At 42.7% G+C, this 144,179-nt stretch overlaps 1 protein-coding gene and 1 long non-coding RNA gene across 4 annotated transcripts; one reads left to right on the top strand and one right to left on the bottom strand.

The window, feature by feature from the left end:
• Positions 1-11,858: 11,858 nt before the first annotated feature.
• Positions 11,859-20,928, top strand: LOC129696301 (uncharacterized). 2 transcript variants are annotated; one of them, XR_008723303.1, is made up of 4 exons: positions 11,859-12,614; positions 15,551-16,168; positions 19,505-19,604; positions 20,763-20,928. It is a non-coding gene; the product is annotated as an uncharacterized LOC129696301 (long non-coding RNA). The 2 variants fall into 2 exon arrangements; XR_008723302.1 differs by lacking the exon at positions 11,859-12,614 and having other exon boundaries at positions 12,628-16,168.
• Positions 20,929-45,423: 24,495 nt separating this feature from the next.
• atp6v1h (ATPase H+ transporting V1 subunit H) lies at positions 45,424-130,340 on the bottom strand. 2 transcript variants are annotated; one of them, XM_055634065.1, is made up of 14 exons: positions 130,188-130,340; positions 127,294-127,420; positions 123,478-123,577; positions 119,052-119,141; positions 112,443-112,556; positions 89,798-89,902; positions 78,310-78,357; positions 71,169-71,266; positions 68,948-69,140; positions 64,822-65,000; positions 63,070-63,195; positions 62,566-62,667; positions 55,418-55,531; positions 45,424-45,886 (listed from the first exon to the last, which is right to left on the bottom strand). In XM_055634065.1, exons 2-14 carry the CDS (start codon positions 127,395-127,397, stop codon positions 45,826-45,828), a joined length of 1,434 nt encoding a protein of 477 aa, XP_055490040.1. In that variant the 5' UTR covers positions 127,398-127,420; positions 130,188-130,340; the 3' UTR covers positions 45,424-45,825. The 2 variants fall into 2 exon arrangements, with proteins under 2 accessions (XP_055490040.1, XP_055490041.1); XM_055634066.1 differs by lacking the exon at positions 130,188-130,340 and adding an exon at positions 129,766-129,912.
• Positions 130,341-144,179: the final 13,839 nt, after the last annotated feature.

Below are 144,179 nucleotides of genomic sequence, written 5' to 3'. Positions count from 1 at the left end.
ACTTCTCTAACTTCAAGCAACCCTTGCTTATCCTCTCACTCTATTCTCTCCCCTTCCCAGTTCTCCCACCAGTCTTACTGTCTCCAACTCCATGTTATCACTGTACCGCCCACTCCCCTGACATCAGTCTGAAGAAGGGTCTCAACCCAAAACGTCACCCATTCCTTCTCTCCAGAGAAGATGCCTGTACTGCTGAGTTACCAGCATATTGTGTCTACTATATGTTGATGCAGAGATGGACTTTCTTCATTCCTGGCATCTATCCTTATATATTTAGATCACTTTGATGAGATTTGGAGTCAAGTGGTCCTAATTTCATCAATTCTGCATCAAAGAACAGCTTATTAGTGAGTCTGAAGAAGAGTCTCGACACAAAACATCACCCATTCCTTCTATCCAGAGATGCTGTGTGGCCCACTGAGTTTCTCCAACATTTTGTGTCTATTATTAGTGAGCTAATTGGACCATACCAAACACAGCCCTTCCCACCAACAAAACCATCTACGTGACGCATGGAGGATCGGTGAGGGGTCCGAACATTGTTGAAGGAGGGCTGTAGATAGTTATGGGTAATGGATCAAAATTGGGAGGATGGAGTTGGATAGGAGGAAGAGAGAGAAAAAGGATGGGGGAAAAACAGGAATGTTCAGGTTACCTGAAATTGAAAAAATAAAATCAATGTTCATACCGTTCGGTTATGGACTACCCTATAAGGAATATGAGGTGTTGATCCTCTAGTTGAGCTTTGGGCTTCATCTTGGCAGTGGTGAAGTCTAAGAATGAAGAAGGCTGAGGATAAAAAAGTAGGAATGGGAAGGGGAGTTGAAATGGAATGCAACCAGGAAATTTAGTTTTTAATTGCAGCGTAGAAACAAGCCCATCGTCCCACCCAAGTCTGCACCGACCAGCAATCACCCTCTACAGTGAAATTATCCTACACACGAGGGATAATTTTTCACAATTTAACCTACAAATCTGTGTCTTTGGAGTGTGGGAGAAAGCCTAAGCACCTGTAGAAAACCGACATGATCACAGGGAGAACGTACAAACTCCGTATAGACAATATCCGTAGGCAGGATTGAACTAATGTCTCTGGCGCTGTAAAGTAGCAATGTTACAAAATTTCGAGATTTAAAAAATCAAGTCTGTAATTTATCCCATCAGATAAAGCATAAAAATAAGTTTAATTTGACACCTAATTCACTTTCATATCTCAAGTATTTAAAAAGTTATGGCCATTTTCATACTGGGAAATTAGCATCTTGTTCCCTATTGATTTTCTATGGACATAACAAAAAAGCTGTGATCGTGTGCTGTCAAAAGGCCATAACCTTCTTAAAAATTAAGAGAACTGAATGAAATTTTCAGTTATCGTAGATTGAACCATTCTGAAACAAATATAAAATAATCTTACTTGGATGACCTCATATTAAAACATATATTTAGTTAGTTACCCAAGTGTAGCAAATTTCAAACTTAAATTACTATATCTAAACATCTATCCATTTTTTAATAAATGTTTAACATTTTTAAATAGCCCAAGTGTACAAATAATATTCATAAATAATTCACAATAAAACATGATTTTGAAATCTCATTTACATTAATTTATAGGCCAAATGGAAGGAATTTAGTGCTCAATTGCTGTAAATTAAAGTCAATTTAAATCAGCTTTCTAGTGGGTTCCTGTGAACGCGCTGGTTTAGAACGTTCACATTGCGATGTATTTGTGCCCTCAAATGCCCAAAAAAATACTGCGGGATATAAAGAGCCCAAAATTAGCTACTCGCAATAGTAAACTTTGTATAAAGGGTTCTTAAGAAGCCCTTTTTAATGTAAAAATAAGCTACATACCTTCTGTATACAGCTCCATACGGCCCTGTGGTTGCGTGAGGTCGCGGGTTTAGAGAGTGATTTTTAAACTATTATAACTATTATACAAGGCCATAAAAACTAATAATACCTTTTGCGACGGGGTCTTTCAGCGATTTTTCGTTAATGATTTACTAGGCTGAACATCTTCGATTGGAACAGCCTAGTGAAAATCGCGTTTTAAACCCGTCCCCCTCTAAACGGCGCCAAAATCGCGCACACCCGCAGCGACAGATTTTCAGAGACGCTTCAGGTAGGCTTTGCAACGTACCTATGTAAAGGGCCTGTCCCACTTAAGCAATTTGTTAGGCGGCTGCTGGCGACTGTGATAATCATAGCAGGTCACCAAAAAATTGGCGACTGGACCCCCCTACGACGCACATTGGCGTCAAATCCACTCACTGACTGTCGCCGAACATTTTTGAACATTTTGAAAATCCAGCGGCGACCAAAAAGACGCTAACACTCTTTGGGGGACTGAGGAGGCTACTCTCGATCACACAGGCGACACCCCATTGACCATGTAGTGACAGCCTGTGGTCGCCTGTGGTCAGCTAAGAAATCGCCTAAGTGGGACAATGCCACTGTGTCACCCAAATGCTCCTATGATCATTATGGAGAGAGTGCAGGTGATCTGCAAATGGTCACCTAGTCTGCACTTTGTCTTGCCAATGTAGAGTAATGCCTTCTAATCAGTGTCTAGAGGTAACAAGTCTTTAACCTTAACAAGGGGTGAAAGATATTATTCACAGTGGTTTCAGCCAGCATTTACTCACCAACATTAATTGATATTGAGTTAATTATATCAGAACTCTTTGACTCCAAATCTCATCAAATCCTTGGTTTAAACATAAAGGGTGGAATTCCAGTGAAAAAAAGTGTCCATTTCATCCTGAACATAAAATACTGTGGCACCCTGAAACAATGTCCGCATCGTTGCTGCGATGGTCCCAATATTTAATTTGAAGCTTATCTTGGGGTTATTGTGCATAAAATCCACCATGTGCGTGTAGATAGCTATGGGTTAGGGGTCAATTCCAGCCCAATTAGCAACCGTCTGCAAATTGCCCTCAAATTGTCTGTGCATGATTCACCCGAGTATGGTTGGCATTTGTCCCACATCTTTGCATACTTTAGGATGCCATTGCTCATGTTGCGCACATTTCCTGTGATGCTAATAGAAATCGGAGCTTCTGGAGAAAAATCTGTGTCTCTGTTGTTAACACTCAAAAAACCGAGTGAGGGAATAGGATGGCACGTAAAAGCATTAAGCGCGCTTCTCTGTCACATTGAGACCTAGTTTGGAGCTCCTATCACTGACTGTAGCCTGTTACTTAAGGGCCTGTCCCACTTAGCCGTCAATTGTGCGTAATTTACGCGACATCATTTACGCATCACGATGCATGACGCGCGCGTCGTGACACGCACGTGATGCACGCATGGTGCGCATTACGCAAGCATGGTGCACATTACGCGTGCATGGTGCATGATGACATAGGCAGTGACGCGCAAATGACGGCCAAGCGCAAATGACGGCCAAGTTGGACAGGCCCTTCACAGTCATTTGTCATCTGCAAACAAGGAGAACAGGTCCACTGATTTAATCCCTCTTCCATAGTCATAACTCTTCCCTCATCCACATATCCCTGATAACATGGATGTTAATTAGCCAAGTGAATTGTACAGGGAGACCATAGGGAGATCATGGTTGATGGAATTTAATACAGAGAAATGTGAGATGATGCATTTTGCAAAGTATAACATAGTCAGGACCTAAACAGTGAATGGTATGGCTCTGGGTATGTTGTAGAGCAGAGGGATCTTGGAGTGCAGATACATAGTTCCTTGAAGGTAGGTAGGGTGGTCAAAATGCCTTTTGCCCCATTGGCCTTCATCACTCAGAGTATTGAGTATAGAAGTTGGGAGGTAATTTTGCAGTTGTATAAGACGTTGGTGAAGCCACATTTAGAATATTGTGTTCAGTTCTGGGCACCTTGCTATAGGAAAGATGTTGTCAAGCTGGAAAAGGTTCAAAGAAGATTTACGAGGATGTTGCCAGGACTTGAGCGTGTGAGCGATAGGGAGAGATTGAGCAGACGGGGTCTCTATTCCTTGGAGCGCAGAAGGATAAGGGGTGATCTTATTGAGGTGTATAAAATCATGAGAGGAATAGATCAGTTAGAGTCTCTTGCCCAGAATAGAGGAATCGAGAACCAGAAGGCGAAGGGGTTTAAGGTGAAGGGGGAATGCTATTATAGGAATCAGAGGGTTAAAGTTTTCACACAAAGGGTGGTGGATGTATGGAATGAACTGCCGGAGAAGGTAGTTGGGACTATCGCAATGTATAAGAACCAATTAGACAGGTACATGGATAGGAGAGGTATATGGGCCAAATGCTGACAAGTGGGACTAGTGTAAATGAGACATGTTGGTCAGTGTGGGCAAGTTGGGATGAAGGGCCTGTTTCAACATTGTATGACTATGACTATGATCAGATACACAGGAAAATACCACTTTCTCCCTCCTTCATGCCTCCCCACCTCACATTCTCCATTCCCTCCACTTCACTGTGTGTATGCGTGCTTTGTCCGTGATATTTATTTAGTTGTTTATCTTTAATATTTTACCTTGTATGTATCGTTAGCTTTTAGAAATGTTTGAATGCTGCACTGACTGGCTGACATTTTAAATTTCGTTGTACATGGTTCATGTTACAATGACAATAAAGAAACTATACTATACTATACTATACTGCTGTAAAATGTCACCATAGGAGAATTATTTAATTGCTGTTTTGCTTCCTGGGACTGAAGCAGCTGCAGTCTGTGTGCAGAGGATCTAATTGGGACAGCAGAAGTCCTGTTTTACTAAATGCATTTGTGTCCTAAATGCCAAGGCATTTTTCACATATTTTTGGCAGAATTATGATTGTTCTTTTCCAGAGAATAAGACAGTGTATTAGTCCCATTCAGAGTACTCCATGCACCAAAAGTGTGTAGCCCCAATTTTCATGCACTAACATATACTGGTCGATAACCCATGCTGAATGAAAGAAGCTTATTTGTCTAAATCCTGGTCATGCAATGCCCTGTGAAAACAGCTCCAAGATGACAATTTATTTCTTGGAGGAAATGCTTTTACACATTTAAGGGTAAGCAAGATCAAATCAAATATGATAGGTAATATTACATTTCAGATCAAATACAGATGAACATTACATAATTATGAACAAGACCCCTTCACTTATCTGACAAAGTAATGCTGGCTTTGTCTGGAATTGCTGTTTCTGGTTCCTGCACTCAAACATATCTTGCCAGCATGCTGACAACCTATCTTGCTGGCTCTCCACATTGTGGTCCAAACAATGCTTGGCCTTCGGACCGGAATATTATTAGGTATACTCGCACTATCCTACACACTAGGGACAATTTACAATTTTTACTGAACCGGATTAACCTATAAACCTGTATGCTTTTGGAGTGTGGGAGGAAACTAGAGCACAAGGAAAATCTAAGTGGTCATGGGGAGAACATACAAACTCCGTACAGACAGCACCCGTAATCAGGATCGAACTCGAGTCTCTGGCACTGTAAAGCAGCAACTCTACCGCTGCACCACCGTGTTGTCCTGAAGAATATTGTAGGTAATTATAGTGTGCCTTTCTCTCTTGGTTCCCACACCATTGGACCTATTATGAAATTAGTCAAATTGTATGGCTATTAATTGTTTTATGTTTCATAGTTTAATTAGAAAAGAGGAAATGGGCAAAGATAAAGGAAATTATAGTGATTGTAAATGAAAGCTGGTGTATAAATCAAATTGGATCCAAAAGGAGGCTGTAAAAGAAAATAAAACATTTAGAACTTGAGGAACTCATCTCTTAATATTATTCCTTTGTCAGTTTTTGTTCTAAGCAATGTAAATTAAAATAGAAAGGCATAATCTCATGCTCATTTTCTGTTTAAATCCAAATTATTTCTGTCACATACTGAATTCAGAACATCTATATATATATACCAGGAACATTTCCAATATGTAACAGACATGCACAGTTTGTATTAAATCAACCAAGAAGAAAATAAGTGCTATTTAAAGGGCATGATGGTTTTGAAATTAAATGGAATGAAGCTTGTCATTCTGAAAAATTAATTTTCTAAAAAAAATACTTACTGCAGTTACATTTTAGTTTAGTTTAGTTTTGTTTAGAGATACAGTGCACAAAAACAGGCGCTTCGGCCCACTGAGACTGCATCGACCAGCGATCCTTACACATTAACACTATCCTACACACACTAGGGAAAATGTACACATACACCAAGCCAATTAACCTACAAACCTGTACGTTTTTGAAGTGTGGGAGGAAACTGAAGATCTCGGAGAAAGCCCATGCGGTCATGGGGAGAACGTACAAACTCTATAGGGACAGCACCCATAGTCGGGATCAAACCCAGGTATTCGGCGCTACCGTGGCAGCTCCATATTTAACTATTTCACAAACTAGTGGCAGATTATCTTAAAGTTATTTTGATAAAGTTAAAAAGCCACCATAGAGTCATACAGCACAGAAATAGGCCCTATGGCTCGCCATGTGTAAGTTGACCATTAGCCACCCACACAATATCAAACCCATTTGCCAGGATTTGGTCCACATTGCGTTGATTTTATCCATTTCTAAAGGCTCAGTACTGGCCGATAACAATGAGAGGTCACTTCTAACAGGAAAGATTGAAAAGAATGGAGACTTTTTGTCCCAGAAAGCAGCTCATAGGAGGATGGTTCTGGTACAAGTTAACAAAATGATGAAATAGCTGGCTAAGATAGACATAGAAAACTTGTTTACCAATGAGGGATAATATCAGATCCAGGACTACATGATAGTTGCTAATAGATTTAGTGGTATATTCATGAAAAACTTATTTTTCTAAGATGCGTTGGAAGGAGCTGCAGATGTTGGTTATAACAAGGATAGACATAAAATGCTGGAGTAACTCAGCGGGTTAGTCAGCAACTCTGGAGAAAATGAATAAGTGTTGTTTCGGATTGGATTGAGTCTGAAGATGGGTTCCGACCCGAAACGTCATCCTCTTTCTTTTTTCCAGAGATGCTGCCTGGCCCACTGAGTTACTCCAGCATTTTGTGTCTATCTTTATTGTCTAATGATTTAGAATGTTCAGGTCAACACTTCAAGGTGTAAAACACAAGATGCTGGAGTAACTCAACGGGTCAAGCAGCATCTCTGTATGATATGGATTGGTGATATTTTGGCTCGAGATCCTTCTTTAGACTAAAGGAGTAATTGGGTCAACTAATATTTTAGTATATCTTTGAGATGTGACAAATCTGTCCAGAAATTGAATTTCACTACTTTGTAGTGCATCAAATGTCTACTGGATAAACACAATTACAATTATCCAGTCTGATCCCTGTAAAAAGCATGAAATTGGCCAACACCTGGTGCTCTCCCATGTGTGTCCATCCTCTGACGCCATTTGTTCCCCTGCTTGAACCCTGTGCCACAATAATGGCATGGCGGTTATGATCACAGCGATGTGCACTGTGTAAAACGTCTGCAGTCAGTGAGGGTATGAATAGACATGAGGGTTCAGTTACTCTGAACATTGAAAACTAAAGCTGGCAAATGATGTGACGGAGCCATTGATTTCAGAATGGAAACACTTTGATTGACATCTCAGTGCAGACAATGTGTTCTTGTTTCATTTTGTGAAACAAGTGTCCAATGAGGGTCATTTCAAGTGTCCAATGAAGGTCATGCTAACAACCTAGACACTCTAATTTACATTGGCATGGGAGGAAATGGACATTGTGCAATCCTGAAGTCATTAGGTACTCACTTGATATTGGAAAAAATATCAGCCATGCTTACATGCTAGCACAATTTCCCAATAAGCATACTTCACCTCAAAATGGCACATTTAAAATTAATTCTTTATGTAATTTGTGCACAGCAAATGGGCACTAATTTGATCATTGACTAACCCTGGTGTTTTCACTGTACGTGATTGATTGATTGATTGATTGATTGATTGATTGATTGATTGATTGATTGATTGATTGATTGATTGATTGATTGATTGATGGTTGGTTGGATGGTTGGTTGAAGGATACTGCACAGAGACAGGCCCTCTGATCCACCGCATCTACACCAAGCAGTGTTCATCCATTCACACTGCTTCCATGTTATTCCACTTTCTCATTCAATCTTTACACACTAGAGGGAAATTTACAGAGGCAAATTAACCTACAAACCAGCATGTCTTAGGGATGTGGGAGGAACTTAGAGCACTTAAAGGAAACCCACGCTGCCTCAGGGAGAACATACCAACTCCGTACAGACAGCATCCGTAGTCAGGATCTAACCCAGGTGCTGTAAGGCAGCAACTCCACCGCTGCGCCATTCTGCTACCTCGCCATTGAGTCATATGGTATGCCTGTTTTGCAGAAATATAATATCATCACAGACATTAAGACTTCCATTTTATTCAGCCCATCAGTCCCATTTTCCCACTCCTTATTTCTCTGGAGTCCTGCAAATTATTCTCTCTCGGCAGCCACTGCTGTTTAATAAATGAAAGAAGAAAGCTCATGTGGACAATAAACACATAAACACTATAGCTACGGTACAATTGTGAGCAAAAAAACAAACAACAGTGTCCAAATCTTCATAATATACATTCTAGCATTTTATTTTTCAAATTACAGCCTTGTGTCACATAATCAGCTTTTAAAACAGTTACATTTCGTGTGATCAAATCTTCAGGAATAACAAGAGTTCAAAATCAATACATCTGCATGTGAAATTGTTCCCTTGTCTCCTTACAAATGACTTGTTTTGTAACTTCCTTAGGACTATAATGTCAGAATTGTGGAAGTGTATTTTGTGATCTTTTACATAAAATCCTCTCAACCCTTGCTTGGAATGCATAATTTGTTAGATGCCTTAATTTTTCTGCTTGACCTTTTATATAAACCTTATATGTTCACACGGGAGGGCTGGTCGCCCAACGCAATATTCCACCTCTCCACCAATTCCAATATTGGTGGCCAGTGGGGGGGGGGGGGGGCTCCAGAACATTGTGCCATAATGGATTCTTGGGCAGGCAACTCAATCACACAGGCCTGGTGGGCTGGCAGCTCAGTCACGCAGGCCTGGTGGGCTGGTAGCGCAGTCACGCAGGCCTGGTGGACTGGCAGCTCAGAAACTGCCATAAATTCTGCCCCAAACATTGTGGGCCGAATGGATTCTTGGGCAGGCCGCTCAGTCACTCAGGCCTGGTGGACTCGCAGCTCACTCAGGACTGGTGGACTGGCAGCTTAGAAACTGCCATAAAAACTGCCCAAAACAGGTGGGGGACTGTAGGAGAGAAGGGGGAGAGGGTGGAGAATCAATTTTAGATATTTTTCATCTTTTTCTACAGATCACATCAATGAAGGAGGAAATTCTATCCTGGCCTGGATCTCACAGGGAGCCAATGGAGGGAGGGAGAAAAATACTGGGGTGAGGTTTAATACTTGTAGGGGGGGATACCTACAGATGGGCCAAAGGGACCCTTCCTGGGCTAGTACAGGCCTGATGGGTCAAAGGGGCACTTTAAAATAAATCTGAGTGAAATCTCAGTGAAAAACCCCTTTTCTGGACATTTCCTGGCCATTTTGGGCCTTTTGGGCCAAAATGCTCCTCCTGGGCTAATATTGGTATTTTGGGCAAAAGGGACTAATGTGGGCCGAAATTAGTGGTTTCAGGCAGGCCAAACAACTCATTTCAATTTTATTTCCATTTCAATTTCAAGCACATGGCAGGCCAAACAATTCATTTCATTTCCATTTTCATTTCAATTTCAAGCACAGGGCAGGCCAAGCAACTAATTTCATTTTCATTTCATTTTTATTTCCATTACCATAGCAGTTTCAAGCAAAGGGCAGGCCAAGCATCTAATTTCATTTTCATTCCATTTCCATTTCCATTTCCATTGCAGTTTCAAGCACAGGGCAGGCCAAACAATTCATTGCATTTTCATTTCATTTCTATTTCCATTGCAGTTTCAAGCACAGGGCAGGCCAAACAGCTCTTTGCATTTTCATTTCATTTCCATTTCCATTGCAGTTTCAAGCACAGGGCAGGCCAAACAGTTCATTGCATTTTCATTTCATTTCCATTTCCATTGTAGTTTCAAGCACAGGCCAGGCCAAATTCATTGCATTTTCATTTCATTTCCATTTCCATTGCAGTTTCAAGCACAGGGCAGGCCAAACAGTTCATTGCATTTTCATTTCATTTCCATTTCCATTTCCATTGTAGTTTCAAGCACAGGGCAGGCCAAACAGCTCATTGCATTTTCATTACATTTCCATTTCCATTGCCTTCAAGCACAGGGCAAGTCAAACAATTCATTTCATTTTCATTAAGGACTAACAAATCATTTATTGCAAGTACATTGCAGACACACTGTTCAGTTGATTCACAGCTTCGAATCACAGTTGGGGCCTCTCCCTCGCGATCTTCCAGAGTGACTGACTCACGTCCAGGCATCCTGGGGTTTCATAGTCCTGCCCCCCCCCCCCCAGAAGGGGTGTTACCTTCATCGTGGTGATTGACAGGCAAGAGCTGATCTCAAGATTTTTTAAACACTCATAATTTTTTTTTTTCATCGATCGGAAAAATCCTCAGGGCTGCCTCAGTGGAGGAGGACTGTGTGTTAGATGGGAAAAATCATTGCAATATAGGGTAGCGATTGTTCTAAAATCAATATACAGCGCAGACAAGCAGTGGTTAAGATGAGACTTTTAGTCATATAGATATATTAAGTAAATTTGCTTAAATCTAGTCATTTATATTAATGTTTAGTGGTTATTGGATATTTTCATTAACATGAGTACACTCAATATTGTTTAATTCTGAGAAATCCCCCATTTCTATTCACCTTTGGAAACCATGGAAACCAACACATTAAAAAAGCTCAAATTATTATTTGCACAAAATGTCCTTCATGCTGCATGACTCTCAACTGTGCAAAATGTATTAATGTCTCAAACTGCAAGTATTGTTTTCACACAGTTTCTTGTAATCATCAATCTAATTTGTTGGAGAACTTAAAGCAAATGTGTAACATTGTCTAATGCAAACTAGTATGTATCCTCTACATGCGACTCTTAATGCATGTGAAATACAGGTGAGTGGAAGCACAATTTTGATCATTAACATTTAACGTACCATCCCATCATCCGCGTACAAACACACCTGCACATGCACACATGCAAAAGATGACGGGGGTTAATGAGGAAGAGCAGAGAAGATATTCTGTCCTTTTTTTTGCATTTCAGTTTAATTTATTGTCACGTGTACTGAGGTACAGTGAAAAACCATCCTCCTTGACGGCAATGGTGATTATGATGAGATGAGTAGCACCTGGATCAAGACCTAGTCTCTGTTATTCCACGTCAGTCTATTGAATGTCACCCTAAGTTCCTCTCATATCTGTAGACTTTTGGATACATTCATGAGAAGGATGTAGATCCTAAAGGAAAAGTGGAGAGGAGCATGGGTGCAGGTGAAGCATTTTTGCAGGGCATGCTGTGTAAATTATACAGATGGCTACAATGTCAGAGATCTCAGTTCTCTTAGATTCCTGGCTGAGAACCAGATCTGTAGTTATGAGGAATGGAAAGGTGGTACTGCCTGCACAGCTCATAAAACAACTATTTCCACCTTGATATTACCACAGGCACATCAGTAATATTAATTCCTAACATTTTTTTAACTCTCAATCAGTTACCCATCTCATTCCGTAGGTCCCACCGTTTAGGCCAAACTATTGTAAAATAGATTACCATATAACCATATAACCATATAACCATATAACAATTACAGCACGGAAACAGGCCATCTCGGCCCTACAAGTCCATGCCGAACAAATTTTTTTTTTTTCCTTAGTCCCACCTGCCTGCACTCGTATCATACAGAAATTATCTGGTGTTGTTTGGTTTCTCTACCTAACGATGGGTAGGTGTGAATAGAGAGAGTGCTGCAAAGTTTCCCTTATTTGATTCCTGGACTAGTGGGTTTGTTGTGTTTGAACATAGAACATCAAACAGTATAGCACAGGAACAGATCCTTCAACCCACAATGTCTGTGCTGAACATGGTGCCAAGTTGAACTCATTTCATCTGCCTGCACATGATCCATATCCCTCAATTTTATTTTGGAATCACGTGAGTGATTCCGTGAAGAAGCGCCGCCAGTTTGCATGCACGTCATATCGTCGTTCGCATGGCGAAGCACCGGACTGGCAGGGTTCGCTCCTGCCGGCGGTAAGTTGAAACCTACAGGTAAGTTTTTATTACTTACCAGGTTTGATGTTCGTGCAGGAACCTCTCTTCACAGAGGTATTCTGCTGGATTTGGCGAAAGTCCAGCGAGTGAACCAGCTATGGGCTGTGGGGAGACCCCGGTTCTGACCGCGGAAGCGGACAGTCGGGTGATGTCATGTTTTTCACGTTTGGAGCCACTGACAAAGCGGTCAGTGGTTTAAAACCTGCTGTGGTTCCCGGGGATGGGTAAAGCACGCAGGTAGGCGGGGTTACCGCCAGAGTCGCTGACAGTGCGGTCAGCAGTTCACAGAATCGTCGTTCTGTGGGCCCCAGGCATGGTGTGAGATCACAGATAGAATCAAACAGCCCTATTGAACTCGGAGGAGTCTGGCTGAAAGGATTCCCTTCCGGAAATAAGTATGTATTTGTATACATTCTGGGTTTTTTTTTTTTTAACCCTTCACATCCGGAAATAAGTATGTATTTGTATGCATTCTGTTGTTATTTTTTAACCCTTCACGGGCACCAGCATGGGCCTATGGTACATGCCACGCCAGCAGCACCTGGGACAGGGCTGCTTAGTATGTGAGCATGGGCTTAGGGGACAAGCCGCGCCAGCAGCGCCTGGGATAGGGTGCTTAATGTCTCCCTGTTGGTGGGGGAGACTATCATGGGTCAGTATACTACTGACGCCAAATCTGTCACAGCGCCGGTCTACGGCAGAGCCCATGCCAGCAGCACCTAGTAAAGGGCTGCTTAATGTGTGACAGCGCCAGCCTGTAGGAGAAGCCGTGCCAGCAGCGCCTGGGACAGGGCTGCTTCATGTCTCCATTTTGGAGGAGAGCATGCCGGGTCAGTATACTGCTGACGCCGAGTCTGAGGGTATAGCTGCGGAGCATACCCCAAGGGATGAAGGACACGTGTCAGAGGTACCATTTCCTGACAACAAAGTTGCCATCCCAACAGAATGTTCCATCCTGGTATAGGTCCATTGGAAGGGCCGTATCAGCGCAGGTATCCTCTCTGAGGAGGGGAGTGCGAAAGGTCAGATGTAACTGACTCCACATTCTAAAGATGTAGGTGGAACATACTGGAGTACATGAGTGCCGGCAGTGAACAGCGCTATCAGGGGGATATGTGAGTCAGCCGCCAAATCTTCTGTTCAGGTAAGGCCTATTCAACAGGAAAAACCTGGTGGATGAAGCAAAAGCTGTCGGACCAATCAAGGCCAACGGCGGGCAGAGCTTCATCATTTCGGCGACAGCGCACCCCATGCCTACATCGGCAGTGGGCAGTTCACTGAAGCTGGTGGCAGCATGACAGCTGGTCACAGGTTCCACGCACACTACCAGTCCTACTCAACAAGGTGGGTCTGGCACTTCCGAAACATGGGTAAGTGGACCACTCACAAGTTGGTAATATTTACACTTGTTTGTACAGCACACACAGGATAAAAGCATTGTCATCTGCTTAGAGGGCACAATACTAGCATTCCAAGCAAGTTTGGAATTAGGGCCAGAATTGTCGTTTTCAAGACAGGCTCGAAAATCGGGCAGAGTTATCGTGCGAAGCACCCATGGAATGATGGCAGGAGTGGCCTGTTCATTATGAAAAATGGAGAATGTCGTTTAACTGTAGTAATAACAGTAAAACATTGCAAAATGGGATAAACTATATTCCCAGGTTATTTAACTAATTATAAAATCGGTGTTTGGACTCAGAGTTCGAAAACACTTGTTATGTCTTGTCTGGATGATATTCTAATGCTGTATTTTTGTTAAAATCACTGGTTCAGCCTCAAACTATATTTGAGAAATTGGGCTCATCCATCCAGCTAACTTTAAGTTGTTACCAAATAGACTTGTTGGTCATTGGGATTTACCTTGAACTATTGATTAGTTATGACTCCGCCTTATGGCATGAAATTGGAGTTAATAGAAACCTGTTATAAAGCTGAATTCTATTCATCTAGAGTATTGGCAATATAGTAGCTGTGATTCAGCTGTGCAAGCCGGGGAACTGACATTGTGCAAAGTAGCAATCTCTCAAATGACATGTGGGTGATTGTTAACAGGCTTATGCTATGACCAGCTGAAGCTACTGAAGTCACAATGATGAACAAACAGTATTCAGCATTGCTCCAACTAAGTGCTCTAAGATGGAAAATTGCGAATGTCATCTCTGGTTGGAGGAGATTTGCATGAGTTGCCAATTCTTCAGTTGTTGGTATCAACTAGCTATAGATGCTAAACGCATCCCATGGGTAAAGGGCTATTGAGCGAATACATAATCTACAAGCCCAATTTCAAGTTGATACACTACGGTGGTGGCAGATGATAGTCACATGGCAATTAAGTAAAGTATCCTGGAATATTTACTTAATTCCTTGCCACTGGTGTATCATCAAGTTCAGGTTCATGACAACACATAATAAGTGTTGAATCACAAAGTATTTACGAAAATATGGTTCATGCCTTTTCACTGATTGCAAAAATACATTCTCGCCCCAAGAACGAGGAATGTTCTTTTATGCCTTTCTCCATTTTGCCTCATCAATCGGGTCTTGAAATAAAGTCAGCAAGATCTCGCTTTAGTTTTCGTACTGTCTGACTGGCTATGCAATCATGCTTCCCGCTTCCGTTAATAATACAACCATATACGGTTATTCTAAAATCAAAAACTTTGTTAGTTCAAACTGTGGTTCAGGAAGCCAGCCTAATAAAACAATTATTGGCTTACACATTCTGAATGGACTGCCTTACGGGTTGGATTGTCACATCAATCCGTGGATATGCTCACTGCAGAGTGCAGGGATAGCACCGAAAAAGCAGTACATTTCCTATCGAGGAGATTGGAAGCGGTTTGTTTAATGTTAATGTTACATTTAATATGGCACAGATTACTGACGTCTTCCAGTTCAAGGTTAAATGGTTTGTGACAATAATTCAGTTATAGGGCCATTAACTGTGCCCAACGTACCTTCCCATCATATTGGCTGCAGCTTTCAACCCCGGATATCGAGTTTGTAAGAGATATCTTTAACACAAGTTCTCCCAGTCCAAGTATAGGCAGTATTGAATATGTACAGTGTGTTAACAATACTTCACCAGGGGGCTCCAGCTACATCCTTAGTCATATTTCGGCATACCCCACGGACTCACGTCTATGAGTACGGGCACGTTTGCTATATTTTATCAAGGCCACGAGAACCCTAAGAGGTGAGTAATCAGCATTGTTTATTAGCCACAAACAACCACACAAGAAAAGGTCGGTTCAGATTATTTCAAGGTGGCTGAAGAAGTTTCTGGTTTATGCGGGTATTAACACTACCAATTTACATCTCATTCCACCAGGGCGGCATCAATGGTTGTTCCCATCGACCATCTCCTCGCGGCCGCAGGATGGTCAAGGTAATTAATTTTTGAATATTTTTTTTACCATAGGCTGATTGCAGACCCAGGGCTATTTGCCCATTCTGTTTTATGTTCAATTTTTAGCCTCTCCTGAGATAGACGGGTTGCTATTGATTGATTTATTAACATAAACCATTAATACGTTTAAATCAATGTCATGGCTAATGCATTGTTGATTATTCACTCATCCTGAGTCAATCGATGCAGTTAGACACCGGGATTTGAATGTACAGCATGAAATCACAGAGCTTTGAACTCTTCACGGAATCACTCACGTGACTCCGAAATAAAATAGTAAGATTAAACTAGAACTTACCAGTTTGAAGTTTGATTTTTATTTTATGAGGATTGGTGATTACATGCCCTCCACTCCCAACTCTCTCTCACAAAGATCATCTGGTAGTTCTCAAGTTTCTGATCTTACTATGTTATTTCAATTATTTTTACCTATGATTTCATATCACTGCTTTGAAGATTGACACGCATGTGATCTGGCGGGGCTTCTTCACGTAATCACCAACGTAACTCCTCATAAAATAAAGATCAAACTTCAAACTGGTAAGTTCTCATTTAATCTTACTATTATCTGCCTATCCATGTGAACATGGAACATAGAACAGCTCTGCACAGGAACAGGCCCTTCAATGTTTGTGAAAAATATATTGCCTAGTTGAACTGATCTCATCTGCCCACACATGGTCAATATCCGTCTATTTCCTTCACTTCTGTGTGCCTATGTAAACATTTCTTAACGCCATTATCGTATCTGTCTCCACCATCACCTCTGCAATGTTCTACGATGATGGGGAAAATTGCCTTGCACATCTCCATTAAACATTCCCCCTCTCACTTTATAGCTATGCCTCTAGTGTTGTACATTTCCATCCTGGGAAAAATATTCTGGCAATCTAACCTACCTATGCCTTTCGTAAATTTAAATACTTCTAGCAAGATTCTCCTCGACATCTGACATTCCAGAAAAAAAACAATCCAAGTCTATCCAACCTGTCCCTGGAGATACAATTTTCTAATCCAGGCAGTATTCTGGTAAACCTCCTCTGCACCCTCTCCCAAGCTTCCACATCTTTCCTGTAATGGGGTGACCTGTATGCAATACTCCAAATGCAGCCAAACCAAAGTCCTATATAGCTGCATCATGATTTTCTGACTCTTATATTCAATGTCCTTATCAATGAAGGAAAGCATACCACTACCTTCTTTACCACCCTATCCACCTGTGCTGCCAATTTAAGTGAGCCATGAACTTGGCTCCAAGTCTCTCTGCACATCAATTCTGTTAAAGGTCTTACCACTAACTGTATACTTTCACCTTATATTGCACATCCCAAAGTGCAACACCTCTCACTTGCTCGGATTAAATCTCATCTGCCATCTCTCCATCAATTTCTGATCTATATCCTGCTGTATCTTCTGACAGCATTCATCACAGATGGGAACTCCTCCAATTTTGGTGTCATCAGCACACATACTCACCAAGCCATCTACATTTACGTCTAGGTCACTTAGATGAGCCTATTTAAAACCCCTTTTAAAAGTCAGCATTATATCTGCCTCAAACATCACCTCTGACAATGTGTTGCAAGCACCCAGCACACTCTGTATAAAAAAAACCTTTCCCCGCACATCTCCTTTAAACTTTGCCCCTCGCAGCTTAAATGTATGCCCTCTCTGCTTTGACATTTCCACCTTGGAAAAAAGGTAATATATGTCTACTCTAACCTATCTATGCCTCATAAACTGATTCAGTTAGCTTTAGAGAATGAGAGTAATCTCATTGAAATGTAGAAAATGCTTAAAGGGCTTGGCAGTGTAGATGTGGGTTAATGTTTTTTTGCTGACTGGGATGTTTAGAATAAGGGCTCACAATCACAATTCGAGTCCAGAACTAGGGGCTACAGTCTTAGAATAAAGGGGAGGTCATTTAAGACTAAGGTGAGAAAAAACTTTTTCACCCAGAGAGTTGTGAATTTATGGAATTCCCTGCCACAGAGGGCAGTGGAGGCCAAGTCACTGGATGGATTTAAGATAGAGTGAGATAGAGCTCTAGGGGCTAGTGGAGTCAAGGGATATGGGGAGAAGGCAGGCACGGGTTATTGATAGGGGCCGATCAGCCATGATCACAATGAATGGCGGTGCTGGCTCGAAGGGCCGAATTGCCTCCTCCTGCACATATTTTAAAAAATAAAAATTTTAAAATATTTCAAAAATACACAATTGCCTTATGTAAATTGCCCTAGTGTGTAGGGTGCAAAATTGGGATTACATAGAACAAGTGCACGGATGATTAATGGTCGACGTGGGCTTGGTGGGCCGATGGGCCTATTTCTCTGCTGAATCTCTAAACTAAACTAAACTAAACAAAGAAGGGAAAAAAAAGGGTTTCGACCCGAAACCCTTCTATTGTCTATTTCCTTTGCTCCATAGATGCTGCCTCACCCACTGAGTTTCTCCAGCATTTTTATCTACCTTCGAATTTCCAGCAGTTTTAGGTTATAAAAAGCTCAAGAGGTCAAATGTCCACCTCCTCCTTATACTGTGTAAGTAATGTTCACTGCTGCCTGCTGTGTCAATTGTCGACCTTGATATTTATCTTTCATCCTGAATTTGAAAAGAACAGCCAGAATCTGTCACTCACTCAAGCAGCACAGCATACACATCTTGCAATGTCAAATAGGGATTAAAACAACCAATCTCATTAGCAGCTGCAATGCCTGGATGGGCAGAAGTAGCTCCCTAATTGAACAATATCATAGATGACCCTTTGACTTGAAAGGCTCCAGAGCTCCAACATTTTTTATATCTGTTGTGACTTTGATTAAGCCACACGGAGACTGGAGCTACAGTCTTTTATGCCTTCAGATGACAATAACATGTATTTTATTCAGCAAAAGCACACAGGTAGAGGAGACCTAGTGGGAGAATCTCCAGGAAGAAAGTGCACTGAGCTTTTATACTCTTCTATGTACAAAGATAACAGCAGGAAATAAAATAGAGTGTCACTACTTATAATTACATAGTTTAACCAATATTTTTGTGTAGAAAAATAATTCCACAAAATGACACATTCATAATGGGAGCACAACCTAACCGATGAGACCAGCTCTGAATATTTAAACACATTGTCTGAAGAAGGATTCCGACACGAAATGTTGCTGATCCAGAGATGCTGCCTGACTCACTGAGTTCCACCTGCACTTTGTGCTCTACACAAGCTCAAGCTTCTGTGGTTCCTTGTGTCTACATTCAAATGCATTTGTTGGACATCTAGATACACAAGCAGTGCTGGAGTAACACCATCAACAACAGGTCAGGCAGCATCTCGGGAGGACATGGATAGGCAACGTTTTCAGTCAGGGTTCAGGACCCTTCTTCAGATCGTCATTTGTTACCACCATTTGAGGATGACTCTCTGGATACACAAACACCCCAAATATTGATTGAAATATACAATCATGATCATGTACTAAGTGGCAAAATACCCATTCTGGACCTTCCCCATCTTATCCTGATGGTTTCAATGTAGTCTGATCTGCGTAGCCATTTATTTATTGGATTCCCCTGTGCGTGATGCAATAGATGTCCCATGCCTAATGGCTGGTTTCAATGCCCTTACATTATTGACGGAAGTCACATTATTTAACAAATATCTTTATACAAGTTTCTGTTAAGAAATCATTGTGTGTGTTTCCAAAGTTTATCTATTGAATGAACTGTTGCTGTGTAGCCTGCTCTATTCACAGATGCAGTGTTTGTTTATGCAGTTAATTTGAAGACTAATTATTGTCTGTATTAAAGACTATTCCCCCTCAAATGCTGGTAGCTGTTTCCTATCATTAGTATCAGTTTACTATGTTGTGGAATTTTAACTACAAGGAGTGTGCAGGAGGGAACTGCAGATGGTGGATCCGAAGATAGACACAAAAAGCTCGAGTAACTCAGTGGATCAGACAGCATCTCTGGAGAAAAGGAATAGGTAACTTTTCAGGTCAAGACTTGAAGTTAGATAAATCAATACACAAAATGGTGGGTTGTAAGCTGTCCAAGCGAAATATGAGGTGCTGCTCCTCTGATTTGTGTTTGCTCTCCCTCTCCTCTCCCTCTCCCTCCCTCTCCCTCTCCCTCTCCCTCTCCCTCTCCCTCTCCCTCTCCCTCTCCCTCCTCCTCTCCCTCCCTCTCCCTCTCCCTCTCCCTCTCCCTCTCCCTCTCCCCCTCCCCCCCCCCCCCCCCCTCCCTCCATCCCTCTCTCCTTCTCTCCTCCTCCCCTCCCTCTCTCCTTCTCTCCCTCTCTCCCTCCTCCTCCTCCTCCTCCTCCTCCTCCTCCCCTGGCTCCAAATGTAATAGATTAGATTAGATTAGATCCTTTATTTGTCATTCAGACCTTTCGGTAAAAGATACTAAACACTCTTCAAGGACACTGAACATAAATGCTTTGTTTTATTCGTCGGCTATTTCTTTACAACCTGGCAACATGTATCCTCTGACCTTTCTTTCGCTTAGTAACACATGATGCATTTAAACATGATGCCAGTTACCATGACATCCCTCCCTTATCAAACAAATAGGATACGCGCATCACCACATTGTAAACTGAACCTTCCAACACCATTTAGGATATGGCGTTTGTTTCATCGATAAAGCATAATTTTCACATGTCAATACATCTCAGTCCTCACATGTTGTGCCATGAATAATAATATAATCTGAGATGTTTGTAGTTCAGGAAGCCCTTGAATTTTGAATTTCATATTAGTAAATCTCTGGTGCGGCATGGAATCCGAACAACAACCTCTTATATCAGTATAGTCCACAATGTGTGACAAAAGTAGTTTTTTCTTGACTCTTGGTCTAATGCCAAATGATGATAACCCCACTTTAGGTCCAGCTCTGAAAATGCTTTGCCTGTAGAGAGCTATTTTAGGACCTCATTGACAGTAGGTGTGGTTTGTCTCTCATGTTATTGCCTCATTTACTCATCTCATGTCCACGCAAAGACTCTCTCGTTTCGGTATGGGTGTGACTACAACTGGACTGGCCTATGGCGTCGATTCAACAGGTTCAATGAGCTCTTGGATCTTAGCCTCAACCTTTTCTCTTAATCCAAATGAAATTCTTCTCATTGGTTGTGTTGCAGGCTTAATATTTGGGCCTATCTTCAGTTTGACGATGATCACATAATTTTCCAACACCTTCAAATACTGGCTTGAACTGCTGCCCCTTTAAGTCCGCGTATGACTTCAGTGAGTTCATCCTCGTCACCAATGTCAGACACTCACTTGGATCTGAATGTAATAAACGTACTTCAAGGACACTGAACATAAATGCTTTGTTTTATTCGTTTGCCATTACTTTACATCCTGACAACATGACTTTTCTGACATAGTAATACTTGAGAGATTGAAATATGACTTCAATAAGCGAGTTCAGTATTTCAACTGCGCATGCCCAGGTGGTAGGATACTCAAGATAAACATTCTTGGCAGCTGAACTGCTGCATGTGTACAGATCCGCGTTTCATCCGTAAGGATCGAACCCGGGTCTCTGGTGCCGCAAGTGCTGTTGAATTGAATAAGTTAGATAATGTAGAACAAGTGCGAACAGGTGATATCACTACCGTCCCCGTCCCCGTCCTCTCCCGAGTGTCCCATCCCTGTCCGGGGGTTGCTGGAGATGTCCGGGGTGACGGGACACCGACCCGAAGCAGTGGCAGCTCCAGGCTTACTGCCAGCATGGAGCATGGAGAAGAAGCGCTAACTCCTGCTCAACTCTGCTACAACTCCCGAGGAACCTATTCCCTGACGGGCCGGGGACTGACAGCTGCACCTCTCGCCTTATCCAGTGGTGTCAGTTATTATACAGGGGCGAAACACGCACCCATCTCCTGCATAACCCCAGGAGGCAGATTTGTGAGTAAAGTCTCACTACTATCTCCATACCCTCCTGAATATCCCATACCTGTCCGGGGGCGTCCGGAGATGTCCGGAGAGACAGGACCCCGTAGCAGTGGCAGCTGCAGGCTTCCAGCCACTACTAATTCCAGCTCAACTCTGCTCCAACACCCACAGAACCCGTTCCCCGATGGGCCGGGGACTGTGAGCTGCACCTCTTGCCTTATCCAATGGCTGTCGGTTAACCCCCTTGGAGAGAGAGAGAGAGAATGTCCTCCAACACTGCCGGGAGAGGTTCAGCGGAATTTCAGAGGGTGGATTGGTGAAGTGAGATAGAAATAAGATCGAATTAATGTTCATAAAAGAGCGACGTCTGTCTGCTATTGAGTTGACAGAATTCTAGATTAATTAATTGGTAGAATACTTAACAATTTATACACAGTATATACAGCCAGCGCTTTGTTCGCTTTTCCTTTATCACATAGAAACATAGAAACATAGAAAATAGGTGCAGGAGTAGGCCATTCGGCCCTTCGAGCCTGCACTGCCATTCAATATGATCATGGCTGATCATCCAACTCAGTGTATCCTGTTCCTGCCTTTTCTCCATACCCCCTGATCCCTTTAGCCACAAGGGCCACATCTAACTCCCTCTTAAATATAGCCAATGAACTGGCCTCAACTACCTTCTGCGGCAGAGAATTCCAGAGATTCACCACTCTCTGTGTGAAAAAAGTTTTCCTCATCTCGGTCCTAAAAGATTTCCCCCCTTATCCTTAAACTGTGACCCCTTGTTCTGGACTTCCCCAACATCGGGAACAATCTTCCTGCATCTAGCCTGTCCAACCACTTAAGAATTTTGTAAGTTTCTATAAGATCCCCCCTCAATCTTCTAAATTCTAGTGAGTACAAACCGAGTCTATCCAGTCTTTCTTCATATGAAAGTCCTGACATCCCAGGAATCAGTCTGGTGAACCTTCTCTGTACTCACTCTATGGCAAGAATGCCTTTTCTCAGATTAGGAGACCAAAACTGTACGCAATACTCCAGGTGTGGCCTCACCAAGACCCTGTACAACTGCAGTAGAACCTCCCTGCTCCTATACTCAAATCCTTTTGCTATGAATGAATGACTTTTGACAAATCCCATGATTCCTTGCATTTTTTGGAATACCGAATTCACTTATTACTGTGACACTACCCGAGTCATTGTACTAGTTACACTGTCGTCCTGGTAAGTTTAATTGCCTGTAGCTCGATTTCACCTAGGTCTTAGCTTACAATGGTCTGATTCTTTTTTCATTGTTCCTTTTTAGCATATTTCTCATTTGGTTGCTTTATATCTCTCCATATCACTGTCTTTATCTTTCATTTCCCTTTCCTCTGACTCGCAGTCTGACGAAGGGTCCCAAAATGTCACCAACTTTTCTCCATAGATGCTGCCTGACTTGTTGTTTAACTACGACGAGTCCTTTGGAAACATGGTCACATCCTAACAACATGAGAGTATGAAACATTTTTCCTCAGATATGAAACACAAGGGTAAAACTGATATCATGTGGGGTCAGGTGAATATTGCAAAGGTTCTCAACTTGTGCATAATAAAATTGATGGGGAAAAAAACCACAAAAAATCAGGGAATATGTTACGTTTCACTGGAGTTACATTAATTGTATTAAAAAATCACATCAGGTGATGTTACCAGCAGTTTAATTAGTGCAATAGAGTGATGGGACAATATCAGTACAAAATGAAAAAATAATAATGTTGTTACAACATTGGCTTTCCTTGTTATTTTCCACTAAATGAGCACTGCTATCCAGATGCATATGTCTCTTATTGAATTGAAAACCCTTGTGTCCGAATGAATTAAAATTGAGTTATTTTATCTAATGAACCATCGAAACAAGAGGTTAATGCACTCAAGTCAAGTCAAGTTTATTCGTCACATACACATACGAGATATGCAGTGAAATGAAAAGTGGCAATGCTCGCGGACTTTGTGCAAAAAGACAAACAAACAAACAACCAAACAAACTATAAACACAATCATAAACACACACATATTATTTTACATATTACATATTGGAAGGAAAAACGTTCAGTAGAGTTAGTCCCTGGTGAGATTTACAGTCCGAATGGCCTCTGGGAAGAAACTCCTTCTCAACCTCTCCGTTCTCACAGCATGGCAACAGAGGCGTTTGCCTGACCGTAGCAGCTGGAACAGTCCGTTGCATGGGTGGAATGGCCTACTCCTGCACCTAATTTCTATGTTTCTATGTTTCTATCCTCAATGGTGTGTACGTCTTCGGATGATGTGCCCTCCTAAAGTCCACGATCAGCTCCTTCGTTTTTTTGGTGTTCAAGAGGAGGCACCAGAGTGCTAGATCAGCCACCTCCTCCCGGTAGGCCTTCTCGTTGTCTGAGATCAGGCCCACCACTCTTTCTGACTGCTGTGACAATTCTCGGTGAAATATTATGGTCTCTCAATGGACCTTGTAAAATGAATTAGTGCAAGAGTGCCTGAGCCATATGTAAGGAAGTCTCGCACAAGGAATAAAAATACTAAGAGAAAAAATTATTATAATTAAATATCTATTAAAAAGTATCTAACAACTATATTATTCTTATTCAATCATCTACACAAACAACTGCTGCTCTCAAGTGATTTTATATAAAGAATGCATTATGCGTTTTTCTGCAACTGATGTCTTGTCCAGAGCTTTTTTTCCTTTTCTTTATCGTACATGTTCACTCCCTGTAATGCTTTTAAATCTTGGCTTTGCTTTCTGATTTCCTGTCACTTTTTATTTGATTATATATTTCATTCCTTATTCTCCTTTTTCTTTTGATGCTGTGCCACAAAAATACAGCTGACAACGGTATACAATCATTGGAGACCCCAACAAAGATCCTGAACATGTTGTTCTAAGTCTCTTTCATCACCATGGAAATAGTGAATCCAATTATAGAATTGTTGGATCATAGAATTTATGGCCCTGAAGGAAGCCATTCAGTTTCTGCTGGGTGATAAAGAGCGATTTTGTCAATTTAATTTTTTTTTTGGTTTAGCAATACAGCGTGAACCAGGCCCTTTGGCTCACTAGCGATCCCCACACATTAACACTATCCTACACTCACTAGGGACAATTTATACTTATAGCAGGTATACAAACCTACAAATGAACCTACAAACCTGTACGTGTTTGGAGTGAGTGAAGAATCCGAAGATCTCGGAAAAACCCACGCGGTCACGGGGAGAACGTACAAACTCCGTACAGACAGCACCCATAGTCGGAATCGAACCTGCGTCTCTGGCGCTGCAAGCGCTATAAATCAGCAACTCTACCTCTGTGCCACCGTGCCTCCTTATTGCATTCTAATTCTCTTGCTGAGAGCCTTGAACGTTTTTAAGTGCATGTCTTCCGAAATACATAGAGGGCTGCTCCTTCATTCTTTTTGCAATGAGTTCCAGACTCCCCATTACAAAATATTATCCTCATCACCGTTCTAATTCATTTAAATCTTGGCCTGAAATGGTATCTCTGATCATTACCCCAAAGACACTGTCTACCCATGTGAGCTTTGCCAGCACATTCTGATTTTCAGATTACCAGCATTAGCAGTTTTTGCTTCTTCAATGAAATTTAGTTTGATTTGGGAATACAGCGTGGAAACATGCCCTTCGGCCCACTGAATCCATGCCAACCAATGATCACCTGTTTACTAGTTCTATGTTGTCCCATCCTACAAACTAGGAGTAATTTCCAGAGGTCAACTAACCTACAAATCTGCACATTTTGGAATGTGGTAGGAAACCAGAGCACCCGGACAAAACCCACATGATCACAGAACGTACAAACTCTGCACAGACAGCACCCATAGTCAGGATCAAATTTAGGTCTCTGGTGCTGTGAGGCAACAACTCTACCACTCTGCCGCTCTTGACACTCTTTAACACTTGGCTATTGACCTCCCTGCTATGAAGAATATAATCCTCTCCTCCACCTTAGCATTGACATTTATAATTTTATACATCTCAATCAAATCTCCACACAGACATCTCTGTTTCAAACTAAACAACCAAGCTTTATTAATCTTTTATCAAAGACCAAGGGTTGAGATTTTTGATTGGAGAAAGACTAACTTTGAGGAGATGCGAAAGGATTTAAAAGGAGTGAATTGGGACATTTTGTTTTATGGGAAGGATGTAGTAGAGAAATGGAGGATATTTAAAGGGGAAATTTTAAGAGTACAGAATCTTTATGTCCCTGTTCGGTTGAAAGGAAACAGTAAAAATTGGAAAGAGCCATGGTTTTCAAGGGAAATTGGACATTTGGTTTGGAAAAAGCGAGAGATCTACAATAAATATAGGCAGCATGGAGCAAATGAGGTGCTTGAGAAGTATAAGGAATGTAAAAAGAATCTTAAGAAAGAAATTAGAAAAGCTAAAAGAAGATATGAGGTTGCTTTGGCAAGTAAGGTGAAAGTAAATCCAAAGGGTTTCTACAGCTATATTAATAGCAAAAGGATAATGAGGGATAAAATTGGTCCATTAGAGAGTCAGAGTGGACAGCTTTGTGCAGAGCCAAAAGAGATGGGGAGATAGAAACATAGAAACATAGAAAATAGGTGCAGGAATAGGGCATTCGGCCCTTCGAGTCTGCACCGCCATTCAATATGATCATGGCTGATCATCCAACTCAGTATCCTGTACATGCTTTCCCTCCATAAACCCTGATCCCTTTAGCCACAAGGGCCACATCTACTCCCTCTTAAATATAGCCAATGGACTGGCCTCAACTACATTCTGTGGTAGAGAATTCCAGAGATTCACCACTCTCTGTGTAAAAAATGTTTTTCTCATCTCAGTCCAAAAAGTTTTTCCCTATATCCTTAAACTGTGACCCCTTGTTCTGGACTTTCCCAACATTGGGAACAATCTTCCTGCATCTAGCCTGTCCAACCCCTTAAGAATTTTGTAAGTTTCTATAAGATCCCCCCTGAATCTTCTAAATTCTAGCGAGTACAAGCCTAGTCTATCCAGTCTTTCTTCATATGACAGTCCTGACATCCCATGAAAAGATATTGAACAATTTCTTTTCTTCGGTATTCACCAAGGAGAAGGATATTGAATTATGTGAGGTAAGGGAAACAAGTAGGGTAGCTATGGAAACTATGAGGATCAAAGAAGAGGAAGTACTGACACTTTTGAAAAATATAAAGTGGATAAGTGTCCAGGTCCTGACAGGATATTCCCTAGGACATTGAGGGAAGTTAGTGTAGAAATAGCAGGGGCTAAGACAGAAATATTTCAAATGTCATTAGAAACTGGAATGGTGCCGGAGGATTGGCGTACTGCGCATGTTGTTCCATTGTTTAAAAAGGGTTCCAAGAGTAAACCTAGCAATTATAAACCTGTTAGTTTGACATCAGTGGTGTGCAAATTAATGGAAAGGATACTTAGAGATAATATATATAATCATCTAGATAAACAGGGTCTGATTAGGAACAGTCAACATGGATTTGTGCCTGGAAGATCATGTTTGACTAATCTTCTTGAATTTTTTGAAGAGTTTACTAGGGAAATTGATGAGGGTAAAGTGGTGGATGTTGTCTATATGGACTTCAGTAAGGCCTTTGACAAGGTTCCACATGGAAGGTTAGTTAAGAAGGTTCAATTGTTGGGTATTAATAGTGGAGTAGCAAGATGGATTCAACAGTGGCTGAATGGGAGATACCGGACAGTAATGGTGGATAACTGTTTGTCAGGTTGGAGGCCGGTGACTAGTGGGGTGCCTCAGGGATCTGTGTTGGGTCCACTGTTGTTTGTCATATACATCAATGATCTGGATGATGGTGTGGTAAATTGGATTAGTAAGTATGCAGATGATACTAAGATAGGTGGTGTTGTGGATAATGAAGTAGATTTTCAAAGTCTACAGAGAGATTTAGGCCATTTGGAAGAGTGGGCTGGAAGATGGCAGATGGAGTTTAATAAGATGGCAGATGGAGCTGATAAGTGTGAGGTGCTACATCTTGGAAGGACAAATCAAAATAGGACGTACATGGTAAATGGTAGAGAATTGAGGAATGCAGTAGAACAGAGGGATCTAGGAATAACTGTGCATAGTTCCCTGAAGGTGGAATCTCGTGTAGATAGGGTGTAAAGAAAGCTTTTGGTGTGCTGGCCTTTATAAATCAGAGCATTGAGTATAGAAGTTGGGATGTAATGTTAAAATTGTTCAGGGCATTGGTGAGGCCAATTCTGGAATATAGTGTACCATTCTGGTCGCCAAATTATAGGAAAGATGTCAACAAATAGAAAGAGTACAGTGGAGATTTACTAGAATGTTGCCTGGATTTCAGCAACTAAGTTACAGAGAAAGGTTGAACAAGATAGGTCTTTATTCTTTGGAGCGCAGATGGTTAAGGGGGGGCTTGATAGAGGTCTTTAAAATTATGAGAGGGATAGACAGAGTTGACGTGGAGAGTAGGGAAGATCCAAACAAGACGACATGATTTGAGAATTAAGGGACAAAAGTTTAGGGGTAACATGAGGGGGAACTTCTTTACTCAGAAAGTGATAGCTGTGTGGAATGAGCTTCCAATGAAAGTGGTGGAGGCAGGTTTTTAGATTTTATCATTTAAAAATAAATTGGATAGGTATATGGACGGGAAAGGAATGGAGGGTTATGGTCTGAGTGCAGGTAGATGGGACTAGGTGAGACTAAGTGTTTGGCACAGACTAGAAGGGCCGAGATGGTCTGTTTCCGTGCTGTAATTGTTATATGGTTATATGGTTATTATATATATAAAATTTTCCAATCCTGGCAAGTACTTATAAATCCGTTTCTTCCCATTAGGTAGCTATGCGTCTAACCTAGTATCTTCTTGTCATTTGCTCATAGTGTCTTAGTATCATAGAGTCATGGTGAATCTCTGGAACTCCCTGCCACAGAAGGTAGTTGAGGCCAGTTCATTGGCTATATTTAAGAGGGAGTTAGATATGGCCCCTGTGGCTAAAGGGATCATGCGGTATGGAGAGAAGGCAGGTCTTCTCTCCATACCGCATGAGAAGGTAGGATACTGAGTTGGATGATCAGCCATGATCATATTGAATGGCGGCGCAGGCTCGAAGGGCAAATGGCCTACTCCTGCACCTATTTTCTATGTTTCTATGTAGCACAGAAATAGGTCCTTCAGCCCTATTAGAAGAACACTGTAACCTGCCACTGAGACCTTGACCGTTACAGTTCTTTACACAGTTCTTTCTGTGAGTATCCAACCATGGAATTATAATCTTACATCACCTCTGCCCTTGCACGGTTCATCTTGTCCACTCTGTGAAGTTTTGATGTCTTTCTTATTGTGGACTCCTTATAGAATTTATTTTCCAATGCACAACACAGTCAACTTTTGTTTTTTATTGGTCATTTATTTCTTTTTTTTTTGCTGTTCATGTGCCCAATATGGCAACAACTGCACAAGTTCTATCTTTCGCTCTGTATATCACCGCACAACTTCCTGCTGTTAGTTTGGCATTGTGCACCTTTTCTTCTTCCTCCTTAACAATGAGCTCTTATTACATATTCAGAGTATAAAATGTAATACATCTTTTAAAACTGTGGGAGATCTCTACGAGAAGGGAATTTTCCGCTCGTTTCAAGAACTACAGGAGAAATATCATTTGAAAGCAAGCAATCTTTTTTACAAAAGATACAAAACTGATAACATTAGGTTTGTCAGAGGCCTGTTCTAAGTTAACGATATTTCAAAGACATTTCCTTGACTACGGTCAAGTAGGGTATATCTCCATCTTCCTTTTTCTTATTTCTCTTCTTTCCTCTCGCACTTCTTTGGTAGTTTAGGGGTCTTTTCTTTTCTTTCTTTTATTTTTCTTCTTTCTCTTCATTCACTCCTTTCTTCTCTTTTTTTAACGTTAAAAATGAAGCTGTTCGAAAATTGTATAACTGTCATGTCGATTGCTTTATTCTTGTACAATTGCTTCTAATAAAATTAATTTATTTATATATATTTTTTTCTCTTTTTATAAAAGTTCAAAAAAAAAATGTAATACATTAATCAAAACTCCTCTTAATGTAGTTTGCAAACATCAACCAGCAAATTGCAACATTGTCAGCCGTATCCATGACAACGTACTCCCGCAGTGCTCACCGTTCATGGAAGCCCTTCAAAGTCCCCGTACGCACAGTGCGTTCCCTCTCCAGGGACACAAGGGGACAGACATAAGTCCAGACGAGGGGGAGGCAGTAAATTCACATCATCTCGAGAGTTATCATGTTCTAATGTTTCAAACATTCTCTCAGTCTGGTGTCAAAGATCCAATCCCAAATGGAAATTCTTCAAATCAAGCTAAGTTTACCTGACAATTATAATTCCATCAAGAAATTATCAAACTTGTTTATATTGTTCCTGGTTGCTTATTAAGAAGCAGTCACTGTGAAAATGTTTCATTTCTAGACAGGTTGCCATGTGCTTATAATGAACTCAATTTATTCTCCAAGGTCTCACTTGAGACTGTAGTATGGAACAAATGTCTCATTCATCAATCATAAGCAATGAGATAGAATATTAAAATATAAACGTTTCATTCGATTCTCCCTCTTCTTTCAATGTCACTCTCCTGGAAATCTAATGGTTTTATTTGTCCATTGTATTTCTTCTGAATCAATCAGCTTACTATCTCTTGGCAAACTTATTAGCAGGGCATACATGATTGAGATCTGAGGAAAGTTCATGAACAGAGAGACTAAAGGGTCCAAGTCCACAGATCCTTGAAAGTGACAACAATGATCAATAGGGTGGAGAAGAAGCTTCCATTCATTGATCGGGGCATGGAATATATGTCTCGACATTTGGTTGTAGCTTTATAAAACTCTAGTGAGGTCACAAGGAATGCTGTGCATAGTTCTGGTAGGCACATTACATGAAGATTTTTAGTGCGATTGGAGAAATTGCAGAGGAGATTCACCAGTATATTGTCTGGATTGGATGATATTAGTTGGAAAGGTTGCGTTTGTTTTCTTTGGAGCAAAACCTCTCCCTCAATGTCAGCAAGACAAAGGAGATTGGGTAGAAAGGAACTGCAGATATTGGTTTACACCAAAGATCGACACAAAATGTTGGGGGAACTCAGCGGGACTCAAGGATGAAACATACCCCAGTCACTCTCTCTTCTCCCATCATCCATAAGGCAAGAGGAACAAAAGTTTGAAAACGCATACCTCCAAATTCAGGGAGTTTCTTCCCCACTGTTATCAAGAAACTGAACAGCCCTCTCATCAGCTAGAGTGCGATCCTGACCGTGCATCTACCTCTTTGGAGACCTTTCTTTAATCGGATAGGACTTTATCTTGAGCAAAATTACACTGGTCACTGTAGATCCTTTGATTTTAATCAGGTTTTTTTTACTGGATAGCAAGCAAACAAAAGCTTTCCTCCGCTCAGTCCACCTTAACCTATTTCCTGTGGTATGGGTATCTAAACAAGCGGCCATATGTTTAAAGTGAGAGGAAGGAATATCAAAAGGGATCTAAACGTATTTTGCATAGAGAGTGGTTGATATCTGGAACTTGCTGGCAAAGGATGTGGTGAAATCGGATACAATTACTATGTTTAAGAGATTTATACAGACACTTAAATATGCAAGGCATACTCTAAATGTATTTTGCAAGTGTACTGCAAATGGCATTAGTGTAGAACGTTAAAAGGGTTAACGTGGTGTCGGGAATTTTGAAAGTTATTAGGAAGATGTGTAGGTTATAATATGGTTGACCCAAGAGCTCACATAATGGAGAAGCATAATGGGAAACATAGCCAAGAATTTAGTCAGTATAGCTAAAGCTGAAACATTCGGCTGAAAAACAGGCTTTCTTAATTGGAGGAATAGCACCTCATATTCCGTTTGGGGAGTCTACACCCCCGGGGCATGAACATCGAATTCTCCCAATTCTGTTAGTCCTTGCTGTCTCCTCCCCTTCCTCAGCTCCCCTACTATCTCCTCCCACCCTCCAGCCTTCTGGCTACTCCTCCTTTTCCCTTTCTTGTCCCGACCCACCCCCACCCCCGATCAGTCTGAAGAAGGGTTTCGGCCCGAAACGTTGCCTATTTCCTTCGCTCCATAGATGCTGCTGCACCCGCTGAGTTTCTCCAGCTTTTCTGTGTAACCCAGGCTTTCTTATTTAATTGGGGGGGAGTGAAGAATAATCCTTTGTAGTTCTGTCTCGGTTCTTCTCTGTTGCGATCTTGCAATTACAGCTGTTCTTTTCACTGTGTTTAGCAAGCAAGATTCCCAAAGGTTAACGAATGACCTTTTTTAACGAGGGGACCCTATTTAGCGAGTAGAATACATGGGAGAGAGATTTTCTAAACAACAAGAAACGTAAGGTTAAAGTTAACTCTGGGGAAAGACAAAGATGGAAGGACACAGAGACATTGATTACTGCTTTATTTCAACCATAAATATCCATTGTGTCATTAGGATATAAAAATGTTACGGTTACTATAGCGTATGAAGCAGTTTAGGCTTGCTCACACTGTTTGCCGATGTACATCGCTAAGGCCTTTAATAAACTGAATTTTCAATAGACTCACGATCTACGAGCTGTTTTATTTTGTGTCTGTGCCTATCTGATATAGGGTACGGAAAAAGTACAAAATTCCCTCCTACAAGATGGATTTGATGGGTTGAAGGGCCCCTTTCTTTACTGTACAATTCTATGACTGTATCCATGTGGTGAAGCGAGACCTGGCAGGTTGAGTAAAGTAATTTTTATTCACAGAAAAATTGGAACTAAAACTCCGCATGCCTGGCTGAGCGAACAAACACAGCTCCTATCGCTGGGAGGAGCGCTGAATCACTGGCTAAAAGCCTGCGTACAAACCCCCTCGGTCACGTGACCATGCCGACCAATGACGAGGGTTCTGACTTCCCGACCTCACCACTAGGTGATGCGTCCCCCCCCCCCCCCCCCCCCCCCCCCCCAACCAGTGGAAAGTTAACGAGCAGGAATCCGAATCAGGCGGCCAGACTGAGTGGAGACAGGTGGAACTGGCATAACAGGTGCAACAGGCACAACAAATGTAACAGGTACAACAGGCGGAACAGTCAGAACATGCGGAACAGGCACAACAGATGCAACCGGCGAAAGCAGGACAGCCAACAGACGACCTCTAAGCTGGGGTTGGGCCACCATCACCGGGCTTTAGACATCCAGATGGGCAGGCTATGGGCGGGCCAGAGGCGGGCCACTGAAAGGATCAACTCACGACCTTCAACATCCAAAACAAAAGTCGCGACGCCGGGCTACAACACCCGGAAAGGACCCTCATAAGGCGGCTGCAGCGGAGTCCAGTGCGAGTCCCTGCGGATGAAAACAAAAAGGCAGTCCTTGAGCGCAGGCAAAATGTAAGAAGGTGCAACACCATGGCGAGAGGTCAGAACAAGAGCCAGTCCACCCACTTTCTCCCAAAGTTTGCGCCAGCACAGATGAAGTGGATTGACCAGGCACCCTCAGTGGGGCGTCGTACACCAGTTCCACAGAAGACGTGTCCAAATCCGCCTTAGGTGCTGTGCGGATTTCCAGCCAATCCGGGCCCATGAGCCACGCTTCCAACACAGACTTCAAATGGTGGTGAAATCGCTCAACTAAACCATTGGCCTGAGGATGGTAAGCAGTCGTATGATGTGGCTGAGCGCCATACAGCTGAGCATTGGCTGACCAAGGGGAGAGGTGAACTGAACACCACGGTCTGTAGAGATGTCATCGGGAACACCAAAACACGCCATAAAGTGGGCCGCGAGGGCCCGAACACAAGTCGCGGTGGAGGTGTCAGGCAGCGGAATGGCCTCGGGCCACCTCGTGAAACGGTCCACAATCATGAGCAGGTGAATGGCACCTCGGAACATCGGCAGAGGACCCACCAGGTCGACATGAATGTGCTCGAACCGGTATTGAGGGACAACAAAATCCTGGAGCGTGCCGCTGGATCTTGGCAGTATAGCAGGGAACGCAGGCCCTGACCCAGGCCCCAACCTGCTTGCGGAGGCCATGCCAGATGAACTTGGCCACCACCAACGCAGTAGTCGCCCGGATGGAAGGGTGGGCCAGCCCATGAATGGAGTCGAACACATGCCACATGGACGATGGGCCGCAGCTGCCCGGTGGAGACATCACACAGGACCGTTGCACCCGCGGGTCCGAGCGGGACAACGGCCAATACCAACTCCGACACAGCAGTACAAAAGGCCATCATCACATCCCCATCTCGTTGTGCAGCAGCCAGCCCAGAATAATCAATGCCTGGGGCCACAGGCAGCACGTCATGGACCGCAGGACGAGGTAAGGCGTCAGCAACCTGGTTAAGTTTGCCCGCCACGTGCTGGGCATCAGTGGTGTACTCTGAGACAAACGCCAGGTGCCGCTATTGGCGAGCAGACCAGTGGTCGGACACCTTCGTGAAAGCAAATGTTAGGGGGTTGCCCTCCCGGAAATACCAGAAATGCCGACTGTCAAATAAAGAGCCAGATGAGATTCCTCTTAGCAGGTAAAGCAGACCAATTCCAAAAGACGTGGTCTATGTTTCTGGACCTATTACAAGTATGAGGTGCAATAGTAAATTAAATAAATAAATAAACAAATAAATGGTATCAGGACCTGGTAACGGGAGGTAAAACAACAAAAACAGACTTGGTTGGTAGTCCCCTTTCTGCGGAGTTTAATGTTATAATAGAGCGATTGTTCCTATTTTCTTTTTCTTTCTTTTCTAGGGTCTACTTTCTCACTTTACTTCCTTCTCTAACTTCTTTTCTAAGGGGCTTTCTTTTCCCAACACTTGCACTTCACGACTCTTGCGCACTTTCTTTACTTTCCTTACTTCTATCTTTTTCTTAAAGCTCAAAAAAAAAATGAAGCGGTACAAAAAATGTATTAAGATATATGTGTTGTGTAGTATTGTAATTTACCGTACTTCTAATAAAAATAAAATTAAAAAAATAATAAAATAAAATAAAGAGCCAGGAGCTCACTGTCGAACACACTGTGGTTCCGCTCAGGGGGCCGCAGTTGCCGGATGAAAAAGGAAAGCGGCTGCCAGCAACCATCGATAAAATGCTCGAGGACCCCCTGACAGCAGTATCCTAAGTGTCGACAGTGAGGGCGGTTGGGGCAGCAGGTGCATGGTGGCGTTGGCCAGCGCCTCCTTGGCACCGTCAAAAGCGGCCGTCATCGGGGTGGAAGAGGAATCTGGTGGTATCCGCGCACCAGATCCACCTTGGACAAAATGGTAGCCCCGTCCAAATGGGCCGTGAAGTTCAGGATGTGCGGGACAGGGTAGCGGTCAGCAGTCGTGATGGTGTTAAGGCGACGATAGTCCCCACAAGGCCTCCACCCGCTGAACGACTTGGGAACCATATGGAGTGGAGAAGCCCATGGTGTCAGAGCGCTGCACAGTCCCCATGTCCTCCATCCTCTGAAACTCCTCCTTAGCCAAAACACCGCTTGTTGGGCGGGAGCCGGCACACCCGTGCGTGAAGCGGAGGGTCGGCGGTAAGGATGTGATGGACAATCCCTTGCTTAGGGGGCGGCCGAGTGAAACTGAGGGGTCAGGATCTCCGGGAACTCGGCCAGGAGCGGAGCGTATGCCCCACCCGCATCCGACACCGAGCCAAGACGCGGGCCGGAGGAAACCGGGCGTCAACCGGAGTGACACAAGGGCCGGCGCACGGACGTCAACCAGGAGGGAAAAATCCCTTAAAAAATCGACGCCCAGCAGCGGCTGGGAAACATCCGCGATCGTCAATGGCCATGAGTAATGGTGAGAGTCCAAAACGAGGGAAACTTGAACGGGAGAACAAGCTGTGGCTGTGCAAGTACCGTACGTGTGAATGCGGCTGCCATTGACGGCGGTCAGGGCAGGGCCACACTTACCAGCACGAGTATCGACCCCGGACGGATGTAAGATGCTGAGCTCAGCCCCAGTGTCCACAAGAAATGGGAGTCCAGAATGGCAGTACTGGACGTAGAGGCGATGTTTCTGGCCAACCTCGATAACCTCTATTAGCGATCCACTGAGGCATTTCCTCGATACGAGCAGGGGGGTGCGGCATTGGCGGGCCGCTGCACCCCAGCGTTGGTGGCAATAACACCACTGGCGTTTACTGCGATCAACGGCGTTCGGCTGCGGCGCAGTGCTGTCAGCCGAGGGCGGAATGGTCCAGCGAAGGTGCGGACACTCAGCTGATGGAACTATCGTCCTGCTGCTTGGCAAGCCACAGCTTGTTCTCCCGTTCAGCGAGCTGCACGGGAGCAGCGGCCAGACCCGGCGAGGAGCAGGCGGATGTCATTGGGCATCTGTTTCAGGAAAGCCTGCTTGAAAAAAAAGGCAAGGCTGGAGGCCATCCATGAGCGCCAGCATCTCACTGATCAACACTGACGACTTATGATCGCCGAGGCTGTCCATGTGCAAGAGGCAAGCCACGCTATCGCGACGGCTGAGCCAGAAGGTGGGTAGCAGCCGCGCCTTGAGACTCTCATACTTATGAAAGGCGGGTGGATTCTGCAGGTAAGGTAGCAGTCTCCTGCTTGAGCGCACCCACCACGTGGACATAGCGGGTAGAATCCGCGACAATCTGGCGGAGCTCGAACTGGGCCTCGATGTGTGCGAACCGCACCTGAGGTTGAACCGCCCAGAAAATCAGGCAGTTTGAAGGCAACCACATTCTGCTGGGTGGGGTTGGCGTCGAGGTTTTCAGCGGCGTTCATGCTTGTAGATCAGTGCATGTTCCTTTAACCATAGTGACCTCCCCATTACTAACCACTCCCCATTGTCTCCAGTATAATTGTAGTGTCCCCACCTCTAGCTCGCTCTCTAGCTCCAGTGATGACCACGGACAGCTACAGCATAGTGCAAAAGACTTAGTTTAATAAACAGTTACAGTAAAAGACTTGTGTGTGCAGTAAGTCATTTTACAATGCTGAAATCTGAAAAACCTTCGGATCATCGGGGTCGCCACTGAAGCGAGACCAGGCAGGTTGAGTAAAGTAATTTTATTCACAGAAAAAACTGGGAAGAGCACTGAATAACTGGCTAAAGCCCGCGAATGAACCCCCGCGGTCACGTGACCATGCCGACCAATGACGAGGGTTCTGACTTCCCCACCCCACCACTAGGTCGTGGTTTCTTATTGGGGAACAATGATGCCCAGTGTTCAATGTACTGATTATGCCACAGTATACACATTTCATAACTGCCTGCACAAGCACTTCTAATACCATGAGTGGAGATAATTAGATATAGTAGCTAAAACAAATACAATAAATAGACTTTATTAAATAAAATAGCTTAAATTGTCAGGTAACATTTCTTGCTGTGGCTTCCCACACAGTTGCTGATGGACTTTGGAACATTTCTCGCTAAAACATTGTTGCAGCACAGAAAGATATTTCAAACTGCTATGATTGCAATAATATCAAGATTAAATATGCTACAGGTATTATGACAGTAAAGGTCATTCTCTGAGGAACATTGCATGAGGGATTCAAGTTGGTGGCAAAGGCACTATAAACAGCATAACGCTCAGAAACTATCATTAGGTGCAATGCATGCCAGTATGTAAAGTAGAAATTACAAAGGAGGGTTTAGAAAATTAGAACTGAAGAAAACTAGATGGCTACTTTGTTTCTTAATATTAGAAAACCTTGGTTGGCAACCTCTGGTACAATTCCATCAACAAGCAGAGAGAGCAAAGGTTAGGTCATAAGTGATAGGAGTAGAATTAGGCCATTTGACACATCAAGTTTACTCTGTCATTCAATCATGGCTAATCTATCTCTCCCTCTTAACCCCATTCTCCTGTGTTCTTCCCATAACCTCTGACACTTGTACTAATCAAAAATCTATCTATCTCTGCCTTAAAAATATCCATTAGGCCTCCACAGCCTTCTCCACAGATTCACCACCCTCTGACAAAGACATTTCTCCTCATCTCCTTCCTAAAAGAACATCCTTTAATTCTGAGGCTATGACCTCTAGTCCTAGACACTCCCACTAGAGGAAACATCCTCTCCACGTCCACTCTATCCAAGCCTTTCACTATTCTGTATGTTTCAATGAGGTCCCCCCCCCCCCATTTTTTCTAAACTACAGCAACTACAGGCCCAGTGCTGACAAATGCTCATCATAGATTAACCCACCTAGGTTCTAGATTTAGTGAACAAAAATGCCCTTAATGGTTAGTTTCTCTGCCTTAATTAGTGTCATGCTTGTGAATGTCCGACTTGTAGATTTGTAGAATTATTGAAAGAGGCAATTTGACTTGATTGATCTGTGCTGGGTCTTTTCTACGGAAATCCAGTCAGTCCCTGATCTTGCATTACAGCCCAAGAAGTCTATTACATTAAAGCCATAAATTAATCTCTACCCACTGTGCCCAAAGCCAATGCATTCCAGATCATGACTTTGCGGTGTACTCCTCAAGCCAATTAGTTTAAATCTCTGTTCCCTGTCTACTGGAATTTTGCTGCCATGATTGTGGGTTATCCTGCCTTTTCATTGGCCGGATGGATTGATGGAATAACAAAAAAAAAATTGACAAAGGGCCTCTAAACTGAAATCCTGTCAACTGAAATTGGCCCAGAAATGTACAACCTTGGAAAATGTGCTGAAGAAGATATGGGAACATTTCAATCCTACACCTTTTTGAGATAACTGAAACTTAAATGTTCATAACACAAAATCAAAAGAATGGTGAGTCAATCAACCATGACATGCAGTGTTGAACAACTTTTCATTACATTCCATGTATGAATTTCTTCACAGATTGACTCATCATTATGATTGTCTGCTGAAAGGATTCAATTGAAATTACTCAGCCAGATCTTGCATTTGAGACAAATAGCTATTTCAATGGAATGCCAAATGTAAAAAAGCTTTGTTCAACCTAAATGTACATGGGCAGAAAATCTCTTAACAAACGCACAGAGAAAGCGTTTGGAAAATAAACCTGTGGAAATTTGTGCCACGGTGGAACAGTTTGAATGTGGAGTTAAAGCAATGTCCAAATATGAACCAGTTCAAAATGACATACAAAAAATTTTTTTTCACAAGGTACAGGGATGGTTGACAAACAGGGGTTAATGTTTATTTATCATTTTATTTATTATTTATTTATATTTTTTATTTATGTTTTTTGGTTACTTCATACATATTACTTGTATGTGTATATCAGTTGTATGTATATATATGTCTGTATGCATCTCTAAAATTTGTCTAGGGCATTATTATTATTAATTAATTAATTATTAAATATGGAAGAAGGGTTTAGGGAGAAGGGGTGAGATTAAATAAGTTATTCTTCTTCTCACTCCTTTTCGAGCTTGTAAAGAAAAAGTGTTGGACATTTAAATTTTGCTTTATGCTTTTCATTGCTTTGCAAATATTGCCTGGAATGTCCAATTGTTTGACTACTTCGATTTTGTTGTTGTTATTTATTCCTATTTATGTCTTTACTTGTTCGGAACAAATAAACTAATAAAATAAATAAAATAAAATAAATTAAAATGTACTTTATATGAGTTAAGAACAATTAATTGCATGATATAATTTTATCAGGGGAAATATCTCTGATGGGCTTATTTCACTCATTGAATTTTAACAATGTTATGTGAGAATTACCTTCACACCATCTAATCATCTGGCATCAGGATTGTCAAAGGCATGTTGAAATAGAAAATAATACAAGAATCTTGGGTGTGCAACATCAATTAGCAAATTTTTATTTAGGGTATTAAACTACTCCACATGACACCAAAGAGTGTATGCTACTAGAACTTCTCATGAAAAGATGCCTCTAAATACAGTTAAATGTTTGTAGTGTTATAGTCAGTGCAGAATAGATACACTATTATTATAAATGTCATTTTAACAGAGTTTCTAAAGAGAGAATTTTTTAAGTCCACAAATATGTTTGAGTTTTAATTCTTCCTAACAAAATGAATACAGAAAATGGAAATTGGATCTGTTATTGCTGCTTGTTGTCACAAATGATGTCTCATCAAATGACAAACAAGTCAGGAGTCTGTGCAGCCATTCTCTGGTTCTAATGAGCAACAAACATGACCAAGTATAGAGTTTCATTTCGATTTTGAATCAGATTGTACTCCACTAGTTGCAGCAAAAATCTTCAACATCATAGAGTCATATAGCACAGAAATAGGCCCTTCGGCCCAACTTGTCAATGCCAACCAAGATGCCCCATCACCGTTAGTTGCTTCTGCTCACATTTGATCCGTAACCCTCTAAACCTTTCAAATGTCCAAATGTATTTTAAATGTTGTTCAACGTGAATTCTGTGACATGAGGAAGTATCAAAATGAAATTACTAAGCTTCTAACTCAACAAAATCTCTCTTCTACCTTACCTCCTAGGGAAATTCCTGTTTTTGACGGTGATCCTTTGCAGTATGAAGCTTTCATTGTAGCATTTGATGAAGGAGTGGAATGTAAAATTATTGATGAGAGAGATCTGAAAGAGTGGACAGAGTCTCCAGTTTCAATTTCCTGGGCACCCACATCTCAGCAGATCTCAGGTGGTCAACTAACACAAACTTTTTGGTAAAGAAGGCACAACAACGGATTTACTTCCAAAGATCACTCAGGAAAGTCAACTTGCCACAACAGCTGCTGGTGTCATTCTACCGGTGCTACATAGTGTCCTGACACTTGACATCCTGGTGTGGTATGGCAACAGTTCTGCGGCTGACAAGAAGGCTCTGCAGAGAGTCATCAACACACCCAGAAGATCACCAATACACATCCGCCTGCCCTGGAAGAGATCTATAGCTCTCGTTGCCTGTGAAAGGCATCACGCATACTAAAGGACTCATCTCACCCCGCACATCACTTGTTTGCCCTTCTGCCCACAGGCCCATCAAATCACACACAAGATTAACAAACAGTTCCTACCCCAAGGCCGTCACCACTCTGAACTCTGCACTGAATACACACCCCCCATAGCTATAACACTATATTGTGGAATATTGCACATTCTGACTTGACAACGTTTTTCTTGCCGTTTTTCATTATCGTTATTTATTTATCTGATACGTTGGAGCTCTGCTCGGGCAGTGCGCCTTAAATTTCATTGTATGTATTTACAATGATAATTTTTAAGTGTATTACTATTATTATTATGAGATCGCTTACACTTTCTGGAGTAATACAAAGCGGATATTCAAAGCAGCTTGTTCACAGTTGTAGACATTTGTCATCAGTCGCAGGCTATCAAAGGGCAAGATATTTGCTTAAAGAACCTTCTGGTAATGAACAGAAGATTGCAAATGCATACATGAAGAAGGCCTTTGCTTGGTCAGTTATCAAGGCAGAAGATGAGAAGGCATTGCATGAGTTTTCAATGTTTCTTGATGGTAGTTGTAACTCGATGGAAAATCTCAACCATATGGAAGAATTGAATGTTGTTACTAATATGATGACTATATCATTCTAAAACTACCCCGTCATGTTTAGATTAAATTGGAGGGATAGAGGTCAGATAAGTGAAAGCCATAGTGGTGGAGCCAAGTTTCCTGAACTGGTGAATTTCATGGAGAGGGAAGTATGCATAATGTCAGATCCACTTCATGGAAGCATTCAGGATCCTAAACTAATTGCAATTGTCAAAGGTTCTACTTTTGCTAAAACAAGAGGAAGACTAGGACCAAAATAAAGCAGTTTTGTTACTGCTGTAATGCCTGTAGAAACAGCAGTGAAAGGAATTACATCAACAGGTGGAATGAAAAGAAATGCATCTGCCAAAATCATTCAAAGTTATTGTTTGTTCTGTTATAAAGTTGGGCGCACAATAAGGTGGTGTCGAAAGATCAAGCCGAATGGATATAAAGAAAAGATGGACTTCTTAAAGGAGAAGGGAATCTGCTTTGGATGTTCGAAGAAAGGACACATGGTCAAATATTGCAAGAGTTGTATGACTTGTGCAAACAAGATCATCCAGAATAACTTCACATTGAACAGAAGAATACAGAGACAAGGCCAGAGCATACAGAACAGAAGGAGGCCAACTGCGAGTGATGCTGTTACCTCGTCTCAGATAAGTGCGCATATTGGGGCCCGTGTAGAAACCTGTATTTTCTCCATTTTACAGTACAGATAAGGAGATATGCAGTGTTACAAACATATGCATTTTTGGATCATGGCTACCTTTTGCACAGAAAGCTTGATGGGAAGGCTGGATTTTGCAGGACAAAAGACTAAGATTCTCTTGAGTACCATAAATGAAGAGGAATGCTGTGATAGTGATCATATCACAGGTTTGGAAATATCTATTCTGGATAAAGACTATTTTATACAACTATCTGATGTGTTTACACATAAGACAATGCCTGTTTCTCATCTAAACATATCCGAGCAGGAAGACCTGAGACAATGGCTTTACTTGAAGAATATCAAGATTCTTGATATTGAGACCAAATCTGGAGTATGGTGTACAATTTTGGTCGCCCAATTATAGGAAGGATGTCAACAAAATAGAGAGAGTACAGAGGAGATTTACTAGAATGTTGCCTGGGTTTCAACAACTAAGTTACAGAGATAGGTTGAATAAGTTAGGTCTTTATTCTCTGGAGCGCAGAAGGTTAAGGGGGGACCTGATAGAGGTCTTTAAAATGATGAGAGGGATAGACAGAGTTGATGTGGACAAGCTTTTCCCTTTGAGAATAGGTTAGATTCAAACAAGAGGACATGACTTCAGAATTAAGGGACAGAAGTTTAGGGGTAATATGAGGGGGAACTTCTTATCTCAGAGAGTGGTAGCGGTGTGGAATGAGCTTCCAGTGGAAGTGGTGGAGGCAGGCTCATTGGTATCATTTAAAAATAAATTGGATAGGCATAAGGATGAGAAGGGAATGGAGGGTTACGGTATGAGTGCAGGCAGGTGGGACTAAGGGGGAAAAAAAATTTGTTCGGCACGGACTTGTAGGGCGAAGATGGCCTGTTTCCGTGCTGTAATTGTTATATGGTTATATGGTTATTCCTAAAATAGATTCTGGCATCGACATACTCATCGGAACAAATGCTTTGAAGGTATTGGAACCCAGAGAGTTTGTTAACAGTCAACGGGACAGACCATTGGCTGTGAGGACCGTACTCGGATGGGTTACCTATGGTTCCTAGAGAAGGAACAACAAAAGCATGGATAAGAATAACTAACCTGCTGCTGCTGTCAATCGAATATCTACTGTAAATTTAGAGGAGCTACTAATCAAGTAATACAATCACGATTTCAATGAACGAACCAGCAAGGACTCAGAAGAAATGTCCAGAGAAGAAGTAAAGTTCTTGGATATTATGAAGCACTCATTAAAGATGATAGACGAACACTATTGTCTAGACTTACTTTTCAAACAAGAAAGTGTTAGTCTGCCGAATAACCGTTGCATTGCCGATCAGTGCATCAAAACCTGAAACACAGGTTTCGCAAAATACGAAATTTCATGAGGATAATACATCTTTTCTAAAATAAATTATTAACAATGATTAAGCTGAAATGGTACCAGTGGACCAGCTGAATCAAAGTGATGGAGAGCTTTGGTATATCCCACACCATGCAGTATATCACTCAAGGAAAGGAACCTTGAGGGTGGTCTTTGACTGTGGAGCAGTCTTCAAGGGAACATCACAACTGCCAACTGCTACAGGATCCAGACCTTACCAACTCACTCATTGGAGTTCTCATCAGATTCAGATAAGAACCGATTGCTTTGATGGCTGATATGAAAGCAATGCTTCATCATCAAAGTATCAGAAAAACATGTTGACTATTTACGATTCCTATGGTGGCCTGATTGTGATGCACAACAAGATCTTGTTGAATACCGGATGAAGGTACATCTCTTTGGAGCTGTGTCATCACCAAGTTGTGCAAACTTTGCATTAAGGAAGACCACCAAGGACAATGAAGATCACTTTCCAGTAGAAATGACAAATACAGTAAAGGACAACTTCTGTGTGGATGATTGTTTGAAATCCATGTCTTCGGAACAGGTAGCTGATGTACATGGTGTTAAAAGAAGTAGTCATTTGTACAAGCTAGATCCGATACTGGAGGAAGGACTTCTGAATAGACTGGCGGCGATGCCTGAAATGGCTAAGCATCCTATTATTCTTTAGAAGGACTTTTACATTTCTACACCACTGTAACGACATATCCATGAACAGAGTGCACATGGAGGAAGACATTTTATTCTGTCGCAACTTCAAAAAATACATTGGATTATCAAGGCTAACTCTGCTGCAAGAAGGGTCATAACAGATTGTGTAGATGACAGCGTGGTAAAGTTGGAGAACAGAAAATGGCAGAGTTACCTCTGGAGAGGATTCTACCTGATATGCCTCCATTTACAGATGTAGGAATAGATTACTTTGGTCAAGAGAGGACAAAGTCTTGTAAAAAGGTATGGTGTAACCTTCACTTGCATGGAAAACAGAGGAGTACATCTTGAAGTTGCATCTACACTTCACACTACTGCATTCAGGCATTACATAGATTCATCTGTCGACGATAAGTTTCATCATTAAGATCAGATAATGGCACAAATTTTTTCGGAGCGGAGAGTTGAAAGAAGCATTTAGAGGCTTAAATCAGGATAAGATCTAAAATGCTATGCTTCAGCAAGAGATAAGATGGAATTTTAATCTCCCAGCAGGATCAACAATTAATCCACGTTTCGTAATGTGCTGCGCTCTGTTCTTAAACAACAAGTTCTGGACAATGAAGAATTGCAAACTTTATTTTGTGAAGTTGAAACGATTTTAAATAATCGACCCATTACCAGGATCCAAGGGACTTGGAAGCACTAACACCAAACCATCTTCTTCTGTTGAAGACCAATCCAATGGTGGTTGATTCAACTGCACCGAGGTTCCTGGCTAATAGGCAGAATATTGAAGATAATATCAGACGCTAAAGGCTTTGTGCATACTGTACCACTTCAGACTAAAAACAACTAAGAACAGCAAGGCCGTTCGTAGGGGAGGGGGAAGATGAGTGCGGTCGCACCCCCCCTTTTTTTCCAGATCGGTTTCCTCCCACACTCCAAAGACGTACAGGTATGTAGATTAATTTGCTTGGTAAATGTAAAAATTGTCCCTAGTGGGTGGAGGATGCAGGGATCACTGGTCAGCACGGAACTGGTGGGCCAAAGGGCACAGGAGTCTGTGTGAAGTGTAGATGCAACTACAAAACTGTACTGCTCTGCTTTCCTTGCAAGTGAAGACTACACCATACCCTTTCACGTTGTATCTCGAAACTAAACTAAACTGTCCCAGTAGACCCAACGTTTCCGCCTGCTCCTACCTCACTTATCTAATCTACCTTGATTTCATCAGCTTCACCGTGTTCAGTCCCTTCCCACATACATCCGAGACATCTCACACACCGTTCAACTCTTCAATAACTTTCAATTTCTAGGTCCCCGTTGTATCATCTTTGCCATGGATGTAGCCACTCTGAAGAACGGCCCAGATGCGAAACGCCGCCCATCCATGTTCTCCAGAGATGCTGCCTGAAGCGCCGAGTTACTCTAGCACTGTGTCTTTACAACAACTTTCTAATGGGGGCCCTTATGTGGAGAGAGAGTGGGGTGGAGAGGGAGGAGAGAAAGGGGGGGGGGGTGGTGGGGGAGATAATTCATCTTCCTGGTTGGTTATAAAACAAAAGAGTACTTGATGCTTTCGATAGTAGTTATCCAGTTTTTTTTTTTTAATTGCGCATGTGATTAACCAGCTTGAAATGGTTTATAGGGTTTTAAAGATTTACTCATAGAACCACAAGATTATGTTGTCAAGCTAATGATTTCAAGTCCACAGAGGAAAACGATGAATAATTTATTATATTGGAATTTATGATAATCATAAAGATACAGACAGCACTGACCTTTGATACACGGCAGATAATCTACTTATATGGTGTAGTTACTTTTTACTGAAACGTTGCAAAATCATAACAATGAACTAACTCAAGCAACAAATCTTCGGGTTCCTCAAATCACTTACATTCCTGCCAAATACAGTAATATGTTTTATTTGATCAGCATCTACATACTTTTTTCTAAATAAATTACACTTCTAATAAATGTAGCATGTTGATGTATGAAAACAGCATTATCCATTAATATATTATATGCTTAGTCCAACATATCCAGAGAAACAATTTCTTATAGCCTAAACTACCAAAGAAAGCACACTTTCAGCACACTGCAAAGCCATGCTAACATTCAGCTTCTTGTGGTGACAGTTGGGGGTTGTTCTGACTGAAGTTGTTTTCCAAGATACTCCCTGAAAATAATGGAACAAGATTACTATGTTTTAAAAGAACAAACGGTGTTTGTTAAAATGCAAGCCCTTCTATTGCATACTCATTTCCTTCAAAGTACAAGCTAAAAGTAATGAATAATACAAAAATGTAAGTTTGAGAAATTCACCTGCGTCAACACAGATTTGTGGCATTACAACATAATGGACTGTCACACTCCATAAGTCTTATTGTTACCTCTCAAAGATTACAAAAACAATTCAACACAATGTGGCAAGTCAGGAAAAAAAGTAATGATTTTCATTTTCCCACAAGTTCTGCAAATCTGGAACTAAAATTAAAACCCGATTTTTAGAGTATATAATAGCTGTAATAAAAAGGTGTGAGAATTGATTTAGGGACAACAATATAATTGTTATTAACAACTGTGCAGCAGAGGAAGTGAATATATACCCTCCAGTGACTATATCCATTTTAATTGATCATGGAAAAATCTATAGACAATTTAAACACAGAAACTATAAAGTTAAAAGTTTTGCAAAAGTATAAGTGTAACTTCAATGATCTCTGCACAATCATATCATTATTGCTTTAGAAGCTGTGTAGATCAGGATTAAGTAGGTAGCCCTAATTACATTTCATAAATTATATTTTAAGGCAAGAATTAAATGTTATACCCAAAATGCTAACTGATTTAATATTCTACAATAAAACATAATTCAAAAATTCACATAACATAGAACAGTGTAGCACAGGAACAAATCCTTCAGCCCATGATGTTTGTGATTCAAGATTCAAGAGTTTATTGTCATGTGTCCCTGATAGGACAATGAAATTCTTGCTTTGCTTCAGCACAACAGAACATAGTAGGCATGACTACAAAACAGATCAGTGTGTCCATATACCATTATATAAATATATACACACATGAATAAATAAACTGATAAAGTGCAAAAAACAGATAATGGGCTATTCATGTTCAGAGTTATGTCCAAGCCAAGTTTAATAGCCTGATGGCTATGGGGAAGTAGCTATTCCTGAACCTGGTCGTTGCTTCAGGCTCCTGTACCTTCTACCTGAAGGTAGCAGGGAGATAAGTGTGTGGCCAGGATGGTGTGGGTCCTTGATGTTACTGCCAGCCTTTTTGAGGCAGCGTCTGCGATAGATCCCCTCGATGGAAGGGAGGTCAGAGCCGATGATGGCTGGGCAGTGTTTATTACCTTTTGTAGTCTTTTCCTCTCCAGGGCACTCAAGTTGCCGAACCAAGCCACGATGCAACTGGTCAGCATGCTCTCTACTGTGTACCTGTAGAAGTTAGAGAGAGTCTTCCCTGACAAACCGACTCTCCGTAATCTTCTCAGGAAGTAAAGGCTTTCTTAATAATTGCATCAGTGTTCTCGGACCAGGAAAGATCTTCAGAGATGTGCACGCCCAGGAATTTGAAGCTCTTGACCCTTTCAACCATCAACCCGTTGATATAAACGGGACTATGGGTCCCCATCCTACTCCTTCCAAAGTCCACAATCAGTTCCTTGGTTTTGCTGGTGTTGAGGGCCAGGTTATTGTGCTGGCACCATATGGACAGTCGCTCAATCTTTCTTCTATACTCTGACTCGTCCCCATCAGTGATACGTCCCAAAACAATGGTGTTGTCAGCGAACTTGATGATGGAGTTCGCACTATGACCGTCTACGCAGCCATGAGTATAGAGTGAGTACAGCAGAGGGCTGAGCACACAGCCTTGAGGTGCCCCCATGCTGATTGTTATCGAGTCTGACACATTTCCACCAATACGAACAGACTGTGGTCTGTGAATGAGGAAGTCGATCCAATTGCAAAGGAATGCGCAGAGACCCAGTTCTGCGAGTTTGGTAACCAGCTTGGAGGGGATGATTGTATTAAATGGCGAGCTGTAATCAATGAATAACGGCCTGACATATGAGTTTTTGTTGTCCAAGCGGTCTAGAGCGGAGTGGAGGGCCAGCGGGATCACATCCACTGTTGATCTGTTGTGGCAGTAAGTGAACTGCAGTGGGTCCAGGTTTTTGTCGAGGTAGGAGTTTATTTGCGCCATGATCAACCTCTCAAAGCACTTCTATTTCTGCCAACTATTTCTGTCAATTTGAACTCTGCACATGGTCCAAATCGCACAATTTCTGACCTGCTTATGTCTAAATGTTTCTTAATTGTTGCTATTATATCTGCATTTGCCACTTCTCCTGACAGCTTCCCCTCTCGTCCTAAAACTTTGCCCTCTAGTATTTGAGAAATTCCACTTGGGAAAAGACTGATCCTTCTGCCCTTTCTTTGCATCTATAGTTTCATGTACTTCTGCCTTAACCTCAGCAGCTCAAAAGAAAACATTCCAAGTTTGCTCAACCTCTGCTTATAGTAAGTAAGTAAGTTTTATTTATATAGCACGTTTTAAGTCAACTCGCATTGACACCAAAGTGCTTTACATAAATTAAATAATAAGTTCCATTACAAACCATAGCAAAAGGTTAAAAAAAAAAGAATTAAATGGACACAACACATTATAGAGTTCAACACAAACGTCCCCCCACAGCAGAATCAAAACTTTACACTGTGGGGAAAGGCACCAGAAAGTTAAGTCCTCTTCCTCTGTGAAACACCCGAGGTCGGGGCCCGTTTGTGGCCGTGCAGCCAGTCCGATGATTTTCAGGGCCCTCTTGCCGTGAAGATGGAACTTCGGTGTCGGGTGAAACATTCCTCAGCGGCTTGGAAAAGTCTGGAGCGGCTGCCTCCTCCCTGGAGACCGGGGCACTCGTAGTCCTCAGGCTGCACCGGCTGGAGCTCCGACCCCGGTGAACTCGATCCCTGGCTCTGCGGCGCTCCAAATCCAGCGCCGCCCGCGGCCGGACGCCCGCAGCCCCAGCTCTGCGATGTTGGGATCGACGGCCACAACGCTCCGGAGCCTACCGCACGGTGACCCGGCAAGGCATCGCCCGCTCCGTGTTGGCATCCCAGCGCTGCGCCACCGCCACCGCCACCGAAGCTGTAGTCCCGGCTGGTCCTGACAGGAAACACCGCTCCATTCTCGATGGTAGGCCGCGAGGACGGGGCGAAGAAGCAGTTTGGAGGGATGCTGCCTCTCCGACCAGGTAGGTGACTAAGAAATAAAGTTTCCCCCTTCCCCACCCCCACCCCCCACATAGAAGACCTCCACTAACATTTTTTAACAGGACTTAAAATAAAAAAAGGTGTAGAGACGGACTGCGGGCAGGCTGCCATACACAGACGGCGCCCACTCCCGCACATCCGCCATCATTATATCTAAATAGACACAAAATGCTGGAGTAACTCAGCGTGTTAGTCAGTATCTCTGGCCTGCAGAAGGGTTGCGACCCAAAGCTTGACCTACACTTAAAATAGTATTTAAATAATTAATTTTAATCCGTTTTTGCAGGACTGTCGTCAAACAGTTTGCATGTTACGGTTTTGGACAAATCTTGCTCATAACTGTTACTAATGGCAGAACATCAAGAATCTGCCACAAATAGAGATTAAAGTTTGAGAAATAAATGGAATTAGAATGACAACAAAATGAATGGGTGAACCTAATGCCAAATTAAACAGGTGAAGGGCAGAGGAATTCGGAATGAAAAATTAAACCAATTTTCTAATAAAATAATTAGTCCATCTTCAAGAGATCCAGCATTGTACCAGTGCCTAAGAATGCCTCTCCAGCCTGCTTGAATGACTACCGACCAGTGATCCACACCTCGGTAGTCATGAAATGCTTCAGAAGCTGATCAAGAACTACATCTGCGCCTTCCTCCCTCGCACCATGGACCCGCTTCAGTTTGCATACCATCCAAACAGATCCACAGATGATGCGGCCTCCCAGGTTCTGCACACCACTCTCTCTCACCTTTACAGCCAGAAGGGGGGCTGTGTGAGGATGCTGTTCATTGATTTCAGTTCAGCTTTCAACACCATAGTCCCCACCAGACTGGCTGAGAAGCTGCTGGAACTGGGACTGAACACTCCCCTGTGTGCCTGGGTCCTGGACTTTCTCACTGCCAGGCCCCAGGTGGTCAAGATGGGGAGACATACCTCCAACCCCCTCACCCTGAACACGGGACCCCCCAGGGTTGCGTCCTCAGCCCCCTACTACTCCCTGTACACACATGGCTGTGTGGCCAGGTTCAGCTCCAAATCCATCATTAAGTTTGATGACACTGTGGTGGTGGGCCTGATCTCCGATAATGATGAGAAGGCCGACCTGGAGGAGGTGGCTGACCTGGCAAAGATTACTGGTCTTAATGACTACATGCAAAGATTACTGGTCTTAATGACTGCAGGCTTGTCGCACTGACCTCTGTAGTCATGAAGACCCTTGAAAGGCTTGTGCTGGCCAAGCTGAAAATTATCACAAACCCCCTGCTGGACCCTCTGCAGTTTGCATATCGGGCCAATAGATCTGCGGATGACGCAGTCAACCTGGGCCTGCAGTTCATCCTCCAGCACCTAGACCACCAGGGGACCAATGCGAGGATTTTGTTTGTTGATTTTAGCTCTGCGTTCAACACCATTGTGTCAGAGCTACTACACTCCAAACTTTCCGAGTTGACTGTGCCTGAACCCCTCTGTTGGTGGATCACCAGCTTTCTGACAGACAGGAAGCAGCATGCGAGGCTGGGAAAGCACATCTCGGACCCACAAACCCTCCGCATAGGAGCACCGCAAGGCTACATGCTCTCCCCTCTCCTCTACTCTCTCTATACCAATGACTGCACCTCCACTGACTCCTCTGTCAAGCTTCTCAAGTTTGCGGACGACACAACCCTGATTGGACTGTTCCAGGATTGGGAGGAATCTGCCTACAGACAGGAAGTTACACAGCTGGTGTCCTGGTGCCATCGCAAAAACCTGGAGCTCAGTGCTCTTAAGACAGTGGAATTGATTGTAGACTTTAGGAGAGCTCCACCTCCCCTCACCGCACTCACCATCAACAACACCACAGTCACATCTGTGGAGTCTTTTAAGTTCCTGGGAACCATCATCTCAAAGGACCATAAGTGGGGGGCTACCATCGACTCCACAGTCGAAAAGGCCCAACAGAGGATGTACTTCTTGCGGCAGCTGAGGAAGGACAGTCTACCAGGCAATAATGGTCCAATTCTATGCGACCATCGTAGAGTCTGTCCTCACCTTCTCCATCATGGTCTGGTTTGGCTCAGCCACGAAGCACGATACCCAGAGGCTACAGCGAATCGTCCGATCAGCTGAGAACGTTATTGGCTGCAACCTTCCCTCCATTGACGAACTGTACACTGCAAGGGCCAGGAAGCGAGCGGGTAAGATCATCTCTGACCCCTCAACCTGGCCACAAACTCTTTGAATCACTTCCCTCTGGAAGGCGGCTCCGGACTGTCAAAGCTGCCACAGCCAGACATGAAAACACCTTTTTTCCACGAGTAGTAGTTCTACTCAATAACCAAAAATCTGTAGCCTCCGTTTGCTATGGTATTTCATTTAATTCACATGCTTAATCAATAATGTTTTATTATTCGGCCGAACGCACCATGGGAACTACATTCACCCCCCTGCACGACCTATACACCAGGAGGTGCAGATCCAGAGCCAGCAAGATAATGAAGGACCCCTACCACCCCAGCTACACACTGTTCCAGCTGCTATGGTCAGGCAAACGCCTCCGCTGTCACGCTGCAAAAACAGAGAGGATGAGACAGAATTTCTTCCCACAGGCCATCAGGACTGTAAACTCTAATCTCACCAGGGACTAATTTACTGTTGTGTTTAAAAAAAAAATGTAAATACTGGTTCTGTTCTGTTCTGTTGTTTTGCACAATCCCGCAGGTATTGCCACTTTCATTTCACTGTACATCTTGTAAGTACATGTGACAAATAAAGTTGACTTGACTTGACTTGGAAAATACTCCACAGTTATAATTGTTTAGTCTGACGACAGCCAGACATGTTGTTAAGATTAATGGCATTGTTAATTTCAAGATGCAAATTTCTGTGACAGATGCAATGGATAATTAATGTGCAAATACAATAACTTCATGAAAAGCACAGATGGTTAAGAATGTGATGCGATGTAGTGATCTGCAAATCATGGGGGGATTACTCAACAAAGTGGTGGCCTGTTTGCACGTTAATTATTGCTTGCCTAAAATCTGGTGGTTAATTCTGTTAAATTCTTAATTCACAACATTTGGCGAAACTCAAATCTATAACAACAATATTTGCCAGATCAACAATGATGAAATGAAGTACAGGCAAGTGATAGAGAACTTCGTGTCATGGTGTCAGTACAATAACCTAGCCCTTAAGGCAAAAAAGAGTTGGTTGGTGACTTAGAGAAGCAAGGGAGAAAACCATGTCCACATTGATTGAAATGCTGTTGTGATTATCGACCCCCTACTCTTAACTCTAGCTTATTTGGTTATTCCATTCTGGTTCTTGAGTATTTTCTTGTACTATTTGGATTGCATTACATTCTTGCACCATTCTGCATTTGTTGTATTTATTGTTCTGTATTATTACAGTACGTATACTTCTACTCTGAATTTCATGTGAACAATAATTTGATTGCATTCTGGTGCATATGACAAACTAATCCGAATCATATATTGTTGGAAATATAACTCATTCAAGAGGAAAATCTCACATCAGAAATTAAAATGTAAAAATTAAGCAGTCAAGACTGAAGTAATTTTCCAAAGGCATCTAAGCATTTTCAATCTAGGCCTCAAATTATGATAGTCTCCAATAAAATAACTACTTTTAAGATTGATATGGATTACGATGAATATGCCAAAATGGGGATATTCCAGCAGAGAATCAATATTGGAATAACAGAGACTTAAAGCACAAATTTTCTGAATGCAAACACCTAAAGAGATTTTTTTTTTTTTTTAAATTGTCAGGAAATCATTAGTAATATTACTTGGGTTTTGACCAGCTCTGAAGACAACATTGTACATAAAAAGATTGAATTATTTCCAATGTGCCATTATTATCTGCAAAGTAAACTTTTCTTGTTTCAATACAAATCTGAATCAGAAAAAATAGTAAAAGATGTTGATTGATGGCAGTCTTAAATAATTAATTTTAATTGTTAAACTCAATTTAAAATCATGAACGTAATTTTATAGAAACATAGAAACATAGAAATTAGGTGCAGGAGTAGGCCATTCGGCCCTTCGAGCCTGCACCGCCATTTAATATGATCATGGCTGATCATCCAACTCAGTATCCCGTACCTGCCTTTTCTCCATACCCTCTGATCCCCTTGGCCACAAGGGCCACATCTAACTCCCTCTTAAATATAGCCAATGAACTGGCCTCAACTACCCTCTGTGGCAGAGAGTTCCAGAGATTCACCACTCTCTGTGTGAAAAAAGTTCTCCTCATCTCGGTTTTAAAGGATTTCCCCCTTATCCTTAAGCTGTGACCCCTTGTCCTGGACTTCCCCAACATCGGAAACAATCTTCCTGCATCTAGCCTGTCCAACCCCTTAAGAATTTTGTAAGTTTCTATAAGATCCCCTCTCAATCTCCTAAACTCTAGAGAGTATAAACCAAGTCTATCCAGTCTTTCTTCATAAGACAGTCCTGACATCCCAGGAATCAGTCTGGTGAACCTTCTCTGCACTCCCTCTATGGCAATAATGTCCTTCCTCAGATTTGGAGACCAAAACTGCACGCAATACTCCAGGTGTGGTCTCACCAAGACCCTATACAACTGCAGTAGAACCTCCCTGCTCCTATACTCAAATCCTCTTGCTATGAAGGCCAACATGCCATTCGCTTTCTTTACTGCCTGCTGCACCTGCATGCCTACCTTCAATGACTGGTGTACCATGACACCCAGGTCTCGCTGCATCTCCCCGTTTCCCAATCGGCCACCGTTTAGATAATAATCTGCTTTCCCGTTTTTGCCACCAAAATGGATAACCTCACATTTATCCACATTAAACTGCATCTGCCAAACATTTGCCCACTCACCCAGCCTATCCAAGTCACCTTGCAGTCTCCTAGCATCCTCCTCACACCTAACACTGCCCCCCAGCTTAGTGTCATCCGCAAACTTGGAGATATTGCCTTCAATTCCCTCATCCAGATCATTAATATATATTGTAAATAGCTGGGGTCCCAGTACTGAGCCTTGCGGTACCCCACTAGTCACTGCCTGCCATTGTGAAAAGGACCCGTTTACTCCTACTCTTTGCTTCCTGTTTGCCAGCCAGTTCTCTACCACATATTAGTACATAAATTAAATTATTTCTGTGTTATAAATATGATTTCCTGCACCACTGCCCTCATCTCTTCTAATGAATAGAATCAGAAAAGAGCTTCTCTGGTCTCCACCTCCCATCTCAACAATGTACGCATTCAACAGATCTTTCTCCTACCCTCTCCTTTCAACATTTTTTTTATTTTATTAACATTTTTATTAGAAGCAGTGTACAGTAATATAAACCGTGGCATATGACAAAATACATTTATTGTACATCTTCCATTTTTAATTTAACAAAGAAGAAATAGAAAAAAAGAGAAAGAGCAAGAAAGAGAAAGTGAAAGAAATAGTGAATGTGTAAACCCCTAAACTATCAAATAGTGTAGTCAAGGAGTGAATAAGTAAAAACCTAAAAAAGAATAAGAAGACAAAAATGAAAAATAATAGTAATACAAGAAAAAAAAAAGGGACCATGACGTGTTGATATACCAGCTTCATTTCTCACCACACCCACCCTGTCCGTGAATCAGTTTAATTCCAAAATTGTGTTGCACCATGTGTTGCATCTATGGAGCGAAGGAAATAGGCAACGTTTCGGGTCGAAACCCTTCTTCTGAAGGTCTGAAGAAGGGTTTGACCTGAAACGTTACCTATTTCCTTCGCTCCATAGATGCTGCCCCACTGCTGAGTTTCTCCAGCATTTTTTTTATCTACCTTCGATTTTCCAGCATCTGCAGTTCCTTCTTAAACAGTTGTGTTAATTGGCCTGATTTAACAACAAATTCACTTTGTTTGGCCTATATTTGTAATTAAATATATTGCTGAACAGCCACCTTTCTGACTTCATGTTATGAATAGTTCTCAGAAATGGAACCCTGCTTTAATTGGGAAGGACCTATATTTGGAGGCACAGAGATTTGGTAATCAAATTCAGAGAATATTAAAACACACTGGATGGAAAAAGGAATAATGAAATTGTTTTTGAATAATTCAGAAATGTTAGCTGGATGTTTAAGAATGGCACATTGCACATTTATAAAAAATATTCAGAATTTACGGAATACTGGTAAAACTTCCTATAAAAAAACCCTTCATCTAGCTTCTTAATCATTTAACAAAAATCCGAGATATGTATCATAAGAGAGAAAGAAGCATGCTGTTATACCGAAGATTAAATGTGCAAAGTGCATTTTTTCCATCATCATTGGAATCTCATCACAAAACTATCAAGATCTATTACAAATTATGTATTTTTAGCATAGGTTTTTCAAATGGAGCACACAACATGTACCAAATGTAATAACACAGAGATAAATACATACCAGTTGTGGACCATCAGTTTCTGTACTGCCAAAAGTGCATTGTACCGAACTTGCTGATCTTCATGATGCATATGGTTCATTACAAGTTGTTTGCCTCCAAGCTGTTCAATTACACTGGGTGGGAAAATACACATTCACAATGAATACAGAGGGTTTGCAGGTAGACAAAAATGCTGGAGAAACTCAGCGGGTGAGGCAGCATCTATGGAGCGAAGGAAATAGGTAACGTTTCAGGTCGAAACCTTTCTTCAGACTGAAGAAGGGTTTCAACCCAAAACGTTGCCTATTTCTTTCGCTCCATAAATGCTGCCTCACCCGCTAAGTTTCTCCAGCATTTTTGTCTACCTTCGATTTTCCAGCATCTGCAGTTACTTCTTAAACAGAAGGTTTGCTATTTATTTTTGAAAACTTGACTTAATTACTTGTTGCAATTATACTCAAGATTGACAAGTAGAATAAAAATTGAAATAACAGTACTATAATGATGCTCAGGAAGCCAAGGCACACCTAATCAACAAGTTATTTTGCAGTATAATCACTGGATTATAAACAAACACAACATCCAAATGTTACACAATGAACGATGTAAATGTTAAATTAATCTGCTTTGATCATGTTGGCTGTGAGCAAAGACTCCTGACCCGGGGAATTGTAGAGCTGTTGTTCTTTAAGAAAGTGCCAGGTGACACTATTTGGAGTAAGAGCTTTAGTTTAATATCTCATTCAAAGGACAACACTTCTAATAATCCAACACTAACACCATGAACTATAATTATCTCATTCTGAATTAAGCTTGAAATTGCAAGTTACTGACCCACAAATCAGAGGTCTACAATTGAGGTAAAATGACACTGGAGAGCACAAGTGAATGGAAACAAAATACTATCCGTAAAGGTATGGATAAACAAATCAAATCTTGACAAGTTATCACAGAAACATACAAAATAGGTGCAGGAGTAGGCCATTCGGCCCTTCAAGCCTGCACCGCCATTCAATATGATCATGGCTGATCATCCAACTCAGTATCCTGTACCTGCTTTCTCTCCATAAACCCTTTAGCCACAAGGGCCACATCTAACTCCCTCTTAAATATAGCCAATGAACTGGCCTCAACTACATTCTGTGGCAGAGAATTCCAGAGATTCACCACTCTCCGTGTAAAAAATGTTTTTCTCATCTCAGTCCTAAAAGATTTCCCCTTTATCCTTAAACTGTGACCCCTTGTTCTGGACGTCCCCAACATCGGGAACAATCTTCCTGCATCTAGCCTGTCCAACCCCTTAAGAATTTTGTAAGTTTCTATAAGATCTATAAGATCCCCCCCTCAATCTTCTAAATTCTAGCGAGTGCAAGCCGAGTCTATCCAGTCTTTCTTCATATGAAAGTCCTGACATCCCAGGAATCAGTCTGGTGGACCTTCTCTGTTCTCCCTCTATGGCAAGAATGTCCTTCCTCAGATTAGGAAACCAAAACTGTACGCCAGGTGTGGTCTCACCAAGACCCTGTACAACTGCAGTGGAACCTCCCTGCTCCTATACTCAAATCCATTTTGCTATGAATGCTAACATACCATTCGCTTTCTTCACTGCCTGCTGCACCTGCATACGTACTTTCAATGACTGGTGTACCATGACACCCAGGTCTCGTTGCATCTCCCCTTTACCTAATCGGCCACCATTCAGGTATTAGTCTACTTTCCTGTTTTTGCCACCAAAGTGGATAACCTCACATTTATCCACATTATCCACTTTGTCCCATTATTTTCTCTCTTATTTTATACACATTTATAAACACCTGAAATCCACTATGTTATTCTGCTTGGGTACTTATGCTGCTTTCAGTTTTGTCCTGACATTACTTTTTCTTGTTATTATTAATTACTAAACCAAGTGCAGACCTGTCGGGTCTGTTTCCCCAACGCGCGTTTGCGGGGGATGGGGGGAGAGCTGCGGCGTCACACTCACACTAAGAAGGGTGAGGAGAGATGGCAAGGGGAGAGAGGGGGTGGGGGATGGGTGAGAGAGGGTGGGGGGAGGGGGAAAAGTGGGTGGGGAGGGGGAGAGAGGGTGGGGAGGGGAGGATGGGGAGGGAGGGTGGAGAGGGGGGGGGGGGAAGAATGGGAGGAGGGGGGGGGGGGGGGGGAAGAGTGTGGAGGGGGAGAGGGGTAGGGGGGGAGAGAGATGGGGAGGGTTGGGGGATGGGGGTGGAGGAGTGGAAGAGTGTGGGAGGGGTGGGGGAGAGGGAAATGGGATGGGGGTGGGAGGAGGAGGGGGGTGAGGAGAGGGAGATGGAGAGGGGGGGAGGAGAGGGGGTGGGGGAGGGGAGGAGAAAGGGGGAGAGAGGTTTGGGGGAGGGGGGCAGGAGGGAGATGGGGGAGGGGAGAGGGGGGGGGAGAGTGTGGAAGGAGGGGAAAGAGTGGGGAGGGAGAGTGGGAGGGGGAGAGGTAGGGGCAGTCCATCTATTCCCCATTCCCTATCACCGCCAATCCTCTTTCTCTATTCCCACACACGTGATCACGCGCTTCGACACAGGCTGCGGGGGGGGGGGGGGGGGGGGGGGGGGGGGGGGGGCGGCGGGGGCTGGGGCTGGTGCAAAGGCATATGTAAATGAATCCATTCCGATTGGACATCTGTGAGCATTGGGCATTGTGACATCACATGATGGAATGTTCACCAACATTCTATGGGTGAGAGCTGTTTTTTTTAACATTTTGAAATGTTTTTTGGGGGGGGGGGGGGAAGGATTTTATTAAAAATGTGTACATAAACACGACAACATTTAATGAGGATTTGAGAATGTAAAAGTGAAATCTCTACCGAAATGGAAAAAATCTGGGAGAATTTTGGAGTTGTTTTGGCGGAGCCAGGAATCAAAGGCCGAATCTGGCACCCACACACAGAAACACACACACACACAGGTTTAATATATATATAGATAGACATGTTTATGCCTGTCTTTAATACACAACTTTAGTTTCCTCATTACATATTTATAAAGTATTTTTCTTTTAATATTCTCTGCAAGCAGTTTTGATCTATTTGTACATTTTAATTATTTTGTTGCCTTTCATTGCTTTCCAATTATGCATCATCAATGGCAGTGGTGGAAGGTGTCGGGTGGCTGTGAAAGGTCTGTAAGATCACCTCCCATGCCCACGGTAAGCACCCTACAGTTTTGTGGTCAGTTATAGAAGTGGGACATAGTGAACTTGGCACATGGAATTGGAGGGGTGACTGCAGGAGGTTACAAAATGCACGGATGCACCTCGTGGTGTTGGTGGTGGCAGCCGCTGATGACTCGACTGCAGCCCGGTCTGTGAGCAGATGGTGCACAGAATGTAACATGAAAGGTCATGAAAGGATACAACAGCATTCCACTGGGCCAGACCAACCTCTACTTTATCAATCCAGTGTCACTAGGACACCGGGTATTAACAGTGAAAAATTAAGTAATTGCATATCTCCTTACATCAAGATCAGACTTTCACCCTTGAATATTGGAAGATGGCACCAGAACGTGGCAACATTTTACATGCTGTCCCAGAAGAGAGCTTATCACTGTATCAATATATATTAAACTAAAACTATGCTGGGTGCATATTGTCCCTGCATAAATGCAAGCTCTTGATTTTAGTTTAGTGTTACCCCTTACATTTTTTAAATCCCAGACATTTAATTGAACAAGCAAATCCATCAAATAACCTGCTGGTTTTGCATCATTTCAACTACTTTCTTAAATGTTTTCAAACTTTTATCTTTATGTTCATCTATTAACAATACTGCCAACTTTAATGTGATAATTTGACCTCATCCTAACAAAGTTTGCGTTAGATAAATTAAAGATTCTAGAGTCCATGACTCCAATTTAAAATCTTTATTTGGTAATCTTCCCTAGCTCTTCCTAATCTTAAAAAAACTGATCACTATTAGCCTGGATATTACATGATAAAAATATTAGCCAATTCCAGTTTGTAATTTACTATTACATCCAGAATTGCCTGTTTTCATCACTTCCCAAAGCCCATTTTAGAAATCTATATTCTGAATTGATCTAAACGATCCATCTGGAGACAAAAGGAACTGCAGATACTGTTTTACAAAAATATACACTGTGCTGCAGTAACTCAATGGAACAGGCAGCGACCCTTGAGAACACGGACAGGTGATGTTTCGGATCACCTTCCACGGACTTATAGATCCATTAATTTTTACTATTTTAGACATTTTATTTCTCCCAGTCCAACTGAAAACTAGAATTTCCAAAACAAGATTTTCCTTTTGTTATGCTATTCTCTGATCTCCAAGCATACATATCCCACTACTTCCAATACTATGAGTAGATATGTAAGCAACTCCTAACAGTCATTACCTAATTAAAAATTAAGATTGTTTAACTGTCATATGTACCACGATCATATGATAAGGTTCCACATGGTAGGCTGCTCTGGAAGGTTAGATTTGGAGAGCTGAATAGAGAAATGGCTTTGTGGAAGTAAGCAGAGTGCTGATGAAAGGTTGAGACTGGAGGACTGTGAATAGTGATGTGCTTCAGCAATTAGTTCTAGGCCCATTGCTGTATTTGGTTTATATCAACAATTTGGATGAAAATGTACAAGGCATGATTCGTAAGTTTGCAGATTACACTTAAGTAGGTGGTATCGTAGATAGCAAAGATGGCTACCTAAAATTAGAGCAGGATTTGATCAGCTGGGCAAGTGGGCTGAGGAACGTTCAATGGAAATTAATGCAGATAAGCATGAATTGTGGCATTCTTGGGAAGTCAACCCAGAGCAGGACCTTCACAGTGAATGGCAGTGCCTTGGGAAGTGTTAAAGAACTGAGGGATCTCAGAGCCCAGATACATAGTTCCTTGAAGGTTATGTCACAGGTAGATATGGTGGTCAAAAGGCTTTCAGTACATTGGCCTTAATCAGGTGTTGAATCTAGAAATTGGGACGTCGTTACAATTGTACAAGATGATGGTGAGGCCACATATGGAGTATCATGTTTAGTTCTGGTCACTCTGTTATTGGAAGGGTGTCATTAAACTGGAAAGGATGCAACAAGGTTTACATAGATTTTGCCAGGACTTGAGGGCCTGAGGTTTTTGGAGAGGTTGGGCAGGCTAAGACTTTATTCATCGGAGCACAGGAGGCTCAGGGGTAATCTTATCGAAGATCATGAGGGGAATAGATAGGGTGAATTAACAGACCTTATTACCAAGAGTAGAGGCATCGAGAACCAGAGCACATAGGTTTACGGTGCGATGAGAAAGATTTAAATGAAGCCAGAGAGGCAACCTTTTCCACACTGAGAGTGGTGAATATATGAAATGAGCTGCCAGAGGAGGTAGTTGAGGCAGGTATTAAAACAGAAATTTAAAAGACATTTGGACAAGTACATGGTTAGTGAAAGTTTAAGAGGGATATGGATGAAATGAGCGACCAGCATAGATGGGGCATCTTGGTTGAATTGAGCCAAAAGGCCAATTTCCATGCAGTATAGCTCCAAGACTCTTCAACAGAACAATGAAATTCTTGTTTGCTGCAACTGTACTAAATCAGCCACACCAAAACCCTTTTCTATAGTTTCCAAATAGAATTCGACTTTCGACATGGATGATTTACCTAACAAAACAAGCCCAACATAATATTGGGGAAGGATCTCATACATCACTTCCAAACAGAATATGGAATGCATTTGGTGAATGCAACGATCAGCTATCAAATTCATAAATTATTGATAAAATAAATTACTTTTCAAAATAAACGAATTTTCATCGTAAATATAGGGATAGACAGAGTTGACGTGGATAAGCTTTTTCCATTGAGAGTAGGGAAGATTCAAACAAGAGGACAAGTGATTTGAGAATTACGGGACAGAAGTTTAGGGGTAACATGAGGGGGAACTTCTTTACTCAGAGAGTGGTAGCTGTGTGGAATGAGCTTCCAGTGGAAGTGGTGGAGGCAGGTTCGATTTTATCATTTAAAAATAAATTGGATAGGTATATGGACGGGAAAGGAATGGAGGGTTATGGTCTGAGTGCAGGTAATAATAATAATAATACATTTTATTTATTGGGCGCAAGGATACCTTAGGATACCTTACATAGATTAACAGAAATATAAACATATAATCAGGAAATAAATAATAAGGACATTAAAAACAGAATTCAGTCCAAAAACAAAAAATCTAAAACACAATGTGAAGAGAGAGCAGCGGCAGCTAAAGAGCACCAGCGTCCACTCTCCCTTCACGGCAGCCATCTTGGACAAAGACTAACAGACAAAAAAATCATCCCCCCACAATGGATACCACTGTGGGGGAAGGCACAATGTCCAGTCCCCAACCCCAATTTCACCCCAAAGTCAGGCCTATTGAGGCCACCGCTATTGCCTCTACGGAGGCCAGATGTTCCTGGCCGTTCTCACCGGGTGGTCGTGCCCTGGCGTCGGGAGAGTCCTCTCAGCGGCTGGGCCACCTGGAACGGCCGCTTTCTAGCTGGAGAACGTGGCTTCCGAAGCCGACAAGGCCGCGCCGGTTTGGAGCTCCCAGGCTCCCGATGTTGAAATCGGTGCCGCCCGCTCAGCTCCGCAGACCCGCAGCCCGAAGGTGTTGAACACGGCGGTCCAGCTCACCAGAGCTCCAGCGCGTCGATCCAGCACGGCGACCCAGGCAAGGCATCGCCCGCTCCGCTCCACGATAGCGCTCTAGCGCTGTGCCGCCACCGAGGCCGAGGTGCTGGGCGGTCCCCGCCAGGAAACGGCGCTCCAAGCCCGCTGGTAGGCCACGAGGACGGGTCGACGGGCAGCCCGGAGAAAGAGCTGCCTCACCGACCAGGTAGGGACCTAGAAGTAAAATTGACCCCTACCCCCCACATTAATAAGTCCATATCTCCAGACAACACTAAACAGGACTCACTAAAAACTTTAAAAAAAAAGAATTAAAACGGACGGCTGCTGGCTAGCAGCCGTTCCTCAAGATGGCTCCTCCTCGAATAGGTAGATGGGACTAGGTGAGAGTAAGTGTTCGGCACGGACTAGAAGGGCCAAGATGGCCTGTTTCCGTGCTGTAATTGTTATATGGTTATGAATATCTAAAAATTGATGATTATATTTTCTATAATTTTTTAATCAGACAATTTCTTACCGTTTTCCTCGAGGATAATGACGCACATATTCACCCACATCATGTGCAGCGACAGCCAAGACTTGAGGGTCATCAGAGACTTCCAAAAGCCTTGTTAAAATCCTTCACAAGTGAAAATTACAACGCAATATCAGCATGTATTTTTTTCACATTATAATCAATAATTGAGTTACATAAATCCTTCGCAACTTACTCTCTGATGACCTACACAAATTCTAGATATTTGAAGCAACAGTTGAGGATCAATGCTAACTTAAAACAATCAAATGAGTTGACCATATTATCTGCTTTAGATATTGAGCACTTATGCGCTGTGGTGTCAATGAATATCCAATTGCACAGAGCAGATAATTAACGCCATTTCATTGAATTGGCAATGACATTTTGCAAAATGTCATCATTTTTTTATTTTATGCACCGCATCTGGAATGCCAACATGCAGAACTTAGGCTTGAATGCCAATGCATTGTGCCGTAACTACAAAAGTATTGAAATTAAATTTACTTCAGCAATTCATAATTTTTTTCATTCAATCTTGCAGCGTTTTCGCGCCAGAATTTTTCTGATTTGTGAACAGGGCTCCATTCCAGACGTCCTGACTTCAGTTCAGAGCTGTATTCATCAAAGGAACTGAAAGCACATAATTCAGAGTTGTGGTTGGAAGAGAAGGAGAGGACAAGGGAAAATAAAATCAATGCTACATCGATACAAAACAACAAATGCTCTGAAAGTCAGTGAGCAAAAATTTACAGGCCATTGTAGTAGATCATTTGGCAACTTGCACCAAATGTTTGCATTTATGCTCCACATGTGTTTTTCATCTGCACTTCCTAAACTAACTTTCATCAGAGTATCTCCTTCCCCTTTACATTTGTCTCAGCTTCCCTTAGTCGCATTCAGTACGATAATTCTTTGAGCAACATGCGTCATACTCTCACTTGTCTAGATCAAGTTGTATCGTTTATGGTCATTTTATATTTGCTACCTCTATCATGCGGGATGCTTGCTGCAAATTTGTAATTCCATCTTACTTTCACAAAACAAAAATGAAGCAGCCCTTGCCTTCATATAGCAAGACCTGTACACCATTTAAACATTATTCAATAAATGGAAATAAACCTTTATGCCATACCATACCAGGTAATGATCAGGCCTAACTACAAACACCATTTAATGGTATATAGACAAATTTCTCATTACCACTAGCCAGAAAGTTTTCCCTTGAGAGCCAGAGGCTGAGAAGTGACCCGATGGAAATATATCAAATTACGAGACATAGATAGGAGGCATGAACAAATGGATGCACATGACAATTACGTCTCCGATTTAAGCTAACTTTACCAAAAGCTGCTACATTACACCACACCTTCAGTCAGTTAAATACAATACAATACAATTTATTTGTCACTTGAAACTCATTGAGGCTCAAATGAAATGTTGGTTCTGCAGTCATACACACAAGAAAAAAAGACCCAAGACACAACACAATTTACACAGACATCCATCACAGCGCATCTCCTCCTCACTGTGATGGAAGGCAAAAAAACTTATCTTTCCCCTGCACTCCCCATTCCCCTCCTGATGTCAGAGTCAAAGCCCCCGGCGGGCGATGGCAATTGTCCCGCGGACATTAACGCCGCGCCGGGCTATGCAAGGCCGCGCTCCGGGTCTTGTTGTTGGAGCCCCCGGCGGGCACTAGCAAAGTCCCGCAGCCGTTGAAGCCGCGCCCGGCGATGTCAGGCCCCGCTCCAGGTACTCCTCGACCTCGCGACTCGGGCGGGAGAAGTCGCCGTTGCGGAAGCCCCGAAAAACGGTCTCCCAGCAGGGACCCCGCGGGCTCCCGGTGTCACTATCTACCGGACCTGCGGTTGGAGCCTTCGAATCTCCGAGGGTCGGGTCGCAGCAGCGCGCCACCACCGCTCCTCCCGCTCCGGACTCGGCCAGCTCCGCGATGGTGGGTAAGTCCGCAGCTCCGCGACTGAAGCCCCAGGTCGTTCCTGCTGGAGCCCGCTCCACGTTGCAGCCCCGACGACAACGGAGGCCCGACAGGGAAAAGATCGGGTTCTCCGTGCAGGGGAAAGATTTTAAAAGTTCCCCCCCACCCCCCGCCCCCCCACACACACATACCCCATCAAAAAATAAATAAAAACTACATTAAAACGGGACAAAAAATAACAAAAAGACAGACGGACTGCAGAGGCCGCTGCGACGTGAGTCGCGCCGCCCACCGGAATACTAAATACTAACACAACTAACCTAAGATCTTGGACGCTTTCTCCAAGCTTTTCCAAAAGAAATTTGATGTCATCAGCAATGTCTTCATCATCATATTTCTGCTGTTCAAGGTTTTCCAGCTGTTTAAGAACTTTGCACTGAATCATTGCAAGTGCATATTCCTGATGAGTTTCCCTTTCTGCAGATTTCTCCAGAAGATTCTGTTAAAATAACCAAAAGTTCTTTATATTTAAAAAGAATACCTATGAAAAATTAATAGCACACATTTTTTGTTATTGAAATTCCTGGCATTTATCAACGCTCAATTGAAAAACAAAGCATGTGCTGATATACATAAACAATTCCAAGAACAAAATGCTCATTTTCACCCTGTGGTTATAGGGAGAAATGATAATTACACACAGATAACACTGGAGGTCAAGATTGAACCAGGCTGCAGGAGCTGTGAGGTTCAATCCTTTCACAAAATCTCAGGATGTGAACACCATTTGTGGGTCAGCTGTTAAATGAACAATTCTTTTGAGGCTTACAGTAATAAGTGCCCTTTCTACCACCTACCAAAATACAGCCAGCATTACATCCCCCAACACAGAGAGTTACTGCTGAGGCTTAACTGGAACAATGGTGCAACTAGAGATCAATCATAACTGCAGCCTGACCACTGTGGTCATCATTGACCTGGATAGTCTTGATCTCCAACAATCCACATAAGGACTTTCCAAGGAAGATAGAAGGTTCCTTAAATTGAATCACTGTTGCAACTCTGAAAGGAGCACGTGAATTAGCAAAAAATGGTCATAAATAACCTCCAATAACAAGGGATATCCTTTCTTACTCAGATCTGAGGGGCAGTTTGCTCCTCTTCAATTTATACTGGGCTGTGTGCTTCCGTCAAATGAACTAAATGATCTCTTTGGCAAGCCACACAGCGCCACAAGCTGCTCCTATCCAAAAAGTCTCATAATTGCAGACATAGAAACATAGAAAATAGGTGGAGTAGGCCATTCGGCCCTTTGAACCTGCCCCGCCATTCAATATGATCATGGCTGATAATCCAACTCAGTATCCTGTACCTGCCTTCTCTCCATACCCCCTGATCCCTTTAGCCACAAGGGCCACATCTAACTCCCTCTTAAATATAGCCAATGAACTGGCCTCAACTTCCTTCTGTGGCAGAGAATTTCACAGATTCACCACTCTCTGTGTGAAAAATGATTTTCTCATCTCGGTCCTAAAAGACTTCCCCCTTATCCTTAAACTGGGACCCCTTGTTCTGGACTTCCCCTAACATCGAGAACAATCTTCCTGCATCTGACCAACCCCTTAAGAATTTCATACATCGGCGAGACCAAGCGGAGGCTTGGCGATTGGTTCGCCGAACACCTCTGCTCGGTCCGCAATAACCAACCTGACCTCCCGGTGGTTCAGCACTTCAACTCCCCCTCCCATTCCCCATCCGACCTCTCTGTCCTGGGTCTCCTCCATGGCCAGAGTGAGCAACACCGGAAATTGGAGGAACAGCACCTCATGTTCCACTTGGGGAGTCTGCATCCTGCTGGCATGAACATTGAATTCTCCCAGTTAGCCATTGCTGTCTCCTCCCCTTCCTCAGCCTTCGGGCTGTCTCCTCCCATCCCTCAGCCCTCGGGCTCCTCCTCCTTCTTTTTCCTTTCTTCTCCCCCCCCCCCCACCAGTCTGAAGAAGGGTTTTGGCCCGAAACGTTTCCTATTTCCTTCGCTTTATGCTGCTGCACCCGCTGAGTTTCTCCAGCATTTTTGTGTACCTTCGATTTTCCAGCATCTGCAGTTCCTTCTTTAACCCTTAAGAATTTTGTAAGTTTCTATAAGATCCCCCCTCAATCTTCTAAATTCTAGTGAGTACAAGCCGAGAACATGAATATTCCCTTAATGGTACACTCACAGCCCCCTCCTCCCCCAAGGTAAGAATTCAAATTCCAACATTGGAATGGAATACTTTATTGCCCAATGTGACAAGGCACAGTGAAATTATTTGCTTGCGTTACCAAGGTATGCAGATAGAAAACATTGTGGCAGTTTCCAAATAATTATCAGTGTGGGCAATATTCATATGATGGGGCAGTTTGAAATCAAGGAGATGGTGTTGAGGCTCTTGGAGCATAAACATGGATAAATCCTCATGGACTGATGGGGTTCATCTAAGGTTATTGAGGAAAGCAAAAAAGGAGATGGCAAGAGCCCGACAAAGATCTTGGTATTTTCTCTAGCCACAGGAGAAGTCCCAGAGAACAGTAGCCAGGGTTGTCTTGTATGATCATATAAAGCATGAATATTGATTTCTCTATCTTCAAGTAGCCCTTGCATCCCCACTTTCTCCGTGCCTGCCCCACCCTCGTCGTCGTCCTGGTGAGTTTCATTGTCTGTGTAGTAGCCATTTAGCTTAACTCAGTATGTTATAATTATAATCAGTTACCTTTAATTTTATCTGCCTGTAATTACGTGGGCGGGATTTATACGTAGCCTGGGGCGTGGTTCGTGGCTAGGATTCTGGTGCAGACTCCCAAGTAATTAGTTTAGTTTGATGAAGATCAGGGGAGAGACATAGTTTTTGACCATGCATGAGCATGACCACTGGTATGATTGAAATGTACTTATACAAGAAGAAGTTTTGTACTTCAATAAAGAAACTATTACTCAAGAGACTGTTTCTGGAATATTCATCTTTCGACAGCATTAACTCGTTTTCACCAGCCCACAATGGACCGTTTCCTTGATCGTCGCTTTATTGCTTGTTATTCAAATCTTTGTTCTGTATCTCTCCATACCACCATCTAAATCTCTAATTTCCCTTTACCCTAACTCTCAGTCTGAAGAAGGGTCTCGACCCGAAACGTCACCTATTCTTTTCTCCAGAGATGCTGCCTGACCCAAAAACCTCTAGCCATTTATGAAATAGATATAAAAATAGGTGGAAAGGCAGGTAGTGTAGGGAAAGCAGGGACTGTACAGTAGGACTTGGACAGGTTGGGAAAGTGGGCAGATGGAATATAATGTAGTAAAGTGTGGAGTCATGCATTTTGGTAGTTGGAATAAAAGCATAGACTATTTTCTAAATGGAGAGAGAATCCAGAAATCCAGAATTCAGAAAGGGAGAAGTGGCAGATGGAATATAATGTAGTAAAGTGTGGAGTCATGCATTTTGGTAGTTGGAATAAAAGCATAGACTATTTTCTAAATGGAGAGAGAATCCAGAAATCCAGAATTCAGAAAGGGACTTGGGAGTGCTAGTGCAGGATTCCCAAAAGGTTAATCTGCAAGTCGAATCGGAAGTAAAGAAAGCAATCTCAATGCTAGCATTTATTTCAAGAGGGCTTGTATAGAAAAACAGGAGTGTAATGCTGAGGCTCTATAAGGCATTGGTAATATTTGGAATATTGTGAACAATTTTGGGCACCATATCCAAGGAAGGATGTGCTGGCTTTGGAGAGGGTCCAGAGGAAGTTTACTAGAATGATCCCAGGAATGAGTAGGTTAACCTATGATGAGCGTTTGTCGGCATTGGGCCTGTACTCGCTGGACTTTAGAAGAATTAGGGGGACCTCACTGAAACATACAGAATAGTGAAAGCCTTGGATAGAATGGAGGTGGAGAGGATATTTCCACAAGCGGGAGAGTCTAGGACTAGAGGTCATAGCTTCAGAATTAAAGGCCGTTCTTTTAGGAAGATGAGGGGAAATTTCTTTAGTCAGAGGGTGGAATCTGTGGAATTTTTTGCCACAGAAGCCAAGTCCGTGGATATTTTTAAGCCAGAGATAGATACTTGATTAGTACAGGTGTCAAAAGTAATGGGGAGAAGGCAGGACAATGGGGTTTGGAGGGAGAGATAGATCAGCCATGATTGAATGGCAGAGTAGACTTGATGGGCCGAATGGCCTAATTCTTTCCTGTCACATGACCTTATGACCTATTTATGTCCATCTTCCAGCAGAGTTCAAAACCTTACTGATCCTTAAATTCATAAATTTAGCCTCCATGCAGGTTACAATTATGTAAAGGGCCTTAATGAAGGCAGAATAATTTTGAAGCCAACATGATACCAAGTAGATATAGTGGTAATACTTGGAGCTTTTATTTTGCAAGCAGTCCAAGCAACACATGAACATACGTACCCTAAATGTTGCCAGGATGATCCTGGTTACTTTCTCTTTCACAGACTCTTGAAGAATATCGGACAAAGCTGGGACAATGTTCAGTCTGCGTAGATGTTCACATAATTGTGGACTAAAGGCCAATAACCAGAAGGAGAATATCATCTGATACTGTAACTGGAAGCCACATTTATTGTTTATAACAGCTATAATGCTGAAGGGAAAAACAGAATTTAAATAAAAATTAGCATTTTTGTTGCTTACAATTGTATGTTTAAACTAAAATTAATCAAAATAGCAACCAAAAATCTTTCCTTGAAATTAAAAAAAAATAAAAAAATTACATTGACAAAGAAAAATCACGGTTGTGTGTTCCATTGAAAACATTATGATTCACAATGGTCAATGATAAACCCATTTCATTTCTCTAGATATTTTGGCAACTAAACTTTGGTTGTGCAGAATTTTTGTATTGTTAGGCAAGAAGCAATGTTAGTCTGCCGATGCCAAACAATTACCAACTTTATCATGTTACCGTTGTGGAATTTTCTTCTAAAAGAGATATCTATTCTTTTGGGGGTAGATTGCTAAAAAAGTTTAAAAGTATTACTTTTGCCAACTATACATTAACCTGCAAACATTGCATTTTCAACTATAAGAGCAAGATACTGTAATGATTAGAAATAATAAATAATAAATAAAACCAGAATCTTTGGAGAGAACTGGCCCAAATCCTAATTATTATACCTCCTGACCAAATACTTCAGTTTCATTTTCTCTTCCAGTCACTTTCACCCAGCCACCTTCTTTCTGAGTTCCTCATTTGAAAACATTCATCCATGCTCAGCCTTCCCAGTGCTTAATATTCCAAGGTCCTTCTTAAAGCCAATAATCAGTACAAATAAAATGTTGATACCAACCAGTGCTAGTGTTTTCATTTTGCATTTTCGCACATACTTAATGATAAAAAGAACTGTATTTGGTTTGCCAAAGGGTTGGTAAATGTAGGCAATAAATGTAAAATAATGCAGGATATAAAAGGTTAAATTGTGAAAAGCTAGAACTAATGCCAATCAAATGTGTCCTAGAAGAACATGACCAGATTTTCCAAGTTTTTAAAAGTAAAATCACACAAAAATGTTTTAAAATGTTTGAGTTTGTTAACCAAAGTACTAGAATAGGTGACAGAAGTATAACTACAACTGTACAAAGTCTGTCTAGATCAAATCTGAAGTACTGCAAATTGCTTTATGCATCAAACCTCCAGGATATAAACACTTGTTGCTGTGGGAACATGTAACGGTTAGAATTAAATCGATCTCTTTGCAGGAGATATAATTGCTTTTTATTTTAAGTATGTCGGTTCATGTTGCACTTATTCTGCCGAGAGAACTGGTTTTGTTTTTCTTTTAGAAGATAAACGCGAATGGTCTGCATCCTAAATTGACCAGAATGAACTCCAAGAATTAAATTACAAAAATAATACAATAAAAAGGTTCTCGAGAAATTAAAAAGGTTAGATTTAATTTTAAATCCAAGACTGTTAGACCATTATCTAAGGCATTAAGGGATTTGGAAAATATAACCCCTCCCAGATCAGGTTATAGATTAAAAAAAAGACAAAATGTTGGAGTAATTTAGCAAGCCTGCCAGTAATTTAGCAAGCCTGCAGAACTTTGATAAGTGACGTCTTGTGTCAACACTATTCTTCATTCTGATCGTGGGCGTGGGGAGGAAGGAGAAAATAAAGCTGGAAGAAGAAGGGCACGACAAAGCCTGCCAAATGATAGTTGTGAAGGGTTTTGACAGCCAGATGGTCGGACAATGCCAGGAGATGAAGAGACAGAAGGTATAAGACAAAAAGGATTGAGGAGTTGCGAATTGTGAGTGAGAGGAAGGAATATAGGTGGAAGTGATGATGGAGGGGAAAAATAGGGGATAGGTGCGAGTCCGGGTGGGGTTGGTGTGTTTGAAGTTACGTATAATTGGAAACCAGCTTGATATTTTTAAATCAGCACCTGCAGTTCCAAGTTCCTAGGTCATAGATCAAGTATGATTTCACAAAAAAAAACAAGACAGGCGTCATGATTTATAGGTTTAATTCCTGTAGTTATGTAACCGTATGAACATCCAGAGTAATGTATTTTCTTGAAATATTGACTACCATGGAATTTAAAAGCCAGCTTAAAAATTGAGGTTTGACCAATTGTATAGAACAAATGTATGCTCCTAAAATTCTTACCAGTTCACCCCATCAGCCTCTACCCAAGCAAAACGGTATTCGTTAACTCTTAGCATCAGCTGTAGACAACCTGCCACACATTGCACATATTGGGAACTCTGAAATGAAAAACAATTAAAATGAACATTCCAAAATTATGGAATGAACAACATCTCCATTGCTATTTTTGGAAAAAAACGATATCAACTGCCCAGCTTCTAAAGCAGCAAAAAAAAAAAAAAAAAATCGACACAACAGCACAATTTTTTTTAAAACGTATGTTCAATTTTAAAAATAATTTTCAATATTCCAGCTGAAAAAAAAAACTACAATGAATCAGAATGAATCATGAAATAGCTTGTCTTCATTCCAGGGCATCAGCTGTACAAGTTGTGGCATTTCTGTGACAAATATATAGTTTGTATAATTTATTATGTGGGTTCAGCACCACCAAGAATTCCCATAAAGGGCTCCATGTGCTTTACAGAGGAATATACTTTCAAGCAGAAAAGGTAACCAACCGCATGATCCAGAACCAGCAGCAAGAGCTATTGATCTGCATATTGGATTCTCATCTTACAAATTTTTTAAAAATTAATGTTTGCAGCCAAGATCAACTGTAAATTAAAATTGCATCAATTTATTTAAAATTTATAAATAAGCTTGAAACGGAATCAGAGATTTTCCCATTTTGATCACCGCTTTCACTCTGCATGCATTCAGTATTCACTATCTTCTATTTCACTCAAATACATAATAGATACATTATAGGGAAAAGGATAACCCATTACTCAACCAGGTCCAATGATGGCTGATTCATAATGAAGTCAGTTAGGCTTCCTCTGCACAGCATGAATAAAATCAATATCAATTACATACATGGTGTAAAATGCTAGAACATTTCAATCTCCAGCCATAAAGTTGTTTTGATGATGGTCTTCATCTAAACCCAGTAAAAAATTAAAAAATGCCCATATAGCCGTTCAGTTTAACCAATATGGCCTGCAATTTATGACCACACGCCGCTATTTGAACTTGCTACATTGGAAGCAAACCACATCAACCTCAATTTTCACATACACAATTAAATAGATTCATATATTTATGTGACACCGTGCTTTTCCATTGGATTTGCTTACTGTAGACTTCATCAAGACAATACAAATAAAATTAATGATTCAAAAAGGATGTAAATTTATGAACTACTCACTGAAAAATATGAAATACTATGCCTTGTTAAATGAGAAGGGACGGAGTTTTAAATAGCACTGTAAAGCACAATTACTGTCCCTCGCTGCTGAACATACAGCTATAATTGTGACTTTTCATTCATAGAAACATAGAAAATAGGTGCAGGAGTAGACCATTCGGCCCTTCGAGCCTGCACCACCATTCAATATGATCATGGCTTATCATCCAACTCAGTATCCTGGACCTGCCTTCTCTCCATACTAGAATCAGGGGGATCCCTTTAGCCACAAGGGCCACATCTAACTCCCTCTTAAATATAGCCAATGAACTGGCCTCAACTACCTTCTGTGGCAGAGAATTCCAGATTCATCACTCTCCGTGTGAAAAATGTTTTTCTCATCTCGGTCCTAAAAGATTTCCCCCTTATCCCCTCAATTAGTTCAAATTTTCAGATTTTAAAACAATACTTTAAGAAGTTTATCACTTCATTTTCTTCTCCAATCTCTATTGCTTTGGTATTTTGTGCTCTGTAAATATAAAATATTAGAATTATTTACTTTCTGACCATATTTGCCAGTTGTCCGTTGTAATGCTTGCCACCCAGCCATTGGAGGACACACATTTGTTGTTGAATATTATGGTTCCCTAATCACTGACACAAGATTGCAACTTCAGTTGTTAAGGAGAAAATTCATGACAATCAAAATTTCCTTTGCAACTTCAATTCCAGGAGCAAATACAATCACCTCCATTCTCAGTTGTGAATGATATTTTACATAGTCCTGTACCAAAAATGTATTGTACTGGAGGTACTAGAATTTTGTTGTGCCTTAAATACCTGCCTTAAATACCTGCTGGTTTGCTGTGTGGGCCTAGTGTTAACATTTCTATCCCATTAGTTTTATTGAAAGTAAGTTGTTTTTAAGAAAGGTTGTCGTCAACTCACCATTCAGAACCACAAACTAGTTACATATGCTTGCTTTACACAAAATGGTTGTCATATTTATCAACTCAACAGACATTTATTCAAATTCATTAATTGCATACATAGCATTTTGAGACAGCATCAGATGTTAAATATGGGCAGCAAGTCCTTCACCATTGGAGACCATTGGAGTAAAATTGCATAAATTTAAAATTAATCGGCACTGTATTACCTTCAGCAGCATCAATGACTTACTTCACCACAAGACTATACTGCTCCAGTCCATTCCAAAGTAAAAGTATAAAAATGAATGCAATCTGGATTGTGAATAGAACGGCAAAAGTCGCCGTAATGCAGAGACATGGCATAGAGCTCCAGGATGGATTTAATAGATGATATTTCTATTTCCCATTCACAATGGAATGCTTCAACCCATAAGATGCAACATCACACTCACCCAACCTTTCATTAATTCATCAGCTGCTGAAATCCTTATCTACATTACTGTTATTCCAGTTCTGACCATCTTTTTAAACCAACATTCCACAATTCATCTGCCAACAACTGCACTTCAAAACCTTTTCCCATCTCCATCTCACGGAAACCCACTCACCCATGGTTTCTGACCTGCTTTTGCTCCATTTGGTCATCCTTCCATTTTAAAGCACTTGTTCATATTTAACTTCCACCCCCCTTCCCCAGTAACTTCAGTTCCTTTACTAAAGTCAAAGGCTAGCTTTGCCAATAGTGACCTCCGCTCAAGAACAAATACATTTCAAGATGAGCTCATGAAGAGATGCATTTATGATGTTCTCTGGGAAATGTCTATACCATGAACAATTGAATACAAATTTGTTTTTGTCCAACTAGAAACAGAGGATGGTTATCAGAACACAGTGGCACAGCTCGTGGTGCTGCTGCCTCAGAAACCCAGGCTGGAGGGCGCTCAGCATCGCCAAGGACTGCTCTCACCCCAACCATGGACTGTTTACCCTCCTACCATCCGGGAGGCGCTACAGGTCTCTCCGTTGCCGAACCAGCAGGTCGAGGAACAGCTTCTTTCCGGCCGCTGTCACTCTACTAAACAACGTACCTCGGTGACTGCCAATCACCCCCCCCCGGACACTTATTATTTATTATTTTTATTCAAAATCGTTTGCTATGTCGCTCTTCAAGGGAGATGCTAAATGCATTTCGTTGTCTCTGTACTGTACACTGACAATGACAGTTAAAATTGAATCTGAATCTGAATCTCAATCCTGGCCTCGAGTCCTGTGTATGTGGAGTTTGCACATTTCCCTGTGACCACGTGGGTTTCCACCTCATGCTCCAGATTCCTCTTAAAATCAGTGGCAAACATCAAAAATGACAAAATAAACCATTTTAGATTTCCATTTCCATACTGTAGATGTTGAAGGTCATTAGGGATATGCTGCTGAACTTCCTAAGCCTTCTAAGGAAGCAGAGGCATTGGTGTGCTTTCTTGGCCACAGCGCATGGCTGTGAATGCAGCTCAATCCATTGCAACAATCAACCTCCCTGCCAATTATTCTATCAACACTTCTCATTGGCCTCGTAAAGCAGCCAACATAATCAACACCACTTACATCAGTCATTCACTCTTCTCCCTTTCCCTTCCAGCAGAAGATATAAAAGCTTGAATAATAATAATAATAATAATAAATTTTATTTATGGGTGCCTTTCAAGAGTCTCAAGGCCACCTTACAAAAATTTAGCAAGTAGAGGAAAAACATGTATGTGGAATGAAATAAATAGTAGAGACATGACTAGTACACAAATTAAAGACAGAATTCAATTCAAAACACAATATGAGGCAATTCAAGCACAGATGAAAAGGGAGGGGGACGTGGGGCTAAGGATAGGCAGAGGTGAAGAGATGGGTCTTGAGGCGGGACTGGAAGATGGTGAGGGACACGGAATTGCGGATCAGTTGGGGGAGGGAGTTCCAGAGCCTGGGAGCTGCCCTGGAGAAGGCTCTGTCCCCAAAACTGCGGAGGTTGGATTTGTGGATGGAGAGGAGACCAGCTGATGTGGATCTGAGGGACCGTGAGGGTTGGTAGGGGGAGAGGAGGTCAGTGACATATGGGGGGGGCCAGATGGTGGAGGGCTTTGCAGGTGAGGACCAGGATTTTGTAGGTGATCCGGTGGGAGATGGGAAGCCAGTGAAGTTGTTTGAGGACTGGAGTGATGTGATGCCAGGATTTGGTGTGGGTGATGAGTCGGGCGGCTGCGTTCTGGACCAGTTGGAGTCGGTTGATGTAGGTGGAGCTGATGACAAGGAGAAGTGAGTTGCAGTCGTCCAGTCGGGAGGAGATGAAGGCATGGATGAGTCTTTCAGCAGCGGGAGGTGTGAGAGAGGGTCTGATTTTGGCGATGTTGCGCAATTGAAAGAAAGAGGTTTTAATGACATGGCGGATGTGAGGCTCAAGGGAGAGGGTGGAATCAAAGATCACGCCAAGGATTAAATGAATGCATGTACCACCAGATTCTGAAGCAGTTTCTGCCCCACTCATATCAGACTACTGAACGGACCTCTCATAAACCAAGAATGTAGTCCAAATCCTCCCACTGCGGCCTTTCGTGAGAGGTCCGTTCAATAGTAGGTGAGTGATAGAAGCTGTAGGGAGTTAATGAGAAAGTGGGGAGAACAAAATGATTAAATAAATGTAGCATGAGTATAATTGAGCGGCACGGTAACGCAGCGGTAGAGTTGCGCTCTTGAGCCCCGGGTTCGATCCCGACTACGGGTGCTGTCTGGATGGAGTTTGTGCTTTCTTCCCCGGACTGCGTGGGTTTTCTCCGAGATCTTTGGTTGCCACCACACTTCAAAGACGTACAGGATTGTAGGTTAATTAGCTTGGTATAAGTGTCAATTGTCCCTAGTCACTGGTCGGCGCGGACTCGGTGGGCCGAAGGGCCTGTTTCCGCGCTGTATCTTTAAACTAAACTAAATCAATCAACATTTACACTAAACATAGAAAATGAGTGCAGGAGGAGACCATTCAGCCCTTCGAGCCAGCACTGCTACTCATTGTGATCATCCACAATCAGTAACCCGTGCCTGCCCCGAGAGCACTATTTAACTTTCTTTTAAATTCATCCAGTGAATTGGCCTTCTGTGGGAGAGAATTCCACTGCCTTCTGTGGAAGAGAATTCCACAAATTCACAACTCTCTAGGTAAAGGTAGACACAAAATGGTGAAGTAACTCAGCGAGTCAGGCAGCCTCTAGAGAAAAGGAATAGGCGACGTTTCTGGTCAAGACCCTTCTTCAGACTGAGAATCAATATATACGTTTATATAATTGGATCCTCGACTTCCTCACCCACAGACCACAGTCTGTTCGAATTGGCAGAAACACTTCATCCTCAGTAATAATTGGTAAGGGAGCACCTCAAAGCTGCGTGCTCAGCCCCCTGCTCTACTCACTTTATACTCATGACTGTGTAGCCTGACATAGTGCGAACACCATCATCAAGTTTGCCGAAGACACCATGGTTGTCAGACGAATCACAGATGGGGATGGGGATGAGTCAGTGTATAGAAGTGAGATCGACTGACTGACCAAATGGTGCCAGCACAACAACCTGGCTCTCAACATTAGTACGACCAAGGAACTAATTGTGGACTTTTGTAGGGGAAGGATGAAGACTCACAAACCTGTTCACATCAGTGGCGAGAGTCAATAACTTCAAATTCCTGGGCGTGCATATATCCGAAGATCTTTTCTGGACCCAGCACACCGATGCAATTATGAAGAAGGCACATCAGCGATTCTACTTCCTGAGAAGATTACGGAGGTTCAGCATGTCGAAGAGGATTCTCCAAAACTTCTACAGGTGCACGGTAGAGAGCATTCCGACTAGTTGCATCCTGGCCTGGTTCGGCAGCTTGAACGTCCAGGAGCGAAAAAGACGACAAAAAGTTGTGACCACTGCCCAGTCCATCACTGGCTTTCACCTCCCCACCGTCGAAGGGATCTATCATAGTCGCTGCTTCAAAAAGGCAGCCAATATCATCAAAGACCCACACCATCCTGCCCACACACTCATTTCACCATTGCCACCAGGAAGAAGGTACAGGAGCCTGAAAACTGTAACGTCCAGCTTCTTCCCTATAGCCATCAGGCCATTAAACACAACAACGAATAAGCACTGAGCTCTGAACTGCAAAATACTATATTATTATTGCACTATATTTGAAATTTATTGAACTTTTTCTTTATATTCTCTTCCCCCGTTATGTACTATGTTACATATTCACATATTCTGTTGTGCCGCAGCAAGTAAGAATTTCATTGTCCCATCCGGGACATATGACAATAAAACACGCTTGACTCTTCTACATTTCTACTTTTCCAGTCTGAAAAATCCTGACCTGAAATATCACCCGTCTATTCCCTCCACAAATGCTGGCCTGTCCTGCTGAGTTCCTCCAGCACTTTGTGCTTTGTGTACGAACAGCATAATTGGGAAGGCAAGTACTTGGTGGGCTGAAGGCCTGTTTCCAAACTATCACTTTATGACTGCTATGAAAATAACGAGGGATTTCAGGAAAGAATTCAAGGATTATAAAATAAATAACACATTTGATGGAATAAAGAACGTTTGATAGATGCAAACATTTAGAACCGAATGAACACAAAAATTCTAAGAGTTGTGGAACTGTGGGATGTGCATATTAGCAGGGATTAGAATTTAAGCACAATGATGAAACTTTCAAAGTCATGATATTCAAACACTGGGATCCAAGTAGACCAAAATGAATTGTTTCCGATTAAAAACTGCATTTCAGGCTTTTTTAAGGTTTAAATAACTCAAAGAAAACATTATGTGAAACTCAAAAAGTACTTGATTTATTATTGAATTTATAAATCCTAAATGAGATTCCAATCCAATCCATTAACCAAAGGTATCCATATAAAAAAGGTGCCCAGGAATATATGCAATACTCAGCATGGTGCTAAAATACCAGCAAGCTATACACATGCAACTTTCCATTCCCAATTTTTGCACTTCTTCTTACCTCACTGGCAGAAACAGTTCCTGGTTCAGACCCTACAGCACGCAACTTCTAACAAGAAAATAAAAATGACATGTTTTGTATAAATTGGAATCCAACAGAAAATTCATTAAGACTTCAACTGAAAGATGATAAATCCCAATTTTAAAATAAATGAATATATACTGCATTATTGCAGAGATAATCATAGGCTACTTTAATTCATAAGAGTTATAAAATAAAACTTTTGCACCATGCAATAGTCAATGAAATAAATTAATTTAAAACAGCCACACTGGAGCAAGGGAATTTATCAGTGAGTACAACAGATCCACTTGTGGACATTGTCTAAATAGGAAATAATGCATGGAAGTTACAAATGTAATTAGTTAAATTGGAAATTCTTCCCTGAAATGTCAGAACAAGCATTACATTCAAGTCATGAGGCAACAACAAAAAATCACACAAAATCTTGTTGAAATAGGAAAAACTTTGAAACAGTAAAACATTGTTATAATTTTAGCACTGAGCGATTATACAATCATTATCTTACCACTATAATAGTTGCACACTGCTGTTTCAAACTGTTACGGTCAATAAACTGTGACTATACTTAATCTAACTGACTGTGAAAACCTCCTTGGAAATGCATGTCTGGGAAAATGGAACTATGCAGAACAATACAAAGCTATCCTAAAACTAAAGAGGGTTAGAAAAAAGATTTCAACAGGAAATAAATGTACACCAAGGATCTTTAAGGAACATTTTGAAACTTCAACAAGGATGAATACTTGTAATTATGCGATTTTACAAAATAATGTAAGACCAAAAACTCCAAGGACCGCAGGCACAATTAACATCACAAAGCATGGCAAGGACAGCTTTGTTCATACAAGGTAAGCACAGTTCCAAAATCATTTGTATTTGCTCCTTCCAGGAGATTATAGTTTGGTTTAAAAATTCCTTTATCGAACATGAAGTTTAATCTTATTCACTCTCATTTGCAACTAGTAAATGTGACATCAATGCTCGCTGCACGAGTCAGCAAGGATTTCAGGTTTTCCCCAAGTGAAGGATGCGACATGGCTAAATTCACAAATTCCAAACAAGGCAACCTTCATGAAAATGAATCATTCACTCAGCAAACATGGTGCACAATGACAAAAAATGAAACGTACCAGTCGCAATGCTTTCATCATGGTAATCCTGCGTACCACCTGTAAGTGACTTGCCACGTCAACTCAGAGGTTCGTTATGGTCAAAGTGCTATCCACTACCAACTTGGTTCTTTCTTTAGCTTAGAATCCTTGATTTCACATTGTCTCTCATTGCTGTAAGGAAGCAACTCTACCGCTGCCCCACTGTGCTGCCCTGTTTGAATTCTGTTTGGCCAGCATGGGTTAGCTATCACTACAATAACCTCGCTTAGCTGGACAAATTCACGGTCAGATCATGTTCAAGGCCTTTCCAACCTTTTCTCAGCACATTTAATAAGTCTCAAGTCCCACTCTAGAAAGGATTTACATCCACCTTACCCAGGGCCGGATTTACGTATAAGCTTGACAAGCTTAAGCTTAGGGCATCGAGATCCACGGGGGCCTCGCAGAGCCGGATTTACCACTAGGCTTCAGGGGCTGAAGCTTAGGGCCTCAAAATCTAGGGAGCCTCCGGCCAAGGCAGGACACCTGCCGTTCAACTCTGGGCGAGGCCCCCCTCTCTATCTCTCTCTCTCTGTCACTCTCTGTCTCCGCCCGCCATCCGTATCCATGTCTGGGTCTCCATTCGCTCCTCATTCGCCGGCACGGCAGGCTGCCTTGCACATGTGCGCAACCACGGCCAGCACATCATCGGCCGCCCTGCGCATGCGCACGGCAACTGGTCGGCAATGGGCACTTTCTCCCTCGCTTTGAATAGTGGGAGATCTGGCCGCCATTGCTGTCGGGTCACCGCCTCGCCGCAACCGCTGAAAGCCAACACAGAATTACCCCCTGACCCTGGATCTGGAGTAACTCCCTGGAGTAACTCTTGCTTCTGGTTTCCTGGTCCTCCATAAATGTTCTAAATGGAATTTAAACTGGAGGTGGTGGAGGGCTGAACAATAACAGCCTATTGCATTTTATCTGTTTATTTATTGTGTATAGATATGGTCTATGGTTTATAAACACACTGAACTTTTATCTCCTGTTCTGTATTATGTTTACATATTCTGTTGTGCTGCAGCAAGCAAGAATTTCATTGTCCTATCTGGGACACATGACAATAAAACACTCTTGACTCTTGACTTGGACTTAAGCAAAAAAGCATTCTTGGGGAAAAAAGAGCCACCTTAAATTTAGTTGCGTCTGGTTGGGTAACTATGGTAGGGTGATGACTATTCCATGCTTTAATTGTGCGGGGGAACTCCATGGAGCAGCCAGCAACTCTGCATAGAAGAAATTGGGTGACGTTTCAGGTAGAGAGGTGAAGGGGGGGGGGGGGGGGGAAGAGGGGTTGGAGCGGGCGTGCATGAGTCGAGAGAAGAGAGAAGGGCAGAGAGAGAGAGAGAGAGAGAGGCTGGTACAACAACAAAAAAAGCTGGATAAACTCAGTGGGTGCAGCAGCATCTATGCACCGAAGAAAAAGGGCAACGTTTTTGGCCGAAACCCTTCTTCCGGTTTTCGGCCAAAAACGTTGACCATTCAATTCGCTCCATAGATGCTGCCGCACCCGCTGAGTTTATCCAGCTTTTTTTTATGTCTACCTTCGATTTTCCAGCATCTGTAATTCCTTCTTAAAGACAGAGACTGTGCACGGTAAGGGAATGAGGAGGGAGAGGGGGAAGAGTGTGGAGGGAGGGGGGAGAGTGGGATGGGAGAGGGGTGGGGGGGGGAGAGAGGGGAAAGAGTGTGGGTGGGAGAGAAGTGGAAGAGAAGGGAGGGAGGGAGGGAGGGAGGGAGGGAGGGAGGGAGGGAGGGGGGGGTAGCAGGATTGGTGGAAGAGGGACAGGGGGAGTGGTGGAAGAGGGACAGAGGGGTAGGGGACAGAAGGGGTGGGGGGAGAGAGGGGAAGGGCCCCGGGAGACAGGGGTGGAGGAGGGAGAGGGGTGGGGTAAGGGGAGAGAAGTGGGAGAGGGAGGGGTAGGGGGAGTGGTGGAAGAGGGACAGAGGGGAAGGGGGCGGGGGAGAGAGGGGAAGGGGGGGGGGGGTAGAGAGGGAAGGGGTGGGGGAGGAGAGAGAGGATGGGAGATGGGTGAGGAGAGGGAGAGGGGGAGGAGAGAAGGGGGGAGAGAGAAAGTGGAAGAGTGGGGAGGGAGGGAGGGGTAGCGGGAGTGGTGGAAGAGGAACAGAGGGGTAGGGGAAGTGGTGGGGGAGAGAGGAGAGGAAGGGAGGGGGAGACAGGGGTGGAGGAGGGAGAGGGGTGGGGTAAGGGGAGAGGGGGAGAGGGAGGGGTAGGGGGAGTGGTGGAAGAGGGGACAGAGGGGAAGGGGGCGGGGGGGAGAGGGAAGGGGGGGGGGGGTAGAGAGGGATGGGAGACGGGTGAGGAGAGGGAGAGGGGAGGAGGAGAAGGGGGAGAGAAGTGGAAGAGTGGAGAGGGAGGGAGGGGGTAGCAGGAGTGGTGGAAGAGGGAGGGGGGGGATGGTGGAAGAGGGACAGAGGGGTAGGGGAAGGGGTGTGACAGGGAGGGGAAGAAAGAGGGGTGAGGGAGGGAAAGGGGTGGGGTAAGGGGAGAGAAGTGGGAGACTGGGGAGGGAGGGGTAGAGGGACTGGTGGAAGAGGGACAGAGTGGTAGGGGAAGGGGGCGGGGGAGAGAGGGAAGGGGGTGGCGTAGAGAGGGAAGGAGGTGGGGGAGAGAGGCATGGGTAGGAGAGGGAGAGGGGTGAGGGAGAGGGGTGAGGAGAGGGAAACATAGAAATTAAGTGCAGGAGTAGGCCATTCGGCCCTTCTAGCCTGCACCACCATTCAATATGATCGTGGCTGATCATCCAACTCAGTATCCTGTACCTGCCTTCTCTCCATACCCCCTGATCCCTTTAGCCACAAGGGCCACATCTAACTCCCTCTTAAATATAGCCAATGAACTGACCTCAACTACCTTCTGTGGCAGAGAATTCCAGAGATTCACCACTCTCTGTGTGAAAAATGTTTTTCTCATCTCTGTCCTAAAGGATTTCCCCCTTATCCTTAAACTGTGACCCCTTGTTCTGGTCTTCCCCAACATCCGGAACAATCTTCCTGCATCTAGCCTGTCCAACCCCCTTAAGAATTTTGTACGTTTCTATAAGATACCCCCTCAATCTTCTAAAATCTAGCGAGTACAAGGCGAGTCTATCCAGTCTTTCTTCATTTGAAAGTCCTGACATTCCAGGAATCAGCCTGGTGAACCTTCTCTGTACTCCCTCTATGGCAACAATGTATTTGAGCATTGGGCATTGTGACATCACATAATGGAACGTTCACCATGGGCTGGGGCTCCTGCAAAGGCATATGTAAATGAATCCATTCCGATTGGACATCTGTGAGCATCAGGCATTGTGACATCACACGATGGAACGTTCACCAGGGGCTGGGGCTGGGGCTGGTGCTGCGTCTATGGGTGAGAAGCCAGTGTATTTTTGAAATATGGGGGGGGGGGGGGGGGAGGGGGGGAAGATTTGATTAAAAACGTGTACTTAAACACGATGAAATGTAATGAGGAGCAGATACTTAGAAAGAAAAGTGAAATCTTTACCGAAATGGAAAAGATGTCGGCGATTCTGCGTCTGGTTTCGGAGTTGCAGTGAATCAAAGGAAGAAATGCAGCCGGGCAGCCGTCCATGTAAATGGATCCATTCCGATTGGACATCTGCGAGCATTGGGCATTGTGATTGGACATCTGCGAGCATTGGGCATTGTGACCTCGCACGGCGGGAACGAATCGAAAGGCAGGAATGGCCCCGTACGGCAGGCGGTCGGATGGGGCGAGAGTTTTATATATATACTAGACCAAGTGCAGACCCGTTGGGTCTGCTCCCCCAATGGTGTGATCCCCCAACCCAATATTCCACCATGCACCCGTCTCTTCCAATGGAACTGAAGCCGTTCTCAAAAGTAAGATTCCAGCACTGCCCTGCCTCCCTCAGCAGTGGATTTTAAAAAAATCCAATGGCACCTCCCCTGCCTGCTGCAGCAGTGAAAAGTTCAGAGTGTTCCTGTCTTGCAACTTTGTTTCGAAGTGTGTTGGAAGCTGACATGTAAATGGAGAAGCCAGTTTATTTTTGAAATACTTTGGGGTGGGGGGGAGAAGGATTTGATTAAAAACGTGTACTTCAACACGACGAAATGTAATGAGGAGCGGATACTTAGAAAGAAAAGCGAAATCTCTACCGAAATGGAAAAGATCTCGGAGATTGAGCGTCTGGATTGGGCATGGCAATGAATCAAAGGAAGAAATGCAGCCGGCAGCCGTACATGCAAATGGATCCATTCCGATTGGACATCTGCGAGCATCGGCCATTCCGATTGGACATCTGCGAGTATCGGGCACGAATCAAAAGGCAGAAAGGGATCTGGACGACAGCCGGACGGATAGCCTCAGAGTTTTATAGATATACTAGACCAAGTGCAGACCCGTTGGGTCTGCTCCCCCAACCCAATATTCCACCATGCACCCGTCTCCAAAAGTAAGTAAGATTCCAGCACTGCCCTGCCTCCCTCAGCAGTGGATTTTAAAAAAAATCCAATGGCACCTCCCCTGCCTGCTGCAGCAGTGAAAAGTTCAGAGTGTTCCTGTATTGCAACTTTGTTTCGAAGTGTGTTGGAAGCTGACATGTAAATGGAGAAGCCAGTTTATTTTTGAAATACTTGGGGGTGGGGGGGAGAAGGATTTGATTAAGAACGTGTACTTCAACACGACGAAATGTAATGAGGAGCGGATACTTAGAAAGAAAAGCGAAATCTCTACCGAAATGGAAAAGGTCTCGGAGATTGAGCGTGTGGATTGGGCGTGACAATGAATCAAAGGAAGAAATGCAGCCGGCAGCCGTACATGCAAATGGATCCATTCCGATTGGACATCTGCGAGCTTCGGTCATTCCGATTAGACATCTGCGAGTATCGGCCACGAATCAAAAGGCAGAAAGGGAGATAGATAGATAGATAGATAGATAGATAGATAGATAGATAGATAGATAGATAGATAGATAGATATATATATAGATAGATAGATAGATAGATAGATAGATAGATAGATAGATAGAGATAGAGAGAGATAGAGAGAGATATAGAGAGATATATATATAACTATATATATATATATGTGTGTGTGTGTGTGTGTGTATAATATATATACCCACACATACACAATTTCCCTCCTGGGATTAATAAAGTTCTATCGTGTGTGTAGGAAGGAACTGCAGATGCTGGTTTAAACTGAAGATAGACACAAAAAGCTCGAGTGACTCAACAGGTCAGACAGAATCATTGGACAAAAGGAAAATATTATGTTTTGGGTTGGGTCTGAAATAGGTTTTTGCACACCTTTCGAATGTGGAAGGAAACAAGAGCACCCGGAGAAAACCCATGCGATCAAAGGGAAAAGGAGCAAACTCCATACAGATAGCACCCATATTCAGGATCAATTCCGGGTCTCTGGCACTTTTAGGCAACAACTTTATGGCCAATGTACTGCCCCATAGTCTTGAACTTAATTAAAACATACAGTAGCTGTAAAGGAGGACATAGCGTCACTTGGAGATTTAAAACTGAAAATGGATATTTTCATTTTTTTAGTAACCAAAGTTATCAACGAATAATTTTTTGTGTGTTGGAAAAAAATATATAGTGGCACAGCTGGTAGACTTGCTGCCTCACACGCCAGAGATCTGTGTTCGATCCTGTCCTCGGGCACTGTGTTGAATTTGCACATTCTCCCTGCAAGCGTGTGGGTTTCCTCCCACATCGCAAAGACGCATTGGCTTCATAAGTTAACTTGTCTCTGTAAAATTGCCCCTAATGTATAGGGAGTGGGTGAGGAAAGTGGGATACCAGAACTTGTGTGAATGGGTAGACAAAAATGCTGGAGAAACTCAGCAGGTGAGGCAGCATCTATGGAGCGAAGGAAATAGGCGACGTTTCGGGTCGAGACCCTTCTTCAGACTGATGTGAGGGTGGGGGGGACGGGAAGAAGAAAGGAAGAGGCGGAGACAGTGGGCTGAGGGAGAGTTGGGAAGGGGAGGAGAAAGCAGCAATTACCTGAAATTGAAGAAGTCAATGTTCATACCGCTGGGGTGTAAACTGCTCAAGCGAAATATGAGGTGCTGCTCCTCCAATTTACGGTGGGCCTCACTCTGGCCATGGAAGTGGCCCAGGACAGAAAGGTCGGATTTGGAATGGGAGGGGGAGTTGAAGTGCTGAGCCACTAGGAGATCAGGTTGGTTATTGCGGACCAAGCGGAAGTGTTGGGCGAAGCGATCGCCAAGCCTACACTTGGTCTCACCGATGTAGAACAGCTGACACCTAGAGCAGTGGATGCAATAGATGAGGTTGGAGGAGGTGCAGGTGAAACTTTGCCGCACCTGGAAAGACTGCTTGGGTCCTTGAATGGAGTCAAGGGAGGAGGTAAAGCGACAAGTTTAGCATTTCCTGCAGTTGCAAGGGAAAGTGCCAGGAGAGGGGGTGGTTCGGGTAGGACAAATTGACCAGGGAGTTACGGAAAGCCTGCGGAAAGCCAACAGGGGAGGAGATGGGAAGATGTGGCCAGTGGTTAGATCCCATTGGTAGACAAAAAAGCTGGAGAAAATCAGCGGGTATGGCAGCATCTATGGAGCGAAGGAATAGACGACGTTTCCGGTCGAGACCCTTCTTCAGATTGATGGGGTGGACACGAAAAAGAAAGGAAGAGGCGGATAAAGTAGGCTGTGGGAGAGCTTGGAATGGGAGGGGAAGGAGGGAGAAAGCAAGGACTATCTGAAATTAGAGAAGCCAATGGTCATACCGCTGGGATGTAAACTACCCAAGCAAATATGAGGTGCTGCTCCTCCAATATGCGGTGGGCCTCACTCTGGCCATGGAGGAGACCCAGGACAGAATGGTCGGTTTCGGAATGAGAAGGGGAGTTGAAGTGTTGAGCCACCGGGAGATCAGGTTGGTTATTGCGAACTGAGTGGAGGTGTTGTGCGAAGCGATCGCCAAGCCTGCGTTTGGTCTCACCGAGGTTGATCATACACTGAATAATCCAACCACATTTTTGTTTTAAGTGGAAATAAATAATAGAAATTGCATTAATTGCAATGTGTAAAAAGAGTTGAGATACTGTATTATAATTTTGCTGCATGTCATTGTGGTATATATTATGTCTTGATTGGTGAATATGTTCAGTTTGTGACTTTATTTGAAGCAGAAATAATATGTGAATGCTTCATTGAGCATAATTCCGACTGGTAACTACGCATTTCGTCTGAGCACATTATCGCACGCGTCATGGAAGCCGTCTTAAATGGACACCTAAACTGTCATTTGGCAACTTAAAAAGCTGCCAAGGTTGCCCGGATGACAACAGAGAAAACACAACGCACTGTAGTCTCTAAAAAACGCTCCAGTAATTTTCCTTACCCTCCATTTCAGATTAATAGTGCTTTAAGCCAATAACTCGACACTAGCCCTGGCAGTAAATAAATAAATAAATAAAAAGCACGGCTTTCCAGCCCCTTATATCATTGGCCACGCTTGGCTGCAAATCGGTGTCAATCTGGTGGACCATCTTCCTCTAGTCGTGGGGGTGGGGGATTGGGAGGGGCCTCACAAGTGGAACAGCTTAGGGCCTCTCTTCATCTAAATCCGGCCCTGACCTTACCCATAGATTTAGCAGGTGACAACATTTTCAAAGTTATAATGTTTGTAAAAGCATCTGACATTTAAATTAAAAAAAATATATTCACAAATCATACTATGGAAAGACTACAAAAAATTAATTAAAAATACTAAATATCATAAAGCACACAAATTAATTAACCAAAAAGCAAACGACTGCAGATGCTGGAAATTTGAAATTAAAAAAAGGCCGACTGACATGCTATTATAGTTTCAGTGGGGAGAAGATGGTGAAGACATGTTAATCAGTGATGGCGTTAAAATAAATGAATTGGGAACAAAGGGGGGAAGAAAAGAACTGGTTGAGAGAAAGAAACTGTATTTGCTGACAAAAGATTGAAGAGGAAAATATTATTTTTCAAAAAGATCACTAGAAGCAGAAGACCTGAAAGCAGAAAACCATTCACCCTGTGTAGAAAACATATGTAAAAAAAATTAGTAATGCAGGAAAGAGTAGATTATAGTAGGAGATAATTTATCTTCACGTGCTATTTAACAAAACATTTGCTGATAACCCCATTAGCATTTGCTGTCTGCCAGGTAGTTTCAAACTCCTATTTCCATATTTTACGAATTAACAGATCCCAGCTCCACTTCTGAAAAGCCTGGCTCTAATTTGTAATCTGCAACCAGTGGAAATAATTTCTCTCTCAGCTACCTTATCAGATCCTCTTAAAACCTGATCAGTAAACAAAATAATTTTCTAACCCTCCATTCGAGGAAGCCGAGCCCTAGGCAGCATCTCTAGACCCAAAATGTAAATCTTTCCTTCTCTCCAGAGATGCTGCCTAACCCACTGAGTTACTCCAGCATTTTGTGTCTAACCCCGTTTTCATAATCTCTCCACACAAATAACCTTTGTTCTACTCTGGTCAATTATCTCCAAGATTAATGTATTTTTTCTTAAACAATGGCAAACTTAACTACTCACAGTAGTAGACTATGATTAACCAAGGGTTGTGAAGTTGTGCATCGCTTCTACTTCCTCGTTTTTCTATCTTTAGATACAAGGCTTGTATGCCATCCCCATTCTAATTTTTATATTTTACCTATATTTTAATTATAGTCACCCATAATTGTTTGGACCTCTGCTGTTATAGCCTTTGACTGCAAATGAAGCACTTTGTTCCATGCTTTTAAGACGAAAGTAGGTATTACATCTTTATAAAAATTAATTCCCATTGATAGGTCAATCTACTCTGTGTGTTGCTATTCAATTTAGATATTTAACTTTGATTATTGCCTTGTTTGGCTAGTAAAATGTTTCGACCTCACAAACTCTTGCACATTAATTACAATCTGCCAATTAAACTACTTGCTCATCATACCATTCTGTCTTCTCTGTGCAGCCACTTTCTGAACCAGTTTAATAATTGTGTTCAGCTTTAGCTATTAATCTAAAGCTTTAATGCTTTAGCTAATAATAATGCTTTCTACAAGTTCATAAAAAGTTAATCCATAAACATCCCTTTTTTTCAAAAAAAAGAAATTAGATTTGCAAGGCATGACTTAGCCTTTACATCTGAGTTGGCTCGCACATTAAGACCAGTAAATCCTTGACAATGGATTAGACCAATTAATTTTCCAAAAATAAGCTTTCATATTAGATACTGCAAATTTAACATTTATCCAACAATTGTCCTACGTTTTTGTCTTGCATTTTGAACAAATCAGTTTTCTAGAATCAACAATTTCAGAAAAATCTTAAATGAAGCACTTTTGTTGACTAGTTTTTTAAGATCTCAGAATGCAAGCCATTGGCTTAATCAGCCTTCAAACCTGAATAACAATTCACTAATGATCATATTTAATTCCTCCCCAATATTACTCAGTATTAATGGGATTGGTGATAGTATTTTCTACAATAAAGACAAATCCATTCTTCCCCTAACTATTTGCCCAGCCTCATTCTCTAAAGGGACAATGTTCATTTGGACTTCTCTTTTGTATACTTAAAGAAACTTTTCTTGTCCATTTTTATATTCCTTGCCAGTTTGTCTTCAATATATTTTCTTTCACAATTCCATTTATTCCATTTCTTTGTTCTATTCTGAATTTATCACAATCTTTAGATCTATTTCTAACTTTTGTCTCCTTTTCGTGATTTCTCCTTCAATTTCCTTAACTTTCTGGCATGATTGGTTGATCTCTCCCTTACAATCTATCTGCTTTACTGAGATTATTTTTTTGAAGGCTTGCTGAATTACCACTCCTTTCCTGCTAATCTATTGGACCAGACCAGTTTAACCAACCATATCCCCAATCTACTGCAATTTCCTTTACTCAGGTTAAATATGGTCATTTCTGACCTCCAAATATAACATTCTACCATACTCCGGAATATTACGAATCTATTACTGTCAAAGGCAGAACAAGATAAGCTTTATGAAATATGAAATTATCCTACAATGGTTAAGAATGTTATACTCTGCAGAATCTATATGCCTTAGGCAACAAAATTTCGTTCAGACCAAAAAGGTCTGAATAACAAAAATAAAATTCAATTCAATGCTATCTAATTCTCTGATTGTATCAGTAGTATCTTATAGCAGCATTGTCACTCGGTCCACTTAATTAAGCATCTTTAAATTCCGAGTATAATTACACTGGCCTTTCTGCTGCTCACATCATAGATATTATTCCGAAAATGGTTTAATTGAAATGCAGATTTAAAAAAAAAAGGTTACCTGGGAACTCAACTGAGTTTTAATCCAATTGAAATAATAGTTCAGATCACTTCCTTCCATCAATTCACGGCCCCAAGCAGCCAGCTTTGCTATAATTCTTGCTGCCTGTAGATATTAAGAAACAAAATTTCTCTAAAGATATTTGGAATCTCTGCAAATTGTATACTATTTAGGAATTGAAATAGATTAAAATAAATAAATGAATAAAAAAATGTCAGTATCAACATTTGCACAGATAAAAGATAAATGGACGTCCATTCATACTAATAATTGTTTTTGTTCAAATAGGCTGATATAACCCCTATTGTAATTATATTGATACATTTCAATCAACACAGCACCACCAATAGCAGGAAGAAATCTGAAAGCACTTAAACAATTAAAATATTCACACAGAATGAACATTTGCCTCAAAGCAACATTGCCTTAATTAATTTTTTTGAACTACATGAGGAAGTTGATCAGAAATGACAAATGCAATATTTCAAGAAAATGTAAAATTACTTATCCAAAGTTCTTTCTAAGCAACATTCCAGCCTTATATTAAACTTGCACCTTTTTGGATATTCAGAAATGAGTTAACTCCAACTTTCGACACTAACAAAAGGTCCATTGGATATATTCTGAGACTAACACAAGCAAATGATTTTAAATTTGATGTGAACAAATGTAATATTAAGATGTCCTACATTTCAAAGTTACAATCTTTCAAAAAAAAATTATCCGAGAAATAATAAATGAAAGAAGAAATTGCACACAAATTCACAATACAAAAATGTTTAAACAAAAGTAAATGAAGAAAAATAAAAGCTTTCTCGAATGCATGGAAAAAACAGTCATTTGTCACAAAACAATTCAACTATTTAACAACGTGAATTATCTTCAAACTACATAGCAGTGCTTCAATGCTTTTGTTTGGAAAATAAATAAGTTAAGCTCTAACTTTTTTAACAGTGGTCACCATATTGAAAATATATTTGTTATTCAGGCAACACAGCAATGATTTAAAAAAAAGCCACATTTTAGAAACACAATTGATATATAAATTTGACATTGAAGCAGTGCTATATTTCACATCAGGTTTCAAGTGAAAAGATTGGGAGGAAAAAAAAGCCAGCTTTCGGCAGCGGCCCGGAGCTGAGACTGCGGAACTCGGAGCTGTTGCAGCGGGACTCGGAGCTGATGCAGCGGCCCGGAGCTGAGGCAGCAGGACTCGGAGCTGATGCAGCGGCCCGGAGCTGAGGCTGCGGGACTCGGAGCTGGGGCTGCGGGACTCGGAGCTGATGCAGCGGCCCGGAGCTGAGGCAGCAGGACTCGGAGCTGATGCAGCAGCCCGGAGCTGAGGCTGCGGGACTCGGAGCTGGGGCAGCGGGACTCGGAGCTGTTGCAGCGGGACTCGGAGCTGGGGCTGCGGGACTCGGAGCTGTTGCAGTGGGACTCGGAGCTGAGGCTGCAGGACTCGGAGCTGTTGCAGCGGGACACGGAGCTGAGGCTGCGGGACTCGGAGCTGTGGCTGCGGGACTCGGAGCTGATGCAGCGGGACTCGGAGCTGATGCAGCGGGACTCTGAGCGGAGACGGCGTTCCGGCTTTCGGCAGCGGCGACATCACCATGGAGGTCCGCTGGACTGGAGAGCGGCATTTTCGGCCTGGATCGATCGCCTCAGCGCAGAGGGAGAACAAGGAGGGAAGAGACAGAGACTAAGACTTTTGCCTCCATGACAGTGAGGAGGTGCTTGGTGAACTCACTGTGGTGGATGTTAATTTGTGTTTATTGTATGTTTTGTTATTTATTGTTACTGTGTATGACTGCAGGCAACGTAATTTCGTTCAGACCGAAAGGTCTGAATGACAATAAAGGAATCAAATTCAAATGTAATGCCTTCCAGGCACTAGTCATCCTGACTTTGCTCCTCTCATCTTAAAGCAATGCCCTCCCATCCTGGGATAAACAATTCTGACAAGTCTACCCTATCCATGCTTCTTATTATTTTATGTACCGATACTTCTATCAGGTCTCTCCATAATCTCTGGTATTCCAGAGAAAAGCAATAAGGGCTGCAGCTAGCGATGTGCCCAAAGGTCCCTGGCAAGCAATATCATGGGACAGCTAATAATCCGGAGTGGGTTGTAATTTTTGTACTGCAATATTGTAAATACAATCCCAAAGCTTAACCCCCCCCCCCCCCCCCCCCCCCCCCCCCCTTAGTCTAGTTCAGTAAAAAACACTGGCTCAAGCACTGGACCAACTAAACTTTATTTTTGGAACAAACAGCAAATTCCCCTATACGACACCTAAACCAACACGGGTTCGATCCTTGCCTCTGCTTGGCCAAGCCCTTCAGCCTCGTGCAAGCAGACACTGCCCAAAAGGGCACGCAGTCCTAAGCGACCCTTCCAAAAGATCGACACCGATCCAAAATGGGGCTACCTTTTACAGGTCCATGAACCTTGAGGGGCCGAAATACATAGGGGTGGTCCCCTTACAATCCAATCAAATATATCAATTACATTATTGACAGTTCCCCATTCCAATCACAGCGAGTCTATAGAAGCTTCTGGAAGGAAGCAAGTTAACTGAATAATGCAACATTTACCCTGGAACTCAAAACAATTCTGCTAGGGCTTAGTACTTTGGCCTATCAACATACAGCAAGGTAACTGTCTTACAACATTATTTATAATTCCTTTGCAGCAATCCAATCATATTAATGCATTTAAGTATGTTTGCAGAGTTTTTATACATTTTATCAATTAAGGGAAAATGAGGAGAACACCTAGATCTTTCACCATCCTGCATATCAATCTGAGGCTCAGACTAGTCGGCGCCATCCACAGCTTGTAATTTTCCATTGACAAAGGTTAAGCAATTCTGACAAATACAGGGATTCTCTATTATATAGTGTCTTTAATTTGGTCAATATTAACATTCCCCATTTTCATCATTTATGATAACCCTCATCATTAATGATAACCTAAAATACAATAACGATTGCTTCACTCTAACAAATGTCCTAACAAAAAGATGCTGATGTATCTTCCCAGAACTTCATCAAGCTTCCCGTGTTTTCGTGGGTGTAGCTTCATGATTTCCGTCTGATGACTCTTCACCTCCTGATTTTTTGTGGGTGCGAATCCCATCCATCAGTCTTGATAGTTCATCTGTGCTTGATCCATAGTAGAGTACAGGGTTCCTAAGAAAACCTGGGATGAAGTAAGTTAGCAGTCCATACTTCCACTGATACTTTTAGTGATGGAGATGTACTCATTCCTTCCATCCACTTTCACTGCTGTTCGTGTCATTAGGAGAACCTGGTAATGTCCCTCCCAACGAACCTCCAATCACTTTCTCACCTAATTCTTTATAAGGACATAGTCTCCAGGTTTTACTTTAATGGGAGTTTCTAACAAAGGCATCTCACTAAAGGCTGCTCTTACTCTACAATGCGAGTCCCTTAAGGCTTTGGTCAATGCTAGAATGTTGTCGGTCATCTCCGCAGTCTTATGTTAAGAGTTGATTATTTTCATCACACCTAGTAGCCATTAGATTGTCCCCTACTGCCCTTGCACCACAATGGGTTGCACAGTGCATGCACTCTATAGCCCATACTGCCAATGAATCTGTCATGCAGGTCTGCTCTGCTGGAGTGGTCCACAGTCTAGTCATACAATCCAGTATACACCCAAGTTGTCTCCATCGTTGCTTATCTCTGTCAGTAGCCTCCTCCTGTAATTGACCAATTTCTTGGATGGTTGGCATCAGTCTCTCCAAGGGGGACTTGTTAGTTATACTTTTAGTCTGCCTCATCATTTTGGGTACCACCATCTTACGTTCCTATGATACTTTCTCAGCTACTAAATCGCCATTACGATTCCCGGTATCTACTGGAGTCTGTCCTGTGGTGTGTGCGCTATATTTCATAACAGAAATTTGTCTAGGTAGCATTAAGGCCTTTAATAAATCTGTCACCAATTGTTTATTTGAGATTTGGGCTCCTGCAGAAGGTAGAAATCCCCTATTTTTCCATAATTGTCCAAAATCATGCACCACTCCAAATGCATACCGAGAATCAGTGTAAATATTTACTTTTAAATTTTCCCCAATAACACAAGCCCAATTTTCACTTTCTGATTAACAATTGCATACCAGACAATCTCTCACCCCACTGTCCAATAAATACGCTCCCGTCCACATATTATGTCAGAGTCCTCTATGGGTGCATCCCTCAAGTCCTCCCTTATAGATGTTTCCTCCTCTATGACAAATAGACAGTCATGTCCTGCTTCTGATTGCTCTTCTGGGGGTGAAACAAGAAAAGAGGCTGGGTTAATCAATGTACAATGTCTGAATTGAAGTTTTGGGTTGTTCAAAAGATAGATCTCATACTGATTTTGGCAGGCCATTGTTATGTGCTGGGTTTGAAGCTGCCCCAACAATGCCTATAACGAATGTGAGCTGTATAATGCAATCTCCTGCTGGAGGGTCAATTTAGCAGTTGATTGTAAACATTGGTTATATTTAAGAGGGAGGTAGATGTGGCCCTTGTGGCTAGAGGGATCAGGGGGTATGGAGAGAAGGCAGGTACGGGATACTGAGTTGGATGATCAGCCATGATCATATTGAATGGCGGTGCAGGCTTGAAGGGCCGAATGGCCTACTCCTGCACCTATTTTCTATTATATATTGCAGTTACAATTTGAGGGCAAAGTGGATATCCCCTGGCTACCAGATCTAATTTAGAGGAGTAATAAGCGACTGGTCTATGTCTATCCCCATGTTTTTGAGTCAGAACCGAAGTTGCACATTCAGATAAAATGGTGCAAAAGAGCTGGAAAGGTCGATCGTATAATGGTCTTCCCAACGCCGGGGTTTGCATCGGCGATCTTTTTAAGTTTTCAAAGGCCTCTTGTGCTTTCTTTGTTAATTTAAATTCACCCTCCTTGCTGGTATAGGCTGTTAGCTCCTTGGTTTCCAGAGCAGTATCAGGGATCCAAGGTCTACAATAATTGACCATGCCAAGCCATTGCCTCATTTGTTTTGCTTCTTTTGGAATTGGGAATTCGCAGATGGGTTCAAGTCTGCTTTTCTTGATACTGCTTTTGGCTGCCGAAATTATAATCACTAAAAATTTTATTTTCTCCTGGGCCATCAGTACTTTTGACTGGGAGACTACATATCCTAAATCAGCTAGATGGTTTAGTAATTGTGCAGTATCTTTTCGATTACTGGATTTGTTTTTGCTGGCCACTTCTGGGGGTGAAACAAGAAAAGAGGCTGGGTTAATCAATGTACAATGTCTGAATTGAAGTTTTGGGTTGTTCAAAATCATCGACATACTGCATTAATGTTGAATTCATTTTGAATTTTAAAGTATTTAATTGGTCTTGTAGACACCTGGAAAATAAAGTAGGCAAATTGATAAACCCTTGAGGAAATCTGGTCCAGGTGTATTGTTGGCCCCTATATGTGAAAGCAAACAAATATTGGCTGTCTTCGTGAAGAGGCAGAGAAAAGAATGCATGTTGCAAGTCGACTATTGAAAAGATTTTTGCTTCAGCCGGTAATTGGGCAAGGATATGGGCAGGGTTTGGCACAAGGGCATGGAGCGGTTCCACAACAAGAGTTGATTTCCCTCATATCTTGCACAAGTCTATATTGGCCCTCCTATCCTGGTTTTGGAATGGCAAGCATAAGGGTGTTACAAATAGATTGGCACTTCACCAGTATTCCCTGTTCCAGCAAACCCCAAATTAATTTGTCAATGCTGCCGATGGCCTATAATTTTCGTGGATATTGTTGTATTGAAGTAAGTGTTACCCCTTTCTGGAGTGCGACTTGGATGGGACTGATGTTCACGCATCCTACCTGAGCTATGTCCTCCGCCCACACTTGAGGGTCCACATACTCACATACCTCACTCCCTGGATGATGATGTAAGCGGGTAACAACTGTCTTTGGGGCCTGATAAAATTCAACAACATATTGATTAGACAAATTTTGCTTGTGGTAATTATTGGGGTCTGCCATGGTGATTGCCTTCCGTACCATCGTTCCTAGGTATTTGGCTCTTGCTGGGTAGTTCACCTTTAGAGTAATGTGAGGAGCAACACCTGCAGTTATTTTCCATAATTGTGCTGGTACTTTAGTATATTTGGCAGCTCCCTCTTTTCCCTCAACTAGTGCCAACACTTCCACCTCCCAATCCTGTCCTTCATGTGGTTTAAATAAGGCTTCCAGCTCTTCATTCCTCCCACTCCCTTTTTTGGTCTTATATCTAGGATCCTGGCTGTCAATCGGCTTTTGATTAGTGTTTGCAAGGGCCATTAAAACATCTTCTTCTCTTGCACTATTGTCCGCTTTATATTTGCTAGAGCTTCGTGCAGCGGATGTCCTAGAATTGTTAGGAACCTGGTGTGTTTGCTTGGGGTAATTATCTGCTGGATCACAGCCCATAAATCTCGGGATTCTGTGTGATATACATGCATTGTAGTTCTTAGGTGATTTTCTACGATCGGGTATTTGACAAAATGGCCATCATCTCGTTGGGCTTCCATGGGGTATAGACTCCTATTGCATGGGATAATTTGCACTCACTGCATTGACCAGATCAAAAGAAGGATTAGGCATTTCCCCAACAGGGAACCGTCTACAGGTGGTTTGTTTAGATTTTGTACTTTCTGCCATATCAAGATCTATGTCGGTTTCTTTGTTGTCTCATCCCCAGATGTATCTTCCCCCTCACATGGGGGTTCACGGTACTTTCTAAATGACTTCTCTTCTCTCGCTACTCGTTCAACTCGTCTAGGTTTAAGTTCGCAAGAATACCCTGGTTTCTATATCCTTCCTCTACCTTCTTTGTCCGTAACTACTTGAGTTTTCTTTTTCATTGGGCTTCTGGTACTGTGAAATCTCGGACTATCTATTATTAATGGAGCGGTCGGGTTTAAAGAATCCTGTGCTACAGAATTTGATTGTCTATTCCATTCACAAGCTATACATCGTGCATCTGAAGCTCGGGGATCGCAAGAGGAGTAAGGTGGTGGCCGTAGATTTCTATTTTTAATGGCCCTGCCCCACGATGCGAGTTCATTCAAGAGCTCTCCCGAGTTTTTAAAAAAAAAATCAAACTCGTGGTAAGCACGGAGAATGAACGTAGCGGGTACGTCGGAGCTCGGGGACGTCTCTTAGTGGCTCGTAACGCTAACGGCAGGTACTCGGGAAGACTTGCTAATGGCAGGTAAGCTCGGGAAGACTCGTGAAGATTTTTCAACATGTTGAAAAATGTCCACGAGAGCCCCGAGTACCGACGAGCGGCCATTACCGTAAATCTCCTAGTTCGAATCAGGGCAAACTCGGGAGAACTCTTTCAATGAACTCGTACAGTGGGACAGGGCTTTAACATTTTTCCAATCTTCTAAATACTCATCATCATCCCCCTCAAAACTAACCCCAACCATCGGGTCCACAAGCTCGAAATTTACTGGTGCCAGTTTTCCTTTGGAAGATTTCCTTCTGCCCTTATCTCTAATACTTCCATGCTCCTCTCTCAAGATGCCTGGAGGTGGGTACGCTTCAATATCCTCCAATTCTATCCCCGCTTCAGAGTTGCTTCCTTCCAACTTGCCATTCTTTCAGATTCTCTACTCGCATTCTGTTCCTCATAATAATCTTTCCACAATCTAATTAATTCCCTTGCCTCTTCACTATCACTGCATTGCCAGATAATTTGCTCAATGTACTTCAATCCCTTCAATGTATTAAGACCACTCTCGGGCCATAAATCGCTCCCTAATTCTTTATTTAATACCCCGGAAAGGTTTCTCAATCGTTCGGCTCTCTGTGGAAATTCGCTGCATATTAATTGTAAAGGACTTTCAGAATCAGCAGTCATATCTCATTCCACGTGATTCCCCGTTCTTTTGGACAATGGAAGCAACTCCTAAACCACTCACACCTTCTTCACCATTCACCCCTCTCTCTCAATTTCCGAGATTACCAAACTCGCTCCTGAACAATGGTCAGCGGCTCCGAAGCGCCAGCAGTCTCGCTCCTCTTTCAATACAATCGCAATCAATCTTTCCAATCTACTACAGGTGCACAACCTTTTATCCGACAGCCTTGGGACCAGACACTTTTCGTAATTTGGAATTTGTCGGTCTTCGGAATGGAAATTTTTTAGCGTAGATTTTAATGGCTGGCTCAGTGGTAGAGTGCCCGGCTCATATCCGCAAGGTCGCGAGTTTGCGCCTTGATCCCGGCAGTTCCTCGGTCGCGAGTTTCAGTCTTCAGTGTAGTTTTTTTCTTGCAGAATAAATGTCTGTATGAAATGCAGTGTGTTGAATGAATTCCTGAATTTGTAAATGTGACCGCAGCATTGAATCACCTCCCGCACTCATGTCACCCTAGCGGGGCTTCATGCCCTAAGGCGGCCTAAGGCGACATTTTCACACTCTTATATCCGTGTGCAGCCGAGACGCCAAACGTGAGCTTTGGTGTGCAGACGACATCTGGAAAAAAATGTCTGGTTTCTTCCACTAGGCTTTACCCCTCCCGCGCAATATACCTCCACTTCTCTTTTTAGTTCCCCTTTCTTCCAGGACTTTGATCCGAGTGTTTGCGCTGTTACCTCTGCGGGCCTTCTCTTGCACTATTGTCCGCTTTATATTTGCTAGTCTTGGATCGTGCGGTGGATGTCCTAGAATTGTTAGGAACCTGGTGTGTTTGCTTGGGGTAATTATCTGCTGGATCACAGCCCATAAATCTCGGGATGAATGGGATATACATGTTCCCCATTCGTCGAGGACCGACCGGAGGTTTGACGCAGTCACATCATCTCGTTGGGCTTCCATGGGGTCGGTGAACGTCCTGTGGGATTATTGTCCCTGCGATAGCAGGGGGCGATCAAAAAAGGATTAGGCATTACCCCAACAGGGAACCGTCTACAGGTTGTTTGTTTAGATTTTGTACTTTCTGCCATATCAAGATCTATCCGGTTTCTTTGGGTCGCTACGGCCCAGATGTATCTTCCCCCTCACATGGGGGAACACGGTACTTTCTTGCGACTTCTCTTCTCGCTACTACTCGTTCAACTCGTCTGGTTTAAGTTCGCAAGCGGGGGTTTCTATATCCTTCTGGACCTTCTTTGTCCGTAAACTACTTGAGGCTTTTTCTTGGGCTTCTGGTACTGTGAAATCCGTGCTTGCAGTGGGCGGTGGGGGTAAAGAATCCTGTGTACAGATTTGATTGGGGCCACAGCTTGGGCTGTGGGCGAACTGCCACTTGTCGCCGTAGCGGCCCATCGGCCGGAACGGCTTCTAATGGCCCTGACCCCCCCACGATGCCCGATGCTCTCCCGCTAGTGGTAAGCAGTTTTCCTCTGGAGTTGGAACGGGGCTGGGTAACTGCTGGCTGTGGGTCTCTGGGATCTCCGTGCTTGCAGTGGGCTAATGGGGGCCGGTGGGGCCGGGGTCCCGTTGCAGTCCTGACGTCTCCCGTGAGTGGCTGACGTTGCTGACGTGAAGACAGTGCAAAGCCCCCACGCCGGTGCAATGGGCGGGGAGCTGGAGAGGGGAGGGAAGGGGTCACACACATGGCCGGGAAGCAGAGGGGTGTAGGTGGGGTGAAACTGAAGGGAGCGACAATCTGCAGCTCCCTGCCCGCTGAGATAAAAAAGTTCCCACGCCAGACTCACGATACACTGTATCGTGAGTCTACCGTGGGAATTTTTTTAACTCAGCGGGCAGACAGCAGCATATTGTCAATTATTAACCCTCCCGCGCAATATACCCTCACCTTCTCTTTTATGGATGGGGATTTAGTTCCCCTTTCTTCCAGGACCGACCTGAGGTTCCGCTGTCACCTCTGCGGGCCGCCCTCGGTGAACGCTCACTCAACTTTGTCTTGGGATTCGTACTCTCCCGGTCAATGTACCCTCACCTTCTCTTTTATGAATGGGGATTTAGTTCCCCTTTCGTCGAGGACCGACCGGAGGTTCCGCTGTCACCTCTGCGGGCCGCCCTGGGTGAACGTCCTGTTTCCCTGTCCCTGGGATAGCAGGGGGCGATCAAACAGCACAATACCCCCCCTCCCTCTCCCCCCCACCCCCAACTCCAGAGGAATCCGCTCCCCGATGGGCCGCTACGGCGACAAGTGGCAGTTCGCCCACAGCCCGAGCTGCGCGACCTCAAGAACAAGACGCACCTTGCGCACCATCAGTTTCTGCCCCTCTGGAGTTGGAGCGGGGCTGGGCTGGAGTTGCTGATCTGGGATCTCCGTGCTTGCAGTGGGCCTGGGGGTCGGTGTCCCGATGAGGGGACACAGCTCGGGCTGTGGGCGAACTGCCACTTGTCGCCGTAGCGGCCCATCGGGGAGCGGCTCCTGGTGGTCTCGATGTCTCCCGCTAGTTCGCAGTTTTCCTCTGGAGTTGGAACGGGGCTGGGCTGCTGCTGGCTGTGGGTCTCTGGGATCTCCGTGCTTGCAGTGGGCCTGGGGGGTCGGTGTCCCGTTGGTCCTGACGTCTCCGGTGACTGGCATTGCCGACGTGAAGACAGTGCAAAGCCCCCACGCCGGGTGCAATGGGCGGGGAGCTGGAGAGGGGAGGGAAGGGGTCACACACATGGCCGGGAAGCAGAGGGGTGTAGGTGGGGTGAAACTGAAGGGAGCGACAATCTGCAGCTCCCTGCCCGCTGAGTTAAAAAAGTTCCCACGCAAGACTCACGATACACTGTGTATCGTGAGTCTACCGTGGGAACTTTTTTAACTCAGCGGGCAGACAGCAGCATATTGTCAATTATTAACCCTCCCGCGCAATATACCCTCACCTTCTCTTTTATGGATGGGGATTTAGTTCCCCTTTCTTCGAGGACTGACCGGAGGTTCCTCTGTCACCTCTGCGGGCCGCCCTCTGTGAACGTTTTCAAGGACCTTTTTTCAAGGACTGAAAAAATGTCGCTATTCGGAGGTTTTCGTTATTTGGATCTTCGGATAAAAGGTTGTGCACCTGTATTCAAATTCTTCTATTATCTCCCACAAATCCACACGATTTCAACTCTACAATTTTAACAATCCTCAATCATCTAAAGATTAAGGTGCTCCAGGAAACAATCAAACACAATCAAACTCGTTCCCGCAGCCTGTTTCCTACACCCAGAACGAACACATGCAAATGAGCTCCAAACAAGCAAGCAAAACTGTACACAGACAAGAAATTACACCACTTATTATTATCATACACAACCACATTCCTGTATAAACTACAATCATTCGTCCAATATCGCATTCATTACTGTGCAGTTCCAAAAGCAAGCCACAGTATATTTTAATCCCTCCTCGTGGTGTGCTCAGTCAATGGAACAATCCCTCCCACGACACAGTGATCGGAGGGATACGAACCCCTGGCAATCACGAGTCGGACTCCGATTATAACAACAGTCCGGATAAAACTATATTTTTATACAGCCGATTTAAACTATTATTACTACAATGTATCCAACATTTGAAATCTAAATCAAAAGCAATACACAGTAAGCACAATGCAACAACGGCAGTCTTACATGCACTTTGTACACAACTTTTAAGTTTTATTATCATGCACAGATTAATCCGAAAGGAAATGTTAGGCTGTGGGCCGAGGAGCTTTATTCTAGTTTCGTGACCCAAGTCACCAAACTACATGAAATTTTCACATATTGTGTAAAAAAAATTATATAAATCACCCGAAACTCGTCATGAACAAGACTTGCACATTTTTATTAAATTAAGAGTAAAAACGGAAACATTTCGGGTGATTTTTAGTCCAATCAAAGCACGTTTAACATTGATTTGTCTGCCAATTGGCCAATCACGTGCTTTGCTTCAGGTTAGCACACAAAATGGCTGAGGGTGCCTCTACAAATGCCTGTTTTACTGGAGATTCTGATTTGTTGTTCTGTGAAATACATGTCATGGAAACTTGCAGCAAGGTAATTGAATTTAGTGAGAAAAGCATTAAAAAGGCTGAAGAATGTGCTGCTAAGTGGATGGAAGTGTAAGAAAGCCTTGAAAGCAAAGTCGCTGCTGAGGTGCTCCAACACAAAGAAGATAGCCAGGAATCAACTCAAACTGAAAGGTAAGATCTCAAGTCTGAATTTATGAAAATCTATCTGTATGGAGTTCAATTAATTTAATTGCACCCTTTTATAATGTGAATAAATTCATTCATTCACTTACTCATGCATTCATTCATTCATTCATTCATGACATTGAGGGCCTAAACTATATGTTTCCATAACACAGTCAATTAAACATTGTCACTAATGCCAGCTTGTTGTAGAGTAATAAGTCTTTAACAGCTAATCTCGGAGCTGCCAGCGATAAACTTACCGGGAAAAAGTGCTCCGACCGTGGGGCCTATTCTCAATTAAGAAGCGGCCGATTCGCGAATGCGGAGCCGCGGATCATCTCCGATGGCGGGGGGAGGCATGCTGTACATAGGGCCGTCTGTAGCGGCCGTTTTCAGACCCCGACCACGGGAGATAAATGGAGGGATATCGATCGCTATTTATAGGCTTCCATTGCAGTGAGAAATGGTCAGAAATGGTTGATTTTTCTGTAGAAATGAATTGGTGATATGTGAACTTGAACTAGTTTTTCTATGGTAGTAACCTATTGTTATTCTCATTAACATTAAGAAGAGGTTTAAATTTTATGAATTGAAGTCCATGCAGACTTAATGACTATGAGATTTTTTTTTCTGTAGCCTCTACTTAAACTTGAAATAACTTATCAATTGTAGTAAATTACAGTGTAAGTCTCATTGACATTAAATAGAGGTTGACACTTTATGAATTGAAGTCCATGCAGACCTAGGTACTATGAGATGTTTCTTTCTCTAGCTATTCTGCACCCTCTGCTCCTGCACTTGAACTTGAAGTCTTATCTATGGCTGTAAATTACAGTGTCAGTCTCATTGACATTAAGAAGAGATTGACATTTTATGAATCGAAGTCCATGCAGACCTAAGTAATGAGATTATTTTTTTCTGCAGCTTCTGCCCCTCTTCAGAGCATGTCCACATAAAAGTGTTTAGTGTGGACATTCACTGTGCTTTAATGAACACTAATTTGATAATTTGCAGACTTGCCATCCCATCTACCTGGACATGCATACATGTTTAATTTCCTCATTGATATGTCGATATTGTCTTACATAATATAAAACATGAAAAGATGTAAAATACACCCTGACACATATTATCTTCTATTATTAGGAGGCAGCAGTGTATACCCGAATTGTCATGCAGAGTGCTATCGTCACTTCTGCAACATAACAACAATAAATCGAGCAATAGCAAAGTCTAGAAGGAAGAAAGGTAATGATAGGACTCAAACAACAAATCTTTTTACTTATGGTCATATGATGTTACTTTGAAAAATGATAAGATATATTTGAGGATGTTGATTTATTTTAATTTTCATTCCTTTTCTGTTTTCTTTTTCCTCTTTCAATTGAGTTCAAGACGCTGAAAAGCCTGAAGCAGGTGAATCGCCTCAAGAGGCAGTTTCTGATGGTGAAGCAGATGAGCCGGCCCCAAAGAGACTGCTTCGATTCATGACAAGTCATAGTCAACAAACAGCAACTGTTGAGCACACTGACCGCAGGCATGTCCTACCAGCGCATTGCATCATTTGTAAAGGTTCAAAGTACACAAAAGAAATAAAGACGGGAAAAAGAAAAATGGAGAAATTAATGCAATGTGAAACAAAACAAGGTGGTCATTTAATGACTGCTGCAACCATGAAGAAAGATGAGGCATTGCTGTTATACATAAGAGATAGAGACCTTGTAGCACTTGAAGCGAGATACCATAAATCATGCTACCAGAGATACACCAGAGTTGTCATTGATTTTGCACAAGATTGTAAACAAGATAATCAGCAGCAGGTATATGAGAAGTCCTACTCTAGTTTCTGCAAGAGAGTCATCGAGCAGAGAATCATCCACGGCAAAGAAATCTTAAGACTTGCTAAACTTAAGACTTTTCATGTGAGGTTCGAGAAATTGAGGGCTTGAATGCATCATTTCACAAGACAGGCCGCCTGAAGGCAAGGTTGAAGAGATCCCACCCTCTCTTATGTTTCACAAGGCCATTTAGGCAAGTGGAAAGTGAAATTGTATTTGTTGAATCACTTCTTGTTGAAGAGCTGTTTGAAGGTGTTGTGGAAGATAATTCAACTGAGGACAGTGACAGCAGTGTGATTGTCGGTGACAACCAACAAGAAGGATCATCGTCCCATCACCTCAGAGACATGTTTCATGCAGCCCAGATAGTTCATAATAGCATCATCAACTCAACAAACCACATCCAATGGCCCCCGACTTCTGAAGACACTACATTACATACAGCCGAAGATTGTCCCAGATGAACCTTACAACTTTTTGGCATGGACCACTGGAGCAAGCAATGAGCCAAAAGAATCTGGTAAAGTTGATGTGCCTGACGAGATGCATCACCGTCTGCTGTCAATTGCCCAGGATATCATGTACCTGAAATCCGAAGGAAGGATACTCCTTCCAAAACACACAGCCCTCTCCATGGCAGTCAGACATTTAACAGGCTCAGCAAGGTTAATTGGGCTGCTCAATGGATTTGGCCATTGTTCATCAAATTCATTTGCCTTAAAACATGACACTGCACTGGCAAAGAGGCAGATAGAACAGGGGATTGGCCTACTTCCAGCTGAGGCTCAAACAACCTTCACCACGTTTGTATGGGACAACAATGATTTCGGGGAAGAAACAATCAGTGGAAAGGGAACCACACACAATACGAATGGCATTCTTCTTCAGTGGAGCCCATCTACCACCTCTGAATCAACCCAGTCATCGCAGCCTGTGCCCAGTGCTAGAGATAGACAACGATCTGTCCAGCCGCCATCTCCTAACATCAAGAAATATCTTGGGAGCAAAAAAATTGGACCAAAAGCTTAAGGCGATAAGGTTGATCTTGTGGACAGACATTATCGATCAGTCCAAAGTTCTGCAAGAACACTTGACCTGGCTCTTCGTGTGATGAAATTGGTGGATTCATCTGAGAGGATCTTCCCTGGATGGATAGGCTGCAACTCTTCTACAGAATGATATTCCAGGAATGTGTAACATCAGCTATCTACCAATTATAGATGCCAGTCCAACTGAGTATGACACTGTCTTCACCGTTCTTGAGAAGTCTCTTGAAATTGCCCATGCCTTGAAGCAAGAACAGGTGGTTGTAGTGTTTGATCAAGCTGTATACTCTAAAGCACAGCAGATCAGATGGAGTAATGAGAGATTTTCTGATCAGATAGTTCTCCGTCTTGGTGTCTTTCACACTTCTTTAACCATGTTAGCTTGTATCGGTAAACGATTCAGAGATGCAGGTCTTGAGAACTTGGTGATAGAAGCAGGGATCGTGGCACTGGGATCTTTGAATGGCGCAATGAACGGGCATCACTACAATCGAAGGGTCCGCATGCACAAGTGTGTGGTGGAAGCAATGGAACGCGTCTGCTGGCAGAGCTTCCTTGAATCCCTTACAGAAGAGGATAAACGCCAAGCAGAAACATTGATGAGCCGACTGAATGCATCCTTTCCAAAAGAGGCTTTCACAGAACTTGTATCGTCAGATGAATTTCAGATGACTACATTGTATGATGAGTTTGTCAACAGTAGGGCGAATAATCCAACATTCAATGTGTGGTCTTCTTACATTGAAATGGTAGAAGTGATGCTACTGTTCCTCAGAGCAACCAGGGAAGGGAAGTGGGACTTGCATCTCTCAGCGATTAGGTCATTTATTACATGGTTGTTTGCCTACGATCACATGAACTATGCCCGTTACCTGCCAGCCTATTGGCTTGAGATGTGTGATCTCCCATCATCTCATCCTGCTGTCCACCAAGAGTTCATGAAAGGTCATTTTGCTGTACAGAGGCAGGCTGATCAAGTAGCATGTGATCAAGCCATAGAGCAGACCTGCAACCGAGAAACAAAAACAAAAGGAGGCATAGTGGGATTCTCAACTCGCAAAGGAGCTGTCTCAAGATGGATTTTGTCACAGCCCAAAAGAGCCGCTATTTCCAGGAGATGGCACGAAAAGACCAGATGACAAGGGGTCGCAAGGAATTGCAGCAGTCGCGAATAAAGAGAGATGAAGAGGATGTCTGCAAGGTTATATCTGTCCTTGAGTCTATCATTAATCCCTTTGAGGACATCCAAGACCAATTGGTCCACATAGCATCTGGATGCGTTGCTTCCAAGGATGTAACTGAGGCTTACATCATTGCGTGGGAGAAGGGAGATGCAGCTTTCATCACATACTGCAAACATCATCTCCAGGACAGTGAAGATATGTTCAAGCCGCTAAAGAAGGAGAAAACAAAGACTTTCCAGTCAATGAATAAGTCAACTCAATCTAAAATCAAAGGAAAGGAAGTGGAAAGGCTGACAGAATGTTCCACAGACAAGTGATCATTGCTAATGTACGAAAGCTTGATGTCCGTAACATGCTGACATACAATGTGTTCGGAGAGAATATTATGCGGAGGAATTGGGAGTAGGGGATGGAGTCTTTACAGGGGGCAGGGTGGGAAGACGTGTAATCCAGATAGCCATGCGAGTCAGTTGGTTTGTAGTGCATGTCAGTCAGAAGTCTGTCCCCTGCGATGGAGATGGTGAGGTCAAGGAATAGTAGGGAAGTGTCGGAAATGGTCCAGGTGTATTGGAGTGCCGGATGGAAGTTGGTGGTGAAGTGGATGAAGTCAGTCAGTTGTGTGTAGGTGCAGGAGGTGGCCCCAAAGCAGTCGTCAATGTAACGGAGGTAGAGGTCGGGGATGGGGCCCTGGTACGTATTGAACAAGGATTGTTCAACGTACCCGACAAAGAGGCAGGCATAGCTGGGGCCCATGCGTGAGCCCATAGCTACGCCTTGTGTTTGGAGGAAATGGGAGGAGTCAAATGTTGACATACAACTTGGGCCCTCTTCCTCTCTCACTTGCACATCCAGATGGATCACTTAACAATACAACAAAATCATCCTTGCTGCACTACGTTGAATCGCAAGTACAACCATCTCCCCAAGTTGACATTCTGCCAGGGACCATCTGGATTGTAGACGGCATGGCTATGGTGCAAGAACTGTCCTTGAGAAGTATTCCTTCAACATTTGGCAAGCTAGCTGATCACCTTCTGAAACAACTGGTTGAGTTGGCCCTTGGTGTCCATAGTAATGTTATCCACTTAGTTGTTGATACTTACAGGAAAGATAGCATCAAGAATGCTGAGAGAGGGAGATGCTCCGTTGCCAGAAGCTTAATCACCAAAATATACAGTGGAGACCAGCAAGTACCTCACCAATGGAAATAATTTCTTGCATGTGGTGACAACAAATCAGAGCTTATCAGGTTCCTTTTTCAAACTTGGCAGAACAAACCCATCTGCATTCCTGAAGAATGTGAGTGTTTGTTGCTCATGATGGGGAGTGTCACGAGTTGACAGATAACAATGGGCAAATGAGTGCTCGCTTGGTACCATAGTACAACCATGATGGAGTGCAACCATGAAGAAGCAGACACTTGTCTTTTCCTTCATTGTCAGTATGCTACTAGTCATCAACCATCAACTTCAACAGATCCAGCTAGATACCCAATCCTAATCAGGAGTCCTGACACAGATGTGTTTGTGATTGGAGTCGCTGTGTCACAACATATTGGAGCAGACTTATTATTGCACACTGGAAAAGGCAACAATAGAAAGAGTATGAGTCTATCAAAGATTAGCTCATATCTGGGACCAGCTGTCACCAAAGCTTTGATATATTTGCACTGTTTCACAGGCTGCGATTCAGTTAGCTCATTTCATGGAAAATCCAAATCCAATGCCTTCAAGTTGCTTGCAAGTGACACAGCTACCCAGGCCATCTTTCATGAAATGGGAAGCTCATTCAGTCAGTGATGAATTGGTGAAAGGTGTAGAGAAATTTGTTTGCAAGTTATATGGGCAGGGCTGTGAGAAAGTAGATGAAGCTACATACAACCTGTTCCTTATGTTAACAAAATCAGAGGCTCGTCTTCCACCCACTGCAGACTCGCTCAGAAAGCATGTCCTGAGAGCAAATTACCAGGCTGCTATACATTTAAAATGTCTGGAACAGTTTCCACAAATTCCCAGTCCAAAGGGACATGGGTGGAAAATTGTAGGTGGTGAATTGCACATTGACTGGGGTGATCTGCCTCCAGCCCGAAACACCTTGCTAGAATTAACATACTGTTCGTGCAAGAAAACAAACTGTGAGAAATCAAGTGCAGGGAAAGGAAGATGCTCATGTCAACGGCATGGTGTGCCATGTACAGATTTATGTAAGTGTGTTGACTGCAGAAACTCTATTACTGCAAAATCTGACTTTGAATCAGATAAAGAATATTCAGATGAAGATCAGATTTAATGTAAACAAAATAAATTGTGGAAAAAAATGATTATATAAAGTTTTATTTCACTGTTTATTTGGTCAAATTATTTAAACAATGAGTGAATTACTTATGATAATGGTGTGCCGGTGAATGACTGCGACAATCCACCCACCGATCCACACATACACACACACATCCATCCATACGCACACTTCCATGCATGCAAACACACACATACACACACACACACACATAAATCCGCTCACACACATCCACACATCCATTCACACACAGACATACATGTACACATCCATACATACATGCACACATACATCCATCCACACGTACATACACTTACATCCACAGATACACGTTTGAAAGGCACACACAGACACACACACGCAAACTAGAGTTAAACAATGCAACACTTTTAGGGTTATTTTAGGTTAAAGGTAATAGCCCTCATTTGCAAAGGCACCTTGGTGGTCTATAACATAAATATAAGCTCATTGTAGCTTAAAATGAATATTCATTGAGTAAACATCAGAACATTCGATTCTTGGCCAGGATGTGACATTTACATCAGAAATAAGACAGGTCTCTTAAAGGTCTGGCACTGCCCCAGTCCCACTATGGCCGTCACCCCCATTCTCCACACTTTGGCAGTCAGCGGGGTTCATTAAATGGGGAAACCTAGAGGATCTGTCCTAACCCATTAATTAGGCTGGTTCAGGAGCAGGACCTCTGCGACAGTGTCATTAAAAAAACTCACAAATTATATTCATCATATTATTTTTATATATAGGTATAATAATATATAGTTTAAATGGACTACAACACGGAAATAGGCTGTCCATGGTGTAATATGGGTATTGGCCACTAGATGGTGCTTATATTCCCGGTCTCATTTTCTAATTAGTTTAATTAATTAATGTGCAACTTTCGGCAATGAGGAGTTATGACATCCTTCTCAATTATATTTCATCCAAATCTGTGTAAAATTCCATGTAGTTTGGTGACTTGAGTCATGAAATCCTATTTCTAGACACATTTTTGATGCTCGGCCCACAGCCTATGTGCACACTTTAAATTGTCCAGCACCTCAATGTGAGATTCTGAATATTAGTAAATTTGAATCGAAGATTTTCAACTCGCTCTGCTCTAATTATTTTTTGGTGTGTAGATTCGACGTACGCAAATTCGAATTCAAAATTTGCTCGGATATGAAATTCTCAAATTAATTAGAATATTTTCGGCCAATCTATACTCTAATCACTGAGTGCCCAATACGAGACTCCTTTCCCGTCCTTTCAGAGTAGATATCTCACAGAGGCGTGAACTTTAACCGACATAGGCTCAACCTATCAAAAAGGCTTCCTCCTTTCCACCTGCTTGGCACCGGGTGCGTAATCTTTTCATGCTGGCAGTCGATGCGCTTCCAATCTGCTCCCCCAGCAACGACGCAGTACTTTGCCTCTTAGCACTGTTACACCCAGTTCGTCTTTCAATATCCAGTCAATTGGATACCCGATCTGGACAGGGCCTTGAACCTCTAGTTTTTTTTTTAAATGAAATAGTTTTCTTAGCAGCAGCTGCAGCTACTGACTAAGGTTAAGTATTATGGGCCTTTAACCAAAAGGAGAGGACTTGAACCCAACCCTAGAAAGGGGCCTCTAACCCCAAAGGCACGAGTGCCCCCAGTGCTTGCTAAACTCTGTTCTATGGTCTCATTGGGACCCTTTCCCAAGCTCGCGGATGATCGATCTACTCAGACTAACGAAGTGGGGAAAACCAATGCGAAAACCGCAATGTGGCGCCGATTTCTTCACTCGCAATCTGGAACAGCTCAACATACTTAAACGCAAATTTGTGCTTGGGGGGGGGGACTGTTGAGATTCTGGACGAGCCCCCGATGTAAATATGTTCCTAATGCTTATCCTTCCTTAGTGTAGTTCAGTAAAAAAACACTGACTCAAACACTGGACCAACTAAACTTAATTTTTTGAACGAACAACAAATTCCCCTATACGATACCTAAACCACTGCCGGTTCGATCCTTGTCTCTGCCTGGCCAAGCCTTTTAGCCTCATACAAGCAGACACTGCCCAAAAGGTCATGCAGTCCCAAGCTCCCTTCCAGAGGATCGACACCCAAAATGGGACTACCTTTTGTAGATCCACGAACCTTGAGGGCCGAACTACATAGGGGTGGTCCCCTTACAATCCAATCAAACATATCAATTACATCAATACGTTATTGACAGTTCCCTAATCCAATTACAGAGTCTAAAACAATGTTTCTTACAGAAGCTTCTGGAAGGAAGCTAGTTCACTGAATAATGCAACATTTACCCTGGAACTCAAAACAATTCTGCTAGGGCTTATCACTTTGGCCAATAAACAAACAGCAGGGTAACTGTCTTGCAACATTATTTACAATCCCTTTGCAGCAATCCAATCATATCAATGCATTTAAGTTTGTTTGCAGAGTTTTTATACATTTTATCAATTAAGGGTAAATGAGGAGAACACCTGGATTTATCACCATCCTGCATATCAATCCGAGGCTCAGACTGATCGGCGCCATCCACAGCCTGTAATTTTCCACTGACAAAGGTTAAGCAATTCTGACAAATGCAGGGATTCTCCATTTTATAGTACCTTTAATTTGGTCTATATTAACAATATCAGTATTCAGTCCTCCCTAGCTTAGACACACCCTATTTACACACAGCTACGGACAAACCTGAGAGACTGTCAGTATTAGTTTAGTTTAGAGATACAGCGTGGAAAAAGGCCCTTCGGCCCACTGGGTCAGCGCCAACCAGCAATTCCCGCATACACTAGGAACAATTATTACATTTACCAAGCCAATTAACCTACATACCTGTACGTCTCTGGAGTGTGGGTGGAAACCGAAGATCTTGGAGAAAACCTGCGCAGGTCATGGAGAGAACGTACAAACTCCGTACAGACAGCACCCGTAGTCTGGATCGGAACAGGGTAACCGTGCGCTGCGTTCGCTGTAAGGCAGCAACTCTACCGCTGTGGACATTTTCTGCCACTTGGAAACTCAGCTGTTGGGTGCATTTCCAAACCTGGGAATGAACTATAGACTTCTGGGCTCGATTGTCTTAAGTGGGACTTTCCCCCCACCCCCACCCACCCCTCCAACCCCTGAGGAACAAGTACAGAATTTCCTCAAACTGTTTAGAGTAGCAGGTCGTCTTTCCAAAATTATTCTCATAATACACAGCATTTATGGAAATAGTAGACTTAACAATCTGACATACGAGTCACAAACCCATTCTGTCTTGGTTGTTCTTTCCTGACCTACTAGGTATTTACAACATTCTGCTTTCACTTCCAAACTAGAGGTTGAATTTGTCTGTTGTCAAAGTACCGAACTATATTTTTTTAAATTTGCAATGTCTATTTTTAATCGACTATTGTGCAGTCAGTAAAATTGAAGGCATCTATGTATCATTTGATTTACAAATCTAATACTGGTGGAGCAGCTGGATTCCATCATTCCCCTGTGGATAGGACTTTATATTCATTAACTGGCTAATTCACTAATTCCGTTTCTATTCACTTAGAGAAGATTCTTTTCACCATTGGCTAAAATTAAAACTCAGATGCACCAGGATAATTTATCTGCCATGTTTATTGATTCAATTTTTATGTTGGCCATGGCAATAATAATATTTTTTTTCTAAAAAAGAGCCAGAGGGAAATATGAGCAGTTTTCACATCTACCTGCGGAAGATATGAACAGATAGAAGGTGGGTTTTCTATCACTGACTCAAATTAAAAGCTGCAAATGAACAACTCTTACGCTCAGCACAAGTCTACACTGCACATAAAAGCACCATACAGCACCAACAAACTTTAAAAAAGTCATGAACATGTTTAGTACATAATATAAATATCATTCAAACACTATGAAGTTTCTCGTTTGTGTCAAATGTTCAAGTGAAAATTGAGATCTTGTAAAAAGTTCATCTGACACAACACAAGGAGTTAAATAGCTCAATCTAAGCAAATACCTGTGACAGAAGATCAACAAGCAATTTCCAAAACCTTTATGTGACAAATCTTTGCTACCCAAGGTATGCAAAACAAAGAATTTCACCGTGACTTGTCACATGTGACAATAAAGTAATAATTCATATCATTTTGGGAACAACTTTTTCTCAGCAGTTACAATAGAATTCTTACTCACCATATGAACAGTAAATAGATCCTGTCGATTCAACATTGGTAAGAAGTATGACCAAGCAGTGTTCTTAGTTTTTTTGGCATAATCAAAAAAAATGTTGACTCGTTGGTGGTTTTCCTGTTTAAAGTGAACACCATACCATCAATGTCACGAACAGTTAGTTTTAAAGACAAAATTAATATATTTGATAGACAGATTTATTACATTTTGAATATATTCAATATTTTCTGTTGAATCCATTGAATTGATAGAAAGATAATCACATTCAACACAGCTGAAAAAGTTAGTTTGCTGTATATATACAGTGCCCATAATGTTTGGGAAAAAGACCCATCATTTATGTATTTGCCTCTGTACTCCACAATTTGAGATTTGTAATAGAAAAAAGTCACGTGGTTAAAAAGCACAGTCAGATTTTATTAAAGGCCATTTTTATATATTTTGGTTTCACCATGTAGAAATTACAGCTGTGTTTATACATAGTTCTCCCCTTTCAGGGCACCATAATGTGTGTGAGACATGGTTTTACATGCGTTTGTAATTGCTCAGGTATGTTTAATTGCCTCCTTAATGCAAGAGCTCTCAGCACCTAGTCTTTCCTCCAGTCTTTCATTTGGCAACTTTTATTGCTGTTTATCAACACGAGGTGCAAAGTTGTGCCAATGAAAGTCAAATAAGTCATTATGAGACTGAGAAACAAGAATAAAACTGTTAAGAGACCTCAGCCAAACCTTAGGCTTACTAAAATCAAGTGTTTGGAACATCATTAAGAAGAAAGAGAGCACTGGCGAGCTTACTAATCGCAAAGGGACTGGCAGGCCAAGGAAGACCTCCACAGCTGATGACAGAAGAATTCTCTCTATAATAAATAAAATCCCCAAACACCTGTCGAACAGATCAGTTTTTGGTTCGATATTTTCCGCAGATCTTTTCTGACACTTTTACACTCATGGTCGAACCATTTTTCATGGTTGTGTTTTTTGATAACTTTTCTCTTCTGTTTCACAAGGTCAGCTTTGATGGCTGCCTTGTGAAAGATCATATTAATGTCATTTATAGCCACATTTACACCATCTCTAGTAGTCTCATCTTGAATTTCAATATTTTATTTGTGTTTTATTTATATATCAGGTGAATTCAGGGCCATGATGAATTTATCTCCACTATCTGAAGCCCATCTGTAAGTCTGATTTAGTTTATAGAGCTTTTTTTTCGTCTTTAGTTTGCATAGGAAATTTTAGGTACATGTTGCTTTAACTATGGTCTGCAAGAGGGGACTGCTGCCTAACAGTGAGTGCAGGGGTCTATGTCAGTAATTGCGTAGTCTATCACGCTAGACCCAAGAGCTGAGGAATATGTAAACCTTCCCAGCGAGTCCCCTCGGAGCCTACCATTAACTATGTACAGGCCCAAGGCTCTACAGAGATGCCCTACCTCTCCACCACTTTTATTTATTTCACAGCCAAGGTTGTTTCGGTTAATGATAGTTGGTGTGAGATACAAGGGGGTTTGACTAAACACATGGTTGCCCTGTGGGTCTATGGAATCGGGTTCACATCCGATCCTTGCATTCAGGTCTCCACATAGTAGCACATTTCCCTGGGCCTGGAAATGATTGATTTCCATGTGGAAAGTTTCAAATATATCCTCTTCAAAATATGGCGATTCTATTGGGGGTATGTAGGCGGCACATAGATATATATCTTTTCCAATTATTCCTGTTTATTTAATCTTGTTTCAACCATATATGTGATTTCCCCTGTTTTATGGATGTCTAGTTCTCCTTTGAACCACACCAAGACCCCCACCGGAGGTTCTGCCCTTATGTATATCAGTAGTTTTTACTGAGGGCACCTTGACTCCATGGTACCCTGAGGGGCAGGGAATGAACGTATACTTTCGGTACCATGTTTCTGTTAAAATCATTATATCAGTCTCGTCTATTGACTTTAGGAACTCAGGGTTCCCAGTCTTCATCCCGAAGGTTGAAGAGTAGAGACCCTGGATATTCCAGCAGCCTATATGAAATGAACTCATTTATTTTGTATATATATATTTTTTTTTTTAATTAAATAAAACCTATTTTTTGTGGGACAGGTGCGAAAACACTATTTTTTTCTATAATTGGGGAATGTTATTTGGATAACATTCCCCAATTCTCTCTCTCTCTCTCTGTTTGTCTGTCTGACTCTGTTTGTCTGTCTCTCTCTGTTTGTCTGTCTCTCTCTCTCTCTGTCGATACAATTTCAATTTAAAAACTTTATTGACATGATAAAAAAACATTGTTATATTGCCAAAGTATAGAACATGACATACGTTCTTGCAGCTGTAAGCAGTACAACACACGTTCTTGCAGCTGTAAGCAGTACAACACAATAGCAAGTGTAAGCAGTACAACTCAATAGCAAGTCTCCTCTCTCTCTCGCCCCTCTCTCTCCCCTCTCTTTCCCCTTCTCTCCCTCCCCCAATGGGACCCCTCCTCTCAATTCCACACTGATCCCCATTCCTGCCTCTATTCAGTCCTCACTGACATCTCCTGTGCTCCCCTCCCCATCTAACCCCTCTCCCATCTATTCATCCTGCACTGATCTCCCTATCAACCTCACATTGATTCTCCTGCCATCTCCCATCCCCCATCCATCCTGTAGTGACCCACCCATTCATCCTGTAGTGATCCCCCCCCATTCATCCAGCACATACCCTCCGATCCACTGACATCACCATTCATCCTGTACTGATCCCCCCCCCCCCCATCAAGAAGAATGGGGGAATCAGTCTGAAGAAGGGTCTCGACCCGGAACCTTGCCTATTTCCTTCGCTCCATAGATGCTGCCTCAGCTGCTGAGTTTCTCCAGCATTGTTGTCTACCCCATTCATCCTGTACTGATCCCCCCCCATTCATCCTGTACTGATCCCTCCCATCCATCCTGCACATATCCCCCCCCCATCTATACCGTACTGATCCCCCCCCATTCAACCCCACTGACATCCCCCGCGCTCTCCCCTCACAATTTCATCTACTCCAACCAACACGCACTAATTCCCCAGCCTCAATCCATCCATTCCGCACCGATGACCCCCCCCCCCCCCCCCCCCCCCGCCCAATTTGCCAGGAGATATTTCTGTTAAAATTTAACATTAATTCTGAAGTGGGAATGATGGAAACAGCGTTTATCAATAATTTTTTTTAAAATCTGGTGCGTACAAATTGGGTATCTTCATTGCTGTTCATAACACATACATCTAATCTGAATGTCCGGTAATGTGGCGTTTTGACACCTTTAAACATATTACCAAAAGACCATTTGCTGCAGTTATGTCCTTTGACCATCTCTTGTCAGTTAGTGTGATGTTTAACCTGTCAGATGGGTATAGTCGGTTTTAACAACTATTATCATAAAATGTAGTTTTGATATTTTCTTGCAACCTGTATATTTTGTTGTGGATAAATTATGTGGGAAGCGAGAGTGTTTCTGTACCAATCGCAATAATGACCCCATGCTATGGCCATGTCATGATAATTTTTGGTCTTTCACAGAGAGCATGCTTGCATCAATCTGTGGTGTGCATGGTTAAGCATATATGTTACTATGGTTCAGGATTTATTGACATAGGTTGATCATACGCTGAGTAATCCAACCACATTTTTGTTTGGAAGTGGAAAGAAATAATAGAAATTTGCATTAATTGCTACGTGTAAAAAGAGTTGAGATACTGTTTATAATTTTGCTGCATGTCATTGTGGTATATATCATGTCTTGATTGGTGAATATGTTTAGTTTGTGACTTTATTTGAAGCAGAAATAATATGTGAATGCTTCATTGAGCATAATTCCGACTGGTAACTACGCACTTCGTCCGAGCACATTATCGCACGCGTCATACAAGCCGTCTTAAATGACCAAATAAACTGTCATTTGGCAACCTAAAAAGCTGCCTAGGTTGCCCAGCTGGCAACAGGGAAAAAAAGTTAAATGAGAGCCCTGTTCAATATAAAAGATTCCCCTGAATCTTTACTTTCCTATTTAGTACTTTTAAAACACATTTCAACAGGTACATGGATGGGAAAGGTTTAGAGGGATATGGCCCAAACATGGACAGGTGGGACATCTTGATCAACATGGGCAAGGTGGCCCAAAGGGCCCGTTTCCATGTTTTATGACTCTAATTCAGTATGTCTTCAGACATAATTTATCTCCAATAGTTTTCGGACAATGAAAAAAGATTATCAGTTCGGGAAAGAAAGATTGAGCAGAAATAGTGCTAAAATGTGCAATTGTTGAAGGTCCAAATGCAACCACTTAATCATACAGGATTAAGATGCTATAATGGGTTGGTTTGGGGTTAGAAAAAATATTTTTGATTAAAATAGCCACTAATTGGAGAAACAAAACTAATCCCTGCTTTCAAAGGAATGACTGGATGACTGAAAATAGGCAAAACAACTTAGTATACTCTTAATCAACATAAGGGGGAAAACAAATCAAAGTGTTGAGCTGAATGAAATGGAGCTACAGGTGCACAACCTTTTATCCGAAGTTCCAAATAACGAAAAGCTCCGAATAGCGGAATTTTTTTCAGTCCTTGAAGAAAGGTCTTTGAAGACGTTCACCAAGGGCGGCCCGCAGAGGTGACAGCGGAACCTCCGGTCAGTCCTCGAAGAAAGGGGAACTAAATCCCCATTCATAAAAGAGACGGTGAGGGTATATTGCGCGGGAAGGTTAATAATTGACAATCTGCTGCTGCCTGCCCGCTGAGTTAAAAAGTTCCCACGGTAGACTCACGATACACAGTGTATCGTGAATCTTGCGTGGGAACTTTTTAACAGCGGGCAGGCAGCAGCAGATTGTCGCTCCCTTCAGTTTCACCCCACCTACACCCCTCTGCTTCCCGGCCATGTGTGTGACCCCTTCCCTCCCCTCTCCAGCTCCCGCCCATTGCACCGGCGCGGGGGCTTTGCACTGTCTTCACGTCGGAGTTGCCAGCAGGTCAGTGCCAGTCACCGGAGACATCAGGACCAACGGGACACCGGCCCCCAAGCCCACTGCAAGCACGGAGATCCCAGAGACCCACAGCCAGCAGCAGCCCAGCCCCGTTCCAACTCCAGAGGAACACGCTCCCCGTAGGGACAGAAGCTGATGGTGTGCAAGGTACGTCTTGGTCTTGGGGTTGCGGATGAGGGGACGCAGCTCGGGCGGTGACGTCTCTGGCCACCCCTCTGTACAGGAGCTGAGACTGGGAACTGTGGGGTTGTTTGCAGTTGCAGAGGGAGGGGGCAAGGGCAGTACAGTTCCCAGTCTCAGCTCCATTCCAGGGGGGTGGCCGGAGACATCAGGACCAACGGGACACCGACTGCAAGCACGGAGATCCCAGAGACTCACAGCCAGCAGCAACTCTAGCCCAGCCCCGCTCCAACTCCAGAGGAACCCGGGTTGCGGATGAGGGGGCGCAGCTCGGGCTGTGGACGAACTGCCACTTGTCGCTGTAGCGGCGCATCGGGGAGCGGGTTCTTGTTGGTCCTGACATCTCCGGCCATCCCCCTGGACAGGAGCTGAGACGTCAGGACCACCAGAAGCCGCTCCCCGATGGGCCGCTACAGCGACAAGTGGCAGTTCGCCCACAGCCCGAGCTGCGCCCCCTCATCGGGACACCGACCCCCAGGCCCACTGCAAGCACAGAGATCCCAGAGACTCACAGCCAGCAACAACTCTAGCCCAGCCCCACTCCAACTCCAGAGAAACCCCGGTTGCGGATGAGGAGGCGCAGCTCGGACTGTAGGCAAACTGCCACTTGTCGCCGTAGCGGCCCATCGCGGAGCAGATTCCTCTGGAGTTGGAGGGACAGGGAGACACAGCGGCTTTTGAGAATGGTGGGCAATCACTTCCAAAGTTCTGCCCACACAGTCAGTACACCTCTCCTACACTTGTCTCCCGCACTAAGATCATCTCGCAGAGAATGATCCCAGCCTAACCCTCCCTATTCTCTCCTATTCTGCAAGAAAAAACTACATTGAAGACTCAAACTCGCGATCGAGTAACTGCCGGGATCGAGGCGCAAACTCGTGACCTTGCGGATATGAGCCGAGCACTCTACCACTGCGCCAGCCGTTAAAATCTACGCTAAAAATCTTCCATTCCGAAAGCCGAAAAATTCTGAATTACGAAAAGTGTCTGGTCCCAAGGCTTTCGGATAAAAGGTTGTGCACCTGTACAAATGAAGTTGCAAAAATACATCCTTAGAAAGGTTTGAAAAATTGCAATTTTTGTGCTAAATTAATTGGGAATAAAGGTATTTGAAAACAGTAAAATCCTGGATCAGTCCCATTTTATAAATTATGAAATATAATTTAATGCAGGCATTTATTTTGAATTTACCATCCAATAACCTTCCTGAATTAAAGCTGAAGATCTTACGTCAGATCACAGAATTAAAAAGGTTTCCAAAGTGAACTTCTGGTTTTAACAATTCTACCAAATGTTGTACTCTTTTTACATTCAAAACAAATGCTCATCGCTTACATTGGTATTCATCAAATTCATGCCGCAGAAACAAAGACATGATTTAAAATAGATTCAATTTATGCAAAAAATGATCTTGCAATTGTATACGTACCTGCAACATGTCATCAATCAGTGTCAAGATGTACTGCACAGTTTGCTCCTTGGAAATATGTGTCATTAAATTTAAAAAGGTTTTGGCACACTAAAAAATAAAAATACTTTTTTTAAGCATAAAGTACAAAAAATGTTTCAAAAATGAAATTGAAATTGCACATTTGCAAACATTTCAAAATATACAATGCATTAATAATGACAGCATACCACCCAAAACACTTGTCCTAATGACTTTAATGGGCAATGTTATATACCAACTCTGATCAAGTTCTGATCATGTTGTTTCCCCCCCAAATATTTACACAGAGAGACGAAAATCTGTTGAAGAAACAAAAATCAAATACTGATCAGATATATCCAAGGAAACTATGGAAAGCTAGAGATAAAATTGCCAGTGCCCTGGCTGAGATTTACGAATCACCATTAAATACAGGTGAGGTACCGGAAGATTAGAGGGTGGTAAATGTTGTGCCTCTAATCAAAAGGGGTGCAGGGAAAAGGCTGTGGCTTTTTGGAAAGTTACTGGTAGATAGATAGATCCTTTATTGTCATTCAGACCTTACGGTCTGAACAATGGAGCTTCCTATGAATGGAGAGATATACATGCACTTTGATGGATTAGGGATAGTTAGCATGGTTTTGCATGAGGGAGGTCAGGTCTTACGAATCTGAGTTTCTTGAAGGTTGATGAGGGCAGAGCTGTAGACATTGTATAGATGGATTTTAACAAGGCATTCGGCAAGGTTCCTCATGGTAGCTCTGGAAAGTTTCAGTGCAAGGGATCCAAGGGGAGAAAGCTGAATGGATAGAAAATTGGCTCCATGAAAGGAAGCAGAGGGCGATGGTGGAAGGTGTTTTGGACTGGAGGCTTGTAACTAGTGGTGTGCGTCAGGGTGTGGTGCAGGTGATCCATTGCTGTTTGTCATCTATATCAATGATTTGAATGGGAACGTACATGGCATGATTGGCAAATTTGCAGATGACACTTAAGTGGGCGTTTTTGTACATAGTGAAGATAGTTGTCAAAATTTACAGTAGGATCTTGATTGATTGGGCAGGTAGGCCAAGGAATGGTTGATGGAATTTAATACTGATAAATGCAAAGGTTCACAAGTTGAGAATCTAAAGTATTGAACGAAAAAGAGAGATTTTCCAACCATGCTATACAATTCCCTGACAAATATAATATAAAGACACAATTCATATGTTCATAAGTTCCAGGAGCAGAATACGGCCATTCAGCCCATCTGGTCTACTCTGCCATTCAATCATGGCTGATCTATCTTTCCCTCTCAGCTCCATTCTCCTGCCTTTGCCCCAAAATCCCTGACATTTAGTTGCATTTGGGAAAAGTCTAACATGGGCACGACCTACACAGTAAATCAAAATGCTTCACAAAGGGAACAACTCACATAGGGATAGCAATTGAAGATACTGGAGAATGGGAAGAAACCAAAGGTCGGGAGCTCTCTTTACAAACCTGGTGCACTAATCCAGGTACACTGGCCTCATTGCTGATAGTAATAAGTTTTTCCCCATAACCTCAGGGAGTTCATGCAATACAACTGCCCAACATCATTCTTCTCTGTCTTAATTGACAATTTTTGCCTTAAAGGTACAGTGCATTTAGAAAGTTTTCAGACCCCTTCACTTTTTCCACATTTTAACCCCACGTTACCTTAATCTAAAATGGATTAAATTCATTTTTATTATCATCAACCTACACATAATAAAAACGTGAAAACAGGCGTTTTGAAATTTTTGCTAAGTAATTAAAATGAAATAACTGATATATCACATTTACATAAGTATTCAGACCCTTTACTCAGTACTTCGTTTGGCAGTGATTATAGCCTCAAGTCTTCTTGGGTATGACGCTACAAGCTTGGCACAGCTGTATTTGGGTAATTTCCCCCATTCTTCTCTGCGGATCTTCTCAAGCTCTGTCAGGTTGGATGGGGAGCGTCGATGCACAGCTATTTTCAGGTCCCTCCCATGTTCAATCAGGTTCAAGTCCGGGCTCTGGCTGGGCCACTCAAGGACATTCACAGACTTGTCACAAAGCAACTCCTGTGATGTCTTGCTGTGTGCTTAGGGTCGTTGTCCTGTTGGAAGGTGAACCTCTGCCCCAGACCCAGGTCCAGAATGCTCTGGAGCAGGTTTTCATAAAGGTTCTCTCTGTACTTTGCTCCGTTCATCTTTCCCTCGATCCTGACTAGTCTCCCAGTTCCTGCCGCTGAAAAACATCCCCACAGCATGATGCTGCCATCACCATGCTTCATCGTAGGTATGGTATAGGCTAGGTGATAGAAACATAGAAACATAGAAATTAGGTGCAGGAGTAGGCCATTCGGCCCTTCGAGCCTGCACCGCCATTCAATATGATCATGGCTGATCATCCAACTCAGTATCCCGTACCTGCCTTCTCTCCATACCCCCTGATCCCCTTAGCCACAAGGGCCACATCTAACTCCCTCTTAAATACAGCCAATGAACTGGCCTCAACTACCCTCTGTGGCAGAGAGTTCCAGAGATTCACCACTCTCTGCGTGAAAAAAGTTCTTCTCATCTCGGTTTTAAAGGATTTCCCCTTTATCCTTAAGTATGGTATAGGCTAGGTGATGAGCGGTGACTGGTTTCCTCCAGACATGACGCTTGGTATTCAGGCCAAAGAGTTCAATCTTGGTTTCATCAGACCAGAGCACCAGAGAAACCAACCTATTGACAAACTCCAAGCTCGTTGTCATGTGCCTTTTACTGAGGAGTGACATCTGTCCGGCCACTCTACGATAAAGGCCTGATTGGTGGAGTGCCGCAGATATAGTTGTCCTTCGGGAAGGTTGGGAGAACCTTCCGGAAGGACAACTATATCTGCGGTACTCAACCAATTACCCACAGGGGAACTCTGGAGCTCTGTCAGAGTGACCATCGGGTTCTTCGTCAACTCCCTGACCAAGGTCCTACTCCCTCGATTGCTCAGTTTGCCGGGCGGCCAGCTCTATGAAGTGGCCTGGTGCTTCCAAAGTTCTTCCATTTAAGAATGACAGTCCACTGTGCTTTTCGGGACCTGCAATGCTGCAGAAATTGGTTTATACCCTTCCCCAAATCTGTGTCTCGACACAATCCTGTCTCTGAGGTCTACGGACAATTCCTTCATCTTCATGGCTTGGTTTTTGCTCTGAAATGCAGTGTCAACTGTGGGACCTTATATAGACAGATGTGTGTCCTTCCAAATCATGCTCAATCAATTTAATTTACCACTGGTGGACTCCAATCAAGTTGTAGAAACATCTCAAGGATAATCAATGGAAACAGGATGAACCCAAGCTCAATTTTGAGTGTCAAAGCAAAGGGTCTGAATACTTATGCAAATGGAATATTTCAGTTATTTATTTTTAATTACTTTGCAAAAATTTCTAACGTTTTTGCTTCTTCATTCTGGGGTATTTTTGTGAGATTGATGATAAAGAAAATGTTTTAATCCATTTTAAAATAAGGCCGTAACGTTACAAAATGTTGAAAAAATGAAAGGGTCTGAATACTTTCTGAATGCACCGTATTTACAATCTTCCTGTCAGGGATCTTTTTCTTTAAGGATACAGCGTGAAAACAGCCCCTTCGGCCCATCGAGTCCACACCGACCAGCGATCCCTGCATATTAATACTATCCTACATTAGGGACATTTTTTTTACATTTACCAAGCCAATCAACCTACATACCTGTACGTCTTTGGAGTGTGGGAGGAAACCAAAGATCTCGGACAAAACCAACGCAGGTCACGGGGAGAACGTACAAACTCCGTACAGACAAACACCTGTAGTCGGGATCAAACCCGGGTCTCCGGTGCTGCATTTGCTGTAAGGCAGCAACTCTACCGTGCCACCTTCCTCATCTGTAGACTGCAACAACTTTCGACATGGATTATTTCTATCAACAATATCACTACCTTTTGCAAATGGTCACCAGACACAATACGTTCCCGAGATCACTTCCACTCAAATACCTTCCATTGTCACTATTTTAACTAAAAAGGCCTTCTTTCTATTAATTTCAGATTTGTTTACTGCCCTGCTACTCTTTCAAAAACAGCAACATCCCACCCTCATTGGCGATTCAGGGTCTGTAGATTTGGTAGTACTGATGCTTACTAAATGTAGAAACAAAAAGGTAAAGATGTCAACAAACATCCTTTATTGAAGGCAATTAACACAACTAGCAGCAATGGCTGGTACAACAATATATTTAAAGTCTACTTATATTGTACATGCTGTTCTTAAAAGGCACATTATCATTTTTATTTCAATAATATGGAATAAAAATACAAAAATGCATCCCATCCATCAACATGGACTTTTTTAGACCATAATAATTTTCCAAGTTATAATAACAATGAGAAAATAAATGCACAAAGTGCAAATTTTACCTGATGGCCCTCATTATCCAGTATCCGCTGTTTATCTTCTGAACGAGCAGCTTCATACTTTTTAATGAACTCACAATCTTCATTGGAAATCATCTGCCCCCTGAGAAGAGCACAATTATTGGCAGATATATGAATGAATGAATAAGTTTGTTGACCAAGTATTGACATACAAGACATTTGCCTTGGTGTTCCGCCCGCAAGTGATAATATGACATACAGTGATAGTTAGGAATGACACATAAAACATTAAACATTAATAATAAAACATTATCGGTTAAACATGTGAATTAAATAAAATACCAGAGCGAAAGGAGGCTACAGATTTTAGGTTATTGAGTAGTGCTACTACTCTGGAAAAAAGCTGTTTTTATGTCTGGCTGAGGCAGCTTTGGCAGTCCGGAGTCGCCTTCCAGAGGGAAGCGATTCAAAGAGTTTGTGGCCAGGGTGAGAGGGGTCAGAGAAGATCTTAGTCGCTCGCTTCCTGGCCCTTGCCGTGTACAGTTCGCCAATGGAGGGAAGGTTGCAGCCAATAACCTTCTCAGCTGATTGAACGGTTCACTGCAGCCTCCAGATGTCGTGCTTGGTGGCCGAGCCAAAAAGAGAAGGTGAGGACAGACACTGTATAGAATTGGACCATCATTGCCTTCGGCAGATTGTGCTTTCTTAGCTGCCGCAGGAAGTACATCCTCTATTGTACTTTTTTGACTGTGGAGTCGATGGTAGCCCCCCATTTAAGGTCCTTGGAGATGATGGTTCCCAGGAACTTAAAAGACTCCACAGATGCGACTGTGGTGTTGTTGATGGTGAGTGTGGTGAGGGAAGGGGGAGCTCTCCTAAAGTCTACTATTAATTCCACTGTCTTAAGAGCATTGAGCTCCAGGTTGTTGAGATGGCACCAGGACACCAGCTGTGTCACTTCCTGTTTCAATATACATTGAAATGCCAATTGCTATGCTGAAAAGGATATTGAGAGTTCAAATGTGAACAAAATTTATATTTAGATTGATGGAAAAACCAAATGAAAAAAGAGATTGATACAGGTTAATGGCTAGGATCTAGGTTTTCTAGCAGGATGGTGAGGAGGCAAGGTGCAGTGGGGAAGGGCAAGAGAGAGGACAAATAATGGTATTTCCGAAACATTCTTGACATTTCATACATCATCCTGAACAAATTTAGTTTTGTCGCATCAACGTGAAATTTAAAAAAGTCAGTAGTCCAATATATTCCCCGCCACATAGAAATAGAAAACTCACAAAAACATCTTGGCTAGCTTGAACATCGCACAGAACCCCCACCCCCTTTCCTCTCAATACAGGGAAAATTATATCAACAAACATAACTTGTTGATTTAAATTTTTAAATCTTAAAAATGTTCGGGGTACATTTTACAAATGTTATAATTGCTATTGTCTTAGATTTGGATGTTTCTGATTATTTTTAAAGTGTGTTAATAATCTGGTTGGGCCAGGGAGCATGATGGGATTCTCATATAATTGGGATGTCAGCTATCGAATAGATTTCAGCACTTGGCCACTGTAAGTTTGGTTGAATTTTGGCATTTAATTTGAGAACACTATCCTTGCAAACAATGTCTGGCTACAAATCATCACAATGATAATAATGTCAAATTGGTACTTGAAGCAGGAGATGCTCTACCTTTTTCTTCCAATAGTATAACATCCCCAAGTACACTTCCAAGATTCAGTGATGAAAGATTAATCCTCAAAAGTTGAAACACAGTGCATTGTTTTTTTAATGAATCATCAAAAATCATAAACTCAAGCAGGTTATGTGTACAACTTGGAACTACAAAGAATTTCTCATAACAGAAAATACCACCAAACGTAAGAAAACATGAACTTAAGGTGCGGCACGGTGGCGCAGTGGTAAAGTTGCTGCTTTACCGTGCCAGAAACCCAATTTTGATCCTGACTACGGGTACTATCTGTACGAGTTTGTATGTTCTCCCCTTGACCTACATGGGTTTTCTCCAGGTATTCCAGTTTCCTCCCACACTCCAATGACATACAGATTTGGCTTAGTTAGCTTCAATAAAATGGTAAATTGTCCCCAGTGTGTAGGATAGTGTTGGTGTGTGGGGATCATAGGTTGCCGCAGACTCGGTAGGCCAAAAAGCCAGTTTCCGCACAGTATCTCTAAGCGCTACCTGTGTAATAAAAATTTAAGGTTAAGCAGTATTTGTGAAGAGAGAAAGAATTAATGGTTCAAGTTGAAGACTCAGATCAAAGATGCTTAACCTGCTGAGATTTTTCAGTGATTCCTGGTTTTCTTAACTTTCCAGCACCTGCATTTTTTTTTCATTTTTTAGAATAGTGCAATAGCTGACAGTGATGTATTTATGTATTTATTCAAGCTATGCCATTCAAAAACTATGCAAAATCAAAAACCATCGAAATGTCATTCTTGTAGTTTTTGCAGATGAGATCCACAAATACCCAAACAAATGCCAATGTCACATCAGCAATGTCTACTTTACAAACATATTTATATCAATAATTGCAATTATTCGTCTTCAAAATAACTACCGTATTTCCCGGAAATGAAGACGCTATTTTTTATTTAAAAATAAGGCACGAAAATTTGCCTGCGTCTTTGAGGCCGAAGGTTAGATTGTTAGCCAAGAAAGATAGACTTGGCTACCCCTGGTCAGTTGGGGGTGCTGCGAGTCGGCTGCCCTGCCAGCAGCGAGTTCATTACTTCGACTTTTTTTGGTATGTCCGAGTGTTTGTGCTTTTTTGTCTCTCGGTGTTCCTTTCACAGCGTTGGCAAAACGTTGAGAAGGAGGGAGTCGGGGATCATCCCAGCAATTCACTCACAGCTGCTGCGGCGCTCCGGGCGCGGAGCCACCACATTGTGGCCGGGGAGGGAAGTAGCTCGGGTGGCTGCGAGCGGCCATTGACCGCGAAATCAAATTCCACTGCACCTTTATGTGAGGAGACCAGCTCGAGCGCGAAGATCATAGAGCGGAGCGGGTCAGCGGGTGATGAATAACAGGACAGCAGGTGGAGGAGCTTACTCCTGTGTCAGCACGTTTAAGGGACCAATTGAGGTTACTCGCGCTGAAACAGGACTAAACTCCACCGCCCGTTGTTCTGTCACCGGGCGATGGATGACAGAACAACGGGCTATGATCTTTGCTCTTGAAAGACACGGACCGGGCAGTGAATGCCATGCAGTGTCGCGCAGCACGGGAGGCAGTCGGAATTTAAGGATTTGCGGAATGTAGCTGACATGAGCAAGGCTGGAAAGCGGCAGGGGCAGCCACAATGCGGTGGCTCCGCGCCCGGAGCACCGCGGCAGCGGTGAGTGAGTGCTGGCATGATCCTCGAGCCCCTGCTTCTCAACGCTCCTGCCTATGCTGACCCGGGTCAGACTCCCCACACGCTGCGAAAGGAACTCTCCCCCCAATTAGTCCCTTGAACTAGTATTGCCATTCAATAAGATCACAACTGATTCAACATGTCCCGGTATGCTCCTGTTTCCCCACCATCTCTCCACCTGTCGTCACCCTCCACCCCTGCACCCATTCAGAATGGAGGAGATCTGGAACCCTTGGGCAAATTGAATTGAATTAGTCAAATTGAAGATTGCAGTTGCTAGAAAAATTGAAGGTAGACAAAAAAGCTGGAGAAACTCACACGGACAGGCACCCCCACCCCCCCCCCCCCCCCCCCACCACACCACACCACCACCATTCCTTCGCTCCATAGATGTTGCCTCACCCGCTGAGTTTCTCCAGCATTTTTGCCTACCTACAACAGTACACGTGATCACAATTAAATAAAGAATGCTCACTGTAGATAAGATTGCCAGTTGACTTTATTTGCCCGAACTTCAGCAGCTTTTGCAGCAATTATATTTGTAGGAACTGCAGCATCCACAGCACCTCTGATATCCATCTTCTTCAGCTACTGATTGTTGCCTAAAGATAAAAAGATATTTGCTGAGAGTATTCACCATCTTAACAACCAGCAGGGCATCCAGCCACAGTCTCTCTAATGTCTCCATCCTAAAACTTTAAAAGAAACATTACAAATAGTGAAAAATATCTCCTTTTCAAAAATGGTCATACTTTGTCCTATTTGCAAGGAAGAGCACCATACATAATGCATGAATGGTGCTAGTGTAAATTACATCAAATATATTAAAACAACACACGATGCAATTAAAAATCTTAACAATTCTTCATAAGTACATAGGGTATGTATACTACATAATATGCCACATACAGTGCCCTCCATAATATTTGGGGCAACCTAGAATTGATCATTTTTTAACTTTGAAAAAACTCCTTTGTTGCTCTCTCAGTATGTTTGGAATCATTGTCTTGCTGTAGAATGAACCGCCAGCCAATGAGTTTTGAGGCTTTTGTTTGATTCTCAGGGCACATGTTTCAATGTTTGTTCTTATTTGCTTCCTCTAGAGCTTTCTTTCTTATACAACGTATTGGATGCTGTATTATTGGGTTAGGGAAATGTCTATTATGTATGGGGTTAATCGATATCTGTAATGGATTGTTAAGAGACCACCCCCATTTGGTTCGGCCCCTCGAGGTCCCGGGACCTATAAAAGTCCGCTACCACGAGGTCCAGCGTCGATCTTCTGGGAGAGTGCTTGGGACTGCGTGACCTTCTGGAGTGTCTCTGTTTGAGCGAGGCCTAGCGGCCTTGAATAGGTAGATACGAGGATTGAACCCACAGTGGTTAGGTACAGTGGTGGGAACTGTAATTCTGTTTTGTTAAAATAAAGATTAGTTGATCAAGTGCTTGATTCAGTGGTTTTTGACTGAAACTAGACTGGCAGGAAGCTTAAGGGCCTGTCCCACTTTCACGACCTAATTCACAACCTTTTTTACTCGCGGACATTTTTCATCATGCTAGAAAAAACGCCCCAACCTACTTGATGCCATGAGTACCTACAATTAGCATCACGGCCTGCCACGGCCTACCTACGACCTCGAGACGACCATGCTGTGAGTATGAGTCAAGGGCAAACTCGGCAGAGGTTGTGAATTAGGTCATGAAAGTGGGACAGGCCCTTTAGAACGAGCAATTTACACGAACAATGCCTTCATTCCAGCCATGAGTGATGTTGCATCCATTACAAATTAATGAACTTCTTAATGTCTTAATTCACTTAAATAGCAGCTGCCCATCACACGTCAAAGATACTGCTCTATATCTCAGAAATACAACACGTAACTGTCATTATATTTATGCACATAACCACATTTGAATTTCTAACCCATGCCTTGGTTTTAATAAAGTACTTTCAACACAATGATCCACTTTATAAATAGAATGTAAAGCTTTAATTTCTATTGCCAAAGTTTGGAATTCTGGCAGAAATGTTGGGACAAACTGCTAGATTTTTGTTCACAAGTTGAGAATGATCTTTGGACTTCTGATCACACTGATTCACAGGACACACCAGACCTTTCCCTCCCCCAGTTATTGCAATTCTCCCAAATTATGTTTTCCTTCCTAGCTCCTTGTGGAAAGGGAGTATCTCCTCTAACTCCCATGGCAAAACAAACTTGGACACTAATCCTCTTTTACCACCAGGTACAAATAGCAAATGTTCACTGAAAGTCGTTTTTTTTTTCCCCCTCTGGTAAACTGATCTAATTAGTCTGATTGTTTAGGTATTAACAATCTTCATCAGGTAAAACAAGACAGAAATATAATTTCACCAAATATAAACAATGTACACACTGAACTAAAAGGGACAAACTAAAACTTCACATCTAATGAAGTAGTTCTAAAGTGCAGTCACTTTCTTAAAGTATTGAATGCAATTCATTGCAAATCAGCTTGGTCATGGGCGAGTGTTAACCAAATCAAAAATGTAATGATGGATGTGCAAAGATGCAAACTACACCTTGGTTGACTAACAGTTATGAGCTTCGGGACGGCATTGTTGTCAAAACAGACAGGAGACGAGCCGCATCAACAGAGAGCGGGTCAAGACAGGTTGCGATGCCCAGCTCGGAGCTGACATGAGAACTGTGTAGGATGAAGAGTAGAACTTGTTCAAAGTTTCGCTTGGGCAGCTTACAACCCAGCAATATGATTATCGATTTCGCTAACTTCAAGTAACCCTTACTCTCCCGCTCTCTCCATCCCTTTCCCCCATCCTAGTTATCCGACGTTTCACTGTCCTGATTAAATGTTATATTGCATGCTCGTTGTCATCTTCCACTCAGCTAACAATGAACCATTCTACATTTCCGCGAACATGTTTTGTTTTGATCTGTCGTTTACACACCTTATCCTTCCATATCTCCCTCATCCCCCTACTCTCAGTCTGAAGAAGGGTCTCGACCGGAAACGATTCGTCACCTAATCCTTCTCCAGAGATGCTGCCAGTCCCGCTGAGTTACTACAGGATTTTGTGTCTATCATCTGACAGGAGAACTGCTCGATGCTGCTGCATCGCTCGAGTAACGTGGGAGTTGGAGCAGCCGGTGCCCGACGCAGTGACAGCGGGCGGGCGGCGCGGACACCGACTGCGGCCTAGGCCGAGGCCGTGCTCCCAGCTGTGAGGCGGCGGAGGCGGAGGCGGAGGCGGCCTCTGGTCAGGACCCGGCCCAGTCCCAGTCCCAGACCCAGACCCAGACCTCGGCCTCGCGCCGCCGTTACACGTCGCGGCGCGCGCGGCGGTTCGAAAACAGAAAGCTCGAGACTCACCTCGGAACGAATGCAGCCGCGTCACCTTGGAACCCTCGGTGGAGCGCGCGGCAGGATCATGTGAGCTGTCATGTGAGCTGTCACATGATCCGGCGGCTCCTGGATCAGCGGGACCGTGCCGGACAGTCGAGCCTGGTCTGGCGCGGGCTGGTTCACAACCTCCTGTCAACAGGCTGCTGCACCCATCATTATACAAACACATAATGCATCCTTAATAAGGATGAGGGTATAATTATTTAAGAATATTCGATTTACTTGTACTATGGTGGTAGGTTTTGTTTTTGAATTATTTAGTATTGTAAATACTATAAATCTATTTTTTGGTTTAAAAACAAAACACTGCGGCGCTCTATCCTCGCTGTCACCCCTCTCTGTAGCAATGTTACAACATTTTCAGATTCTGCAATTTATCCCATCAGATAAAACATAAAAATAAGTTTAATTTGACACCTAATTCACTTTCATATCTTCAGTATTAAAAAAGTGATGGCCCATTTCATACTCGGAAATTAGCATCTTGTTCCGTACTGCTTTTCCATTGACTTAACACAAAAGCTGTGATCGAGGACAGTCAAAAGCCCATAATTTTATTAAAAAATACGAGAACTGAATGACATTTTCAGTTATTATAGATTGAAGCATTCTGAAACAAATTTGAAACAATCTTACTTGGATGACCTGAAATTAAAACATATAAATAGTTACCTAATTGAGCCAATTTCAAAATGCAATTACTAGATCTAAACATCTATCCATTTCTTAAGAAAAGATTAACATTTTTAAATAGCCTAAGTGTCCAAATAACATTCACACAATCATTCATAATATAACATGATTTTTAAATCTCAGTGTCATGAATTTATAGGCCAAATGGAAGGAATTTAGTGTTTAATTCCTGTAAATTAATGGCCATTTTAATCATCTTGCGAGTGGGATTTTGTGGCACCCGATCGATTGGAACGTTGCGGTTGCAGTGAATTTAAACCCCATATCGGCAGGAAAAACACTGCCGGTTCGTATGGGGCCTAAATCATCTTTTCGCAACATAAAATTTGGATTAAGGTAATCCTAATATAATGATGTAGTCTTAATGATTACAGGCCCGTCGCATTGACCTCTGTAGTCATGAAGACCCTTGAAAGGCTTCTGCTGGCCAAGCTGAAAAATATCACAAACTCCCTGCTCGACCCTCTGCAGTTTGCATATTGGGCTAATAGATCTGTGGATGATGCAGTCAACCTGGGCCTGCACTTCATCCTACAGCACCTAGACCGCCAGGGGATCTATGCGAGGATCCTGTTTGTTGATTTTAGCTCTGCATTCAACACCATTGTGCCAGAGCTACCACACTCCAAACTTTCCGAGTTGACTGTGCCTGAACCTCTCTGTCAGTGGATCACCAACTTTCTGACAGACAGGAAGCAGCATGTGAGGCTGGGAAAGTTAATCTCGGACCCGCAAACACTCAGCATAGGAGCATCGCAAGGCTGCATACTCTCTCCTCTCCTCTACTCTCTCTACACCAATGACTGCACCTCCCTGACAAGCTTCTCAAGTTTGCAGACGACACAACCTTGATTGGACTGATCCAGGATGGGAAGGAGTCTGCCTACAGACAGGAAGTGTTACTGCTGGCGTCCTGGTGCCGTAGCAACAACCTAGAGCTCAATGCGCTTAAGACAGTGGAATTGATTGTAGACTTCAGGAGAGCTCCCCCTCCTCTCACCCTACTCACCATCAACAACACCACAGTGACATCTGTGGAGTCTTTTAAGTTCCTGGGAACCATCATCTCCAAGGACCTTAAGTGGGGGGCTACCATCGACTCCACAGTCAAAAAGGCACAACAGAGAATGTATTTCCTGCCACAGGCAATGATGGTCCAATTCTACATGGCCACCGTAGAGTCTGTTCTCACCTTCTCCATCATGGTCTGGTTTGGCTCAGCCACCAAGCACGACACCTGGAGCGAATCGTCCGATCAACAGAGAAGATTATTGGTTGCAAACTTCCCTCCATTGATGAACAATACATTGCAAGGGCCAGGAAGCGAGCGGGCAAGATCATCTCTGACCCCTCTCGCCCTGGCCACAAACTCTTTGAATCACTTCCCTCTGGAAGGCGACTCCGGACTGTCAAAGCTGCCACAGCCAGACATAAAAACAATTTTTATCCACGAGTAGTTGCTCTACTCAACAGCCAAAAATCTGTAGCCTCCCTTTGATCTGGTATTTTGTTGGTTCACATGCTGATCAATGGTGTTTTATCATGAAAGTTTTATTATTATTAATATTTAGTGTTTTCTGAGTCATTCGTAACTGTCACTGTACGTCATGTTGTTACTTGTGGGTGGAACTCCAAGGCAAATTCCTTGTATGTGAATACTTGGCCAATAAAATTACTTACTTACTAAGAAGCATGTTTATATGTAAAATAAACGGCTTACCTTTAGCTGTCCTGTACGGGAGATCCGTCCCGTTGTCGGCGTTGACTGCATTAGAAGCGGATTTTTATTTTAATCCAACACTGAAATTGTCCCGCGGTTTAAAAAAAAATTCACGGAACGGCAGTCAGAACAATTCTTCAGCATTAGCTAGCAGAGAAAATAAAACTCCGGCAGGCAGGAGAAAAACGCATTTTAACACCCCCCCCCCCCCAAAGGCCTCAAAGGCGCAAAAGTCGTGCACACGGCCAGTGGCAGAACTGCAGCGCCGCTGAAGGTAAGTTTTGTAGCGTGCCTACTCTCTGCTCCCTGGATTGCTCTGGGATTTATTGGCTGCTGTGGCGCAGAGATGAAGGAGGTTTGTTTACTGTCTTGAGAGCCATGTTTAAAATTCAATTATCAACTTTTAAATTTCTCTGAACTTCTTTATCATCGACCTTGAGCATAAACCTTTCAAAGAGACAGTGATGTCGATGGACGTCACTGAAATATTTACTGCCTCTGTTGACAGGATATCCCAGATGAATTGCCAGCTGAAATGAAAGTCACCAAGAAGAACAAAAATTATAGAAACACGTATGTCACTCTGTCAATGCATAGTCGACTTTCAATCATTCTAAAATCCACGTGGATCACATAATACCAAAATACATCACTTGCTGGGGGTGGTGGTGGATGACAATGAACATGCTTCTCTGGTTCTAACAGAATAGTACAGCCCAGCTGTCTAGGCGCGAAAGACAATTCTAGTTTATCTCAATATCTGTATTGGAATATGCTTAATCAATCATATGGTTTAAAGCAGCAGAGTTTAGTTTAGTTTAGAGGTACAGCATGGAAACAGGCCCTTCGGCTCACCGGCTCCACACCGGCCAGCATATTGAAACCATCCTACACACACTAGGGATAATTTTTACATTTACCAAGCCAATTAACCGACAAACCTGTAAGTCTTTGGAGTGTGGGAGGAAACCGAAAATCTCGGAGAAAACCCACAGAGGTCACGGGGAGAACGTACAAACTCCATACAGACAGCACCCGTAGTCGGGATCGAACCCAGGTCTCCGGCGCTGCATTCGCTGGAAGGCAGCAACTCTACCGCTGCGCCACTGCCGAGATAAGGTAATTTTCACCCAAAAATATATTTTGTTTGCAAAACATATAGCTATAAATTATGGGATTCTGCATTGCCTTCATTCTTTGTACCAAGCATATTATAACTGCATGCAAAACTCTCAAACATCACATTGATAAGTTTGACAAATTATATGTCTAGCCCTTCTGTGTCTTGTGATGAAAGGACCTTATGATATGGACTTTACCCGAAGTCGAGTCAAGTCAAGGCAAGTTTTGGGTTTATTGTCATATGTACAAGTATGGTGGGGTAAAGATACAATGAAAATCTTATTTGCAGAAGCATCGTAGCTGGAGCATTGATTGTAGAAAGAGAATTATTTTTGTGTGTGGAGGAATTGGTTGTAGATGAATCATGTACCCATGATCGGGTTAATGTATGAGGCGCATTTGAAGGCTCTGGGCCTGTACTCGCTGGAGTTTAGAAGAATGAGAGGAGATCTCATTCAAACCTAGTGGATAATGAAAGGCCTAGATTGAGTGAACGTGAAAAGGTAATGTGAAAGTCTAGAACTAGAGGGCACAGCCTCAGAATCAAAGTGTATACCTTTAGCATTGAGGCAATGACTCATTTTTTTAGCCGAGGGGGATGAATCTGTGGAATTCATTGCCACAGATGACTATGGAGACCAAGTCATGGGGTATTTTTAAAGCAGGGATTAATAGGTTCCTGATGAGGAAGGGTGTCAAAGGTTATTGGGAGAAGTCAGGAGAATGGGCAGAAAGGAACTGCAAATGGTGGTTTATACCGAAGATAGACAAAAAGTGCTGGAGTAACTCAGCAGGTCAGACAGCAAATTTGGATAAAAAGATGAGTGACGTTTCAGATCAGGAAAACGGAAAGTAGGGGTTTGGGGAGAAGTGAAGAGATGGAGGCGAGAAAAGACCAGGAACAATTAAAGCCTGCCACAAATGACCTCAGGCAGGGCAGTGTCTCAGGAAGGGGTGATCTGTAGGGAAGCATGTCAATCATTTGCAACTCCACCTCCACCTACCTCTGAAGGAATATTTCACTTTTTGAAATATTTTTGAAACAGTGATGTAGCTGTTGATGTTCAAGAATAATAAGAATTATGAGTCACATTTCTGAAATCAGTAAGTTTGTGATTATGATAGAATCATCACTCACAGGCTGGTGTGCATGGCCCCATCGGACGCCAAACATCCTTTGCACCACCTCGCCCAGGACTCACAGCAACTGGGACCTCAATGCCTGTCATCTCGTCGCCCCTTCTCCCGTCACGCAGCGACCCTCTGTGGCTCCTGTTTCAACACACTAGGAGCATGGAGAACCAGCTGGGAACAAACTTCATGACCTCCGCAATTCACTGTTGCACTGAACACCACAGCCCCACCCGGATCGGACGACCCCGCAAAGAGTGGGTCGCCCTGAACCGACTCCGTACAGGGGTCGGCCGGTTCAACGCCAACATGCATAGCGGGGGGCTGCATCCATCAGCAGCCTGCGTGTGTGGAGCAGACCAGCAAACAGCGCAGCACATCAATTTCGACTGCGCTGTCCTTCGCCCCCCCTGGTGGAGGGGTAGACCTCACGACCCTCGAGAACAGCACATTGAACTGGCTACAGCACCTGGAGGGCATTACATAACCTCTGCTGCCTCAAACGCAAGAAGAAGAAGGCACGTCCTAAAACTATAACTCATTATGTGTTAGTCATTATGACCTTTACATAATTATTTGAGAAGCAGCCATTCAATGGTATTTTAGCTTTTACAAAAAGTGGTTAGTATCTCTTTGGAAAAATGGGGAGAATACTAGTGAGAAGAAAATGGATAGGAGTGGAAAGCTAGGAGGTGATTAGTGCCACTGTGCCTCAAAATGGAGGGAATAGGCAGGAAGAATGGGAATAAATCGTGTAATTTGTAAAAAAAGGTAGCTTTCTTTGTTGTAGGTTGTCAAATTTCCTCACATATAGTAAGTGTTAGCATTATAGTTGACCTCGCAGAATAATTAATCCGGTTCATATCATAACATGGACTGACATTTCAGAACACATTATAAAATAGACTGACATTTCAGAATGCAGAACTGTTTCACTGTCTTCTTGAAAGTGGAAGTAATCTACAGTGCTGAATCTCAGGTTTCATTGTTCAAGCCTTCTGTCAGTATTCCACAAGCATTTTATTTATTGCTCCTGCTGCATTGGAAACTGTTGTTTAGATGTAGTTCCACTTGGAAAAGTCCTGAGAAAGATAACAGTAAGTGAAATTTGAGTCCAGCAAGTAAGATGGGACTGGAACCGAAGTATGAAAGGAAAAAGAAAGAGCCAGCATATTGTCAGATATAATTGTAAAAGTATTGCTGGAGAAGTTAATAGCAAGAGGCAGAATGGAGTGATGTTGTGGTGTAATGTCTGAGGTTGTGTGAGAGGTCGGGACAATTTTAGTGCCCAGAAGATTAATCAAGTAAAGAGAGAATAACAAAACGATCATGGGTTTGACTGAAAGGGGCCTGTGACAACAGGACTTAAATGCAATGGACAGCATTGATCATATTTAATCCACCTTATCACATCCCAAATCTCCCTCATTCTACTTTTTCTTCAACCTTACAACATCCTGTTGGTTCAACATACCCATCCTATCTGCCCTCTCCTTTCCATGGCCATAACCTTTTGTCTTCCTCATTTCTAATTACACAATACATTCAACTTCTGCCAACACAGCCATAACGTTCAGAAGAGGAAGCAAACAGACAATCATTGCACCTATCATTTTCATCCATCAGCTCAGGTTCTGGCAGTTCATGAACGCAAGAAGGTAACTTAAAGGCAGGTTCTGCATATGGTGCGTTATTAAGTATGAGAGAACAGTACCCAGGTCAAGATGAAAGTGTAAATAGTGGGTCAGTTCTGCAGGGGGTGAACTCATACAACCGTTCTATCTCAAAGGACAGAGAATGAATAATTTGAGGGTCAGCCTGTGACAAGGATGCACATAGAGAAAGACTGTGCAAGTTGTCAAAGATGATGGACAAATCCAGTACCACTTGGTACATAGTCAGGAACCCATCCATTCCAATGGCAGCCATTTCAATAGCTTTAAAATAAAAACATTTAATTCAATGATTTTTTTGTCATTTTCCTTTTCAGTTCTTTCCAAATATTACTAGTCATCAGACACATTTCAAAACAATAAACTGGTCTTTTGAGAGCACAAGCTAAAGGAATTTTCAGATTGTATCTCCATAATACATACATAGCGGTGTAAAATATTGGTCCCATCGAAAACTCCTCACCCTATGAAGGTTTGAAGACCCTTATATTCTCAATGAAGTCAGGAGTCTACAGGCAATTGTTACAACTGATTTGGACGTGAGAAAGGAATAACATTCAACCTGGAAGACTGCAACCATGAGGCAACTACACTACTGGAAGCACCAGTATAATGGTAAAAAAGAAAGCTTTGGGTCCCAAAGAATTCATATCAGTTGCCAGCAGTAATCACATTCGTCCCATTCACCCTTTTCTTATTTTCCTATCCCATTTAACTTTTTCTTTCCCATCAATGCTAATCAATTCCCTTTGAATCTTTTTGCCATTAACTTATACAAAGGGGGTGGTTTTCAGAAGGCACCTAAGCCACCAGCATATGGTGGGTATGTGGGGGGAAACTGGAGCAAACAGATGAAACAATATGGTGACAAAGAGAACATGCAATCTCCACACAGACAGTACCTGAGGTTAGGATGGAGCTCAGGTTTCTGGAGCGCTAAGACAACAGCATTAACTTGTCTCATCGTGGACACTGACAGAACTAATAATGTTTTGCTTATTTAAATATTTTTAACTTGCAGTTTACTTAAAAACTGGATGCATTCCATCATAGTTTATTCCCTTTTTTTTACTCAGCAAAGTCAGGAGTTAACCACTTCCTCTTGAAATAACTCTTTTTTTGTAGTTACTTGTGCAATAATGATGTAGTAATATGTGGAGGCTGAATAATTCATATTGGACAATTATTTTGTGCTGAAGAAAAGCAGTCCTATATTTCTGTCACCCTAGTTTGTAGTATTATTTTAGTTATTATTCTACAATTGATGACATTTCTATTGATATCACATAAATTGACAACTTGATAAATGGTCAAGAGTTTACCAATGCAATAACTGATGGGTAAATCACACATACTCACAGATCTGGTATAACAATATTTATTGAGTAACATATACAACACACTGCAGCATGTTACTCCTACCATGCAGCAGTACTGATTGGCAGCACATGTCAGGTTGCAATAATATGAATGCTGTGGTAGTAGGCGGAGTTTATAATAATAAAGCACTACATTGGTTAGCAAGTAACAACCTTTCAATGTCTCCATGATCATAAAGTACCAGGAAATGGAAATTTAAATTACAAGGCACAAAACTAAACTTCTCTAATACTAGTGAGAATGTGAATAATGTTCTGAATAACTAAACACTTTCATTTTGAAACTCCAGTTAAGCAATTGTGGATGTTAAACAAATAACCATATAACCATATAACCATATAACAATTACAGCACGGAAACAGGCCATCTCGGCCCTACAAGTCCGTGCCGAACAATTTTTTTTTCCCCTTAGTCCCACCTTGCTGCACTCATACCATAACCCTCCATTCCCTTCTCATCCATATGCCTATCCAATTTATTTTTAAATGATACCAATGAACCTGCCTCCACCACTTCCACTGGAAGCTCATTCCACACCGCTACCACTCTCTGAGTAAAGAAGTTCCCCCTCATATTACCCCTAAACTTCTGTCCCTTAATTCTGAAGTCATGTCCTCTTGTTTGAATCTTCCCTATTCTCAAAGGGAAAAGCTTGTCCACATCAACTCTGTCTATCCCTCTCATCATTTTAAAGACCTCTATCAAGTCCCCCCTTAACCTTCTGCGCTCCAGAGAATAAAGACCTAACTTATTCAACCTATCTTTGTAACTTAGTTGTTGAAATCCAGGCAACATTCTAGTAAATCTCCTCTGCACTCTCTCTATTTTGTTGACATCCTTCCTATAATTGGGCGACCAAAATTGTACACCATACTCCAGATATGGTCTCACCAATGCCTTGTACAATTTTAACATTACATCCCAGCTTCTATACTCAATGCTCTGATTTATAAAGGCTAGCATACCAAAAGCTTTCTTTAGCACCCTATCTATATGAGATTCCACCTTCAAGGAACTATGCACGGTTATACCCAGATCCCTCTGTTCAACTGTATTCTTCAATTCCCTACCATTTACCATGTACGTCCTATTTTGATTTGTCCTGCCAAGGTGTAGCACCTCACATTTATCAGCATTAAACTCCATCTGCCATCTTTCAGCCCATTTTTCCAAATGGCCTAAATCACTCCAAATGGCCACTCCAAATAAGCAATGTAAGAGGTTGTAATTGCAAATTGGAAGCACTGATCAAATGAAATTTTATAAGAATATTATAAAACTTTGCTGCGTTATTACATAAGAGAAGAAAGTTCAACTATAGCAATCATGAACAATGGAGCTTGACATATTTCCAGCTAACGATTATAAATGAAGATTGGCATAAAATCAGCTGCCAATTCAAAGATAACATATTTTCAAATTATATTGCCAAGTGACAGTATGTAGATGAGAAAGGATCCAAACAGGGATCCATGTTGAATACAGGGGTTGATAGTGCAGGAGAAGAGAGAAAACCAGAGGACGTAAGTTTAAGGTGATGGGGGAAAGATTTAATAGGAACCTAAGGTGTAACTTTTTCACGCAAAGAGTAGTGGGTGTGTGGAACGAGCTGCTGGAGGAGGTAGTTGAGACAGGGGCTATTGCAATGTTTAAGAGACATTTATACAGGTTCAGAGGGATTTAGGCTAAACGCAGGCAGGTGGGACTACCGCAGTGACATGTTGACCGGTGTGGGCAAGTTGGGCCGAAGGGCCTGTTCTCACGCTGTAAGACTCCATGATTATGACTTTAAAAGTCATTGCTAGAATGCTTGGCTTTGCTTGAATAAGTAAAGAGGACTCAAACAATGATAGTTTACAGGAAGGATGTGGAGGCTTTGGAGAGGGTGCAGGAGAGGATTACCAGAATATTAGTTATAAGGAAATGATGGAAAAACTTGAATTTTTTTCTCTGGAACTTCAGAGGGTGTGGGAAGATCTGATAAAAGTACATAAAAATATGAGAGGCATAGATAGGATAGGCAGTCAGATCTTTTTTCCCCAGAGTGGAAATGTTAAAGAGTATAAAGCATATATTTAAAGTGAAATGGGAAAAACTTAAAGAAGATGTACAGGGCAAGTTTCTTTTAAACAGTGGTGGTGGCTGCTTGGAACACAGGGCCAGGATTGGTGATGGAGGAAGTTACTATTGTGCCTTTGAGAGGCTTTTAGACAGGAATATCGAAATGCAGGGAAGGGAGGAACGTAGATCACATGCAGACAGAGCAGATTAGTTTAATGTGGCATCATACTCCGCATGGACAGTGTGGGTCAAATGAATGGGTCTGCACTGTACTCTTCTATGTTCTATATAGTTTCATAGACTCAAAAATGGAAGTGTTATTAGATTGATTAGTAGGACTGGATGTTACAATCCACAAGGTTTGTCACTACAATTGACATTTGGTATTCTTGAGGATGACCACTAGGTGATTTTGCTACCAATCAGACACATCTTCAGTTGTGTACCTCAACGTCACTGGATGTTTCGGTCTTCTATCACAAGACACCCTCAGCCGAGGCAGGCCCACCGCAGGGAGATCAGACCTGGGTGTGTGTCTTATGGTTAGCTTCTAGATCACGTGGCAGCCCAGATAAGGATCATGTTATCAATTGAGGTTAAGGAGAGATTTATACTATGATATACAATTATGTTATTTATATTGTGATCACAGTCACAAAACAAGTTATTACTATTTGTAGCAGTTTGATGTCTAAGGGTAGAAATATGATTATAGTTGGCATTGACAAAAATGCCCATAAGTTTTCACGAAGAGTGTTCATGAGCATTGTTTTGAATATTAAGGAATTCACATACAAGTTGACAAAAGCTACACAAAACAGGAAACTAAGAAGAAAATTTGTGTGTAAGAGTTAAATTTAAAGAGTTTTACACCAATGGTGGCAAGTTTCATACCTGAGATTAACTTGGAGAAGATGGGGCAATGGAAGGCATTAATTCAACACCAAAAGTTAGACACAGGATGGGAACCGGAATGAGAGGAACCTTAGCTGAGTTAGCAAAGAATGGTTCCAGTCTTGTATGTGAAAACAAATCTGGTATTCATTTTCAACTCATTTTAGAGGGAAGAAATATGGGTTTTAAGGAGGAGAATACTGATATGGAAGAAGAATCTGCAGTTACCTTTAGTTTAGTTTAATGTAGCACAGAAACAGGCCCTTTGGCCCAATGAGTCCATGCTGACCGGAAATCCCCACACACTAACACTGTCCTACCCACACTAGGGGTAATTTCCAATTTTACCAAGCCAATTAGCCAACAAAACTGTACTTTTTTGGAGTGCGAGAGGAAACTAGAACTCTTGGACAAAACCCACATAGGTCACAGGGAGAATTTACAAATGCCATACAGACAGCACCCAGTCAGGATCGAACCCAGGTCTCTGGCGCTATAAGACAGCAACTCTACCAATGCGCCACCATGCTGCACCATTTTACTAAGATTATTTTGGGCAGGACTAATTTTGGTAGGTGGAATTTAATGTTGTCTGGACAGGTGTATTAATAGATGCCTAAACTACACCTGCTAAGTATGCTCACAATCGTGCTGTTTGGATTCGAGAGCAGGAAGATGAGTTCCATAGGAATGATTAGTTTGGATGATTTAGTTTAGTTTAGAGATACAGCATGGAAACAGGCCCTTCGACTCATCGAGTCCATGCCGACCAGCGATCCCCGCACACTAACACTATCCTACACACACTAGGGACAATTTATATTTATAGTAAGCCAATTAACCTACAAACCTGGAAGTTTTTGGCGTTTAGGAGAAAACCGAAGATCTCGGAGAAAGCCCACGCAGGTCACTGGGAAAACGTACAAACTCCGTACAGACAGCACCCATAGTCAGGATCGAACCCGGGTCTCCAGTACTGCAAGCGCTGTAAGGCAGCAGCTCTACTGCTTGTTGAGGCTGAGCCGGGAGTACGGATATCAGAGGGTAATGTTCAAATAAATCATAAACATTAATGGTGGCATGATGAATGAAAATTCAAAGCCTAGTCATGGGGTTTGAATATTTGTTTAGAAGGATTTCCCTAGCACCGAATACAAAAGGAAAAATACAAATATCCTTGACAGTGATGAAGACCTTTGAAAGTTGGTGATTATTCCAGTATTGTTTTTAATGGTTTGGAGAATTTATGTGAGGCCATAAATGGAGAGTACAAGAGGCAACGGGCTCAGAGGAGAGAGTGTAATGCGAACTGAGATGAATATTGGAATCTTCAAACCTGTGATGTTGAATGAGTGAGACATTGAGTGAAGGAATAAGAGAGAATGGTTCAATGACAGAAATTAACACAACATTCGACAGACAATTGGAAATAAGTATTGCAAAGATCAGACAAAATCTGGACAAAGAGCACTAGCAGATCAGAAGGATTGTCAAGTATGCCTGTCTGAAAGATCCAGAACCTGTAACATAAGGTTTACTCATGATTGGAAAGTTAAATTGCAATCTTTATAAAGATTTCAATATGGACAGTCAGATTAGCTGAGTGAACATTGGCGCAAAGGTAACTGAGGAAGGTTATGTTGATGAAAGAAAGAGACAAAATGCTGGAGTAGATCCGACCATTCAGTGGTGCTGCTTCTTCCTGCATACAGGCAGCAACTGAAGAAAGCACCCCCAGAGGTGAGGACTGTACCGAGCTGTTTGGGGGAGGCAGAGGAACAATGGTCAAGGACTCGGCAACGGACCTGAATGAATACATCACAGTCGTTACAGACTTCATAAGGAAATGTGTGGAGGACTGCGTTCCAACAAAAACCTTCCGAGTGTTTCCAGAAGCCTTGGATTCGCATTCTTCTTAAGACCAGATCCCGGGCATTCCGGTCTGGCAATGCAGAGGTGTATAAGAAGTCCAGATACGATCTTGGTCATCAAAAAGGCGAAAGGCGACTTCTGCTCTCAGCTGGAGGATGAGACGGATGTTCGGCAACTGTGGCAGGGCTTGAATGCCATCACCTCCTACAAGGCAAAATCAGGAGGCAGCTCAAACGACAGCGAAGCATCATGCTCAATGCGTTCTATGCACTGTTTGATAGGGAGAACACTGATGTGCCTTCCCAAGCCCCCATTTGCCCTGACGGTATTACAGTCACAGTCACGGATGTCAGAAGATCCTTCAGGGGGATGAACCCTCGGAAAGCACCCTGATAGTATACCCGGTCGAGTTCTCAAGACCAATTGGCGGGTGGTTTTGCAAACATTTTCAACCTCTCACTTCTGAGGTGTCCACCTGCTTTAAGAGTATCAATAATACCAGTGCCCAAGAAGAGCAAGGTGACGTGCATCAATGACTATCGACCAGTGGCACTAACGCCTGTGGTGATGAAGTGCTTTGAGAGGTTGGTTAAGGTGCATATCAACTACCTCGACAAGAACCTTGACCCACTACAGTTCGCATACTGCCACAACAGGACAACAGAGGATGCAATTTCACTGGCACTCCACTCCGCATTGGACGACTTGGACAATAAAAACACGTCAGTCTGTTATTTATAGTCTACAGCTTGGCGTATAATATCATCATCCTTTCCAAGCTGGTTACCAAGCTCACGGAACTGGGCCTCTGCGCATCCTTCTGCAATTGGATCCTCGACTACCTCATCTACAGACCACAGTCTGTTCGAATTGGCGGAAACACTTCATCCTTAGTAACAATTAGTACGGGAGCACCTCAAGGCTGCATGGTAAGCCCCCTGCTTTACTCACTCTATACCCATGACTGCGTAGCCAGACATAATGCGAACTCCATCATCAAGTTCGCCGATGACACCACTGTTGGTGGATGAATCACAGTTGGGGACAAGTCAGAGTATAGAAGTGAGATCGACCGACTGACCAAATGGTGCCAGCACAACAACCTGGCTCTCAACTCTCAACAGTAAGACCAAGGAACTGATTGTGGAGGTTACACAAAAAAGCTGGAGAAACTCAGCGGGTGCAGCAGCATCTATGGAGCGAAGGAAATAGGCAACGTTTCGGGTCGAAACCCTTCTTCAGACTGATCGGGGGTGGGTGGGGACAAGAAAGGGAAAAGGAGGAGTAGCCAGAAGGCTGGGGGATGGGAGGAGACAGCAGGGGGGCTGAGGAAGGGGAGGAGACAGCAAGGACTAACAAAATTGGGAGAATTCGATGTTCATGCCCCCGGGGTGCAGACTCCCCAAAAGGAAT

The sequence above is a fragment of the Leucoraja erinacea genome, chromosome 4 (genome assembly GCF_028641065.1).
Source record: "Leucoraja erinacea ecotype New England chromosome 4, Leri_hhj_1, whole genome shotgun sequence".
Classification (NCBI taxonomy): Eukaryota; Metazoa; Chordata; class Chondrichthyes; order Rajiformes; family Rajidae; genus Leucoraja; species Leucoraja erinaceus.
The sequence above is the reverse complement of the archived record's forward strand: the minus strand, read 5'-3'. Positions and strand labels throughout refer to the sequence as shown.

Coding starts and splice junctions, on each gene's coding strand:
- atp6v1h (XM_055634065.1), bottom strand. CDS start 127,397: ATGGATATCAGAGGTGCTGTGGATGCTGCAGTTCCTACAAATATAATT. Junction 71,267..78,309: donor GAACTGTTTCTGCCAGTGAG/GTAAGAAGAAGT, acceptor TTTTCATTTCAG/AGTTCCCAATATGTGCAATG. Junction 55,532..62,565: donor CATTATCCTCGAGGAAAACG/GTAAGAAATTGT, acceptor TTTCCCACCCAG/TGTAATTGAACAGCTTGGAG.